General features: G+C 35.3%; 1 long non-coding RNA gene across 1 annotated transcript; it reads left to right on the forward strand.

Moving 5' to 3' along the window:
• Window positions 1-7,913: 7,913 nt before the first annotated feature.
• LOC106641054 (uncharacterized) lies at window positions 7,914-78,301 on the forward strand. Its single transcript, XR_016293305.1, has 3 exons — window positions 7,914-8,120; window positions 77,224-77,371; window positions 77,463-78,301. It is a non-coding gene; the product is annotated as an uncharacterized LOC106641054 (long non-coding RNA).
• The last annotated feature ends 65,878 nt before the right edge of the window (window positions 78,302-144,179 follow it).

Below are 144,179 nucleotides of genomic sequence, written 5' to 3' on the forward strand. Positions count from 1 at the left end.
TTAAAAAGTAAAGCAGTAATTACTTATATTACGTATTAAATACGAAGATTTACTCAAGTTTCATTATTTTAACAATTTATTACGGGTGACAGAGAATAGCGATAATTTTTTTTAAATTTAAAAAGTTTGTGAGTATATAATTAAAATTTTGAAGCTTAGAAAAATCGATAAAGTGGAAGTATTTAATAATTAGAGTGATTTGCAAATAAATTATGCTCATGAATGTCATTACGAATTAGACGTATGTGCGCATTAATTATTAAATTTACTTTTCAAATCTCTCTTTATTTTTTCTAACCCTGTCCTTTATAGGTTAAATGGGATGTCAATATGGGCCCCACATAATCCTCCAGTACATTGCGCTATCTACCTCTATGTATTTGCCTTCGTTGGACCTACATAACTGGGTAACCAATGTAGGGCCAACATAAAGCCGTCTTAAGCTTTCTGATTGGGAAGATTTTTGTAAAATATTTGTTCAATTCATTCCAGTTATAGTCATAGAGGTTTAAGAATAGAGGGGAAAAGCGCTATACTAACCCATTAGCGGCAGCGACAGCATAACTAAGTGTAACGGGGCATCTGTCCTTGTTGCCAAAGCCACGTTATTGGCTACTTCTTCGTTCTGGATCCTACAGTTGATTCAATCTCATGTATGACTCGACCAATAACACAACTGCCAGACAAAGACAGATGCCCCGTTACGTAGCGAATTCTGCTGTCGCATATCACGTCCCCTTTTCTCCTCTATTCTTATACCTCTATGGTTATAGTCATAGAGATATTATAAGATCTAATAATATCTCTATGGTTATAGTACACGTCATAGACATATAAGAAAAATAGACTGCTCGTTCTTATGTATAGCGCTAAAGCACAAGTAGAATGAGACACAACATCGAACGTGGATATATGTCTCTTTCGCACATTGCCAAAGATCAGAATGTGCGAGAGAGACAGATACCCACGTTCAATGCTGTGTCTTCTACTTGTGCTTCAGCGCCGTACATGAGAACGAGCAAACTATTTTTCTTATGTGTCTACGGTCTACGGTCGACGTCGAATACTGGTTGCGTTCGAATAAATCGTATTTGCATCTTTATCGTATGTTAGTGTTGCCAAAGCAGTCCGTATTTCTTATACGTTTGTGGGTGTTTCAGTCCAGTAATCAGTGGGTGTAATGTAATCCGCAATCGCCGCCAGCAGTTACATATGTACGACGTGACAACGTTGCAAGGTTGGGGGCGCTACTGTCGATTTACTGGTGATGTGATCCGCAATCTCACCAGCAGTAAAGCAGACGACGTCCGTCTACTTGCTCTTTTTCGTGACATTTTCTGATTGTAAACAAAGCAAAGCAGACGACAGAATGTTGGAAAATGTCACGAAAAAAAGCAAGTAGACGGGCGTCGTCTGCTTTACTGCTGGTGAGATTGCGGATCACATCACCAGTAAATCGACAGTATAGCGCCCCCAACCACGCAACGTTGTCACGTCGTACATATGAAACTGCTAGCGGCGATTGCGGATTACACCCAGTATACGATTCGGATCATACATCATAGAGATATAATCTATAGAGTGTGCAAGCCACCCATTCTTCTGTAAAAGAAAGCGTTAACACAATGAATAGAGATGCAACATCAAGCTACCTTTCTATCTCTCTCTGTGGTCGCTGCTGATTGACTATAGATGTTTTACGTATATGTATTATGTAGGCATAGCTCGATGTTGTATCTCTTTTTAACGTGTTAACGCTTCCGCTTACAGGCTTGCCTATTCTGTCTATCATATCTCTATGATTCGGATACGATTGAGATGCAAATACGACTTATTGAAGCTTTAATCCCGTCCAGAAAAAACCTCATTTATTAACAAAAAATTGATCCAGAGTGAGATTTGAATTCCAGCTATTAAGATCTGTAGGCAGACACTCTACTGACAGAGCTATTAAATGGGTCACCATACATAAAAATATATAACACTACCATATGTAGTTATATTACTACGTCTGCTCAGTGTTTACAGAGGGCGAAGGGGTCAAGGGGCTGTGTGACAGATGCGAAAGATTCTCCTCATTAGCTCTGCCATATTCAAGACCAACATGCACACAATCCTCATCAACCAACTACTGGCTCAGAATCTCATGTCTGTGAGCCTCATAAGTGTAAGTGACGTACATCGTAGTATGCGTCACAGTGTAAGACATACAAGGATACAAGTGGTCCTATTGCCTACATTTTCTACGGAAATTTATTTTTAAAATTTTGTGTCACTTTCGCTGTCTTACACCGGCTCTGTTCGGAAATGATACGTTGGTTAAGTATTAAGTTGGTACCTACCCCCACCCTGGCTTAACTAACTGACCGTGCGTTCGCACATGTAAACAATAGTTAATCAGCTGATCACATTTTGGCGCACTTTAAGCGCTTTTAAGGTTAAAGAGAGGACTTGAAAGCGCTTAAAGTGCGCCAAAATTTGATCAGCTGATTAACTATTGTTTACATGTGCGAACGCACGGTCGGTTAGTTACGCCAGGGTGGGGGTAGGTACCAACCAAAAACTTAACCAACGTTTCATTTCCGAACAGAGCCACCAGGTCCACATTGGAAACAAACACCGAGCATACTTAGTAGTAGAACTATATATGACTATATATAGTGGTGTCTGCTAACACTATAATTATATAACTATACATAGTCAAGATGGTAACCGAGTTTAGGTACTACCTCTCTCTCTTTCTCTCTCTCTAGCCGAGATATGATTGGTTGCAGTGCTCCCAAAAGTGGCATCCAAAGTAATGCGAAGTTCAAATTGGCTATATGGAGCAAAACGCAAATACCCACATAACTCAACAAAATTTCTAACATAATAAATAAATAAACCCCAAGCTATTAAACCCAATAACCCAATGCTAATCAACCCAGTAACACGAAACGCCTACTAGCCACTTTTAAATTTAATGCTTTGAATAATAACAAAAGCACCAATCACCACACAACCCGGAGCGCCAACTAGTCGCTTTGTTAACTTATATAATAAATAAAATATTATAAGTGCCAATCACCACACGACCCAGGGCACTTACTGGACGCTTTGTTTACTAATAAAATAATTAAAATACCACGAGTGCCAATACCCACACAACCCGGGATATTTAGTAGACGCTTTGATAATTAATATATTAAATAAAATAACACAATCGCCAATCACCACACAACCCGCAGCGCTAACTGGCAGCTTTGTTAATTAATTATAATAAATTCAACGACACAAGCGCTAATCGCCTTACAACCCGGATTGCTTACTGGTTGTTGTATTAGTTAATAAAATAAATCCAAAGACCCAAGTGCCAATTACCACACGACCCAGGGCGCTTACTGGCCACTTTTTAATTATAAATAAAGAATAAAATATTACAAGCGCGAATCACTACACGACCAGGGGTGCTTATTGGCCGCTGTGTTAATTAATATAATAAAAAAAATATTACATTCACCAATCACCACAGGGCCCGAGGTGCTTACTGGCCGCTTTGTTAAATAATATAATGAATCCAAAGTTATTAATTAACAACGCGACCAGTAAAGGCCCCAGGTCACCTGGTAATTGGCCTTTGTGTTATTTTCTTTATATTACTAATAAACAAAGGAGCTAGTGGGCGCTCCGGGTTGTGTGGTGATTGGTGCTTGTGTTGTTTTATTTATTATAATAATCAACAAAGTGACCAGTGATTGCTCCAGGTTGTGTGGTGATTGGTGCTTTTGTCATTATTTAAAGCATTAAACTTAAAATGTTACTGGGTTAATTAGCGTTGGGTTATTGGGTTTAATAGCTTGGGGTTCATTTATTAATTATGTTAGAAATTCTATTGAGTTATGTGGGCTTTTGCGCTTTGCTCCATATAGCTTATTTGAATTTCGCATTACTTTGGATGCCACTATCTGGAGCACTCATTGGTTGGCTCTGTCAAGTCTCCTTCTCTTTCTAACCGAGTTATGATTGGTCGATCGAGTTCTCGATTTTTCAGGCCCAACCAATTAAAGCTCGGCTAGAGAGAGAAAGAGAGACGTAGTTCCAGTACACTTGGTCGCCCTGCCACGATCTCAGCCGCTTGCATGCTCACTCCAGCAGTTTATGCTCTAAGGCACAGCCCGCTAATAGCGTAATAGCACATATTTATAGCTCGGTATGGATACCAGAGAATGGGACTGCTGGCTGTCGTGTCACTCTAGCCTTTAGTGCGTCTTCCGTTCAACAGTCTACGGATGCTACCAGCTCTGCCAAAGAGTGGAGCGCGTTCATCTTCTTTCTCAGTGTGAGCTTGAAATGGAACCCTTAGGGTCAGCGATGGGATATAGTTCCGGCCAGATTTGGAAATTCTCTAGGACCCAACCTCTCTGACGTAGGAAATCACTAGATCAAAAAAAAAATAGTACCGAAGGTGAAGCGCGAGATTCAAATAAGGTCCAATAACACAAGCGCCTATCACCCAATAACCCGGGGCGCTTACTGGCCACTCTTTTAAATAAATAATTATCAATAACACAAGCGCCTAATAACCCGGGGCGCTTACTGGCCACTCTTTTAAATAAATAATTATTAATAAATAACACAAGCGCCTATCACCTGATGACCCGGGGTGCTTACTGGCCACTCTTTTAAATAAATAATTAATAATAAATAACACAATAATTAATCATAAATATGTCAAGCACCTTCTTCCTGATGATCCAGGACACTTATTTGCAACACTATTAAATGATAAAAAGTTGATCGATAACATATTAAACATATCACAATTTTGATTGCTTATCTAGTACAACAAAGATCTTTTTAATTGGCGCTCTTGTAATTACTTGATAATTTAGTATTCAATAGTAGCCAGTAAGTACCCCGGGTCATTAGGTAATAGGCGCTTGTGTTATTTTAATAATTATTTATTTAACAGTTTGACCAGGAAGCACCCCAGGTCATCAGGTGATAGGCTCTTGTGTTATTAATAATTATTTATTTTAAAGGGTGGCCAGTACGCGCTTCGGGTTATTGGGTGATAGGCGCTTGTGTTATTGGACCTTATTTGAATCTTGCGCGTCACCTTCGGTACTATTTTTTTTTGATCTAGTGATTTACCACGTCAGAGAGGTTGGGTCCTAGAGAATTCCTAAATCTGGCTGGAACTATATCCCATCGCTGTTTAGGGTGCAGTCCCACTGTGCGTAATTGAGCTGCAAAATAGATTTTGCGCAACAGAACGAGCTAATTAGAGCTACTGCGCGTCTTTTTAAACTACTTTATTCATTTTACGTACAGCTTTCTGACCAATTCAAACTACGCGGGCTACCGCTCTTCGGTGTAGCAGACGCCCCACACTTTTCATCTGTTCCGTGACTTGCACAGTTATCTATTATTTTCTCAAAATATCCTATAAAACCCATGGTAATGTCCAAGTACCTGAATGTCGTTGGAAAGATTCTGATTTCTTCTATCTGCTACATAGTTTTCTATTAAGAACTCCAGTATCTTTGCTGAGATATCATACAACCTGCGCCACCAATTTGACGACCCTCCAAAAGAGGCTATGGTACAGAGGCTATTTTCCAGTTAGTTTTTTTCAACAATTTCGGTGGTGACGAGGTCTAAAATTTTGGGAAAAGACTCGTTGCACCTTCAAGAATCATCCTTTAAAATATCATTTAATACTTCAGTGTTTTGATTTAGTAAGGAGCCACCTTAAGATGAAAAATCTGTACCTATTGACAAAAAAATTTTTCCTTGAGTTTGAAGTATGTAATGTATATGTATGTGTGTGTGTGTGTGTGTGTGTGTGTGTGTAATGACGCAAAGGCTGAATAACTTATAACTAATAATTAATAGATTAATACCTATTAAAGTTTTTTATTCTGATAAATATTTTGTAGAACCCGGTGTACCGAGGAAACGACATGTACCGAACAACAGGAACGGAGCACTGGACCAAAAGTCACTAGACAATAAAAGTTACTAGATTCTCTCACTCAATAATTGAATTCATTATTTACAAGCTTTATGACATTTAATTACATTAATTTGTATACCCTCGTAATCCGCAAATAAGGAGGAATCGAATCGTACAGGTAGAATTGGATTTTAACCCAATTCAGCACTTAAAACAAAGTTTTTTATTCTTCAGCGCCGCGCCCATTTTCGACTTTTTATTTTCCAAATATCTCGCAAACTATTGGTCCGCAAATAAAAATTCAAGTGGAAGATAAATTCGCAAGTAAGGAGGAATCATTTAAGCCCTGAATGGGTGAAAAATATTAATATTTAATATTTACGGGCCCCAACTTCACAAGTCTTAACTTTTTTCCCCTCCGTCAAGAGAGAGAGAGAGAGAGAGAAAGAGCAGTGTTAGAAAAAAACAGAGACCCTCCGGGCTTCGGCTCTCTCCTCACCTTACTCCCGAGATGTTGGCTACAAGGTAACTTGAATGCGTGGTTCATCTGTATAGACCAAGAGCTGAGGCTCGAGGGTGGTCAAAATTTTAACTAGCCGCCACTTACACTAGAATTGATGAACTTTATGATTCTTAGAGATCCGAAATATTTCGGTCATATTTTATAGTGGTAAAGAGTTATGTGATAATTATAGTGGTGCCATATAGTCTTTTTTATTAACTAGCCGCAACTTACACTAATGCATAAAGAATACTAAGTTAATTATAAAATATCATTAGCAGTAAGATTAAATTGCATTTTGTGTCCGAAAATTGAATTTCAAAAACACAGAAATTGTATTCTTATCTACACTGTTATTTACAATAAATTATCTATTATCTTAGATGAGTATTAGAGCATTATAGATAAGATCCTGTAGGGGGTCTTTTTTTTTAAGTCGGTTTTCAGATATAAGATGCATTTTAATCTTTTTACAAATGGCATTACTTTGCAGCAACTTTGTATTTTCTATCTATTGGTGTAAGTTGCGGCTAGTTAATAAACAAGACTATATGACACCACTACAATTATCACATAACTCTTCACCACTATAAAATATGACCGAAATATTTCGGATCTCTACGAATCATATGGTTCCTTAATTCTGGTGAAAGTGGCGACTGGTTAAAATTTTGACTACGCTTGGGCTTTAATTTTTGGTCTAGTATAAAGCTGCAGTCACATGGAGCGCAATAGAGCGAGCAGGATAGAAATTTCTCCATAAGCGGCTGTGTTAAGTCTATTGCGCCGCGCAATAGGGTTATCCTGCAGCGCAATAGACTTAACACAGCCGCTTATACCGTGTGTTCCAGTCATAGAGGTATAAGAATAGAGGGGAAAAGCGCTATACTAACCCATTAGCGGCAGCGACAGCATAACTAAGTGTAACGGGGCATCTGTCCTTGTTGCCAAAGCCACGTTATTGGCTACTTCTTCGTTCTGGATCCTACAGTTGATTCAATCTCATGTATGACTGGACCAATAACACAACTGCCAGACAAAGACAGATGCCCCGTTACGTAGCGAATTCTGCTGTCGCATATCACGTCCCCTTTTCTCCTCTATTCTTATACCTCTATGGTTCCAGTAGCGCTCTCCGACAACTTACCGACAACCTAAACTTAACGCAAGTTCTCGAAAGACATTATTAAGTTGTCGGTAAGTTGTCGGAGAGCATTACTGGAACACATCCATAGCCCCATAGAGAAATTCCTATCCTGCTCACTCTATTGCGCTTCATGTGACTGCAGTGCAGGGGCCGTACCATATGACTTTTTTTTGCTTCAAAGGCCTTTGTTATAACATAGGCCGATGTACAGAAAAATAGTTATATGGTACGGACCCAGCCTCAATCTATGCTGCACTCTTAGTAATATCGAATATTATCGATATGAGTCGATCTTTTGTATATGCGTTGGTCAGGTTAGCACATCACGCTGCGGCCTGCGCCGCGGCATTTCATCTTTCTCCCGCTACGCCGCTATTAACCTTAAAATACCTCGAAATCAAGTTGAATTACAACATTAAGATTGAGAATATTATTTATCTTTGTAAAAGTAATGATTACAACCTCGTATTGTTTGTCACCCTCCATGTCGATTGTAACCCCCCAGAGCACAAGCCCTGAATCCTGGCTAACCAGTAAGTACTCCTTTTATATGTTGGTATTATAAGTTGCTTCAATCACATAAAAAAAAATTTTTGAATTAACTTTTGCGAGAGAGTTTCACTCTAGTTATCTATAGCATTGTAAATTATTGATATGTATGTGTCATGTTCATAACAAGTAGGTCCTATAAATATTTTTACGTTTGTCGTACGGACTTTGTTCATTTGATAAAAATAATTTAATTATAAAGTTACAGTGCTTGTGTGTTTTAATGCGACTACTTAGAGTTTAAAAATCTTTTGTGTACTATGATTTAAAAGGCTGAGGAGATTTTTGCTCTCCCTGCCTATGAACTTCAGGTGTGATTCCATCTGAGATCAGATAATTCTCTCATGTTAATAACTAGCCTGAGATTTCTGAAAACGTATCTTTACTAAAAAAAATTTTTTTAGTTGAGTTGACAGTATTCAAAGCTGATCTGATGGTGATACCATTTAGATGGAATATCGAAAAATACATCTTTGAAAGTGTTTTATGTCATATTTTAAAAAATGAAACAATTTTTTTAGATTCTCAGGTGGAATGTCATTTGATATATTATTTATTAAAATACCTGAGATCATCTCACCAAAGAATTGAAAAAATTTATTTCATCTTCTTCAATTAACATAAATCACTTTTAAAAACATGTTTTTAGATGTTCCGTCCTAATAATACCATTAAAAGGGCAGCTTTGAATACTGTATGATTAATTTTTGATGTTTTGTTTAAGTAAAAATACTACTTAAAAATCTCAGCTAAGATCTCAGGTGGGTTGTTGGTATGAGATAGTTACTTGAGCTCTCAAGTGAGATGTCACTTGATAGTAATAGACAGGCTCCAATACATTTTTTATTCGAAATGTAATGTTACACGCACTGTCAGAGATTAGTAGGGAGATTGCTGACTGCCATACTACGGAGTGTGCCCACTTTTTTCTAGTGGTTCGAGCGTCCCACCGCGGCCAAGCGGCCGAACCAGGCGCACATTTTTTTTTATGTGAGAAGCACGGTAGGGGTATAAGAAGAGTGGATTCGCGTATAGAAATGTCCATATAGGCGCACATTTTGGAGATGCGTGGAAGGGGTATACCGAATGTGCGCCTACGACGAGAGGAGTGGAAATGTCTGCTATATAGCTGTATAGCTGAGCGCACAGCCAAATTTCTCTTTTGAGTATTTTGCCTCTGCAACCTGCAAGTGTATGCTATATGTGTATTTAACTGACTGGCTCTCGCTCTGGCTTTAATGTTATCCATGAATCTTACTTAATTAAATCATGAAACTAAATGCTCATTAATTATATGCACATACTTTTGATTTCAATACATTATTTTTTAACTCTCCCGTACTCTTAACATTCCCAAATTCATTTACGTTTTTAAAAAAGATATAGCTTCGACTATTTTTTAAGGTTTTCAGTACAACTTTAACCACTAATTTATTAATTTTACACATCCTAACTGCTGTGAACTGTAGGACAAGCTCCGGAGGATATCCATGAACATATGTGACTTCGAAAGAAATTTCACGTATTCTTCGGATAGCTAAGATGGAAAAGGCTTAAGGTAAAGTAGGTAGTACTAGAACAGCACATAAAGTAGCATCAGTACTGGAACGACGCTAACAAAATGTTGTTACAGACGTTATAATACTGTAAATTATGATTGAAAAAATATATTTACATTCCTTAGAATACTATCTGTAACAATGCACTAAAATAGCAGCACTTAATAGTGAATAAGAATAGTAAAAAAATTTACAATACCCCTTAAGTGATGCTGGTTAATTTACCTATTTTTTTCATTTTGAATCCAAATATCAATTTTGCATTTTGCGATAGAAAATAAAAAAAACCGTTATCAGTACAAAAATAATTATTAATTATCTTTGATATGGTAATAATAATTGAAATTAGGCATTGAATGACCAACAAAAAAAATTTTTTAATAAAAAATCACTCGTTCCAGTATGCATCCCAATTTTAAAATGAGTATTCAATACTGGAACAAAATGGCGTACCTTGTTCCAGTATTGCTACTCTTTTTTCAGCTAGAATCAGAACTTAAACAAGTGCACCATTGACCGACTGTCTAAACCTCGGTCTAAACTATTGCTTTAATCGTAGTTAGTGTTTATGAAGCAAGATTCAATAAATATTAGTGATGACGGTATTTTTACTTGGTATTTTGATTAAGTGTTCATATAAGTGCGGATGGGTGAATGTGAATGGGAAAATAATACCCTCTTGCTTATAACGCAGTCTAACCTCAAAATTATTTACTCTGTACATGTAACGGTAGGTTATTTATCATTAACTGTAACAAGTAAACGATTAGGTATGTGCTTAATCCCTTTTTAAATAACAAAAATAATTGGATTTGACGTACTTGTGCTTCAATAATTATCAACTACAGTTTACAAATGATAAAAAAAAAAACGAATGAAAATAAAAACATTAAGAAAAGTGGACTTATTCAACGAAACAAAAAGAATAAAAATAAATTGATTAAATCAAAAGTATGTGTAAAATATTGCCACACAACAAGAGAACAGCGCTGTAAAAGTTAATCTTTTGATTAGTACCAGTGAGTATTCACTTTACGCTGTTCATAGTTTTTTATTTATTTATTATATATTTTTAAAAAATATTCATTTAAGGTGATAACGAAAAAAAACTAATTTTACCTAATTTTAAACTGGTATTTTCTTACCCTGTATTTCAAGCACAAAAAAAAGAAAAATAATACTTTATCACGAGAACTTCCACCAGCAGCCTTAGTTGATGATTTGCTAGAAGTTCTTTAGTGAAGAGAAATTAAAAAAAAAAAAAAAAGAAGAAAAAGTTTTACTGAAGATACAAGGAAAAAAAGGCCAAAGCTATAAAAGAAAAAAAAATAGATGCCAATAAAATTTATCAAGAATCGAAAAAGACATTGGTGCAAGACCAAAAGGATTATAATTTACAAATAAAAGAGTTTAAAAAGTCATTAATTAGTAAATCTATTAAAGAAAATAATGAATATAAAGCAAGAAAAGCTATAAATTTAATTATATGATTATACAATGGTAAACTATTAGTCAATATATTTGTATACTTTTGTGAGTCACCATTAGAAGTCATAGCTTTAAAATAAATTAAATTGTGATTGTAATAACGTATACCATTACACTTAATAACGTTACACTACTACTCTCGATATCGTTCCAGTATTCATGCCATAGGAAAACACTAGTTCCAGTACTACAGAAAAACAGTTTTTTTCTTAAATTTAATTATTTATCATTTAAAAGCCATCTAGCTATTATTTTTGTTTTGTAATTAGTTCATCAAATATATAATTTACTAAAAAAATTTAAAATACATCAATGAAAGTGTTAATTTCGTGAAAAACAAAGGATTTACAACTTTCGTTATAGAATGTGTTCCAGTACTACCTACTTTACCTTATGCCGCTGCATGGATTGTTTTGCATGTAAGGGTTCAAATCCACTTCATAGTACAATTTTTTTAATTTATTTATTTTATTATTTAATTTATCATTTTGTCTTCATTTCTTTTATTTATGTTTCGTTACTATATATATGTAGTCAACACTTTTTTTCGGATACATCAAAATAAATATTGTTACTTTATACTTCTTGTTAGCAAGGCAATTCCATAATTTTGTAATACTAAAATAACTTTAAAGGATTTAAACATAATTTGTGCATTTTAAAACTCCTAAGAAATTCCGAACATCCTATTTACGACAAAGAAAACAGAAGGCAAAAGAAAACTCATATTTTTATTACGATTATATCAAATATGATTAATATCCGTGAAGTACAACTTACATCCAATTATACATGAATATTTATCTACGCACATATACTTTTTAGCTTGTATTTACATTCCTTAACAATACCTTGTGGTTATAACTGTGGCTATGAATACCTTGACAAAATTCGTACTACATATATGTACAAACATAAAAGAAGATTCTTTAATTTTTATAATAGTACGTATTTTAGATTAGAGAGCCTTACAGAGACGGAACAAAGTTTTTTCATACAAGACATATTAGTTTCAACAATTTGTAACTCGGAGTATGGATTTAAAAAAAAAGTTGTATTGTGTAGAAACAATTAACCTTTTTACCCACAATAAATTGTTATTGTAATTTTTCAGAAATAGTTATCAAAATTTTTTTAACAGCGCGTAAATCATAGACAGTTTACCAAACTTTTTTTTACTCTGTTTTGAAAGTGGCACTATATATGTGTTTATAGATTAATAGCTATACAAAATATTAGAATTTCCCAATTTAAATTGCACTTTTAATGATCGCAATCGGTCAATTAATTTTACATTTTATGCAACACACAATGTTTTGCATATATTTATTCGATTGTTTGTAGTTGCTAAGATAGACCATCAAAAAACACCTCTAGCCATACAACGAAATGCAGCTAATTTTTTTTTTTTTTTTTTTGTAGTTATAGTAACAGTCGTATTATCGGTATCTTCAACCACGTGACACAAGTTACTTTTATTTAAAAGCTCGTGGAACTCTCACGAGGAGTAGCTTAACTTTAAAATCTTTAAAACGCCTTTTTTATATTTCTGCATATTAATTTTCAAGAATCATAGCCTTATTAATTTATCATAAAGAATTATGCACTTAAATACAGGAAACAATAGTTTGAATACTTCACTATTTTAAGAAAAAAATGGAAAACTAGGATTAATAATTGGTCGATTTTTTCAGAAAACTGTAAATTTTTTAAAGATTTTGCACTATAAATGTATGTGTTGATACTATTTTAAGGGGATTGTCGTGGTACAGTCAATTTCAAAATTGAACTTTCGTATTAAAAATGTCTTTGTTGTGATTATTCTTAACAAAACAGGTAAATAATTTGAAAATTAGATGCATGGAACCGAAAAATACCCAGGAATGTAAACACAAACGTTTAAACAACTAATTAACCTAACTTTTGTCTCGGACTGTACCACTACATAGGTATTATAGTAAGGTTGTAACTGGACTTTAAACTGTTATGTTTTAGAAACGGTGAAGCTAGGCTTCCTTAATTTTAGTATACTTATTTTAACTATAATAAACCCTAACATAATGGTTTTTTCAAAGATTCTAAAGAAAATTTCAAAAGTCATGAGTAAAAACGTGCATTTTCCAACAAGTCCTTTCTAAGAGCATGTGTATAAGTGGCCAACTTCGCGATTTTATTTCTCAAAAATGGTGAATCTAGGCTCTTTAAAATTTTAATATGTTATTCATGATGGTGAAATATACCTATACAAATTTTTTCAGAAATTTCTTAAAACAAAGAAATATCACAACATCCCCCTTAACTCTTAATCGAAGTTTTTGCTAGTAGCAGAAATAGACCCAAACTCTGTTTTTATTAATACATACATTTTTAGTTAAAAAATTTTCTTAGTTCTCACAATTCCTGACTATAAATAATTCGTCAGGTAAGCATAATAAAGAGTCTTTCCAGAGTAATAGGCGTAAAAGAGCCTTTTTAAAACGAACATAAGAAAGAGCCTTTAATTTTTATTTCTTTGATTTTAAGTTGGTTCTTCATATTTGTGTGTGTATATATAATTGATATATAAAAATATGTACATTACTACCTTAAAATAGAAGTAAATAAATTGGTTAAAAAAGCATTTATATCTTTTTGTTGAACTTCTCGTTTTGCTCTCCAGTGTAGAATAAACGTGTGGATTCGTACAAAGGTACATGACCAACCAAGAGCTGGATGAGGAGCAAATGAGAACTCAAAAATGTCGAAGAATAATCTTGAGCAACGTTTCGTTGGGCTTAATTATACTAATGAACGCCGGCTTAATACACTTCTGTGCGAGTGTACCTCTGTATAAAAAGGCTTTTTCTTTTAGTTTAAGGAGGCTTGGGCGATTTTGAATTAAATGTTGGCTAGGTCTGAAATTCAGAGATTATATAGATAAAGTTTGCTAGATTTTTTTAGGAAAATAAAATAGGTAGGTCAACACATTTATTTTCGAGAAAATCGCTTGTGAAAATTCGTCATTTTAACACGCAACCTTACGGAACCCGAAATTCAATAGACTACCGTACCGCAATAAAAAGCTGTGGGCCCACACATTAAATTGGTACATGTACTTGAAAGTATAAAGAATCTATTATTTAAAAAAAAGAATAGGATCAACACGTTAAATTTTGAGAAAATAGCGAGGAAAACATCGAACATGAGAATTGTTTTGTTCAGGTACTGTAAGTGCGCATGCGCTGTACATTCATAAACATACAAGCATGAAAATTTAAGTCTAACACAAGTATAGGTATATAATAGCAGATGAGAGCAAGAGAGTACAGTGTTGTCAGCTTTATCGTGGCAGGGCCGTCGTCTTTACACAAGGTACCTCGGGAAAACTAATAAATTTTTTAATATCGATTTTCCCAATGACTTTTCCGCGTATTATTGGTATTATGTTCACACATGTGTATAATCAAAATGATTGTAAAAAAATATTACAAAGAATCATTTGTATGACAAGTACCCCACAGGGGCCCTTCAATAGATACGACACCAAACGCCCAAGCCTCCTTAAGAAGACTTTCTTCTGCCCGACAATTTAAAAAGGCTCTTTCTTGACTTATACTCTAAAAAGATTTTTTTTGCGCTTACCCGATGGTATCATTGTTAATAGTATTACGATGCTTTTTTTTCATTTAATGTAAATGATTCAACTTCCTTAATAATCTACAGCCTAAAAATATCTTTATTTTAATCATCACCCTTGAAGGTACATCATTTTTTTTTTTTCAAACAAAATACTGCGGTATTATAAAAAATATTTTGTTTTAGAATCTTGCCGAATAATTTTTATTACTTATTCATCGAACTGTTTCATTCATTATTATTCTTCTGGCTGTCTAAAAATGAATAAAAGTGGTACACCTAATTAAAGATTTGCAAACAATTTGAAAATTTTTACAAAACTGTTCTCTATTGTGTTCACAAAGTACATTTACTGATTAAAATTTCAGCATTAAGTAAATAGCAGTAGACGAGCGACTTTTTTTGTCGTAAATAGAATGTTACAAATGAATTTCTTAGGAGTTTTAAAATGCACAAATGATGTTAAAATCCTTAAAAGTTATTTTAGTATTATAAAGTTATGGAATTACCTTGCTAACAAGAAGTATCAAAGTAACAACATTTATTTTGATACATCCGAAAAAAAGTGTTGACTAAATATATGTATATATATTAACAAAACATAAACACAAGAAATGAAGACAAAATGATAAATTAAATAAAAAAAAAAAAAAAAAAAAATATAAAAAATTGTACCATAAAGTGGACTTGAACCCTTACGTGCAAAACAATCCATGCAGTGGCATAAGCCTTTTCCATCTATGCTATCCGAAGAATACGTGAAATTTCTTTCGAAGTCACATATGTTCATGGATATCCTCCGGAGCTTGTTCTACAGCTCACAGCAGTAAGGATGTGTAAAATTAATAAATTAGTGGTTAAAGTTGTACTGAAAACCTTAAAAAATAGTCGAAGCTATATCTTTTTTAAAAACGTAAATGAATTTGGGAATGTTAAGAGTACGGGAGAGTTAAAAAATAATGTATTGAAATCAAAAGTATGTGCATATAATTAATGAGCATTTAGTTTCATGATTTAATTAAGTAAGATTCATGGATAACATTAAAGCCAGAGCGAGAGCCAGTCAGTTAAATACACATATAGCATACACTTGCAGGTTGCAGAGGCAAAATACTCAAAAGAGAAATTTGGCTGTGCGCTCAGCTATACAGCTATATAGCAGACATTTCCACTCCTCTCGTCGTAGGTGCACATTCGGTATACCCCTTCCACGCGTCTCCAAAATGTGCGCCTTTATGGACATTTCTATACGCGAATCCACTCCTTTCATACCCCTACGGTGCTTCTCAAATAAAAAAAAAAATGTGCGCCTGGTTCGGCCGCTTGGCCGCGGTGCGGCGCTCGAACCACTGGAAAAAAATGGGCACACGCCGTAGCATGGCAGTCAGCAATCTCCCTACTAATCTCTGGCACTGTAATGAAAAAAGCATAGAGGTATAAGAATAGAGCACGCAAGAGGTATGTCACCCTGTAAGTGGCAGCGAGATCAGCGTAGAAAGAGATAGCTGCACATAAGAGGAATCGTGTCCTTGTCTAGCCAAGCGCTGTGATTGGTTGACTTTCTCTCCTGCTCTCCCGATCACGCAAGGTAGAGCAGACAGTCAGAGAGTGATAGAACTCCCCTTATGCAGTCTTTTTTCTCTTAGATGATCACGCGCAAATTGCCCACTTGCGTGCTCTATTCTTATACCTCTATGGCAAAAAGAGGGGGGGGGGGGCGAAATATCGACAGTGCACCTCGAAATGTAAAATAGTATCGTCTCTTATTAAACGTGGCCTAAAAGCAGAATTTTAATTGAACGAAATAATTTATTTTAATGTCATTAATCATAACACTAAGAATTCCTAAATTTAATAAAAAAAAGAAAAGGCTTGTTTTTGAGAATGTGTAACATGTAAACAATACATTGTCATAATTGCATTTTTAAACGGCCGAAGACCCAAAAATCTATTAAGTATAATGCATTTTCGTAATTGTCTAATTAAGTTAGAGCAATGATGCGATAAAAATTTTTTTTTAAATAATTTTGTGTTATAAATCAACCTGTACGTTTTGGCTGGCAAAAATTGTGTGATATACGTTAGGTGTAACCTTTCTGTTAACCGTAGTTTGGCTTGGTTAACAAGCAAAGAAAAAATTTTTCTTCATCGCCCCATATCTCGGTTCTCGACGAATGGGGATCATTCGTTTAAAAGGACGAAAGGTTGGAAATTGCTTCTTCTGCAATGTTACAAAGGGTCATCTGGTTATTTTGCTGATGCTATTGTTACGCATCATTGCTTTAACTAATTGTGACTACAATATCGAACATCGTTTACGACTAAGTAAGAGCAGTAGACGCAGAAATGTGCGAAAAATGATTGGTCTGAAATTGTACAGATGGCGGTAGTCGGAAAGCCTAAAGTAGCCAGAGTGGATAGTGGATCAGTGTTGGCAAAGAGGATATCGCATACCCCTACCACTATCGGAACTTTCCAAAATAAAATGTTAAATAATAACGCAAGCAACTATCACCCGATGACCCGGGGCGCTTACTAGCCACTGTAAGAAATAATTAAAATGTTAAATAATAACGCAAGCGACTATCACCCGATGACCCAGGGCGCTTACTGGCCACTCTAATAAATAATAACACAAGTGTCTATCACCCGATAACCCGGGGCTCTTACTGGACACGCTAATAAGTAATGAAATGTTAAATAATAACGCAAGCGCCTATCACCCGATGCTCCGCAATGCTTACTAGCCATTCTCATAAGTAATTAAAATATTAAATAATAACAAAAGCGCCTATCACCCAATGACCTGGGGCGCTTACTGGCCAATTTAATGAGTAATAAAATGTTAAATAAAAACGCTAGCGCCAATCACCCAATGACGCCATTTTGTGGACTGCATAGTGAGAAATGCAGTGGAGAGTGAAACACAGATTCACACGTATGCCCGTACATCTTCGTTTGGCTTGCTGTTGTTTTCCCAGTTAGTCCCCAAAATGACGGAGCCCATCAATGACTATCGGGCACTTCCGCTACACTTTTTTACATCCACTTAAGCTGAAATGATTTTCGTATACCCCTATCACAGAATTAAGTCAACCATTAGAGCAGTCAGCAGCCCGTGTATAAAGTGTATAAGGCTCTGGTTACAGAGTGTTAAAGTGCAGTGTGGCAGATGCGGGAGCTTCTGATTGGCTCTGCCGTGTTCAGGACCACGCGCACAATCCTAATCAGCCAATCACAGGCTCGGAATTTCATGTCTGTGAGCTGCATAAGTTGAGTGACATACATCGATATGTGTAAGATGTGTAAGATGTGTGAGAAATATACATAGATATACAGTTTATATGTACATTTTGTACTCTCTCGTATGAGAGTATACTGCAGTTGTTGTCAAGCAGTAGCATATATAAAGATGTACCATTATCTGTAGTATATTAAATTCATAACTTATCAAGAAATGAAATAAAACAAATAGACGAGTAGAAAATCCGCTGAACCTAAAAATTGATATCCAAGGGGTCGTTTTTGATATAGTACGTAATTCAATGCGTAGATTACGAAAAAAATACTTAATCACTCGAAAGCTTTCTTGAATAGCGTAAAAATAGCGTTTAAAAATTTGTTTCGCTCATATCTCATTATTGGTAACAGATCGAACGAAAATAAAAATACCAGCGTGTAAAGCGGAAAATTTCCTATCGATAAGGTCTTTTACTTTTGTTCGGACCAACGCAAAATTTTAAGATAAAAAATATCTAATGTACATTCGTCCAGTATGCGATGAGAGCGAGTGAGACAGAGAGCGCGTGGACAAGCAGCTGAGTGCTCCGACCTACACCGACGATCGTCGGCTGCTCCTTGTATGTATATAGATGTACGTGATCATATGTGTGCACTGTGCAGTATCCGCATTTACTTGCACTAAAATCAGAATTTCGAACTTTTTGGAGTCGGAGAGGAATGAGGCTTGAAGAGCAACTCTTTCTGTATGAAAAAATATGGTGTTATGCTCTTACTATGCTGCAGCTTAGACAAATAGTGCACGTATCGTCAACACGTTATGTGTTAGAAAAAAAAGGACGGTAAAAAAATATAGTAAAAATAAAAATATGAGGGCAATATTATATCGAGGTCCTAATAAAGTGTGAACGAATGAACGATGGATAAACGAACGTGCCCAATATTTGGACTGACCGATCGATCACAAAAAACATACGCATAATTCAACAGTGAATGCTAGAATACATTTTTTTTTTGATAGTTCTTTAAAGTACATTAAAAAAGAACTTTCATTAAACGATACTTCATTCTTGGTTTTCCTGTCCATGTATTGAATATGTGCTTTTTCATATAGAGCACGAGACTCTCAAGGTAGCAGTCCAATAGCCATGAAAATTTATTCACCATTACTTACAAGTAACTTCAATTTTGAAATGAATTTTGTTAAAAAAACACGTAGTAGTTATTTTGATTACACGTACACAAGAGACGAGAAACAGATCATACGGTAAACGATAAGTAAGAAGAGGTAAAAAAACGGGCAATGCTAGATTTAATATAGGCGTGAACCGACTCGACGCAACGATAAAGGTGGATAGCAGAAGGCATTAAAAAGGTGAAAAGACAATGCGCACATGCGTCTGGCCGTCAAAAAAAATACAACTACAACACAACACTTCGCCGCCACATATACATAGATGCCAATATTCGTTCTAGATCTCATATATATAGATAGATAATCAGCGTGCATATGAGAGCACGGACCTCGTAGAAGCGCCTCGCTCAGCGGTCGCAAAGAAATCCAGCGGCCGTACATTTGTCGCCTTACGTCCTACTATGCTGACGTAAACAAAAAACTTGACTGTCGCGAATGACGAAAAAGTGTTTTTTGAATTACCGATGATCCTCCATGGAATACACATTTCTTTCTCCTAAATTTTTTTCTGCAATTTTCACAATTTTGCCTTGCATACCGTTTTCTGTTGTCATGCTGGTTTAATAACAAAATAAAAATTATATATATATACACACACATATATATATATATATGTATATAATTGTTAAGTATGTATCATGGCTTTCGAAAATGGAATAAACGAGATCGTAGATGTAAAGTCAAATTCAAGCATATAGAGAATAAACAGTTAGCGATGTTTTGTTTATGCAATAATTTCGCATAATATTTTGTACATCCAAACATTAATAATTATTGTAAACTTTAATTTTACTTTATACGGTTCTATTTATTAAAAAAATATTTTTGACAAATAAGATAATTTTGACAATTTTGTTAATCACTTTCAAAATTGTAAATGCTATCATCTACTGCTATCATCTTGTTTTCCGTATGCAGGTTTTGAACAAATAAAGCAATTTTTCATGAAATCGAAGCCTTGTCCTTCTAAGATAAGCTCATAAAACTCTGTCGCATCATTGAGAGAAATCTCTGACGTCCCAGAGCTGTTTCTATTTGATGCATCAAATACTGTTTCACACTTGTCATTCGTTTTTCTTTTTTTGGATGGTGGAACATCTCGTTTCCTTGTCTAAACCAGTCGGCACTTTTCGTGTACAGTCATAGATGATTTTCCTGTATAGTTATTAACAAACATAAAATGAAGCTTTTGATAATAAATGCCTGGTGCAAATAATAATTTTCAAGGACATTGAAAGCACCTCCAGAACTATATGTCTACGGCTCCATCAATGAAACACTAGATAAGTATTTTTTACCTTCCCACTTAAGCCAGTCGTTTTCTTGTCTGGCTTTTCTCTTCTTGGTGAAACTGTTGACTTGTTTTTCTTTTATCAAAGTCTTTTCATCATCATGTAAGAGAAGCTTGTCGCATAACAGACACATTTCTGCATCCTCCATGGAATCCATGCTTCTAGAATAAAAGTGCCAGAAAGACCATATACTGTCATTCAGAAACGAAACTATTGGAGATACAATGTAATACATGGCACATAAACAGCAATAATACATCATAATTGTACCTCCAAACAATATTTATTGATAAAAAGATGTTACCCGCATAGGTCAATATTAAAGAGTGGAAATGAAAATTAGGACTCATAAATAAACGTTCCTAGTGTATGTGCTCAGTCCATGGATGGTTACAATAGTAATGGACTTATTACACAAGTTCATGTAAAAAAAGATAACTCCAGAATTATAACTTTAACAAATCATACACAGGTGTACATTATTTCCTGAATTTTTATAAATTTTACTGTGAAGAATTTAATAAGTAATTTTCTCCACGTGTATGAAATACGATTTTAGTATTTTAAATGAAATATACATATTAATATAACTCACCTTCTGAACAGTGTTTTTCGGCCTATACATTATTATTATTTTTAATCTATTGTACGTAGCAATAAACAATATTAATTACTTTTATGCAATATTGTGTTGGCCCGAACAAAAGTAAAAGACCTTATCGATAGGAAATTTTCCGCTTTACACGCTCACTGAGAAAGATTTGGTGCTGTAGTTGTCCCTCCCCCTACAGCATGTATACCAAATCACGATAAGTCTGCTGTCTCTGACTACTGGGATAGCAGGTATCCCAGTCGGAACAGCGCACGTACGAGCCCAAGTATAGTAGCGTTACCTATAGTATGGTTCGACGTATGTACCATAGGTTAGGTGCACCGCATATACAGGTCTTGTGCAGCTCTCGTCTCAACTGGTATCGCTGACGCACTAAACTTCCGAACTAGCCCTGTACTATCGGTGGTACTCTGACGGCGCTAAATCTTTCTCAGTGCTGGTATTTTTATTTTCGTTCGATCTGTTACCGTTAATGAGATATGAGCGAAACAAATTTTTAAACGCTATTTTTACGCTATTCAAGAAAGCTTTCGAGTTTTTAAGTATTTTTTTCGTAATCTACGCATTGAATTACGTACTATATCAAAAACGACCCCTTGGATATCTATTTTTAGGTTCAGCGGATTTTCTACTCGTCTACAAAAACTATTCAGCTAAATGATAATCTCAATTAGATGATTTAAGTTGTAGTGAAAACTTAACCTATTGGCCAGTTGCAAGTGATGGGAGGGGATAGATGAGTCGGTGCCAGCGTGCATAGTGGTGAAAACAGGAAACCTGGGGCACCAAATTACTGTCATTTCTGCTTAATTAAGTGAAGAATAACAGTATTTCGTCAAATTTACAGATGTTATCAGCACGTATGCCTAAATAGTATCAATGTTATGAAATTGCAGTTACACAAATGTAAAAAAATTAAGTATGTTGTACCAAGAACGGTTGTAAAATGTTTGAATGTAACAATATATTAATGAAGCCTCGTTAGTTTTCGATCCAGAGCACACTCTCAGAAGCAGACGGCAAAAAGAAAGATAATTACGTGAAATCAGACATGATCATTGTGGTTTATATTATTTAAACGTTTATGAAATATGGGTGTAAGAAAGTGCTATGTTGTTCAGTGTATCAGTAGCGCAAAGGTAGATGGAGTAAAATTTCATAAATTTCGATGATTATCCAATTGTAAATATAGGTAATTTTCATGTGCATTGCAACTTAGACAATTTTCAAAATAATCTGAACAAAACGTTTATGCAGGTTAACTTTGTAGGGAGCTGAAGTTACCGAGGTCTGCCTTATTACGACGGCACTTGTCAAATTGCTAACTCCATCACTTTGTAACATCGCACACATGACTATTTTCAACCAACTGTTTACCTTTTTTTAAGGCTTCAGAGTTATAACAAGTCGAGTGTGTTATATTCCTAAAGCCTGTTTTTATAATAACATCCATTATCAGATGAATAAATACACTAATTTTTTGTTATTAATTAATTATTACTGAAAGTGTGCATCAGTGTATGCTGTTGACGCATAATGTGGGTACCCGCGGTTGCACGATTTTGACACCAAGGGTGGCGCTGCATGACATGCACCTGGCCAATACACAGTATTGATTCACACATTATGAAAAAATAAGAATCACCCTGATGTTACCGATAAAAATTTATTGTATGTAAACAAATGTTGATTTATCAATGGTTACACTTTTTACGATGGTATAAATATATGGTTCTCCTATAAAGCAATCGTGCTTGGAAAACAATTGTTTCAAGTACAAACAAAATTACTTTTTGCTTACTGCTTTAAATTAGTGAAAATACTACTTACATCTCAAGATTCTTAAACCCTAAAACACTTGCTTACTGCTTAATAGTAAAGAAATTAACGACATTCCAATTTGCTTTAAGCCCAATAACTTCTTTGCTTACCAATAATAAAGAATTTAATATCCCAAGTGCCTTGAATCAAATGACTTTGCATGCTACTTTATATTGAATAAATTGATAACATACTAAGTACCACGAGTCTAATGACTCCTCACTGGTTAATAGTAAACAAATTAACGACATTCCAAGTGCCTCCAATTAAACGACTTTGCTCACTGCTTCACAGTGAGTACATTACCAACTTTCAAAGAATCATCGTCACTGATTAATAGTGGATTAAAAAAATATGGCCTGATGTATCACACAGACGATAGCCTTGCCTCCAGAAGTAACACACACTAAAACTGTGACGTGTTTCATAATATCTTTAATATAAAACGCAGTTACTAGAATTATAAAATCCTAATCAAATAATTATGTTTATTGAGCTATGAATGTTCAAAAAGTTTACGTGAAATTCTGAAGTTTAATTTATGTGTGGGAGTAAAAAGACGCATTTGCAAGCAATGCAAGCTTAGCATTTTATTTTAATAAATTATATTTTTACATCTACATCTAATACGTAATGTATAGCAAAGACATTTAAACTTTTTATGGGTAAACGTGGAATTCGACAATCGTAGATATAAATAAACTCGCCAACTACAAGTATAAGATACTTAAAAAAATCCAGATTTTAATAATTGTACATTATATATTCAGCAATTATAAGCTACTTAGATTTTTAGTACAAATAGTTCTATAAATTATCATATAAAAAAGGTGTTCTTCTGTTGTAAAAATAAATGTTAGCATTAGTTTTGTAATTTTTTTCCATTAGGTGTCTCACTTGGAAAATAACATTATTGTTACTAAGAGATAACTGCAATGCATTATTACTAAGAGATTACTGCAATGTATGAAAATTACATAACACTCTGAATCTACAATGTAATAATATATCGTGCACACATAGAATAAAATAGTTCAATAAACACTAAAATATTGAAAGTGAATAATAAAATATATGGAAGGCTTCTGACCCTTGCAAATGATCTACCCAAGAAAAACATACTATGAAACTAAATAATCGATATAAATTAACTATCTGTCGTTCAGCCAACATCGTTGTACTTGTTTCTGTGATATAACGATTGTTTGTTATGGCTTTACGATAATGATGTACATAAGTTAAAGTGTTTCTGCAGTAAATGGTAGTAGACGTTCCTGTTTATCAATATTTATCAAGTGGCAATTAATGTGTTTAATTAATAATAACTTAAAATTGAACAGAAAAAAATTGAAAAGCAAAGCAGTTTTCAGTTAATACAATTATAAATCGAATATTCTAACGAGAGTTACATGGAGCGTGGCATACTGGACATCGACTGGGCTCGTTTTGAAATACAACTGCACAGTTCTTGCAACAACAACGATGACCGTATGGTACAAAAGCAAATAGCGGTGCTTCTGTGAGGCAGTGTTGCTAGATCTCCCGAATGCTTTTTCCCTTTTGAACTACCAAAATTTTTCTCTTTCAGGAGTTTTCATTAAAAAATTCCCTTTTATAATTTTTCTCCGACATATTTACGTATATTATGAATAACGAAATAAAATTGTAAGAAAACACATAATATATGCGTAAACGTATATTTAATATACATATATATTTATATATATTTTATATTATAGTGCTTTACATCCGGCTCCTATAAAGGGCACTACTGAGGGCACTTAGCACTTGGGAGAAGGAAGGGAAGAGGAATGGGAGGCCTCCCATTACTGGGAGGGGGGTAGGGGGAAATTAGGCAATTACGCTGTGAGGAGGTCGCCTAAACCCTCCTCGAGGAGCATTGCGTGGTGAAAAAGCACATGTGAAAATACACAGAGGTACTTGCCCGAAAAAGTCGTACTGGCCGGGAATCGAACCACGGTCTCCCGCGTGTCAATCCACGACCTAGCTGATTGAGCTACCGCGCGCTCATAATATACATATATTTATGGTTAGTATATTTATCGCATTATATGATTTCATTTTAAATATGTGTGAAAAATTCTGAAAAATCATTTCGTCACTAGAAATGTATTAAGAAATCAAATAACTAAAGTATTGACGTTGGAGTGGGTAAAAAATTTTTTTATAGTATTCAAATTTTAGCGCACTTTCTTACCTGAGTGCGCAGAAGTTTGATGCCATCTGATGATCTCGTATGTTTAACTAGTAAACTGACGTATCAGCCAAATAAAAATGAAAAAGTGACTTGTAAATTTGTTGTTTGTTTGGTTTTCTCTGTGCTACGTACTGGTGATTTAGTGACTTCGAAACAGTACTTAGCAAAAAAGTAAGTATTAGTCACTTTTTCTGTTAAAATGATTTATTTGGATTTATTTATTTAGATGATGGAACCAGAAACTGACAAATGTGTGAAAACTACCCCAACTTAATTGATAAATCTCGTGGCAAGGAAAAACAAAACGGAACTAAAAAGTCTACGAAAGAGCAAGGTGAGCTTGGTCCTGAAAAGCCTAAACAGCCACACCTAAAATTTTTCCAAGAAAAATGGCTACAAGTAGATAGGTATAAAGGATGGCTGAATTGAGTTGAAGGCGATGAAACTAATGTTCACTGTGATGCATGTCCTTCTACGTTTGCAGCTGGAAAAAGTGAGCTTAAAAAGCAGCAAAAGCTGTGAAGCATATTCAAAATGTCCAATTGATTCAGAACCAAAAGTCAATCAATCACGTTTTTGCTGCAGCTGATTCGGTTTAGTAATTGGATTATGATGTTATAAGTGCAGAAGTTGAATTTGCAGCTTTTTTTGTGAGTATAATGTAGCAGTAGTGGTAGCAGATCACTTAGTTAAATTGTGTAAAAACATTTTCCATGACTCAACCATTGTAAAAAAAATTACACTTGATAGAATGAGATGCACAGCAATAATGTGAAATGTGCTTGCAAAATTGAAAAAGAAAAAATTGTTGAGGATTTAAAGGTCACAAAGTTTTTAATACTCGTAGATGAGAGTACTGAATCTATGTGTCTACTTACAAGATATGTTAGTCCAAAGACAGGTATGAATTTATGATCCAGTGCTTGTATACTGTTAATGCTCTTTTTAGTTATGAGGAGCGATTTATAAATAAGTTTTATAGGTTTGTCTCGTACATCTCTCCTCGAGTTGATCAAATTAGATCCAAAGGACTGCTCAGCAGAAGCTCTTTATCGCGAATTCAGAAATTGCCTTGCCAAGTATGACGTACCTGTCAAGAACTGTATTGGTCTTGCTTGTGACCATGCAAATGTTATGTTTGGTGCCAATTACTCGTTTTACTCTAGGCTTAAAGCTGATTGTCCATGGTTGGTTATTCTCGACTGTGTATGTCACTCCTCGCATATTGCTGCATCTCATGCTTGTAAAAAACTGCCAGGGTTCATGCAGAGTACCATACAGAGTATTCTGACTTAAACTTAATGGTCTCACCGTTCTGCAATTCTTGAGTAGTTCCAAGCTTTTTATTCCCAAGAGCAATTAGAGCTTTTACACTTGTCTGCAACCAGATAGTTGGTCATGCATCCGTGTGTTGTCCGAATTCTCGACAATCTGACAGCTCTTAAATATCTCTTTTTGAAATGCACTGCAGAGGATTTGAAAGATAGAGAAGCAGCAGCTCTACACGAAATTATGAAAAATCAATTTTTCAAAGCTTACTTGCTATTTTTAAAGTACACTCTTAACTACTTTAATAAAATTGATGCATCGTTCCAACATGATAAAATGCTTGTGCATCGGTTACAATGCGAGTCAAAAGTACTTTTAAAACAAGTTTGCTCAAACTACATGAGATAAAATGTCCTTGAGGACATTGTAAAAATGGATGTATCTCATCCTTATTATCTAGTAAATACTATTTTAGTACACTCTTGCATTTTGATGCTTCAATCTTCAAACCCATCTGAATTTTTTTTATAAAGGTATCACTTAATAAGATATACCTGGGTCCTGGAGTCATAGATGCCTTGGTAAAAATTCCTTTATCCTCTGATCCCTCCATGACCCCTGCACAGCGTACTGCTGCAAGAGATGCTGAAATTAAAACATTTAGACTCAGGTGCCTTTAATTATATTACAACTGCACAAAAGCTAAAGATGTATCTTCCATTGAAGAGTGAAATATTGCGTTAAAAATGTTAGAAATGATAGCCTACCAGACCTAACGAACCTTTGCCAAAACTTTAAGGTGTATATACATATGTTGTTAGCTGATAATCTTTTTTTTTATGAATTGTTTTATTATTTAGATTTATCTTGCATAATTACATTTTTCTCTCGTAGGATGATTTTGGACTTGATATAGAGCAAGTAACAGAGGAGTGGCGTAGGTTGCCATACGACGTTCTCCAAGACAGGATCGCAGAGCTAAGTGCTATGGACCCTGATAAATTTTGGTACGAGCTGAGCACCATGAAATATTTGAGAGACAATCTAAAGTTCTCGAACTTGGTCGTATTAGCACGCCTAGTTATGTCTTTATCACACTGAGATGCGGCAGCAGAGGATACCTTTGCCATTGTAACTGATACAAAAACAAAAATAAGGAACCGTATGGGTTCCGATACTCTTGACTCCCTTTGTGTTATTCGATCTGCTATGCAGCAAAAGAAAAATTCTCGCTATGAATATGAAGTCAAAAATTCCCATCTTAGCAAACACAATTCCACAATGTATGAATAACAAAGAACATTAGTTAAGCTTTCGTTATGATACATATCAGATACATTAAAAATCTTTTAAAGTAATATAATTAATTTTTTTAGTATATTCTGGTTAAAAGTAATGACTTATGACTGATGAATAAAATGACAATCTGTTATTAAAACTTGTTCAACTCCTGTTTTGTTATATTTTTAATGTCTAAATTTATCCGCCTTGTTTTTGAAAATTTTATTCGATAACTTTCTAAAATTTCCCATATTTTTAACATTTTCCCTTTTTTCCCTTTTTTCTAAATAAATGTTAAAAATTCCCATGAAATAGGAAATTTCGCACGATTTGGCAACACTGCTGTGAGGCAGCAGACACATACAACACGATCTAAAAAAATTAAAAAGTCAATTTTTTACTACATTTTGGAAAAATCAGTACAAGAAGAGTTTTACACACTGTTAGCTTGAGCGTGTCGTTCACATAGTCTTTCACGATGATTTCTCTTTTCTTGATATCTCATAGGCACATTTGCAACTTGCATCGCACCACCTTGCACATTATTAACTGGATTTATTACTCGTTCTTGATGTGCAGGAGCGACTTGTACATTATGCTCCATTTCTTCGGCTACGATCCTTGGCTCCGGTGGCCGAGCTAATGGTTCAGCATTTTGAATGAGTCTTGGCTGGACATTTGGTATAAATGCTTGACGATCAACGCTACGTTCACCTTGTTGTGGTACATGATTCTCTGCTTGCATATCTTCCAAATAATTAAAAGCATCTGTTACAATGGAATATGAAATTTTTAGCAGATCAGTACAAATATATGTATTGTGCTGAAAATGTACAGTGAAAATATAGAATATTTAAGTACCTACAGTAGACTGATAGAATTAGACTTTTCAAAAAATTAATTTCTACAAGCAAATAAAAAATTAGATTAGCGAGATGAAAGTGGTAGAAATTGCTGCAACCAAAAACGAACCTCAGAATTTGTCAGCAAAGTGCCCAAAAAAATTGTAAAAGTGCCAAAATCACCTAAATCGCGAATAAATCGAAAACAGTATTAGATGGAAAAAAAGGTTACAAAAAAGATGCGCCTTTCCAAGCTGCACAAAAGTAGCCTTCTTGAAATTAATTTCATTAAATAGTTTTTTTGCAAATTGCAGAAAACCGCAAATTTGGCCGTTTTTTAAATAAAATTTATAACTTAGTCCCATTTGGATATAAAGAGCAGAAAGTTTGATACAATGTTCCTTTCGTAGTCCTTAACATATGCTTCAAATTTCAAGATAATACAATTAATAGTTTTTGCAAACCGTCGTGTTGAAGAAAAAATGGTCCCTTCGAAAAATGGCTCTAAAAAAGTTTTTAGACCACTTACGGCCATTTTTCAAACGCGCTGCTCTTCGTCAAAAGTTAGTGTTCAACATGCTAAAATTTTATAATCCCATGTTGTTTAGAAGTACTGTTAAAATTGCATCGAAAAACAGTGATTTTCGCAGGAGGCCGTCGGCGGCGCGTGGTTGGGCGAGCCGCCGAATTAGGCCACGCCCACTTCCTCGCTGAGCGCTCGGCGCACTTTTGAGCGTGTAGGTTTAAAATGACTACGCGTTGTAAAACCAACGATATCTCCGGAACTAAGCATCAGAAATTAATGTTTTTTTTTTTTTTTTAATTTGGGGTAGCTTTCAATAATATTGAGATAGCGCGTATCGACATAATAATAAAAATAATAATAGTCATGGAAAAACGGTACTTCTGAAAATTATTCTACTAGTTGTTGCAAATTTTAGTACTTTTGTAATAGATATTACATATATTCACTTCCTGACTGTATGTATGTCATAATTATTGTCGGCATTGCAATAAATAACAATAATAATAATAATAATAATTATTATTATTATTATTATCATGAGTATAATACTTATAAAAATATTAATTTGTTCATACCGGAAATAAGTTTCATAATGCGTTTTTAGACACGTACGTTAATAGCTTCCCACTTATGATGACTAATGTTTCGTTAAATGTTGAAAAGACCTATGATAAAATCGATATATTTCGCCGAAGGGTTTATGAAATAATTACATAACATCCTACACAAATACTTTTTATCTCAAATCACATTTTACTGAAAAAATATACATCATAAATATTAATTTACAAACTAGTTCACGAAACATTTTTATATTTGTCGTTTACATAATTTTGCGTTTTTTACATTCTACTGAACACGACAGTTTTTAAAATATCTCAAAAATGTGAATACTTAATGAACAAACTTTTTGTACTAATGTTTAAAATGAGAGCGACCGATCGTAGGCCAGGCTTTTGTGTACATTGTGTACATTTGTAGTCTCTGTCGGCTCAACGCTCTGTGCGTGTGCGCTTGGTCGACTTGGCGCGCTGCAGGTGTGTGTGTGCGTATTCACGCGGCAAGCTTTGTATACTATGAGCGCTAGATTATACTCAGCTCTCGTCGAAGAAAGACTCTCTTAATTTACGTTGCCAAACTCTAGCATTCAAAGGTGCATACATCACCTTAAATGCTAGTGTAAATCTTCTGATTAACTCTCGCTATACAGTGGACAAAACTCAGTTGTGCAGTGCAGTGCACTTAGTGCTTTGTTTAAGTTGCTCATTGCATAATTTGCAGACCAGCTCAAATAGTTAATCTCATCGAACTACCAGTGATTATCAACAGCAAGACTCAGTGAAACTCTAGTGTACTGTAGTGTAGTGTAGTTTCCACAGACAGTTATTGTGCATTTTTTAACAGACAGTGGTTTATAGTTATTTAATATTTCAATCAGTTATACTCTATCAGTGATTTCATTTTCACATTTATTTCATGTAACTTTCAAACTCTCTTGCGAGCTCAAGGCCAGTGCGTGTTTATATATTGTGTTATTCAACTTGACTCTTTTCTTTCTACATTCTTCACCTTTATATATTTCAATAGGTCGTTGCTTTAAGACTATAGACAGTATTTATTTTCTACGGTATAAGTTTGACCTTTACAATTTTTGTGAATATTAACTGTGTTTTCTTGGCCTGTGAGTGACATTAAAAGTTGTTATTTTTATGCTGTTTAATTTTATTGTGTTTTACTGTGTCTTCCCAATCACCCTATCCGAGCCTAGTGTGTGCTAACGCATACGCCTCGTACATTTTTGGTTGGCTAGCCGGATCGGGGTGATTGGGGAGTGATCCGGTGGCAGTGCGCGATGGAAGAGACAAGATAACTCATCCACATCTAGTAAGACTCAATTCAAACCGAGCAAAGCTCAGCACGCTCATACAGGTCAAACTCAACCGCTCGGCAACACTCAACTGGGCAGCAACGCTCAGCAGAATCGGGTTGGAAGTTCGGCTCGGTCGCAGGATGATAGACCGGCTCCTCCAGTTTTCCCGTGTACGTACTGCAACCAGCAACACTTTATTGCTCGCTGTCCGGCATTCACGACCCTCTCCATTGACCAACGATACCGGTTCGTGGATGACAAGCCTTTGTGCTTCAACTGTTTGGACCGCCATGCTGCTGCTAAGTGTATGAACACGAAGAGGTGCAAAACCTGTGGTAACGCTCACCATATCATGATTCACGGCGCTCGGTTGTTGCAACCGATCAGCAGGTTGGCGTCTCAGCCGACTCAACATCAAGAATAGGAAATCAGCGCAGTCATCAGACACACTCATCGTCGAAACTCCACATCTAGTAATACTCATCCCAGAGTCAACATCAAGTCAAACTCAACAAGGATCACATCGTCCAACCAAACATCTAGTCACTCATCTATCTTGTTGCCAACAGCATTGGTCCAGGTACGTGCTCCAGCTGCACATCATCATCTCAGCTTCTGATCGATCAAGGTTCAGAATTATCATTTATTTCGGAAGATGCTGTGAAGCGTCTGCAGCTGACGCGCACGAAGTCCAACATCTGTATCCTGGATATTGGAGGCAACGTAGTCAGTAAAGCACTTGGTAAAGTAGAACTCAGATTGTTTTTATTATATTCTGACTCCAGCGTCGATGTGGTGCTCCACGTTTTGCCTAGAGTAACAGCTCCACTACCATCTTTTCAATGTAAAAGAAGATCGTGGCTGCATACGGAGTTTCTCGAGTTAGCTGACCCCCATTTCTATCTGCCACGAGACATAGACTTGCTACTTGGCACTGACTACTATTCAGTTATAATCACCTCAGATCTGCTCAGAGGTTCTTTATCAGAACCTATCGCTCAACGTACACTGTTTGGTTAGATTTTATCGGGTTGCGTTAACCAGCCTGTTACAAAGATTACTCGTCACACTCACCATATCGTTTCAAAAATAGAAAATAAACTTCAGGAATTACTCATCAACTTCTGGATTCAAGAAGAGGTCCCTTCAAAGTCAATCTCGCAGCTTACACCAGCTCAACATAACAGATATACTCTTCTGGTTACGCACATTCAAATGGACTTTCTCTGCGGACATCTCCAAGATGTATCGTCAGATCAAGGTTCATCCAGACGATTGGGATCTTCAGCGAATAATCTGGCACAGCAAGACTTACGAGGAAGCTCACTTCCAGCTCACCACAGTGACCTACGGGACGAGGCCTGCTCCATTTCTGGCAGCTGGTGAAGGATGAAGGGCACCGTTACCCCCAGGTGGCCTGGATTCTCACCAGCGGCAGATATGTGGACGACATTTTTGGTGGAGCGGAGACTCCAGATGAGTTGAACGAGCAGGCCCTCCAACTCAAGGAGCTGTGCATGGCGGGCGGATTGCCCCTGGCTAAGTGGCACTCAAACTCGCCAGGATTCAGTTACTCAAACTCCTGTGAAGAATCAGCACTCTCTCTCGATTACTGTGATGCTAAGGTACTCGGAATGGTTTGGAAACCACTTTCAGACAATCTCAGCTTTCAGTGCACACTCAAGCCTCTCAGTCAAACTCCAACGAAGAGAACAATTCTTTCAGAAATATCTCAAATCTTCGATCCTCTTGGAATAGTTGCTCCAGTGATTGTTGCAGCCAAACTCATCATTCAGGAATTGTGGCTACTCAAAATTACATAGGATACACCTATACCAGATGCTCTCGCTCAGAGGTGGCTACAAATACGAGATGATCTAGCCAAACTCTCCGGAGTGATGGTTCCTAGATTGCTTGGAGCACATCCTTCTTCTGCAGTGGAACTTCATGGCTTTGCTGATGCGTCTCAGGATGCTATGGGTGCTGTGATTTACCTGGTGATAAAGTCAGACTCAGCCACGTCAAGCTCATTCGTCTGCTCCAAGACGAAAGTATCACCACTGAAGAGGATGTCAATACCAAGGTTGAAGTTGACAGCAGCTCTTATCCTGGCTAAAATCACTAAGTATGTCACCGACCAACTCACACTCAATATCAGCAACATTCACTTATGGACAGATTCGTCAGTCACACTCTATTGGATTTCTTTTTATTCAAATAAGTGGAAGGATTTCGTAGAATCGAGTTGCAGCAATTCAGGATCTGGTCCCTGCAGCACATTGGAGACATGTCCCTGGAAAGGAGAATCCTGCTGACTGTGCCTCTAGAGGGATTCTCACTTCACAATTGATTGAGCATAGGCTCTGGTGGCATGGACCAGAGTGAATAATACAACCCCAGGATGGTTGGCCTCTGCAGCCGAGTAACGTCGAGGTGGAGGATGAGACAGAGGCGCGTCAGGTGTCAGCATTGGTGTCATCAGTCTTGGACTCGGAGTTCCTACTCAGGCTCACTCAGTCCAGCTCCACATTGCACAAACTCTATCGTATCACAGCCACCCTCTTACTTGCTTGTGCCAAGTTCAAAGCCTTACTCACACACCAGGAATCATCCGTAGCTGTCACTGCAGAACTCATCACTCAAGCTAAGCTCTTACTCATCAGATTAACTCAACAGGAATGTTTCAAAGAGGAAATCAAGATGCTCAAATCAGGTTCTCTCCCAAAGGGCCATGTTTTCCACCAGTTGATGGCATATACTGATGATGCTGGCATACTGCGTGTGGGAGGCAGACTCATGAATGCCAAGCTCAGACCTGATGCAAAACATCCTGCCCTATTTCCTCGTCAAGCTCAATTCACCAGTTTGGTTATCGATCAGGCTCATCAGCAAACTCTACACGGAGGAACTCAGCTCACTCTTAGCAAAACTCGTCAAGAGTTTTGGATAATCGGTGGAAGGGCCCCGATCCGATCCAGAATCCTCTACTGTGTCAAATGTGCCAGGTACCGGGCACAAAGAGCACAACAACTCATGGGACAGTTACCCGAGGCCAGGGTGACTCCCTCCAGACCGTTTGCTCACACAGGTATCGACTACGCAGGTCCGATACATCTCAAATCTTGGCGCGGCAGAGGGTCGAAGACATACAAGGGTTGGATATGTGTGTTCGTGTGTTTTTCGACCTCTGCTGTGCATCTCGAAGCAGTGACAGATTACTCTACCGAAGGATTTTTGTCAGCGTATTGGCGATTTGTCTCACGTCGGGGACGTCCATTTAAGTTGTATTCTGATTGTGGGACGAACTTCGTTGGTGCAGACAGGGCTCTTCAACAGTTATACTCAGAAGCAATCAGTCAAAATTTTCATCTATCAGCCATGCTTGCCCAAGATGGAACGTCATGTCACTTCAACCCTCCAGCTGCTCCTCACATGGGAGGAAAATGAGAGGCAGTAGTGAAGTCGATGAAACACCATCTCCATTGGACTATGGGAGAGACTCTTTACACGCTTGAAGAGATCACGACGTTGCTCACTCAAATTGAAGCAATACTTAACTCTAGACCACTAGAACCACTTACCAATGATCCAGAGTATTTAGACACGCTTACTCCAGGACACTTCTTAGTCGGATCGGCGCTAAACTCACCACCAGAGCCGTGCTTGTTGGATTTACCTCCAGCAAGGCTCACTCGCTGGCAGCTGATCCAAGCTCAAAAACAAAGGTTTTGGAAGCAGTGGTCCACACAGTACTTGCTTAGATTAAACTCAATCTCCAAGTGATATACTCCAGCTCATGATTTCAAGACAGGCTCATTGGTGCTTATAACTAGTGAGACTCTACCACCAGGAAAGTGGCCGCTGGCCAGAGTCATCGACGTCCACCCAGGCAAGGATGGTCTGGTTAGAGTGGTGACTCTCAAGACCTCAGTGGGCGCGCTCAGGAGACCAATTCACAAGTTGGTGCCACTGCCGGTCTACGGCTGTTGTCAGCCGTTGACTGACGGCGGGCGGAATGTTGGAAATGAGAGCGACCGACAGTAGGCCCGGCTTTTGTGTACATTGTGTACATTTGTAGTCTCTGTCGGCTCAACGCCCTGTGCGTGTGCGCTTGGTCGACTTGGCGCACTGCAGGTGTGTGCACTTTGCTGACAAATTCAGAGGTTCGTTTTTGGTTGCAGCAATTTCTACCACTTTCATCTCGCTAATCCAATTTTTTATTTGCTTATAGGAATTAATTTTTTTTTAATGGTGTGAAATCTTATTCTATCAGTCTATAGCCTCATTTCCTGGGACAGTGCGTCTGTTGTTATGTATATCTCTAAATCTTTCAAGATCGCCAGGTAGATTACTATCGTGATCAACCACAGCTCTTCTAAACTCTGGATCCCAACCAACTGCAGCAAAAAAAAAATTAAAGCATGATTGTATAATATTTAGAGAAGTACTTTTTTTTATTACATTAATATTAATTGTGCTACACACGATTTTTACGATATACTTTGCGGAATTCCAATAAATGCCTCGTCGTATCGTCCTCTAATATCGTTATCCATCCGCGCATTAGCTTGTAGGCGCATTTGTATATCACCTTTCAAAAACATGACTATTCGTAACAGCTCATCCCTTGTCAGCATACGAGCAGCATATAATCTCTAGACTGAAAATGGAAAAGTTTTCATAAATTTTTAGAAATTTTCAAGTATACATTATTCAATGATGAAAAAAAAATCTCTAAATGCGCGTTAAATGTGTAACTTGTATATACTGTCAATGGATATAAAATTGAAGTTAAAAACTCAGTTAACACATCAACATAAGAATTATAATGTACTTGCGGTTGCCGAACTTCAAGTTTCACATATAACGAAGCTTACAAATCCTTATTTAGTTGAACATTTCGAAATCTTGAAGCATACGTTGAAGTTCAGCTGACTTGTAAGCCTCTACTCAACCAACTTATATCTGCGACTGCAATTTTTTGAATACTTAACAAGCCATCTTTTTGTCGCAAACATTAATGAACAGTTGACGTTAAGAATTTGAATGTGTTATGAAATATAAAAAAAAGTGTATAAGAGTTGTAAGATTTCAGCAATCGCTTTTAATGAAAATGTATCGTAGACGTGGACACATGAAAGAGTTAGCACAGGCTACCTGTAAATTTCCAAGCTCATGGGTGCCTCTTGATTGCACTATTCAAGTGGAAGTGATAGCTTTCAATTGCATTGTTTGTAGTTCTTTGAAGGCCAAATATTAAAAATCCTTCGGGCCTTATACCTTGCATCCATTGAAGCTCAAAGTAAGTCAAGAAATTTCTAAGTATTGCAAAAGCTGCAGGTGACTTAAGACGATTCTTCTCATAGCTGCTCCAATATCTTGCCATGGCAAGTAAGGCATGGCTATAAATCTGTCAAGCGCTCCATGAACTTCAATATTTTCAGCTGCAACATTGTCTAGTTCAAGCTCCCTGATTTTTTTATGTTCTGCATGTAAAATACATAAAATACATTCAAATATTAAGAAAATTTTGGATTTTTATGCGATTATAGGATTATTGTTGCTGTATCATTAATTCGTTTAATTGAAATCTATAATATGTTGGAACTACAAAGTGGATAATAGAATTAACTTAAATGATAGTACGTACCCTATCGAAATGGGTATTGCAACCAGCAATCCGAGTCTCGGGTAAAAAATTATCGATTGCTTGCCTGAGAGAAGTTTCAAAACCTACCATAATTACTTCAATGTCCATGTTTCTCGCGACATCTGCGAATCTTTTTAAGCAAGCTAAGTAAGCCGTTGGGTTTTACGGCTCATCAAAACATAAAAAATTGGTAAAACCTGACAACAATAAATGCATTTATAATTATACATAATATTCATAAATTCTCAGTATACTTATGAAGACTGCTACTAACATTTAAAAATATATTAATTATTAATTCTATTGCTGAACTAAAATGTACGCACATAATTAATTTTGATAGCCATTAGCCACCACTTTGAGCAATTGCATGCAGTTGGCAATTTTTTTTTTTTTTTTTTTTTTGATGGAGTGGGGAAGAGAAAATCTTAGTGGACACCCCAGCTAATCTGGTGGTAGTGTCGGATTCACCCTTTGTGCCTATCGACTAAAAACTAACCTCCCTGCATGAGACACGTCCGTGAGGACCACTCCCCTTGAAGACAAAAGGGCATAGGAGAATAAAGAAGAAGGAAAATAACGGAGAATTTCGGAGGCCTGCTCGCTCTCAAAGGGATGAGAGGAGGGGCACTTACGCATCTGGGCGAAGCTCGAATCTTGGCTTGCGCCGGAATAGAGTCAGAAAAGTTTAAATTTGGTGTTATTGTATGTGTGTGGGTAGATGTGTAAGTCCGATGGGTATTGTGTATTTGGAAGCGTACTTGTGATAATTGTAAGTGTTGTATAGGATTGAGGCCGTAAAGGATACGGCGGATAGAAGGGTGCTCCTGAAGGGAGCGTATGGGTTGAAGTCGCGTTTGTTTCGGCGAGATCATGGAGACGATGCATCCGATGGAAGCAGGGAGGATTGAAGACCTAGAGTATATTAAGGATCCTCGAGGTTCTGTGCTAGAGCGCATGGACGTCGTATAAGGTCGAAGCGTCTGGGTTGGAGGTTCGCGAGTGCGGTGATGGTAGGGTTTGGGGTGGTCCGTAATGGAGGCGCAGATTTTAAACGTAAGGACGGGGGCTGCTTGTATTGGGGGATGATGTTGAACTCCTTGATAATCTGGATATTTCTGATGTACCACAAAATACCCAGGACCGACCTCAGTATCTTCTTGAAAGGGCCCTGCATGCCCTGTTGTCGGTTTCCCTTGGTGGCTCCACACGTTAGTATCGCTTAGGTGCTAATGCTCTTGATGATGGCGTTAAAGGTGCGCAGCTTGGTCTTCTGGGAGACTGCTTTGTTGTTAAAGAAGGGCTGCTTTGGTTGCACGAAGGCTCCGTATGCCTTACCACAGGTGCTGTTGATATGCCGAACGTACGTGAGTCGACGGTCTAGCGTTACGCCGAGGTACTTGGCGGAGTAGCTTCAGTCGATTTCTACTTCGTTGACCTTTATCTTCTGCAGTTTCTTCCTTGGATTTTTCCAAGAGACGAGCATGGCTATAGTATTTGCCTAATTTACGACCAGTTTCCAAAGACTATACCAGTTATAGAGAGTGACGATATGCTCGTTTAGAAAAGTGGTGCACCGAGGGTGTTGTTTTGACGTGCAGCTGACCGCGACGTCGCTTGTATAGACGTAAGTGTTGATGTTTTCGCGCTGGGGCAGGTCGTGGCAAAAAATGTTGAAATGGGTGGGTAAGAGTTTGGAGCCTTGGGGAACTCATGGGGTTATTGGTCGGGGGTCGGAGAAAGAGTCGCCTATTTTAACGTGGATGAATCTATCCGATAGATAGGATTTGATGGTGCCGATGAGGTAGTGCGGGAAACCTTCCACGCAATTAGGAAATAATGAAGGCGCATCACGGCGTTGGAAATGTTGCAAATCGCCGTGATGAATTTTTGAGGGAGGATTTTCAGGACGCTATTGGAAATGCCATCTCTGCCAGGGACTTTCCGAGTTTTTAGGGAGCGGATGATGCCTCTGATTTCGAAGGGTGTGCAGTGTTCGAAATCTGGATTGTCAAGGACCTGTCACTGCACCGTGTGGTTGATTCTCGCGTGTTCCTGCGCTAGTTCTTTAATGCTAAGGTTGGGGGAGCATTGATTTTGCAGGGAATCTGCAAAGATATCTGCTTTGTCTAAATCTAGCTAGTAGATTTTGTTCCCTTGTTGAGGGGCGGGAGGACAGGCCGTTTGCTACCGAGTTTTTTACGACCTTACAATCATTTCTTGGTTAAGACTCCGCCTTGGCTAGGAATTTGTTAAATTCCTTGTTTCGGAATTCGAAGACTTATGATTTGATTTCCCTTTCAAGGGAGTTTAAGCTCAAGGGTTCTCCGTTTTTGCCAGTGTTTCTGGACTCTTTTCTTCTTCTTAGTGAGCCGCAGAAGGCCGTTGGGGAGGATGTCTGGGTCTTGGTCTAGTGAGCTGGGACAGTGAGTCGGTTCACTCGGAACCTTAATGTTGATGTTGAGGTTGCGCAAGTGTTTAAGGAGGGAACGACCCTTAGGATTTTCGTGTTTGTATCCCCACGATTTGTGCTTGGCGTTCAAATTACCAGCAACTATTATAGGGACGGTGTCAAACAGCGAGGTTTTACATTAAAGATTTGGATCATCCGTTGGAGGAGGAAAGAGGGAGATGATTCTGATGGAGGCAGATGAGGTACTGTGTACTTTGACTACGACTGCTTTGCAGTTGCTAGCGTCCGTACTTATGACTCGATGGCGGATGCCCTTGCGTACAAGGATAGCCACTCCGACATGGGATTTTTTGCGTCCATCACGTTTGTGTACCGTGTAATTTGGTATGTAGAGTGTTTTTGTGTTGTGTAGGTGTGTTTTTGTGATGCATGCAATGTCGATATCTTTTGTCTGGAATATGTGTGTAAGCTCAGTCGTTTTGTGTGTGATGCTGTTTGCGTTCTAGTTAAGTTGTGTGAAGTCTCTATCTACCATGCTGCTATTCTATTGCCCTCGAGACCGGACACTCTTTGGTCGAGGCGAGTCAGCGGGATCACTTTTGAGTGGAGGATTGTCTCGGCGGTGGAGCGTGTGTTGAGCAAAGGAGTCAGGAGTTGAGCTCCTGTTCGGTGTTGTTGAGAGGATGCCACATTCGCGTATGACGTCCCCGGGCGAATGGTTTTTGCGCCTTGGGCTGTTGTCCTAGGGGTGGCTTTTCCAAAAGGGGTAGGAGGGGCAGTACTTTTCTTAGGAGCGTGAACTCCTTTTTGGGGGATTTTAAGACAACCCCAGTAAAAAGCGCAGTGCTCGCCATTGCAGTTTGCACAGCGAGGGGTGACTTGGTTCTTGTCCTTTTTTTGACAGATTGTGGTGGCGTGGTTTGAGCTACATAAACCTCAAACAAAGACCGCACGGCAGTAGGCCGCCGTGTGATTAAACTTTTGGCAGCGATGGTACTGGTGAATGTCGTTCGACTTACGCTTCTGTTCCACTCTGACAGAAGTGCTCCCGAGAGACCTGATGTTGTAAATGTCGTGGGATTTGACATCTGACGCATCCAGGTACACCGTGACCAATGACCAGGTTCGGTCACCTTTGGTCATGCGATAGGCATGACGGGCAGAAGGTTCTTTTTCCTGGATCATGTCCAGGATTTCAGCTCTCGTGTAGCCAATATTGACTCCACGGATTACGACTATCATTTCACAGTTCTGGTGAACCTGATGGGTTGTGAATTTGACCTTTTTATCGTCAAGATCGAGGACGATTCATTGAAAGCTGTCGACGTTGCTGGGATACATGCGTGTACCTTTGGAGGTCGTAATGACGCGGTGGACAGGGATATTCTCCGTGATGAGGGCTTTATTAATCTTGAGCCATAATTTCTGGTCCAAGATTGTGATTGGTGGGGTTGCCTTCTTTTTGGACGTGCTGCTAGTTTCCTCCGTATCAAGTTGATCTTGGTCCTCAAGATGACCGTTGAAAGCGTTTTTCCCTGTTTGGAGAGAGGTGAGTGGTGAACTTGGATTGGGGATTTTTCAATCTCAATGTTGGAGAAGTTGGCTGCGGAATTTTCCGCGTTGAGATCACGCGTGCGCCGTTTTTTTGGGGTGGCTTTACAATTGGGGAATTTGCGGGGATGTTTACCATTTTTGGTAACGAGGGGAATTACTCATCTTCCACAGTGGAAGAATTTTTGAGGTTCAGGAGGTTACAATTTCCTGGTGACGGATTTATAAGGCCCGGGCTTTTCAGAAGCTAAATTTTCGCTGTGAGGGGGGACTTTGCAGAGAGTGCTGCAATGGTTGCGTCTTTTTCCGCGTTGGAGCGCTTTAGCGCATTAGGTTGCTGGATGGAGTTTTCCACCTGAACAGAGTACTTACTTACTATTTTCTCCAGGTACTTGATCCGTATTTTCTAGTTGTCGAGTTCCTTGGCGATCACAGGAGGCACAGCTGTGTCCCGGGAGAGTGGGCTGCGTTCCCTGAGAGTTGCGTTGGTTGACGCGGGGGTCTCGCCTCTTTAGCTTGAGGGATTGCGGTTCCATTAGCTGTCTGTCATATTAGACATTGCGGGGAACTGTGCACTATTGTCACCTGGACTAGCACTATTACTTGCACTATTGAGTGCGAACATCTCGGAAGATGAGGAGTCTGTTTCTTCCAACAGTGCGTCGAAAGAATTAGTCAAAATGACATTGAATTGTGGATTATCCACAGTGTTCATTGTTTGGCTACGCACTAGTAAAGGGCCAGCCATCAGGAACACCCCTGAGGGCGACGTGTACGCGGGTGTAGGATTTAGCGGAAACACAGTCGCGCGTTGCGACTAAGTCGTGGTTACGGAAGAGAAATAGAGTTAGCCCTAAAAAGGGCCGTGCAGAGAGAGCTCAAGTCTGAGTAAGAGTGATGCGTAGCGGGCGTGCGCAGAAAGCATGCGTTTGATACGAACGGTCGAGCGAGACTGCAGTCGGCTATACGTAGGGTAACATTGAACGTACAATCAATAAGCAATGATCGGACATCGTTCAAGTCTACTCTAATAGAGTCTATGTCATAGAACGCCAGATGTAAATGGCGGTCATCATTTTCAATTGAATAATATCTTAGCCGTCCTCTTGAATAATCCAGAATTCCACCGTCATGAATTTGTAAAAGACGTTCAGCAAAATCTCTGATGCATGTTGGTGTCAGTGGAAACAGTTGACGTCGCCATCGTACCATGCTTCTTCTAATTGCAATAAAAGGAGCTAGGCCAGCTGCCGCCAAATAACTAGAAAAATACTCAAAAATGGTTTAGTATAGTAGTGGAACAAGATAAAAAAGGTATAAATCGGTCATTCAATGCAAATCTCTTCGGTTGAAAAGTTGTTATAATTCGATTTGTCAGTTGCAGTATAATCTTACATGGGTGATAACATTATTGTTATTCAAATTAAACAATTGATCAAAGCAAAATAAGCTGATAATTACGCACAATTCATTCCAGTAAACAATAATATTCCATAAAAGTTTGTGAAATAGTTTTGTTCAATTATATACTTACATTAGAGCCAAAGTTACATACATTACATAAATTACTTACATTACAGCTGTCGGAGTCCATACCAATGAGTGCAAAGGGCATCGCGTAGAGCAATCTTGAATCTCTCTATGTATTCAACGTGTTCATCCGGTACGAAGTTTTACGAATGAGCCCTTATTGGTAATACGATGTCTAAAGCATTCATGTTAATTTTTGCAGACCCATTGCAAAGATCATGATTTCGACAGCGCAGGTAACTGAAAAAAGTGTGGTAAAATGTAAAGAATAAAAAAAATACAATTTTTAACAACATTGCTCTACAACTCAATTATTTTTTCTTTAACTACAAAAGGTTTCGTTAGTAATATAAACTTCCGAGTTATTTCACAATGCATTGTCTGACAATTCTTAAAACTTGACCGCATTCACAATTTTCATATCAGTGTATTACAAACATAAGAAAATGTGGAAAACACCCAAATATGTAATTAGTAAAAGTAAAATGTCAAGTATTATTAGCAGAGCGTGTGTAAATATAACATGACAGTTAAGTGATGCACAATCTTGAAGCAGGATTTATATTTATTATTATTATGTTGTCTTAAACACTTATAGGTATACAATAGGTTTTAATCAATATTGACCGAAAAAAAAAAATTGGATCTGCGAGATAGTGAAATTTTGAAATCTTGTTGTGATGTACTAGTGTTACTTTATATGGTGATTGAACTCTTTAGGTCTTAGTTTAACTGATAGGCATAACGTCTACTTCAAAACTTATTGGGTAAGAGTAGACGTTCGATGAAGCCTCCATTAATTAATAATTAAATAGTGCCTTCTGGATTGTCAACATTGTAAATACCACAGTTTAAACGTGATAATTTATTTGACTGATATGTTGCTGAACTATTTCAAAATTTCAAGTGTCTATTAAGACTCATTTATAGTACTTCTCCATCTAACTGGCTTCGATCAATCTTGAGCGTACGAAACTGTTGAATTGCAGGGAATTTGTCTCTGACATTCAGTGAAACTTAAAACTTTATTAAGTGACTTACCCTACCAGTTTTAAATGGTGCTTTAATCATTCCGTTCTAATGCAACTTTAAATGCAAAATTTCCATTTTAGATTCTGCGAATGTGAAATATACAGCGAAGCTATCAAATTGTACCACTATCTAATAATATACTTTTTTTACATTACCTGACAAGATTTTAAGTTTCACTGGACAAATATCCTGTGTGTTTCAAGTTTCCTATGCTCAACAGTGATCGAAGCCATTTGAATAAAAGCGTACTATAAAGGAGCCATGCGAAGAGTATATACATCAACAGAGTACGTGAAATTTGGAAGCAGCTTAGGAATGTACTGGTTTCAACTTTACAGCTTTCATAATATCTGAAATTCAGAAGACAGTTTGATTTATTGATTACAGGAGACATCATACCGTACGTACATTTTGACCGTAGGAACTAAAAGTAGATATTATTCTTATTACTTAAGGTAATTACTGTAGAGGTCAAGTAACATGTACAGTTAGGCCAGCACATTACCGAACAAAGTTTTTAGTTTCATTGCATGAGAATAAAAAATTTTCTTTGTTGTTGAACCTTCCTATACTCATAATCGATTAAAGCTCATCAAGTAGAAGAATAATACAAGTATTTAGAAGAGCAGGTATAGGAACAGGGAAAATGAGATATGGTGAACACCAAAGCGATGAACAGGTAAAATTATTAGTAACGTTTTAACTTTCCAGCTTCCACAACGTCCTTATATTACAAATTTGATTTTGAATTAAGAAAATTAAGTGAAATGAACAGAACAAAGTTTTAAGTCTAAAACTGCCTGGCACACGTCTTGAGAGGTTTCAGTGCATATTTTGACTGTTATTTCCACCAGTACTTCTGTAAAAACGATTTTTTATTACGTTAAAGGACAATATTTACAATATACTTACTCACTTTCACTCTAAGATATAGCTTGAATATTATTTAATTATTGAATAGTAAAGAAAGTGTTTCATTTATGTATACTAGCTAGTGGACTAAATAAACAATAGTTGCTATTAAGATCTTGTTAATCAATTTCCATGCAAGTTAAAGTTAACAATCGTGTGTGATTAATGGAATGCAGTTATTGTTATGTTTAGTCATTTGTGACGTTTGTGAACGACGCTAAGGCAAAAACCTTTGAAATAGCATCGAACGAATAAATCTGGGTGTATCTCTGGGGTGGATGAACATGGCTATAACGTTGAAGCTCAGTCATCTTATCGTTGTTCCCGTCTACTGCGTTGTATATACGGATGAAAGCACTCATCAGGGTGGTAGGAAAAATATGTCCTGAAGGACCCGGAAATCTGAACGTGCCCACCGATGGCTCCGATTTACTTACACGTGATGGGGTGAGATTGCAATAGAAAATAGATATGCAGCGCCACCAAAATACCTGTATAGGTATACACACGGTATATTTATTAAGACAACGTGAAATTCAAATTTCTTACCACTTTACACATAAAAAGCACATTAATAACAACATAAATATCGCCGTAACTTTATTCGTCAATTGTTTGTGCCATAACTGTTATTGTTTTACTGTTATCGTACAGTTTTTTGTTACTCGTATTTCAATGTTGTAACTAATTTTACGTACTTCAGTTCTGTGGTGCTCAAATCAAGATACCGTGTGTGTCTGTATGGCTGCGTGCTCGCACTGTTGGTCGTGTGTAGACGTATAGTGAAGAGCAGCACGCTTATTACGTTTTGGACTCCCCTTGCATCCAAAACGCTTATCCTGCGTGACGACCAAAATTGTATTGTGTACAAGCCGTGCGTCAAAAGTGTAGTCATCCCGCACATCAAGCGTTTTAGATGCACGTTGTGCCCAAACAAAGCACTCGGTACGACCGCATTGCATTGGATTTTTTGTTGGTGACGCCGTGTGACCATATTTTTCAAGTGTGATTGTCACGTTACATTTATATGTACATTTTTTGGACGTCTCAAAAATTTAAGTAGATAATATCTCTTGGTAAAAATTTAACATATGCAAAAAGGTGTATTTTGCGGCTCATAATGAACAAACTCACTAACAAAGCACTAGTTCTCGAGCATCCTATGATTTGTCGCTTGCCTGACGTACGATTATGTGTACATTATTACAGTGTAATGACCTTGTACAAGGTATTTACACTAAACAGTTTAGTTTTTATCCTACTCAGATACCACTTTCATTAGCGGCACGTACGTCTGTAAAAAAGGGAAATCATACATTTTCGTCAAAAAACACAGCAGACCGCTATTTGCTCACTCATCGCCCCGTGGCTACAATTCCCATCACAAGTCCTTAAAAAAATTATTTTCCCGTAAGTGGGCGCGGAAAGTAGAGAGTATGAAAAAACAACAATGATGAGTTAGTGTTGCAAAAACATTGATACTAAAGGAAATTTTTGAAAACCGGAACGTATATTACCGATGTATGCTAATAATTTGGATAATCACCTCTTTGCGCACATGCAAACAATTTTGAAAACAAAAAGATACGATACATTTTTCAGGATATAATAAAGAAACTTTAACGTTGGCTAATATGGTAAAGGTAACGATCATGAATCCTCAAATGCATCGGAAGTTGAATTCTTTGATGTCTTCGGCCACGGGCATTCCTTTCCTCGATTTCTTCACCGATGTACTCAGCGGGAATTGCATTAATCAAAATAGGATTTTCTGCTCCTTCATCAAGATTAAGTGGGGCGTGGGCATTCTCAACTTCGCCTTCGTTTTGAAGACCCTCGGCGTCTTCGAATCCCCCATTAACTGGCTTAGGTTCTTCGATTTATTCAAAGTCAATTCCTAGAACACTTCTGGTTTTTTAATTTCAGGTCTGACTCCTAGATTCGGTTGCTTCAATGCATTGTTACCAATGTCAAGTACACCTTCGCGAGATTCCATTGTTTACTTTTCAAACACCTACTAGCTATATAGAGGCACTGCAGCTTCTCGTACTCAATCGGTGAGTGATGATTAACTCGTGTGCTTCTTTCTCCTAGGACTCCTGCGTCTACTTTCATCCCCCCTTGAGGCGCTCGCCATCACATGAGTACTCAACATGCCTTAGTATATCTATATTTTGTGAAGTGTGCGCGCATGGTAATGTATAGATATAGGAAATACACCTGAAAAAATAATTACAAAAGTTAAGTTTGTTTGTCAGTTGAATTTCTGAAAGAGTATTAAATTTTTTAATCATTAAAAATAAAAATTACTGAGAGTAAATTGACCAAATAAATCTGTGATTTGAGATAATGTTACGCTGGGGAACAGTAATGAATTTTATTTGGTGTTGTCATACATGTATAGTACAGGATTGGAAAAAATAAAAACATGGATCGTAACTGTGTCAGCAAAACAAATATAAGTGAATATATGCGATTGCACTCGTGTAAAGATTGAGAAAGACATGTAATCCTATGGAAATATAATGTAAATACGTGGAAGTTAACTTAAACTGCTACTAATAATTATGTAAATCGAACACCGTATTGCGACAAATGCAGGCTGCATTTAAATTTTTCAAGCTTTACACAAGTGCAATCATTCATTAAATGTACTTATTTATTTTGTATTGACACAGTCGCTATTCATATTTTTATTTTTTCAGATCTTGTAGTATACATATTACAATACCATACAAAATTTAATTACTCTGCTCTAGCATAATATACACCTGAATCACTGATTTATTTGGTCAACTGGCTCTCAATAAGTTTTTTTTTAACTGATGAAAAAAATTTCCCACAAGGCTCTATGAATTCTAGAGATCACATTGAGGGACAATTTCTCTCACTCGTAGCGCCACCTGAATTGGGTGCATAGCAAATAAGTGAGAATGTAGAGTGATCGTACCATTTTCTTACTACCATACCAGAATTACATACGATATTTGTCAATGGTACAGAGAATAACTGTGAAATCACCGTTAAACGTAATAGTTTATAAGAAAAAATAACGACTTTTCGCGATTTGAAGAATTCTCGCAGCAAATACTTATCGTAATGACATCATCTCTATGTCATAACGAATTAAATATTTTAGAAAATTTTTCATGGTGACATTACAAGCTTATAAAAATTGAAAATAGATTCCTGTGTTTTTAAGTGGGATTGTAAAATTTGGAGTTGTACACAAATGCAAAAATTTGTATTATGTAAAACAATTTTTTCTATCATCTTGTAAAGTACCCCTTTTTCTACCTTATAAAGTACCCTTTATCTTATAAAGTAAGTATTACAAAAGATAGCTATATTAATTATGAGCAAGGCTAGGAGTGGAACAGGGCCAAGAAAAAGAACAACTTTATTTGTAAAAATAGAATTTGCAGCTTAATTGTATTTTTATATCAATCACCAATTTGTATGAATTTATAATTGTACATAATGCGTTGTTTAAATATTTAACGCCCATTTTGTGGTAACTTGAGTTTTTTTTAAAGCTTGAAGAATACCTTAAGGTACCTACTTGTCTGTTTATGTCGACCCATGAAGTTGTCCGGTCGCTCTTGACAAAAAATATTCATGCCACAAGCTGCTTTCAAGGCACTTTAAACCCAAAAATTTCGAGGTTATTTTATTTAATGATTATTCTTCTGTTATTTCAGGCTTCGCTACAGCTGGAAGAAATATTATGTTATTTTAGGCTAATAATGTAGCTCACTTTTACGACCAGACGAGACCAAAGGGCTAGCTGTAATAGAATAATCTTCCCGACCGTAATTTTCTACTTTTTTAATACCTGAGTGATTAAAAAAAGCAGAAGATACACTGTTTAACGTACAAGTAGGAAAAGTATCATTATTAAAAACGTATTCGTACATCACCAAATTTTGTAATAAAACCATAAAATTTTGTGTTTTGTCCAAACATATCGATGGTTGAGAGAAAAACAATTTCAGCTTGACTTCACTCCGTGTTATTTCAAATAGGGTGACGTCACGCTGGAATTGTCTTTATCTCAACCATCGATATGTCATTGAAAAATCGAAGGCTCTTAAAAAAATACTATTCCTCTAATTTTTATAATATTGGGGACCTTAAACAGCTGAGCTAAGTAAATACTACTGACACAACAGATATTTTTTGTAAAATATGCAAACAACAGTAAAGAAGTGTACTGAATATTAAATTATGAATTTAAACTATGTTTTCCACACATGCAAGTCTTTTCGTTTTTTACTCATACCACCAAAACCCAAGTTGTTGGAATTACTTCGTTGCAAATTGCGTTGTCGCCATACTTCAAAAGATAATTAAAATTCACTTTCGTTCTCTAACATTTGTCCACTTGTTAATAATCATTCAAAAAAACTACGTAAATGTAAGTATAAAAACGAAAAGCTTACCACTCCGCTGTGCCCACTGTATTTAAGATTTTATATACTTAAAGGCTCAGAAAATCTATTTTTTTCTCCTTTTTTTTCAAGTTATATAGTCCAAAAATAAAATATCATCAGCATATAATATTATAGTATCATAAATAAGCTGGGTGAAAAACGAAAACGTATTAAGTAGGTTATTTTGTGAACATCCCACTTTCTACGTATAGACAATTGCAGTTACACAGTCATTTTGTAAAATATTCAAGACATATTATTCTTATTTGACATTATTTTTACAACTAGTTAAAAAACCAGTATCATAATTAGCTTGGTACAAACCAATCAAAGTCTGAATACTTAGAAGTAAAGAATGAAGTTTAATTGAAGCAAGTTACTTTAAAAGCGCACTCCTAATCGTATTAAACAATTGGAAATAATACCCTTCTTATTGAGTTTACACAGAAATGAAGACACAATAATTTCCTCAACGTATGGCACTGACTACTCATGAAACTCCACTTCCTACAAAAAAAAAAAAAAAAAAAAAACTTATCCAGTATATTCAGAAAATAATTAGCATTAACAAATTGTATGTATAAATTACACTCCTTCGTATAATTTATGAATCACTGTGATTTGTAGTAATGGGTTAACAAATTAGGTATATAAAGGTTAAATGTACAAAATCAGCCATCCGCTAGCAGTCGACGCAAAAAGTATATATGATGTTCATATACTACGCGTTATGAGAGCCACTGGATTCCTTTGACTCTCTCTCTCTCTCTCTCTCTCTCTCTCTCTCGGCCCGATACCCAACGCTCGACGTGACCTGACTTCTGAAGATAGAGGAGTCAAAGTAGACTGGGTTTATATAAGAGAGTGTGGTTGAAGTGTCCAAGAATTACTGATGGACTTCGCCATTTTGAGGATTGACTGAAAACAACTAGCTAAGTGGAGATGTGTAAATGTATGCTTGTAAATCTGTTCCTCTCTCCATTCTCCACTGCTTGCGCCCTATGCGGTCATATTGTCTTATAGCCACACGTAGCGCCATCTTTTGAGGAGCTATGTGCACTATTTTTTCGTAATCTTGAACAGTTGCATATCATTAACCTGTGAATTTTCTACGGAGTTGAACATCAGTGCGTAAATACTTAATAAGTTATTAATGTTTCTGCTTTGAAAAAATTTCATACCTATGGTATCTATCTATTCTTTTACTAGGTTTGATATTTACTCTCCCTTAAGGCTTATATTATCATTAGTGACGCAGCATTTCACTGTTGCATTATGTATTTTGTAACATTGTTCAAACGAGTTCCTTGTTAATAGTATTATTACGTTTCTAATTCTTCAACAAAATTGAAAAAATCCGTCTGATAAATATGTGTTCTAAAAAATAAAAATCGTATCATCACTCGAAATTCAAATGCTATCTGAAGTTTTTGGACCTCTCCCCCCCCCATGACGTGCATTTCGACGACAGCGATAAGTCAGTGCAACGACAACTCATTATTTCGATCGCCAACCACAAGGCAGTTCACTTTGACTTCTTATTTACACTGCTCCGTGATTCGCTGTCCAAATAATAAACAGTCGTTGCACTGAGTTACCTACCGCTGCCGTCAAAATACACGTCACTGGAATAAACTTTCATAGTTAAACTGCAAAATTAAAGTGAACTGTGCCGTTACTTCGGATCCCCCTCCCCTATTAAAACATGATGCTTTCTTTTAAACGTATGTACTTCTTTGCTTTACATGTGTGGCGGCATTAAAAATAGTAATTTAATAAAAAAGTGTTTTTTTGGATTATTAATCATTATTGTAATAATATAATGGATATCGATTAAAAGCTAATACAAGCTTTTCTCTTATAACAAAGGCCTAACTTTGAATTTTTGAAGTTGATTACTAGTAAAATCTAACTGATTCAATAGTTTTTTCTATAAAAATAACGTTATGTATTCATTACGGCCAAAGAAAATTGTCATTTAAATTTGAAAAATTTTAAGGGCTTTTCTTCTAAAAACTGTTTTTCACGATCAGAAATCAGAGTGAGCATTTTAAAATTTATTATTTAAAGTAGCATACAAATAGGAAACAGCAGGTTACAGTGAATCCAGCTCAGCTACCGTTTAGCACTTCTAGTCCAGCAATGACTTCATTAAGGATACAGAAACATATCAATATCCTCGTAACTTGCTTGTAGTGTATGTGCATAGGCAAGCGTTGTACAGTTTAATAAATATTTAGCTAAATTTTCGATGTCAGTTATATACCATTAATTTGTGCTTCATGATACAAACGAGTTAAGATATTTTTATTTATTGATCACTTTGCAAGTAAATGTTTATTTTGTAGAAAAAACTATGTTTATTAGATCCACATCGCTGTAAATTTTTAATTGTTTGTCTCTGGGTTTAATGACATAACAATTTTAAAGGACCATTTTTTGTGATTATAGTCTTAAAATTTTGATGTCTCATGTTCTTAATAGTATTTGTGACCACACTGAGAAAGATTTGGTGCTTCATTTGTCCCTCCCCCTACAGTAGCTATACCAAATCACGATAAGTCTGCTGTCTCTGACTACTGATGGGATAGCAAGTATCCCAGTCGGAACACCGTACGTACGAGCCCATGTATAGTAGAGTTACCTATAGTATGGTTCGATGTATGTATCATAGGTTAGGTGCACTTCATATACAGGTCTTGTGCAGCTCTCGTCTCAACTGGTATTGCTGACGCACTAAACTTCCGAACTAGCACTGTACTACCGGTGGTACTCTGACGGCGCCAAATCTTTTTCAGTGCATCTGAATGTGGATAGTGAAAGTAATTTTGTAACCATCTGAATGCTGATACGTGAATACTTCATACTTACAAAAATTTAAACTTTCTAAAAAAAATATTAATCCTTGTTGAAAAAAAACACAAAATCTACCATTGAATATAATTAACAATTAAAGTAATAATTGCATATTTATTACTTTATGAAAAAGTAAACAAATTATTTTGATAGTCCATTGTCTGAAGACGAAAAAAATACGATTTAATCTTTTGTTTTCTAGCAGAGAAAAAATTATTCATTTCCCTACAGAATTTCCCCAAAAATATAGGAAAAATAGGTTTGTCTGAATCAAAAGTCGGCTTCGTATAATTATTGAACAATTTATGAAAAAATGCCAATTCTTAAATACTTCTCATCTTGCCAGATTAAATGTTTCAAATGTTTTTTTGTAATTATTACAATAAAACAAAGAACTACAATTTAAGAAAAAGCAATTGTAATCAGCCGACTGCCAGTGTTAATGATAAAACATACGGTAGTATCAATTAGCGTATAATAAAGTAATACGTTCTTGTGTTCTTCGTCTTCCGAAACAAGTAATTTCCAGTGGTACATCAAAAAACTTACTGAAAAATACCAAAATCTAATCACAATCTCGTATTACTAGCTGTACGCCAGTGGTTATGATAAGACATGCAGTAATATCGATTAGTACATACAATAGTAATACGTTCTATTATATTCGTCTTCCAAAATCAACAATTTTCACTGTTACACCAGAAAAATGACTAAAAAATCCTAAAATGTAAAAAAAAACTATGACTCTGGAGTTGACAACGTTGCGTGCAGTGAAAATAAATGAAAAAATAAATTTTTTTTTCAACAAGTAATAAGAAAGGCTCCCATCAATTTTTAGATCATAAAAATGTACCCTTCTCGAGATATAAGAGTTTAAAGATTGATTTGAGTGTATAGGCTTAAAAAATTCGTTTAAGCCTTTAAAACTATTAAAGTAAAATTCATACAAACTATGTAAATCAAAGTAAGACTCTGTCTACGCAATAACTAATAAAAACCATGAAAAAGAGCTCCTTGCTATGATACCGTCACGATATAGAAATGACCCAACAAAGTTAAAATAGGCTGTGTACCCATGTATATGTGACTTAAAAAATAAAAAAATCATCCATACCAAAACTATATTCTTAATGCTAGTGAAAGGAAAAAACTGAAAATAGTATATTTCCCGTCCTCAAAAACATAATATATTAAATATTTCATTGTGGAAATGTCCGTATTAACCAAAATTTTGAGACATTCTAATTAAAAAGGCTGTATGCCACCAGAAACGGCAATAAAAACAGAATAATTGATAAGAACGTGCAACAGTTAAAGCACTTTTCGTCTTCCAAATCTTTTTATTCATCAAGTTTATCACTGAAAAAAAGATCAAAAAATACCTACAGTTCATGAAAATTTAATATCACTAGCTGTACGCCACCAAAAATGCCTAAACGTACTGTTATATTATTAGGTACATATAATAGTAATAAGTTCCAACAATATTCTTTTTCCGGCATTGTTAATTTCAAGTGTCATGTCGCAAAAATAACTGAAAAATACGTAAATTTAGGGAAAATTTATTATCACATACTGCACGCCACTGATAATGCATAGACAATTATTGATGTTACTTAGTACACATAAGAGTTATAAGTTTTATAAATTTCTTCTTCCAGAATTAATAATAATTAATGTTATGTCGCAAAAATGACCAAAAAATACGGAAATTTAGGTAAAATTTATTATGACAGGCTGTACGCCACTGATAATGCATAGAAATTCGTTGATGTCTCTTAGAACATTAGAGAATAATAAGTTTCAACAATTTTCGTTATTTATTTCGTCGTTTACTGACAGTACAGGTTGACAGTAGTGCCGCCCGACCATGCGGCGTTCCCAGAACCTATGTTACTTAAATTGGTACTGCTGGCAGCAGTTGCGGAACTGGGCCAAAATTCCATGTAACTTCTCATGTTGAACATTTTTTAATTAGCTCCTTTTTGTGTGTGTGTGGGGGAGGGGGGGGGGTACGCGTCCGCGCGTGTGTATGTGTGGGTATATGTGTCTGTGTAAATAGTTTAATAGTCACGTTACTGAAGCCTGAGTATATAGTTAAGTATAGCCAAGGCAGCCTAAGTCCAGCTATAGCCGAGTGTACATACCTACAGGTATATATGAGGCGTTTTACGCGAAATGTCCCAGGCCCGCCGTGTGAGGGCTAAAACTCTATGTTTTCAGCTCACTTTTTTGATCCTATTCATATGCTTAGTAAATGTTGCAAGTACCATTTTTTATGTATATTCCAGTCAGCTTTCCGATGGTAAAGTTAGTTTTGCGAAATAAAAATTAATTAAGGAATTTAATAAATAAAACCTTTCTGCTTACTTACCACTTCTTCATTTATATATACTTGTCTATATATATATACACATACACATTTGGTGCACCATTAAAATAAAGCTTAGTACCCTAAGCAGCCGGCCATAGTTACCATGATCTGCAGAAACGGTTGTCAGCTTCTCAGATCTGTCGGTGCGTGTCCGTAGACGCATAGCGCATCATTCGCACGTTTGGACTGCTTGGAGGATCTGAATGGTCCAAAGTCATACTGAATCGAAAGGGTGATGTTAAAAACGTTATAAACGTTAAAAATGTTAAACGATTAGGTTGTAAGAAATAAATGATTGGATTTCCGATGGAAAGTGATGTTGAACAATGGCTAATTTGATGGCCTTTGACCTCTCTCTCATGCAGGCTCATAGTGTTAATCTTAAAGCACCCTTACGATTCTGTTTATACACATATCTATACATCTAGACCACTTGCCATACTTCTGATCTAGAAATTTGATGTGCAAGGTGGCTTTTTTGATATTTTATGCATTTAGGTACACTGATTGCGGGGTAAAAAATTGAAAAATTTTTTAATCGGTGGGTCAATGTTGAACTTGTATTTAAAAGTTTATTTCACTAATATCTCGTAAATGGTAGCAGATAGTTAAAAAAAAAAAGGCTAGTGTGTAGGGCAGAAAATTTGCTATCAATCAGGTCTTTTACTTATCTTTTGACACGTACAATATTTTGAATTGTATTACAATGGATTGGATTTTTGTTTTTCATCTTACGGGCAGCACTCGAGATTTTTTCAAAGTCTAAAAAAAACTTTTGAAGGTAAAAAAAACGTCTCCAAGTGACAAGTCTTTTTTTCGTTTTACAGGATTTTATATCTATGAGGTAAAGTCTGAAGTGAGAAATTTTGTTTTGTTTTTTTAGTACTGAAATCAGTCGAATTAGTTGGTTTTCCCGCCTTACAGTGAACTTGAAAAAATTTTTTCGACGTAACACTTGAAATAAATAACTCTGGAAGACGAAAAATGTTAGAACTTATTACTCTAATGATGTACTCAGTGATATATATAAACATCTATGCATTATCAGTGGCGTGCAACTTGTGATAATAGATTTTCCCTGAATTTCCGTATTTTTCGATCATTTTAGCGATATAACACTTGACATTAATAGTTCCCGAAGACACAAATTATTGAAACTTATTATATTCATACGTACTAAGTAATATCAATAAATGTCTATACATTATCAGTAGCATGCAGTCTGTGATAGAAATTTTACCTAAATTTCCGTGCTTTTCGGTCATTTTTGCGATATAACACTTAAAATTATCAATTTTGGAAGACAAAAATTATTAAAACTTGTTACTCTCATACGTACTAAGTAATATCAAAAAATGTCTGAATTATCAGAAGCGTAAAGCCTGTGATGATAAATTTTCTCTAAATTTCCGTGTTTTTTTGTAATTTTTGTGACATAACACTTAAAATAAACAATTCTGGAGAACGAAAATTTTTGGAACTCATTACTCTCATATGTTCTAAGTCATATTCATATATGTCAATACATTAGTACTGGCGTGCAATCTGTAATAATAAATTTTCTCTCAATTTCCGTATTTTTCGGTCATTTTTGCGATAAAATATAATAATTCGGGAGGTCGAAATTCATTAAAACTTATTACTTTTATATGTACTAAGTAATTCGAATAAATGTCTATGCATTGTCAGTGGCGTGCAGCCTGTGATAATAAATTTTTCCTAAATTTCCGTGTTTTTTGGTCATTTTTGTGACATAACTCTTGAAATTAACAATGCTCGAAAAAGAAAATTGTTGGAACTTGTTACTATTATATGTACCTAATAATATAGGTATTTTTTTTTTTTTTTAATGATAAACTTAATAAATAACCAGATTCGGAAGACGAAAAGTGGTTTAACTGTTGTATGTTCTTATCGATTATTCTGTTTTTCCTGCCATCTTTGGTGGCGTGCACCCTTTTTAATTAGAATGTCTTGAAGTTTCGGTTCATACGGACATTTCTACAAGGAAATATTTGATATATTATGTCTCGAGGACGGGAAATATACATTTTTAGTTTTTTTATTTCACTAGTACTAAAAATATAGTTTCGGTATGGTTGATTTTTTATTTTAAGTCACATACACATGGGTACACAGCTTAACTTAACTTTGTTGGGTTATTGGATTATATAGGTCCGTTACGTCGGCGTGACGTATGATTTAAGTCTAAGCTTACGCTTAATTACTCGGGATTCGCACTGGGTGCGTAGGCGGGACGCAGGGCTAAAAGGTAGCTAAATTCCTTGACCGGGCGTTGAGAAGGGGGAGAGCCTAACTGTTCTGATCGAATTGAAGCGGTTGTCGAGTAGTAGTACGAAGCACTCGTTCGCGGCGTGCCTCTGATTTGTCAAAAATTTTCGGCGTGACGTGTCGAAATAGTATCCCGTCCGCGATCTAGAGGTTACTAATACCGTAACGAGTAAAGGTAGTTACGCTCTAGATGTTACGCAAAGGGCAAAATGATTTAAATTCGCGATAGGTCTAGGAGCCACCAATACCGTCCGGAGTAGATGTGATTGTCCTAGACTTTACGTAAGGAACCATTTTTTTTTATGTATTCTCGTAGTGTGGTCTTTGACCGACACCGTAAAGTAAACTCCAAAAAGACGTCTGCGTTGAAACGAAATGAAAAGGCAGAGTTTATCACTTTAATATTTCAAATCAATTTACCTGTATTTTTGGATATTCAAATGTACAAGTACCGAACCAACTCGAAGTGTCCGAGGTTGAAATTTATACACTGCACTAGTGGAGGACCGTAAAATAGCAGAGGCGGACTCTAACTATCTAGTCAACCGTTTGAGGGTGAAATGGAACTGTAACTAAAGTTGTGCATCCAGGCTCTTTTTATAAGGAGTAGCGGACCTTGACCACGCGCTGGCTGGAAAACGACGCAGGAAAGCTTGCCGGCGAAAATTTTGGGGGAAAAAACAATAGCCGAAAGTCTAATTGACCAGAGTTGCTCTAGTTGAGCCACTAAAAATTGGCACTTCCCACATCCGGCTAGCTTTCCTACATGCGTCAAGAGAGGGGAAGGTGATTCACTTACTAGTGCCCTTACTTTCTCTTTTACATCAAAATTTTACAGAATTTCCATGTTACTTAATATTAACATTAGAATAACATATTACAAAAATCTTTATTAGACTAAGCATAGTTCATTTATTCAATCAACTTTGTTGCAACAAGAGCAGTGAAAATCGACTAATTTTTATGTAAGTGTAAATTGAATAATCGTTTAATGTGTTGCTATATTAATAACAGGTTTAGTGGTAGTAGTTTTTGTACATCAATATCTGTAATAGTTGCTAAGGTTACCAAATACATTAATCGAACAAGTTGATAGTCGTGAAAGAGTAATTGTTAACAGCGGTCCAACCACTTATCTCCGAGGTAGCTGTAGTTGTGGGCCAAACACTAATCAGGCATTTGTCGTGACCCATTGTTTGTTAACTTAAGTAAGTTTGTCGGTCATTTCAATTTATTGTTAGCTACGAATATATTTTGAAATGTTAGTAGCGTGATCAATTCTCATTTTTCCTTTTGCTTACTCGTTGGAGAGGATGTCGGCACTTGGTGCCCTGGGGATTCGAAAATTCTGTTACTTACATGGGAGCGGCCGTACAAACTCTTTCTCGACATGTCTCAGTCAGGAAGAGGGGAAGCAGCTATTGTCGATTATTGGATCAACTTTCTCACTTTCTTTTACATACTAAAGAGTAACAACATTTGTCGGGATTACAAAAATTAAGCTATTGCGAAAAAATTCTATGGTGTAAGAGGGTAGATCATGTATTAAAAACGAGCGATAGTTAACAATGTTGCTCTGCTAGGTTTACTGTAGTATGTATTATTATTTGTCTATACGTATCAACTCTACGTTATTCTAATTTTCAACATCTTATCAAGTTTGTGCCTGCATTTAGTATTGCACCTCAGTTCAGCAATTCCCAGATGGATCTTTTGCCTCTATTAGTTTTTAAAGTTATTTCATTTCTCTGAATTAAAAAGGGTTTTATTATCTTATTTACTTTTCGTTTCCAGTCAGCATAGGCCAACGTACGTTTGCATGAATCATAGTTGGTCGATGTGCTGCAGCTACGAATAGAGTTTGCAGGTGATTCGTCTCCTTTAAAATGCACGTTGGTCCCTGTTTGAAAGTACTTCTAAGTCAACATGGAAAATTATGAAGAAATGAGCGAGGAAAAAATTATTAGTAATTTTAGTTCACCAACATTACAGGTCATTGCTATATCGTGACGGTATCGTAACAAGGAGCTTTATCTTATTGTTTTTTTATAAGTTATTGCGTAGACAGAGTCTTAAGTTGATTCATATAGACTGTATGAATCTTACTTCAATAGTTTTAAAGGCCTAAACGCATTTTTTACGCCTATACACTCGAATCAATCTCTAAACTCTTATATCTTAAGAAGGGTACAATTTTATGATTTAAAAATTGATGGAAGCCTTCTTCATTACTTGTTGAAGCGTTTAAAGCATATTGAAAAAAAAAAAATTTTTTTAATTTATTTTTGTAGCACGCAACGTTGCAAACTTTAGAGTAATTCTTTATCTGTATTGCTTGTACACTCATAAGCAGAATTCTAATTGGTAAATGTTACTGAAGCACCTGCATCCTTATCAATTTCACTCGTGAGCATAGAAAATGTAACAGATTTTACTGATGTCTACGTGATTTTAGATACGTTATGACGATTAATCCTATTGACGTTATATAATCAAAAGTAATAAACTTTTTTGTTTTTTCTGAGGACGTCAAATCGTAAGAGAAGTGAAAGTTTGAGGTTTTTTATCAGTATGTTGTAAGTAACACGGCGGCATAGCATTTTTGGAGTCCTATAAGTTTCATCTCTCTCGCGTAGATTTTAAAGCATGTCGTGTATTTTTCTTTTATAGAATTATTAAATATGTATTCACGATTGAACTTAACATATTTACTGCATACAATGCAGAAAAAGTTGACACAGTTTTTGCAAGTAGCTATGTTAAAACTTGCTGTATTTACAACTATTCCTTAATATAAATATGGGCCTCAAAAATTTTATATGTATGTACTGAAAGTTTGTTTTTATACAAAAGATCTTATACAATAAAAATTTAAGAACGAAATGTTTATCCGTGCAACATATAATTTTTGCAAGCACTATAAGCTCAAAGTTCACTGGATACCTAAAAAAAATTTACTTATTAGAATGATCTATTAACATGATAGCAGTTTAGGTACATGAATGCTAAAATATTAATTTTTTTTATTCATTACAAACAGTATGAAAAGAAGTTTTTCTTTGGTTCAAGTATATTATTTAATTAAATTTATTTATTTATTTACCAAATCCAATCACAATAAATGAAAAATAAACCAAAAACCAAAATGTGAGTTCTAAATTTCAGCACAGTAGCTTCACAGGAAGTAAATAAAATATTAATAGAAAAATTTGAGAACATACGTACTTATCAAGTTAAATAGAATCTTTTATTCTAATAGTGAATATACTGAATTAACCTATACAATTTTACAAGATACTAATGAGTAAATTTATCAATCAACAATTCTTATTATCCACGAGAATAAAAATGTTCTCTTTGTCTGATTTATAACGTAAAACGATGGGAATCACACATTTATCCCACAGCGATTCATTTACTATTTAAGAAATTAATAAACTGTAAAAGGCTCTAGAAGTAATTAGAGGGGTAGAGGTAAGGTTTTACCAAAACTTGAGTGGGTTAAAATTTCGAGAAATTAGACGAATTCAGCCTTATTTTGTGAGAGACTGCTTATTGCTAGCTCCAATTGAATAGCTATATAATGTAGTAAAATATTGAATACCCCTACAAAAGCCTCAGATAACACCGGTCCATGATGATTGCTCTTTCGAATCTCTTCTCACAACCTTAAAGCTCATCACTCGTTAGTTGAGTGCCATCTTTTGGTTCCCTACTCTGGTACATTTTTAGTTTTTTATCATTTACTTTCTACCGTTATTATGTTACTCAGGGAACTGGGAAAACTAACAGTATGTTAATATTAATTAATTGACTGGATGACTTTGTGTCTTTTTTCTGCATCTTTGTTTTCTCGTGTAAAAATAAATCAAAAATACTATTTTTATCATAGTTTAATAGTACTTTATGAGTGGTGGTATCTATTAATTATCATAGATGCCGTTGATTACTTAATAATAGACATTATCAACAAATGTCTGGATTTCAGAAGGAGTAAAAGTTTTCAAGTCTAGTTTACGTAAAGTCAATAGTATTTCGCGAAAATACTTACAAGTTTTCATCTATTTGATGACCATATTTCGGCTTCTTAGTGATTGAATATTATAGTCTTTCATTTACTTAATATAACAAAAATTAATTAAAATTTTGATTTACTCTTAAACTTATAAAATCTTACAGTAATCTTAACATTAACTTACTTAGCACTTATCAAAATTCAGGATGGTTGAAAGAGCGTTCAAAAATGATACATCAATTTTTTTTTAAATTGAATACCACCCACCAAAATTTTTATCATGTATTTATCACATTTTCTATTTAATTATTTATTTTCAATATCGTAAACAAAAAATTGTCTGATATCCACTTAAGAAATATTTGTATAAGTTAGTCCAATAGTTGTGTAATAAATAACGCTGTTCTGTACTGTACTGTAATAGTGATATTTGGATGTCTGTCAGTAGTAGGGCTGTGGTTAGGGTGTGGAAGAGCAGACTGAGGCTTTACCTAAACTTGATGGAAACGTTTGGTGCTGAGGAGAGAGTGTGAGGTGAAACTGCCTTGAACCACTACAAAATTTACAGATGTTTTTCTTATTTTGTCGGAAAAAAAGAGAGATCTGTGTGGAAGGGGGAAGGAGCCAAGCAAAAAGTGTAGAGGGTCTATTGTTAGGCATATATTACGAGAAAAGAAATCCTAACATAGTGTAAGTTAAGATGAAAGGGTTATGGGGTAACGCAAAAGGTTCGTAGTGGGATTGTGATAACCCCTATCAAAATATAACATAAGAAGATATCTCTTTATATACCTCATCCATTCATATTTATATCTTAGTAAGATATAAACTGGTTCTTCGAAAAAAATTACAGTGTTGGATGTTGATTATTGTTTTATTGAAAATATGTGATACGATTCGCTTGAAAAAAAAAAAAAACATTTATTGTAAGTTGTTATTGTTTCATTTAAAATTGAGTGCACTAGAGTTCTATATCTTTTTGGTCATATATAGATCATACTACATAGATTTCTAGCAACAACTACCATGGTGAGCATCTGTTTATTAAATATAAAAATGTTTAACACGATGTGTTACAACATGTCAGATAAATTTACGTATGTACAAATTTGTCTATAATATTAAAGTGTTAATAATAGAAAGTGAACTCACAAAAAAAATTTTATTAGAATTTGTACCTTGCGATTTTTTATTAACATTGACAAATTTTTTCTGTAATTATTAACGAATAAAAAGGTTGATTCTTATTTGCCTCTTATTTAATACTCAACCCATTACAACGTGTAAAAAATTTGAATTTCCACTTTTTGGATGAGGCTCTGTGGGGTTGTGTGTCGGGAGACAGGAATAAATTGTGGTATGCCTCACCCCATTAATATATAATACAGTATGATATGAGTATCACTGTTAAAAAAAACAATGAAGAAATTAAGTAAAGTATTTGAAGCATCGCTACACTAACGTATCTCAATTTTACAACGAGCTTTGAATCAAATATCAAAAACATTTGTAAGCTTATAGGAGTATATTAATTCATATTCACAATCCATCGTAAAATTTAAATGCATTTTTTATTCGGAATTCAAAGACATTTATTCTGAAAATAAAATCAATGATAACCCTCTTTCTCACTCTTATAAGCTTCAATACCAGTCTGGCAGACTCCCAGACTCCATCTAAACGCGTCCTAAGTTATATATATATATATATATATATATATACACATATATTGATTTTCTAACATGCCTTCAATCATCTTTCACATATATTTGTAAACGTAATGGAGCATATGAAAATAAATTTAAAATATACATTAAAAATCAAATGTACATGTTATTTTGAATATGTTTAATGACGTTATGTACGTAACTGAAAGTGTATTTTGAGCTTTACTATAGATTTTAAAAATCCAATTGAATTAAAATGGTATTGACTTATGTAAAAATGAAACATTGCCTTACAGGTTCATTGAGGCAAATACATGATTAGTATTAATTTTAATTCATTGCAATTTTCTTTTTAACTTTCTTTTTGTTATAAAAAGAATAGGAAATAAGCTTGGTTTTATAAAAAATTAAATTTAAAATAAATAAAGTTACGTGAATGCTAACGCTTCGAATTTTCGCAAAACATAAAGTATCAGCTCATACAAAAGAAAAAATAACAAATATCGTATCATTTAATTAGTAAGTTTATTTTCAATACACTATTATTTTTTACATCAATATTGACATCAAGTTATGGTATATATTATACACTTTTGAAAAAAGTTACGTCTTGTAATATACTTTCGTTTATAGCACGCGCTTGATGATTTCAATTTTGATCATATTTTCTTAGGCTGATCATTTGTGTATTATAGTTATAAAATAAATTATTAGTTAATAAGTAAAATAATTAGAGATCGATTCTGTTTAGCATTATAGTTATAAATACTTGAAAAGAAGCTAACATCACATAACTGACAAGCTTGAATATTTCTCTAATTTTTTTGCCAAAGCCAGAACAGCTGAATCAAAACTTTTTGATTTTTTCTTCATTGAGTCACTTTTCTTACTTCCACTAGTCGGATTTTGAAGAAGTATCTGAAATTAATGATTAAATCACATCGTGGTTTTAGAATTTTACTTTTATAAAACAAAAATACTTAATAATAAAATTGTGTATTAACCTTTGTAAGAACTCTAGAGTTGAATGAATTTCTATCGGATATGAGTAACCAACAATATAATAAGTAAGAAAGAGTAATTGGATTCCTTGCAAAATGTTTAAACAATGTATTCACTATTTTGTCTCCAAAACAACTGTAATTCGTTGTGTCATCGTACAAACTTACTCCTGCAAATTGAAAATTTGATAAAATACAAAATTAAAGAAAAAAATAATGTTGTTACTGTAAATAATGATCGATAGTGCAGGGACAGGGGAGCACTTACGACTTAGGCTGAGTCCGTCGGCTCGCGTTTGGTCCTAACTGGGACTTATCCGTCAGCACACGGGGATCTGGGGATTTCGTCTACCCGCTCTTAACCGTGTACGATCATACGATAATGCGCGGTTACTCTAGCTTTGCGTCAGTGGCTTACGGGGGCTACGGAGTTCATCGTAGTCCTGATGGCCGCGATCTCTGAGCGTCTGGAAGAGACGTTGAAAATTTTGTTCGTGCCAGCTAACGTAACGTTAGCGATATCGCCCGGACCGGTGGCGGTTTGTCTAGCTGCGCGCGAGAGTCAGGATCTCACACTGAAACCTCGTGCACAACGATTTGGGGTAAAAGAAAAATGAAATATATAATTTTGACGACTTTACTTTTTATTGACTTGAATTAGGTGCAACTTGTGCACTGCGAGCAGGGCTCTTGTTCTCTAGGGTTAACACTAGAGGTAGGAACCCGATGGGGAACTGCTTTTCGTGCCTGTACGGGCCGCTTTTATACACAATTTCTACGCGTTAAAGAGGGTTCAACGTGAGGAGATTGGAGGTTCCTAATGACTTATGGTCAAATAGGATTGGGCTGAGTGATTATGAGCCAATGGTATGGCACACACGTAAGCTGCCTCTCCCGCGTCCAGTTCTTATCGCGTCAGAAAGAGGAAAAGAAGTTTTGGTATTACTTATCTCTTTCCGTCTTCCTTTACACAGGTAAAAAATTGTTTTACTCGCTAATTATCCTATTTTGCTCAATCAATTGGTTTGATATCATTGCTCTTATAATTATCTCGGCGAATAAAGCTAGTGCCAATTTGAATGGTGAAAATTGGCCTATCCAGTGAAATATTGCTCTGGCTTTATTCCTCGATTTTATTGCTAAACCTTATTGTCAATGTATTAGGCGCATCGTTACCAGGGTATCAAGTATCGTTGAGTAGCGTGCACCGTTTTCGCATAAGGTTACTGGATTGCACAATATGTTGCTGCTTTGTTCGGTTGTTATTTCTGTAGCTGTACTTAAATGCTGTGGTGTGCGTGTGTTATGAATATTTAAAGATGTTTGCGCGTGTCGGCTGCCTTAAATATTTAATGAACTAGTTATTTTGAAAATTGATATCGTGCACTGCTACTCGACGTTACAATGTACTTCTTGGAAAATATGTTACATGACATTGAAAGATTCCATTTACTAACCGCAAACAATTAAAATAGGATGCTTCACTTCAATGAGGTTTTGCGATACCAAATCTTCATCCGACAAGTCTTTCTAAAAATGCGTGTTAATAAATATCACAGTAAGTCCATAAAGTATATAAACTATTTTCATAAGTTTTACTTTTCATACTCACGCTTCGTTTTAAAAATAGATTATTCTCTTCGTTATCAAAATCATGTAATAACAACGGTAAAACAATAATCGATTTTGGTAGTTTATTTTTATTTTGCAGTTGAGCTTCCTCCTTTGCTTTACAAAACATTTGCTGTATAATTTCTTCTTTGTCTTTTAGATTACTTGGGATTCAAAAAAAAACGACGAATAATTTTTGTTTTCGTTGCTAAAGCATCATCCCAGCGTTTGTTAACATCAAAACCCAAAAGCGTAGAGGCGTGATCTTGTAAATATTGAAAATCTCTCAAGTAAAGCCAATCAGTAAAAATAGCTTCCAAATTCCTTTTTTCAGCATTCAAATGAGCTCTTTGTAAATAGTATGTTTCTTTCTTCAATTAGCTGACTTAATTTTGTTGCGGTTCATGATTAGTTTGATATACATCAAAGAGCCTCGTGCGCTTTTCTTCTTGAGTCTCACTCGTTTCATTCGTTGGAAGGACTGGAGCATAGTCAACGCAGCCATACTCGTCTTGCTTAATTTTTCGTTTTGTTTCATTTTCTTTCTCGGTATCATCATCTTCGTCCGAGTTAACAGGTAAAATTCTTTTGGAAGCTTTTGAAGATCGTAACTTATAATGCAATGAATTATAAATCTTTACCTTAAGAAACTCATTCCTGCGACCTATAACAGAATCTTCTATTTTATCTTCAAATGTAGTCGGGTACTTAAAATAAAAAGCATCAGCAACTTTTCCAACTGTCGCTCTCGTGTAATTCTTTAAGTCCTCTATCAGATAGTATGCCGATGCGTTAACAACTTGTAATCGACCACTTGGAATTATGATACCGTCTTCTTCACATTTTCAACGAATAGCATTGGGTATTTTGGCCCATATTAACTCAAGATCAATTATGACAACATCTGAAGTAAATAAATAAATAATTGGAGGATTGTTTTTTATGGAGTATTTATAAAAGGATTGTCAGTTTGTGGAATGTATTTTTATTAAAAAATTAAATTAACTCGAATTGCATTAGAGTATTATTTTCTAAATTAATTAATTATATAAAGTAAATATCACTTGATTTATTTTTATTTTTACCTTTTGCTTGGGCTCCACGATTAACATTGTCGTCTGAGACACTGGGTATCATTTGATCATCTATAACAGCCAAATCGGCCCGTAATGGAATAATAAAAAGAGTTAGCGGGGGTTTTTGTTGAGATAACCGCTGATCTGCATAATCTATCAGGACTTGATCATCGTCCATTACCATGCACTTTTCTTTATCTATAATCTGCGAATGAACAACAATAATTAGAAAAGATTATTAAAAATTGTTTTTCCTTGTAATTTTGATTATGGAGCATAATGTTGTTCCAATACTTGTGTGCTCAAGAGGTACAAGGTATAATCAAGGTAAAATATGCTTTGCAGTGAACAAGATACTATTTTGATTTTACTACGAACTACGTGACATCTTCAAGATAAGAAAAGTGATATCTCAGCAGTTCAATAGATGACACTCTGCAAAATGTTGCTTAGTAATGTATATAACTAGCGGTCCCCCGTCTCGGCTTCTCCCGAAACTTACTAAATGGAACACCGTAGTGTGTTGACATGTAATGTGAAATTTTTTCAGTTAAAAGTTTTACATCTATTCCTGACACTTCTCAGAACAAAAATCTTCTTAATAAAAATATATTTGTTTGAAGTCCATGTAGCTTACTTGGTCAAATATTAAGCTGTGAGAAGTAAAAAAAATAAAATTATGCTGAAAAGTACCGTACGTTCCTTATGCCATAAAATAATCGTTGGCTTTACAGGACCGTTGATTGGCAATTTCTCCCGTATAATCTACGAAAAGGGCTATTTTTTAAAGCTAGTAAGATTTAAAACTCCCAAAAAATGTACATATATCAAAAAAAAAATTTTTTTCTCTCATCTTACAACTTTATCATCAGAGCAACAAAGTCCTGGAGATTCATCTCTACATTATTTATCGCCAAAAAAATACAAATACATATTCTATTTGTTTAAAACTCTGGAAGATTTAAGAGATTACTGTAAGGGTACTAATTAAAAAGCTGATCCCTCACGCAATAGATTCTTTATTTGTTTAATTTTGAAGCTGCTGTTCCAATCTCGATAAATGTTCTGCGTCGGCTTCTTGACACCTAAAATTGTATTTATTAGATGCACATAACGTTCTTCTTTTAATTAACCCTCTTGCAACTTTTGATATGGTTAAGACTTTTGTGAGCCCTAAAGGCTGTTTTTTGTCAACTTTATTAAGTGCTAATATATTTGTTGGCAAAGTAGTTCAACGTCCGATTGCTCTAAAAAGGACCAGTGAGCTTCTTATGTAAACTCTTTCTTGAATGAAGCTTCCATCAAACGTGACTGCATGAATACCTTCGGGTGATCTTCTCTGGTCTGCTGTTGTATCTCCACACTAATCGGAAGAAAAATTACAAAGTCGGAAGCTTTGGAGCTAGTTGTAGAGATCTTTCCCTACGTCTCCTGGTATAACGTCAAAAACGTTAGTGTCTCAAGCACTATCTATTTTTTGCAGACTCAGTTGTTTTGGTGATCTAAGGTGGAGATATTGGTTTGTGATGCTTGCCCGTTGGAGACTGTTCTGTTGTCTCAAGTGTTTTTTCCTTCATAACTGTTAGGTTCGCCCAGCGCAGACGTTGGAAAGGATCCGTGATTCCTGGTTGAATGCTGAGAGTCAAGAGAGTTCTATAGGGTCGTCGGTCACTGGGGTTCCCAGCCTTGCGAAGAACAACTCCGCTCGTGACGACTGCCAGTGAATGACTGACTTGGTTTTATAGTGGCCGTCTTTACTTATCATAATCTTTTAGTCGACGTATCGTTTCCGGAAATGGTAGTAAAAATGTATTTATTAGCAAGGTAGTTTGCATTTAGATAGCCCTTGAAAGAACCTATGAGATTGATGGTTAAGTAGGGAACGAAACTTATAATGGCCCGAAAAGGGCCAGTGGTGAAACATCCAGCTATCCTTATAATTATTCTTGATGATGAAGAGCTGGCTGCAGGTAGCTTGACTCTTACTCCCGAAGTCTCTGTGTATGGAGACCGTGATGGAGGGAGGTACACCGCTGACCAAAGAATTTCTCGTTTTTAGGTCATTCCCCGGATAACCAACCGCTGATCGTTAGTTGGGAAAGTAGGCATAGAGAATACCTTCTCTGTAGGTATGCCGTTGGGACGAACACTAAGAAAGAGGCCGTTGTGGCTGCCCATACCTTCCAGGGTTGTCTTTCCTGGCTCGCATTTTTATGTTAATTTTTATGTTTCCTGATTTTTATAATAGAACACGCAAAAGAAGTACAACAATGCGAAAAAAGTACTTAATATTAAATATCATTCAGTGGACGCGCTGCAAGACTATTGGGTAATCTTACGTAACGTTTTTGGCCAACAATGTACTCCTTTATTGGCTTAAAGTATTAAATCGAATTTTGTTTTACACGTGTATATCTTGCGGTGCTACTTACTTCAAAACTTCGCATCTGAGGAACAAAATTTGCGTTACAAAATTCACATAAAAATATGACACAGTCGTTTTCATCAATAAAGAACGTAACGATATTTTAAAATAATATATTGCACTGATAAGTTCCTTGTGATATTATTAATAGTAGCTTTTTTTATAATCAATTCCTTTGATAGTAACTTTGGAACATTACCTCAATAAGTTACATTTTAATGCTGGTACTGCACTTTGAATATTAGTAGAATAAATATTAATACGAAAGTCATTTGATGCTTCATAATGTACATCACTTTCGATGGAGGCACCGTACCGTACATAACTTTGAAATAACTCGTGCTTCACAACCAAGAATTTTGTTACATTAATAAAATTTCTTATAAATCTAATAACACGATGGAAATAAGTGTGTTTACTTTTAAACTTGAGGGTCCAAACTTGTATAAGGGGCCCACAATCTAGGATCAATTCAGAATATTGACTTATATAATGATGGTTAGGGCGTAATTTTATGGGGGGAAACAAACTTTTTCGGAAAGTAATGTAAAAATTAATTATGTGTTGCATGTATGCAACGACAGTTATGTGTATCTCAGAAGATAGTACCATCTCTGTTATTTCTATTAATAGCAAGATAGTTTTCCAAATTTTATGATCCTCATTTTTAATAAGATCGTGAATGATTAACGGAAATAACCTCAAATAAGTCCAAATTTGCCATGCCCCACCAGATAATTTATTAGCTTTTTTAGAAAAAGTGCAGGGCTTGTCTCGTTGATCTTCCACCGAATAACCAAACCTATCAATTCGTTTAATAAGTTAATCAACAGTAAACCATTTCAAGTTTATTAAAGCATTAATGAACAGTTTCATATCAAAAGCAACGACTCCCTCAAGTACATCGTGGCTTATACATCGTGGGAGTCCTGGCTGACATACATGGTAGTACCGCAGCTTGTTAAAAATTGAATCGAATTTTATGCCCATGCAATCAGAGTTAGCTGTTCTTTGCACGATCTTATTATATGATTCAATGGTTGGTCGCTCGTACTTGTTACATAGATTGTCTTCGTTTTCAAAATCTTCTTTCTTAACTAAGCAATATCTACAAAAACAACGTGATCTACTGAAATTCTCCATAAATCCTCCTAAGCCGTGGCTACCAAGATTATCGCCAGCTATAAACACGATCGATCCTTTTATTACTTCATCTCCGATTTCAATTCCATTTTCTTCTAACAACTGTAAATCGCTTATGATTGGTCCATATACTGTGTTGTGAATAAATTGCGACTCTGTGCACAAAGCCACAAGTTTGATGTTATTTATACGAGATCGAATATGTGCTTTTAAATTTCCTAGAGTACAATAAATGGACAATATCTTATGTTTTTTTTTGGCGTGGCCGATAGGGTTTACTACTTCAAAGCTATCTTGATACAAGATAACTTTAAGCGCATCAGTATTATTTAAAAAAAAATTTGTTATTTCTCAATACCTTCCATCTGTAAAATCTGCCAATACGTCTTCGTTGAATTCTTGAGTATTTTCTTTCATACTTTCATTTTCTAACGACTTATCAGAATAAAACGACTTCAGTGTGTCTAAAATTGGAACGTACTGAAAATGTCTTTTTTTTCCAGCTTCATTATTTAACAAAATAGATCGAGGTTTGATGTGGTTACAATTTTTTGAATAGAATTATTTTTTTTTATAATTGGTATTCAACTCGTTGCTTGTTAAAAATGGATCTGTACTGAACACAATTTTAATGATTTTATCAGCTTCCTCTTGCGTTGTGACCTTAAGTAACTCAGTACGTAACTTATTGTTTATTACGTTTTTCCCCCCTTTGTGTAATTGTGTAAATTCATTTATGATGTACTGTAAAGTTGATACAGGAAGCAGAAATTTGCATTCTAGCTTACGGTACAATTGAGCTACATTTAAAAGAAATGTATTAGAATATGATTCATTGTCATTATCATCATGCGGACACCGAATTCGTCCATATCAATATTTTGTACTTCCATATCAACTTCACCATCACATACATTAGAATAGCACACCTCATCAACAACTTCATGCGATTTCTTCTGATTAGTCTTCATTATTGTTCGGAATCTGTGAGATCTAGTTAAATGCCCTGTGAAAGATTGAATTTTCGAATATTTTTTCATGCATCCAAGATGTGAACAAGTCACTCCCGAGTTATTTTTTACGTGATTTTTTAAATGTTTAATGAGTTTCGAATAGTTGCTATGCTCCTGCTGATAAATACCAATAGAGCAAACAAATTTTCCCAGATCGCTAACGGCAGAAGTTTCTTTTGCTACATAATTTTGTGTAAATTGTTTTTGGTGATAACGTATCGGGTGAATTTTCGAATTTTTTTTTGTTCAAAACTTTTCGTGCATTTATCAAATCCGCAATAAAACCTCGAGATAAATTGCGGTAAATTTATAGTGATCAATGTAGACTACAAACTTAGTTGTTGTAAAAGTACAAAACTGGCAACGAAACATCCTGAAATTCCTACAAAAATGAATATTTTTTTCAATGATTTCCATAACTATTAGTCGATGTTTTCAATTGAAAGTGAAAAATTGCTTACTTACAGTTTTTAAATAAATGAATTCAAGGTCTATTTGTTAAATTATAGATTCATTCCAATTCTCAAGTCATATTACAGGGTTTCAGAGTAGTGATAATGATTTTGTCAACTCGATCAGTGAAAAATCATGAAGATACACTTGAGCTTCAAAAAAAAGTCAACTTGGTATAGATACGTATTTATTTTGAGAGTTACAAATAAATGTTACATCTCTGAAATCAATACAAACTAAATATAAAATCTGTAAATACTGGAATAATTATAAAATTATTTATATCATTAAAAATCAGTTATTTTTATTTATTTCAACTTAAAACTTCTGAAATTTTTTTTTACATACATCTTTTAGATATATTATATTGAGTAAGATAACGCATTATATGATTTTTTATACTTTTACATCGTATTGAATTAAGAGGATAAAAATACTGAAAATTGAATATATATTACCGATTTTATACACGCATTTTCCGCTCTGCGAATAAATAAAGCAATCGTTCGTTATATACACACGGCAAAAGTAATGTACATTAGAGACCAGATAAGATAAAAATGCACCAGTTAAAATTTTGAAGTATACTATTAAGAAAATTGTTATATGTCTGTATGAGTACGTGTGCTTGCATGCAAAAGTGCATGCTTGTATGTCTAATACAGAACAAAACCCTCCACGCTTACCGGTTGATTGTTAAACATGTTCATGCAACACTAAGTCAGATTTTTTTCACTATTGTACGTTACATTTTAAAAAATAATTGAAGTATAATTTAAAAAGAATATTATTTTTTCTATAATCAAGCTGTACGACGAAAAAACTGCTCGCGGTCTATGAAGGTATTAGTATGATCGCTTAAACAGAAGAAAACCACTATGATGTACACTGTTTAATTTAATCGCATCGAAAGCTAACAGAGAGATGCTTACTACCCACGCAAAAGTAGAGATGCGAGCAAACGAGCTTGTCCCCCACCTTGTCTTTCTCGTAAGACGAGCCAACCCAAAGATTTCCGAGCCTGACTGACGCTTTGCGACAAGTGCGAACACCATTTCAAACTCTAGCTAGGGCACACGATACGCTTACACAGGTACATATATACAATTCTATACATAGACACATACATATTATATATTTGCAAGGCTGTAAACGAAGGAGAGAACTTGAATCCCTCCGAGCTCGTGTCGCGGAAAGCGGGTATGTCCATTAACAAGGTGGTTATTTTTTCCTTTCGTAGAAGTTATAATTTATTTATGACGATCGAATTTCACACTTATGATGCATCGTCCATGGAATGATCGCTGCCTATAGATATCTAATAATAAGACTGCCGCCTCCACGTAAGGACGATTCGCAGAGAAAAGCAACAATACAATTCGCGTGAACACCGAGTAGGAGCTGCGTGCGCGTAAGCACGAATAGAAACCGTGGGAGGGTCGGCGCGTAAGCCAAACTTGAGCACCGAGACAATCTAGGGTGCGTGAGCCACCTAAACGCAAAAGCAGATCCAAGATCAAAAGAGGAAAAATAGAGACTCACCCAGACTATTTGGGGTCGGTGGGTGAACAGCCGTTGACGACCCTATCTCCCGGCCACCGTCAGTGGCCAGCATTGACGGGCGCTGAAGAAGCTGGCTGCCCTGCTTGGACTCCCTCGCTGCTCTGAGCCTTCGCTCTCTTCCTTCCTGCTCACATATATACACACATTTATATCCCAATATTTTCACTCTCACGCATCTTGTACTTTGATCAACATTCTTAATTTCACACACACACCAACCTCTGATCCGGGCACACAGCTGCGAGTGCTCGACTCGTAAAATGAGATTTTGCAATATATATATTAATATATATATTGTATAAATATCTTCTTATTACATTACAATATATTATAAATATCTATATAAAAATACGTGTGCATATACAGAGACCCAAGCTTTGCGTCCAACGCTTGGCCGAAGTTGAGCGATAAACGAAGATCCGGCCGAGCTTTAGACTCGCAGCTATAAGCTTTGCGTTGTGTCATGGTCTCTCTTGTTTACATCTCTACGTATATGCGCGAAGCAACCGGAAAATAGCTACCTCTCTCACTCATTCGCGTCGTTCTCTCCGCCTCTCCACAACCATTATGATTTAACACGAGCAAGCGGCCCAATATGCTTTTTACGTGTTTCAGCTCACTCGCGTTTGCCCAGAGTAACGCGAAACGTAATAAAATTTATAATAATAAAATTAATGCTACTGTCGGGACCCTCTCATACACATGTACACTTCGGCTCTCTGTCCTTCTCCAACCATCTGCTAGGTGTCTAACCATTTAACTTGACCTTCACGCAAGTGCCCAGATTTCATGTTGGTTAATATATAAGGGCGTTTAAGATTGAGCTAGGGTATCCCCACGATATAGGTGTCTAAGGCATGGAGCACGTCATCAGCCTTACTGAAGAGTCCTGGCGTGCTTCTGGGACGAAACATGAAACAATCTTTTCTCTCTTTTCATGGCATCACTCGATAGCCATACTACGAAAACATTCTCGAATATAAGAGAATGGTCAAAGGAACCTCATGTCAATCTCTAATACGCATTTACTGTATAGATTTTTTTTTAATGTTATTTTATAGATTATACAAAAGTATGGAACAAGTGTACACAGGTAATATCAAATGAAACTATGTAGTTATAAATTGCTTGTGACAAATAAAGTAAAACGTTCCCTTACGTATCATAAAAGAGCAAATGGAAATGAACTTATAAGTGATACTTGACTTACGCAAATATATTTAATAATTACTTACCGCATCTCCGTAGAAGAAACTATATCAGTGGGATTGATAACTGTAGAGAACTGCTCTCGTCTCTCGAAGATTCTCTTTATTACGATGCAGCCGTGTAATAGTGTTATAAAATAATCTCAGCAAGGTGACGCTTTGAATAGTCAATGCAACAATCTCTAACACTCACGATATTTTTCTTAACTTTACTAAGAGAGCACTTGTGTAGCACGGCTCGGTGAGATCGAGCGGGAAGCGGAATAAAGCACATGTGCGTGCAACGAAAAAACGACCATCTGACAGATACTGACTAGCATGTACTTCACCCTGCATTGATTGGCTAAGGACGATGCGCCAGATCTGTGCGCTAATTGGTTGCTACGTGGCGCGTATTTCAAAGCATATATTTCAAACAAAGTGAATACGTTGAACTATTACTTATAAAAATTTAAACTTAATTCAACACGAGTATAATGCAAAATGACAAAATTATAAACAAATGATACAAGAGAAAAAATTTCACTTCCCTGTGTAAAATTGATCATAACTCAGCGTAAAAAAATCCCAGACAGTTTAAATTAAGCGTACATACTCTTATAATAATTTATTATTAGCACATTTTGTTAATAACACGGGTTGAAAAGTTAATAATAAGTTATAAATAATATAAATAGGCTAAATATCGATTTTCTGTTAAAATCGACTATAACTCGGCTTAGCAAAATCCTAAATAGTTGAAATTAAGCGTATTTACTCTTATAATAGTGTATTATTAGCAAATTGTATTGTTAACAAGAGTGAAAAGTTATTAAAAAAGTTATATATATTAATTAAGCAAAACATCGATTTTCCGTAAAAAATCGCTTATAACTCGGCTCAGCGTGATCCCAGGCAGTTGAAGTTAAGCATATACACTTTTGTTATTTATAACTTTATTAATAACTTTTCACCCGTGTCACCAATAACATATGCTAATAATGTACTTACATCAGAGTATGTATGCGTTGTTTTAAGCGTCTGGAATCATGCTGGGTCGAGTTATAGTCGATTTTTTACAAACAATCGATATTTTTCTTAATTAATTTATTAATTACTTTTTTAATAACTTTTCACCCCTGTTGGGGCGAACAACGAGCCCTTCGACACTTATACCGCGATATTCTCATTTATCTCCGAAGGAAAAGCGGTGCCAATGAACTCTTTCGAGCAGCAGGTTCAATCCTATACTTGGCAGGGCTTCTGCTAGGGGAAGAGCTTGTCCAGTTAAATTCTTATCTAGCAGGGCTATTCCTGTTAGCTGCGTTTGGTCCTTTGGATCAGCGTTGGAACCGCACTGTCTGCTTATTAATACAATGTACATATAAATGCGTGGCCCTGCTCACGCTAGCGTTCTCTAAAGGCACAACTTAAAATTTACATTTGATAATTTTGGATTTTCAAATAAATTTATATTAGTTAAACGTTCATGACCGTTACTTAACTGAAATAAATATTAACTATGAAACCGAGTAAAAATTTTTTTTGAATTTTTAAAACCATCTAAAAAGTAAAATACATTTTGAAAATTCAAAATCATTTGTATTAGTTACACCTTTAATATTGCTACTTACTAAAAATTAATGAAAATTTGTAAAGTAAGTTACTAAAGTATTTGAATTTTCAAAATCATGCTTAAATATACAGCGCATTTTGATAATTCAAATATACATATGTTACTTGAGCGTTCAATACTATTGCCTAATGAAATTTAATAAAGTCTATTAAACTAAGTAAAAAATATATTTGAATTTTCAAAACCATGCTTAAATCTAAAGCAGATTTTGAAAATCCAAATACATGTCATTAGTTTTCCATTCAATTCAGTTATTTAATTAAAATTAATAGAATTTAATAGAATTTATTAAAATTAAGAGAAAAATATTAATTTTAATTCAAAATAAGTATTGATTCAGTCGTAGATTTCAAAACTTTTTTATCAGTGTAGTGCTCACGGTGGCATAGCTATAGAGTTTTAGTTCCGTCGATCTCCGAGGTTATGCAGAATTTGGCGCAGTTAGTACTTAGATAGGCACTATGTCCGTTGCATTCATATAACTACGTATGTCGCTCTGCTAGCAGAATGTGATCCAGGTGGAGGGCACACACACACACACACACAGAGGTGCTTGATGCTAATCGATGCTCAGGAATTGTGATGTATGTGCAGCAGCAGCCGTAGTATATACAGTGACTACAGATGTTAGGTCTGCTAAAGCGTAGAGCACTAATAGACTTTCCTAGATCCTGCGAATATACGGACATGTTGTGTATGGAACCATATTCCTGGCATTATAAGCCTGTTGTGTAAGAGAACCCACCGGATTCGTCACCAAAGCTGTCTGTCCCTGCAGACTCTCTGTCCCTGCTTCTCCAAACAGTCAGTGACTGGACCAACGATGTAAACAGTATGGTGCAGTGTACTCAGTAAGGAGCTTATCTTGTTCTAATCTCATTTTTCCTTCCCATATCAACCTGCGTATCAAGGTAGATTTTCTTGCTCCCACAGCACGAATCCCTTCTTTAAAAACTGCATACTAAAAGAGTAACTATTCTCGTAAAGAGGAATAAAAGCGGATTGCATACTCGACACGTTCGACTCACATATTTCGGCCCAGAGTGTGTTCATGGTAAAGGCTTCTTAATTATTTTTGTTTCTCTGTGATAAATATAGTGGTACCCATATAGTTTTAACTTAAACATATTGTACTAGTTATGTTATATTAGTTATTTCTAACAAATGAAACAATTAAAAAACCATGTGTGGAGTGAATGTTTTTATTTTAACAAAAGATTGTCGACGTTTCGCCCCTCTTGGATTTTCTTTGTGTATATTTCGTGTGAGAAAGTTCTTCATAGATATGCCTTGTCAGTACGGCCAAAATATTTACTGAATAAGTATGTCAGCTGAAGCTTAGCTGCCGATAGCGAATTATGGGGGGTGCTTGAGGCACCTATACAGGCGGGGCTGTTAATATATCCTGAAGAGACCTCCTTGAGAGGCGAAACGTTGACAATCTTTTAACAAAATAAAAATATTCACTCCACACATAGCTTTTTAATTGTATCAGTAATTAAAGATACATACATAAAGTTAGAGAAGAAATAAAAAAGAACCATAAAAATATATTCTTTATTTGTTATTTTGCGCCTTTATTAATTAATATTAACATAAAAATTGTAGTTAACATGAATAATTCATAACAAAACTGGTTTTTATTACTACGAAATTGATAGTGATCATTGGATAGTCTATCACTGCCTCTACGTCAACATATACTGACTGCTTTTATGTTTTAACTTTTTTATTTTGGGCATAAATAAAAATAATAGTATATTATTGTCATAGAGATGTAATACTCTTTTCTTTTTAATGCAATGCTAGGTTAAAAAAACTCACTTATGTAGCAGTTCGTACATATCATAGTTTAATTTTACTTTACTTAAATTATTTTTTATTCTTTGACGTATAGTAAATGCAATATTCATTAAAGATTGCTTAGTTGTCTGTTTTTTTACTTATTTAAAAAAATCTAATTGTAAACAGTTTCTATTCCTTCACTTTTTTTTTGTCTTACGATAAACTCTGCAGTATCTTGCAACATCGTACTTAATCATTGGCTATCTTATTATTACTAGTAAAAGTTTCATTTGAAGTTTGTTTTTCGTGAGTCAAATAAAAGCAATAAAAGAACTTAAAATCATACTAGTAACGATTGCTCCTTTTCTTGTCAGTCAAAAAAATCTCAATTTCAGAAGCCTAATTTTCAAGGTCTTCTTTTATTTTTAAATGAATTTTATTTTTAATTGTCATGGTTGTATTGAAGTCAGTAAAACTTTCTAAAATTTAATTTCTGTTTGGCTTCCAGCTCGTTTGTCTCTTTGTATTCCTCACTTCTTATTTAGAGTAATTATAGTATAAAAGGTTTTTCACATTCAGGTTAATGTATATACCGAATTAAAAGGATTGAATACATTAAAAATATTTTGTTTTTGTTTAGATATGATGAAAGAATCAAGAAATGCGTTTCTTGATGAAAACGAACGGAAAAAACAAAAAACTATAATAGGAGATGAAAAGATGTCAGTATCTACAGCACTAGAGAAACACGAGGTACATCATCATCCATTTCGGGATGAAAATATTAGGTAAAAATATTTTGTATACAGTACTGTGCTTGCAAGTTTGTTGATACATTTCATTTATTTATAATTTACAAAAATTAAACAATTTTCCTAGTATCTACGAAATTTTCTTGAAAAATGACATGTCAAGTACATCCAGTGCATCAGTAGCATCAGCAGCAGCAGCAGTAGTAGCAGCACCAGTCAGCAATCTTCAGTTCGTGTCGCAACAGAGATCTATCATTTCCCCTATGATCCCAAAAACTTCAAAACATCAGCAGCTTACTCAAGTAATTCCATTCTATGGATCCCTTTTTTTTCTATCCATTTACCTTTTCCTTGCTGATAATTTTCCTACCTTTGCGCTTGGTTTTCTGTCCATTTCAAGCCAGCGTATATCAAGTAGTGAAATTACGTTGGCCTGTTATACGATTGAACAGCAAATTTTCCATATTTTGAAATACTTAAGCTAACTACGAAACGGAGCCATATAAAATCAACGTGAGGGCTTCAGAGACTTAGGATACCATGGCTCATGAAAATGTTGATGTGCTCTTTCTTTATATACAGCTTGAAAAGATGTTAACTGATTCTAACGTTTTCACTTTTTCACTATGTTTTTTGTTGTGTTAATGACTTGAATTCCGCAATTTATTTTTATTCTGCAAAGATGATACATAAACTTGAATACTACATCACCAATTGTTTAGAGAATATCAACCCATACATTACACTATTCTTTGACACTTTGTTTTTGTATACTTTACTAGATTTAAAATTTTTTATGTTTGCAACAAAGTTCTTGGTAACAAAAATAATTTTTTTCAAGAAATTTATGTAAAAGCTTTGAGTGATGCGTAGTACCACATATAATATTTTTAAATATCCATGGTAAATTGACTTTATAATAATTATTAAAAACATTTATAGTATATCAGTGATAATATTGTGTTAATGTACAACTTACATTTATTCTTATTTAATAAAATGTAGAAATAATAATAAATACTACTTGATTAAACATTTTCTTTTAGTTAAACGTGCTTAAGCATTTCGTTCACCCTGTTTAAAAATAGAAGGTTTGTGGAAAAAGAATTATACATAAAAGATTACATTTCCAACTTTTTTTATAGAAATCATTTACTTATCTAAATTTTAGATGTACTGGTGACTGTTTGTATCTCCGATAGTGTGCTTTAGTCAAGAGGTTCGATTAGAGTTCTTAAGGTATTAATCGTCAGTTACTCTTAAAAAAGATCGTCTATTTACAGTAGGAGCTAGAATACTGATGCAATGGAAAGTATGCAATTTAAATATGATTGTGACTTGGTTCTAAGTTCCCTGATGTGATATCACATATCGGTGAAAAAACTTGTAATGAGTACTTATTTTTTGACCTAATTTAAAATATAAAATCTCTAGTCATCAATGTACATAAATCTCTAAGATTGACGTGTATAAATCTTACATCTGCTTTTCTCTCTTGTGCCGCACTCATTCATGTCAGAGAACAGGAATTATTTTGTTTTTAAAACAAACACGATTGGCAAACAAGTTTAGCCGTTGTAATACTGATAGGTTTGAATATACGATCAAATATATAATACGAATTCAAGCCTTACTTCATCACATAAAGTTGTCATAGTACAAATAGCAAATGGATAACTGTGAGATATATGTTTGGTGCTGATAGCTGAATTATAGTGTATACGCCGTGTAAAGAAGTGAAGAAGCTGCGGCGCTGCACTAAACCATCTAAATTGCACTGTTTAGTTCATTCCCGTGCGATCAGTTGGTACTTTAAGCTCTCGCATTCGTACTTTATAATTTTTAGCTCGATTTTGCTTTCTTTCAGTTTTGCTTTGATTGCCATTCATTATAAAGATAGTTAAATACATAAAAGACTTGAGATTGTGTAAATAAATGTGTTTTGTACTAAAAGCAGAGTGACTGTTCCGAACTACTAAGTTTTTTCTTTCCATACATGGTTAAGCGTTGCCCTATATTATTACTTGTTTTAAATTATTATTATAGATCAAGATAAAGAGATGGTGTCTCACACGCTTAGATGTTGCATATGTATTGCTTGTGAGTCGGCTTGAGCTGGCAGTCTAATGGCTACCGTGTCCAAGAGTTGAGGAAGAAGGTGAAATAATGAACTGCTTGTTAACATTAACAAGAAAGATTTAATGTTAACTTGAATAAAAGGCTTCTCAAAGAAAGCTACTAACTTGTGCTTACAACGATGCTCGAGACTTGTCTACCTGCACAGCAGCCTCGCACGACGAGGAGAGATGCAGGAAAGTGAGGAGTAGTGGAAGGCCACAGTGCCTACTCTTTTACTGACGGTTGCGTAGCAGGGTCGGGTCCCCACAGCACGCCTTCCCCTTCTCGAGACAACGCAAATAAAAGGAAAGTGAAAACTCTGTGGCCATTCATGCTAAAGCCGTAACAAACTTAAAAAAATTACAAAAATAGAGAAATGGAATGTTGCTGCTACAATAATGAGGAGTGTATAACGTTACTAAAAACGTGTAGTCAGACAAAAATGTTGAATAGCAACGTGACAAAAACTTTACTGATTACATCGCAATATAAAACGAACTGAATTTCTTTGTAGTTTATTACAATTAACGTTGGATACAGTTTGTCCTAACGAAATAATAAATATAATTATGTATACATACGCAGAAATTTGTACATAAGACAATTTTTCAGTATAAATTAAGCCCATGCAAGGCACTAACGTGTAATAATAAATACGTTAATAAATAAGTAAATAAAGTAACAGCATACAATTTTCAGATTAGAGTACGTTATGAAAGATAACATCTGTCATTCCAGGACTACTTAAAATACTCATTTAAGATAGTAGCAATCAGGTAGCGATGAGACCTTAAGAAGAAAAAAAATGAAACTGCTTAAAACTATTAAAATTATTAATAGACGCATTAATGCAAACTTTTTTTCTTAAATTTAGAATTGCCAGGGTAAGTTTTAAGTATTAAAACGGGCCTTAGAGGCAGCTTGCTAGGAACGGTGAGATCCAAAGTAGGTGCCACAAGATCTCCAGGTACAAAGAGAGCTGGTTTAAGCTACTCAGTGTTGATAACTTTGTGAGTGCTGTTGATGTCGATCTTATCGTTGAGATCAGAGATTCACTTGATTACCTTATAAAGATCAGAATAAGGGTGATCAAGGGATTTGGCAGTTAGATTACGAAGAAAAAGGTGGGAGCACGAATGAAGATCTTTGAAGAAATATGAGCGAATCTTGTGGCGATGTTCTTCACGCACCGGCTTTAGTTCTCTCATGTGCTTTCTATAATCCTTAATGAAGATCTTAAGGTTTTTGAAAAATTCATCTGGGATGAAAAACATACCAGGCAGACGTAAAGTATTGCTGTACAAGAACTCAGCAGGGTAGGCTCCCGTGTCACTGCGAACTGCCGTGCGTAGACCAAGAATAACAGTGGGAAGAAGTTTCACCCAGTTTGGATTATTATGATACCTGAGAGAAGCTTTAAAAGTATGGTGCCAAAGTTCGATGAGACTATTGGCAGCTGGATGATAAGTTATGGTCCTTTTGCGCTGGCAAACAATAAACGAAAGATAGGCATTAAAAATGGTGGATACAAATTGCGATTCCCGATCGGTGGTAACAAATGTCGGGGCCCCAAAACGAGCTATCCAAGTTTCTTGAAAGGCATGCAGGACCGTGGAGGCTTAGATGTTATTGAAAAAGACGGCCTCTACCTATCGAGAAGAACGATCAATAATAGTGAGACTGTATGAAAATCTTTCACAAGTTTTTAGAGGACCAACTTTATCCATATGAATATGACGAAACCTGTTGTCAGGAGCCACAAACTGACTGGGTTCGTTAACTACGTCTCAAGTGACCTTTATTTGTTGGCAATCAAGACTTCCGTGGCACCAAGCCTTTATATCGCGGTGCATTTTGGGCCACACGTATTTTTGTCGGATTAACTGGTCAGTGACTTTGATCTTGGGATACGAGGCATTCTGAAAGGTGTCGAAAATGCGATTACGCAAATCTTTAAATATAAGACCTTAGCTCGTCGTCGTGCTGCTAATACTGGATGAGTTTTGGCATTTCAGTGTCTGTTGGAAGTCTAAACACGTCAATACTTGACAAAGCGTCAGCTGCAACGTTGTTAGTGATAGGAAGGTACTCAATTTCTGTTGAAAATTGAGAAATAAAGCAAAGCTGTCAGCGTTATCGTGGGGATGCTTTGTCAGACTTCTGTGTGGAAGCAAATTTTAAAGGCTTGTGATCGGTGATAATTTTAAAAACAAGAAAATATTTAAAATACTTGATAGCTTCAAAGATAGTAGAAAGCTCGCTGTTGTGAGTGCTGTAGTTACACTAAGTGAGGAGAACTTGTGAGAAAAAAATGCTAGCGGCATCCAGATTCCGTCAAATAATTGGTTAAGAGTTGACCCCATAGCAAAATCAGATGCATCACTGAAGAGATGCGTGAGAGCGTGTGCGTAAGGATGCAGGAGTTGGCAAGCTTTAATTAGACTATTTTTGGTATCATCTAAAGCCTTGATGAATTCATCCGTTCAATCAATCAGCTGGTGAACGTTTTTTTTAAAGTCGTGCGTAAATGCATAAAGAGAAGCCTGGATAGATGCGGTAATGGAGAGGCCACGCCGATAAAAATTGGCAAGGCTCAAAAACCTTCGTAGCTCGTCGACCACCGTAGGTCTGGAGAAATCGGCAATAGCCTTAACCTTTTCTTTGCACGTGTAAGAGCCATCCTGATCGATAAGGTGGCCAAGGATAACGATTTCTGATTTGTGAAACTCGCATTTAGCTAAATTAAGGCGAAGACCGAATTTTTTGAAATCGTCTTGAGGTAAGAATCGTGCTTCTTAGGAGATAGAGAAAAAACTAGAAGGTCGTCAAGATGGAGAAAAATAGAGTCCAGATCACCCACAGTTTGGTTAATACATCTTTAAACGTACTGCAACGCGTTGTAGAGGTCAAAGGGCATGAAAACGTACTCAAACAGATCAAATGAGATCGCGACTGTAGTCTTAATAATATCAGTGAGCGTGATAGGGATCTGGTTGTATAGGCTCTGTACATTTCAAGTTTTAAAAAAACTTTTTTACCTGCTAAGAGAATAGAATAATCATAAGATAGTGTATGGGAAACTCATTGGGAACCATGCAAGAGTTAAGACAGTGATAGTCTCTGCAAATTCTCCAAGAGCCATCCTTCTTCCGCATCATGTGAATTGAGCTGGCCCAAGGGCTTTTGGAGTATTTGTAATCATCACTTTTAACCAGCTGCTCAAATTCTTCTTTGGCTATTTGGTACTTTTCCGGACCACCTGGAAGCCAGCCGGCAAATTATTGATTTGTGCAATAAAAAAATACTAGGCAATGTGTTTTTATTCGCATATTTAGTTGATGCAAAAAATTTTAACTGCACATGCCTCAATTTTGTATAAAAAATTAAAAACCATTCGCGATTTTCACGCCGCAGTTGGATAGAGATATCTCGGCAAAAAAGTCATATTTGCAACTGCACTCAGTCATAATTAACTGCACATTGTCTATACTTAATTGCACTACCGAGATACTTAACTGCACAGTCCTAATTAATTAAGAAATCAATTAATATAATTAATTTATATTAAAGCTACGAGTACCCATGTACTGCGCATGTTCAGCGTCCAGCTGTTGACACGACGGACGATGCATGATGCATGGCGTATGGCAGCCATCAGAGGACGTCAGGCCTTGGTGGAAAAGTTTTAAAAAAATTTTGATTTATGTACTTCCGCTATCTACTTTCATATAAATATTAATTATGTATTTATTAAAAAAACAAATGAAAAAACTAAAAAAAGGCTTGATTTGAACAACTCAAATCAAAATTAAGATTTTCAAGAGGTTGTTTATTTTCAACAATGGTTTGTAAATATTTAATAAATTTTTTTATCTGGCTTACTGGAATGCATATTAAATTAATCTCAATTTTCTTACAGAGTGAGCCAATTATAGTTGTTGACAAAGGAAGGTACACAGTTTTACATTTTGAATGAGTTTATAATTCAGCATCACTTATCTGGGATTAAAGGTGAGCGACGAATACCTACCAAAAGCAAGGCAACCTCATTTTATCCTTCGATTCTGGGCCCGATATCCTCAAGAATCCATCAGTTGCTGTTAATACGGAATAAGATTGGTCATGGATGCCTCTATTTTTCATGACTTTTGAACTACGCTTGTTATGCAAAGAAAGAATAATATTCTACCCTTGTTCACTTATTTAGTTTGTCAATATGCAAATTTGCTCGTGTAATTCATTTTCATACTAATTAAGTGTTAAATTATTTAACGATTACAAGTGGATTTTTGAACTTGACATATTTTTAAATACAATTTCTAATTTACGTTCAATGAAAAAGTTCTTACACATCAAAAATTGAACAAACAGTATTTTTATTTATTAGCTGCTTTACAGTTAACATTAATACAAGTACCTAGTTCCCGACAGAGTCGGCTAATTATAAACAACTTTTGTAAGTTTTTCCTCTCCTTCTCTTTCATAAAAAAAACGTTAAGTTTCTTTTGTGAAAGGAGGTGCTTCGTTCAAATGTCTCACGCATAGCGGTTGTTGATACGATCGTTGTGTCGATGTTTGCGTGCCTGTTGATAGAAGAGCAGGTATCGTTCAGGGCCGATTTGTCACTACAGAAGCATTCTGTCGGTGAAATTACGGGACGAGAGAGGTAAGGGTAGAGAGGAGGTTCCTTTCCCTCTCGTGGACGGTCATCACGAGACATTCGAACATAGCGTTATTGTTTTATTTTTTAGTAGTTTGTTGCCATGGAAACTTGTTTTGTTGACGGATGGCGTCAACCTCGAGCCACCGCCGCCGCCACCACCTGATCCACGACTGACAGGCGCCACGCGCTCTCGTGCGTCTCGCCGACGTCCCACCGATCCTGCCTCAACGGATGGCATCAACCTCGAGCCGCCACTGCCGCCACCACCTAATCTACGATCAACGGGTGCCGCGCACTCTCGTGTGCTTCGTCGACGTCCTACCGATCATGTCTCCACGGCTGGCTTCAACCTCGAGCAGCCGCCACCGCCACCACCTTATCCACGACCGACAGGCATAACGCGCTCTCATGCGTCTCGCCGACATCCTACCAATCCTGCATTTGCTACTGGATTCAGCTTCAGACCACCACCTCGGCCAGACAGCCCTTTGTTCGAATTGCCGCTTTCATCATCGGAATCTGATGTCGATATTGGTAGTTTTAAAGAACCACGAGAACCACGCTTACGTTTCATCGAAGAAGACTACGAAGACGAGATCATTTATCAACCTGTAGCATCGTCCACTGTAAATTTAATAGGCAATACAAAATTTGTTTATAATGGACAGTCACACAGCACATCTACAAACACGCAAATACCAATTTCACAGACGCGCCCTACCTTTTACAATATTTTTTCATCCAATAATTTAAATACATTGCATCATGAACGTTTTCAGTCAACTCATAGAAATAATAACTATGTCAGGAACGATGGAAGAGAGATAAGCGATCTTAGAAATAATTTATCGAACTAACACACAAATAATTTTGTTAGTGAACCTAACCGTTTAACAAACCAGTCGAATGTTGATCCAGGATCGAGATTTTTTGATATTTTAGAAAATAAATTGGCCGTTATAAGTAAAAATTCTTCTAATACTACAAACACTACCTTATTTATTCAAATAAAACGTCCAATGACAGTTGGTAAATAATTAAAAACAACGTCTAATGGTGGTACTGTCAAATTTTGAATTTATTAAAAAACAAAACGACGTTTCGGCCGTTTGGACAACGTCCCGGCCCTCATCAGGTACAAAAATCTATGAGTAATAAAATTCTTTGCAATACAAATTTAAGTAAAATATAATCAACGCAAATTAAGTTACATGTATAACATACCTCTGACTCTTACGAAAGGGATGTAAAATCGTAATGTAGTTAGAGTTTCAAGCTAAGTTGCTTTTATACCCTGCACATACACAAATGACATAGTACACGCACGTAATACAATCGAATAAGAATCGCAAGCAGTTCCTTGAGACGCACATAAACAGTTCATGTTTTCTTAATACTATGAATGAAAGGGGTCCTCGAATCATGTATATAAAGTTAGTCACCTTTCTTAATTGACATAACGAGAGACCTATAACAATCTTTCAATTTTTCTGTATCTTGTTGTCTGTTAATATTATTATTAAAGTAATGTATATTTAGCATTTCGGAAAAAAGGCGCTTTTTGTAATTTTGTTCTATGTCTAAAATTTTAATATTATCAAAATTAAAATTATGTGTAAATTCAATGCTATGTTGTGATAGTACCGATGTATTCTTTTTTTTCTCGATGTCTCTTTTGTGTTCTGTCATTCTTAACTTTACAGCTCTCAGAACACAAAAGAGACATCGAGAAAAAAAAGAATACATCGGTACTATCACAACATAGCATTGAATTTACACATAATTTTAATTTTGATAATATTAAAATTTTAGACATAGAACAAAATTACAAAAAGCGCCTTTTTTCCGAAATGCTAAATATACATTACTTTAATAATAATATTAACAGACAACAAGATACAGAAAAATTGAAAGATCGTTATAGGTCTCTTGTTATGTCAATTAAGAAAGGTGACTAACTTTATATACATGATTCGAGGACCCCTTTCATTCATAGTATTAAGAAAACATGAACTGTTTATGTGCGTCTCAAGGAACTGCTTGCGATTCTTATTCGATTGTATTACGTGCGTGTACTATGTCATTTGTGTATGTGCAGGGTATAAAAGCAACTTAGCTTGAAACTCTGACTACATTATGATTTTACATCTCTTTCGTAAGAGTCAGAGGTATGTTATACATGTAACTTAATTTGCGTTTATTATATTTTACTTAAATTTGTATTGCAAAGAATTGTATTACTCATAGATTTTTGTACCTGATGAGGGCCGGGACGTTGTCCAAACGGCCGAAACGTCGTTTTGTTTTTTAATAAATTCAAAATTTGACAGTACCACCATTGGACGTTGTTTTTAACTACCTTATTTAATCGTATAGCTCATTCAAAAAATTTATTCTCGTTTTCTGGTGATCCGCTCGACTGGATCCGTTTTAAAGAAGCCTTCGAACACTCAAGTGAACTCGGAAATTCTTCTGACTAAGAAAATGTAGCTAGATTATTTGATTGTTTGAGAGGTAAAGCACGGTCAGCAGTAAAAACTCTTTTTGCAAGTGGAAGTAGTGCCTCTGATATAATGACAACTCTCGAGATGCGGTTTGGTTACCCACTTGTCATTCTTTTAAAAGTAGTGCGAGGAATAAAAGATTTACCGCGCATCGAGCCAAGTAGAGTTAATTTTTTGGAATTTGTGACAAGTTTAAAAAATTTGGTTCAAGCTATAAAGACTTAAAATGATAAAGGCTATTCATATAGTGCGGAATTGGCTAACGACGTTATGAAAAAACTACCTGGGGCGATGCTTGGTAATTACGTACGCTTTGCGACCAATGAAACATCAGAAAAATCTGATTTGGAAAAATTGTCAGATTTCTTGTTCAAAGAGGCAGAAATGAATTTAGCTGCAGGAGCAATTGAAGTGCGATCAAATGATTTTCTGAAAGAAAAAACGGAACGATCATCACAAAGAGAGTCTTTACTCGTAACAAGTGTTAACGATTCTAATTCTCGTATTGATGTGTGCACTAACTGTAAACGAAACGGTCATTCGATTGAAAAATGTCGTGAATTTTTAAATAATTCTGTTTTCTTACGTTGAAAAATCGCTCGAAAAGCATGACTATGTTTTAATTGTCTTGAAGAAAATCATTTGCGAGAAAAATGCAATCAAAAGAGTTGTGATGTATGTAAAACCTTTCATCATACACTGTTACACGTAGACCATGAATCTAGAAAATCATCGCGTTTAACTAGTGTATCCGATACAAATACCAAAAATGTACAAACCAAAGATTTGAACGACTGACTAGAACCAGGATCATTCTTACGAGTTGTTCCTGTCGTTATTTTAAGTCAAAAAAAATGTAAAACGATTTATGCACTTCTCGATGACGGTTCAACTGTGACCGTAATGGATGAGCACTTAGCAGACGAATTAAGAGTCATACGTACTGTAACTAATGTATCTTTAAAAGGTGTCGGCGAACAAAGCTCTCTTTCGTCATCAAATGAAAAGACAAAAATTCAAATTAAAGCCGTTTCGGGAGTCTATGAGCTTACAAATGTAATGATAGTAAGAAACCTTGCACTACCCATGGCTCGTGTAAGCAACGAGTTATCAAATTTCTGCAAAGAAAAATCGGGCATTCTAATTCATCCCTTTGAAGTGGTACCTGATATGATAATCGGACAAAATTTCATTGATTTAATTATTACACAAGAATATCGATTTTTAATTAGAAAAAATTTAGTTTCTCGCTGTATCTTAGGTTAGGCGATTCATGGTGTGATTAACTCGAGCGGCGAAACACGAGTAAATTTTTTACACTCTCAGAATGGTAATCAAGAAAATCTTAATGAAGTAGAACAATTACATGATTTAGATAATTTAGTCCGATCATATTTTGACTTAGATACTTTAGGAGTAAAAAATCATTGCAAATATACACGCGAAAATAGACGAGCGATAGAAATTTTAAATGGTACTAGCAAATATATCGGTAATAAATGGGAAATTGGTTTATTATGGGCTGATAATAAAAACATTAAATTTGACGGCCGTGAGTTAGCAGAACTCCGCCTTCGCCTTTTAGAGAAAAAACTTGATCGTGACAAAAACTTTGCAGATTTGTATTATCATGAAATGGAACGTCTCATTGAGATAATTACGCAGAAAAAATTACTGAAACATCAACTCATGAAAAATGCTGGTACCTACCTCATTTCGGAGTCCGACATATAAACAAACCAAACAAAGTTCGTTTAGTTTTTGATGCAGCAGCTAAAACAAAAGGGACGAGTTTTAACGACCTACTATTAACAGGACCAGATTTTTTAAAACCTCTTCTAGGAGTTTTCATGCGCTTCCGCCAATATAATTACGCTATTAAGGCCGATCTCAGAGACATGTTTTTGAAAATGAAAATCCACAAAGAAGATCGAGATGCGCAACGCTTTCTCTGGAGGGGTAGAAATAGAAATTCAGAAGTATCAGAATATCGGATGTCCTCACTGTTATCCGGCGCTAAATTATCTCCGTGTTCTGCACTTTACATTAAAAATAAAAACGCTACCCTGTTTTCATCACAATTTCCTAACGCCGTGAATAGTATCATCGAAAATAGTTATATGGACGATTTTCTCGATAGCTGTACAACTCTTGACGAAGCTAAAAATCGGGCTAAACATGTAAAAGAAATAAATGCACACGCGGATTGAGGAATGCACGGGTGGGCTAGCAATCACCCCTCTATTTTAGAAGGAATAAGCGAGTACAACCCCATCAAACTTCCGATAATGTCAAACCAAAATCCAGGGGTAGAAAAATTTTAGGTTTACATTGGCTTAATTCACTCGACAAATTGGCATTCAAAGTAATTAAAAATAAAGCTTCACCCGACTTAATTAGTGGCAAAAAAAGACCTACGAAACGTGAATTTCTGAGTATAATAATGTCAGTCTTTGATCCATTAGATTTTTTAGCACCTTTAACAATTCGCTCAAAAGTACTCATGCAAGAAATTTGGAAGAGTAAAATTAAATGAGACGAGTCACTACATGACCGAGAATTTGAACGTTGGCAACAATGGGTAGGAGAATTAGTGTTAGTAGAATCTTTCTCAATTAAACGACCTTATCAGTTAGAAAATTTTCAAACTAACAAAGCCGAATGACACTTATTCTGTGATGCAAGCACGTCAGCAATCGCCACCGTCGCGTATTGGCGATTTTTATTATTCAACGGAGATAGTAACGTATCTTTTATTATGTCTAAGAGTCGTGTTGCTCCTACAAAAACTCAAACGATCCCGAGACTTGAATTGCAGGGAGGAGTCTAAACCACACGTCTTGCAAAATTAATAAGTGAAGAACATGATTTTCAGATCATTAGGCGCGTTTTTTGGACCGATTCCAAAGTTTTCCTTTATTGGATAAAAAAAGATCCACAAATTTTTAAAATTCTTGTAGCAAATCGTTTAGATGAGATTCGCAAATACTCTTAAGTTCCCGAGTGGCGATGGGTTCCATCGAAAGATAACCCAGCTGATGACAGTACTAGGTATACTCCCGATGCTCTCAAAAAAAACAGTTGATGGTTACACGGTCCCTCTTTTTTACGTTTTCCTGAAAATCCATGGCCCAAAATAGTCGTGGAAATAAGCGTTGAAAAATTTAATTTCAAAAATGAAACAGAATTGAAAGCTTTAGTCACACATATAAGTACTGAAAATCCAGTTATTGATATAAAAAAATTTTCATCTTGGAAAGTTTTAGTGAACACTTATGCGCTAGTTTATAAAGCTATTTGTCGAATGAAAAAAGAAAACTTTTGTTCATTAAAATTAAAATTAAAAGCAAAAATCGGTTTGTTAGATTTAGCCAAAGTAGATCGTTTAATAAAGAAATTTACGCTTTGAAAAATAAAAAAGATATTCCTTAAGACAGCCGTTTGTTGAGAGTAAATCCATTTTATGAGAAAGATGACAATCTTTTACGCACGAACGGTTGACTAAAAAACCTTGACGATGGACTTTTTCCAAAAAATTTATCTAATTTAGACGCTCAAGATTTTATAGGTCGTTTATTAATAAAATCTTTTCATGAAAAATTTCATCACGCGTCACATGAAACTGTGATTAACGAAATCAATCAAAAATTCTCAGTCATTGGTCTAAGACAAACCTTGCGCAGTATAACTAGTAAATGTATTGTATGTAAAATGCTCCGTGGAAAAGTTGCCAACCCAAAGATGGCAGATTTGCCTAAAGCTTGATTAGGTTACCGATTACAGGCCTTTACTCAGTGTGGTATCGATTACTTTGGTCCGATTGAGGTTACGGTGGGACGGAGACGAGAAAAACGATATGGGGTTTTATTGACGTGTTTAACCACTCAAGCGATTCACATCGAGATGGCTTATAGCCTGAGCACAGACTCAGCAATAATGGCCCTCAAACGGTTTATGTTGTGAAGAGGTAACCCTTCAGTGATATATTGTAATAATGAGACTAATTTTCGTGGAATTAGTAATGAAATAAAGCAAGTAGTAAAAGAGATAGATTTGAACATGTTATTAAAATTTATAGTTTAAAAAGAAATCCGCTTTAAATTCAACCCTCCAAGTGCTTCTCACATGGGTGGTGCATGGGAACGACTTGTGCGTTCAGTTTAAAATGCCTTAAATGTTATATTTAAAGGACAAACTGTAAAAGAAGAATGTTTTATAACTGCTTTAGCGGAGATTAAACACTCTGTAAATTCGCGTCCATTAGTACATGTCTCTTTAGATCCTCGCGATCAAGAAGCACTTATGCCAAATCATTTTTTAATTGGAAAATCATCTGGCGAGATAAGATTCGGACGTTACGAAAATAAAATTTCGTGTACCAGAAAACATTGGCGAATAGCACAACATTTCGCAGACCACTTCTGGCGCAGGTGGTTACGCGAGTATTTGCCTACTTTTATGTCGATGAAAAAATGGTTCACGGAAGAAGAACCTTTGAAAACAGGTGATCTTGTTTTGATTCTTGACGATGATGTAAAACGGAATCAATGGCGTGAAGGTATAATTACTCGTGTGCTACCTGGGGCTGATGGTCAAGTTCGTGTCGTAGAAGTACGGACTTCAAACGGTGTTTTCCTTAGATCAACACGGAAGTTAGTTCAATTTTCAGAAGTACAAAACTTTCTTTTGTGATTGGAGGTGCTTCGTTCGAATGTCTCACGCATAGCGGTCGTTGATACGATCGTTGTGTCGATGTTTGCGTGCCTGACGATAGAAGAGGAGGTGTCGTTCAGGGCCGATTTGTCACTACAGAAGCATTCTGTTGATGAAATTACGGGACGAGAGGGGTAAGGGTGGAGAGGAGGTTCCTTTCCCTCTCGTGGACGGTCATCACGAGACATTCGAACATAGCGTTATTGTTTTATTTTTTAGTAGTTTGTTGCCATGGCAACTTGTTTTGTAGTTCGAAACGAAGGAGAGAGAAAACGTCATTCTCAAAAGAGACTTTCTGTGAACAACATTGCATAACCCTTTTTTCTTAAAGAATAAAAAATTCCTTTTTAAAACAGTGTAATTATTTTCTGCGTGTAGTAGCTAGTTCAGCTACATATCTCTTCTCTTAATACCATCATTTACTATCAAATAGTTATACATAATTGCACAGCTTATTTTTTTACTTGTTAATGAAAATAACATATTGTCAAGTACCTGGTATACTTGACAGCATAATTTACAGTAACTAATTTTAAGAGAACTCTACTTGTTGCGTAAAAAATCTCAACGTCTGTTCAACTTGTTCCAAATTCTAGAATTTTTCGATATTAGTTACTTGATGATTTTCAAATAACCTTGTTGTTAGCTGCATATAAGTACTGGTCAAAAGAAAATCCTATGCATGGTTGATGATTTTGTTGTTAAATTAAGGTGGACTGGTGTTTTTTCTAACACTAATACGATGACTACCTGGAAAGAAGTTGGAAACAATACTTAAATTAAGAAATTTACATTTTTATAGAGCTTATAAAAAACATTGAATAATCGAGTATTTTTATAAATTTTCATGTTCGATAAATTGTTTTTTTTTTTGTTAACTAAAAACATGGTTACTTACATATTTCTTGCTCGTTAATTTAATCTAATGCCAGCTGTGAATTGACTGTCTATTGATAATCTGGTCTTGTATTGTCTGAAATAAAAAAAATGTTTAATTAAATTGGCATTAAAATAGTAAAAGTATTAAAAAATTTACTTCCGTATTATTTGTTTCCATGAATTTAATATATTTTTTTCAAGTATATGTAGAGATATTAAAATTAAAATGATCTGATCAATCATCTATTTCTTCAAATTGCGCAAAATATTTTCAATATTAAAAAAAAATGTTAATTTTGTTACTTTACACAATAATTCAAATCATTCGCTCAAAAATTACATTCACTTTTTTTTGGATTTATAAGAAATAACCTCGTAAGGACACGTTTCAACTTGCCGTACCTGCTACTAGTCAAGCTACCAGCAGTTTTATAGCAGTAATTGAACAAACGTTAAATAAGTCGGTATTTTATAAGTGACTCTAGTTTCTGATGATAAATATTTAAAAAAATACAATCTGATTGTTTAATTTACCTAAAATGCCTGGACCAAAGCCCGCTGTGTCTCCTTATAAAATTAAGGGGACAATCCTTGAATGTAATATCTTCCATAGTACGTGTTGTTTAGAAAATAGAAGTGATCCAGTTTTAAACGATAGAAGTGAACATTTACAAAAACAAATTAGTACTACAAATTTATACCTCATTGTTCATTGCGATAGACATGGTATTCGAAGTTTTTACTTACGTAATAAAAATCTTACATCAATATATACATTAAACAATCCTGGGAAAAAAGAAAAAATGTGTAAGAAAGACTTTGAATTCTGAAGAAGTAAATCTTTCAGATAGGGAGAGTGATGATAGTGATGACACTGATATAAACATTAAATGAAAACTGATAAACAAAGACAGAAAAATTAAATTTCCAATAACATTAACATCAAATGATTGAGATCTCATGAAACTTGTTCAAACAGTTTATGTAAACAACAGGGTTGCAGAGAATTTGAAACATGGGTGCGCAAATGCAATTGTTAAAGCTATATATGAAAGCCAAAAATTGCCTTGCTGCTTTAATTTTAAAAGACAAAGAGTTGGGAGCGACATGTGCTTTAATTTTTTTAGAAGGATCTTGTAATGAGTGTGGAAATTATTTGGTAGCTAGACGTCTTTTGAGACCTATAGATTATGTGGAAGTGAAATTGGAGGTGATTACTAATGATTCTAAGAGAGTGCAACATCACAATAAAAGGCGCTTAGCAGGTCCAGAAAGACAAAGAATCAAAAATGAATCTAAAACAACAGCACCTAGGCAATTAAGAATAAATGAAGCTGACAAGAAAATGAATTATAATGACAGTGCATCTCCTTTTCTTTATAGACCAGAAACGTATTGCAAACCTGGACAAGAAGCCAAATACGAAGCCTTAGGACTAGTCCGTGGAGAAGATGTATTCAAATATTTGGATGGACTCAAAACGCAAGAGCCAACTTTAAGAGCATACATCAAAAATATTAGTTATAACAAGGCTCACGTCACTTACTGGTCAAAGGAGCAGGTAGAAATTCATAACGGTATTCTCATGTTACTTGAGAACCCACTATCCCTCGATGCAACTGGATCGGTAGCTCTTAAAATCCAACTCCCAAGTGGCTTGCAAACTTAACCTTGTTTTTGAAAAAACGTGCTTATATTATGTTATAGCAAGCAATTTAATAATGAGTGTGCTAAGGCATTTAAGTTTGTTAAAGAAAAACTCCATACATTGAAGTTTGATGACACTATAAATAGAGACATAATAAAGAGTTGAGAAGATAATTTTATAGATGACTTTAAATATGAAGATGAAAATTCCAAAAACAAAAAGGTAAAGAGCGTTGTTGATAAATTTATACACAATATTCAGCGTAGTGTTACTAAGTCTCCAACTTCCAACGATAGCTTAGATATTATGGATTAAGATAATACTTACTTTTTACCTGATTTTGGTGATCACTTCATAATTTTAAGTAAAGAGCTTTCTTTCTGGACTAATGTGATGAACCCATACTTTGACAATCCAAGGATTGTTGCTACGTCTGCGAGATCTGAAACATATTTCCATCAATTTTAAAATATATTTTTAAAGATAAAATTCCAGAAAGATTGGATGTACTAGTTACAAAACATTTCCAGCAAACAAATAAAGAATTTAAAATTATTCGATCACAAGTTATACACCATATGGCAGCAGCCGGAGATCGATTTAACACGAAAAAAACCTCAACAACCGAACACTGAACACCTTTATGCAACTGAAGAATGGAAAAACAATAGTCCAGTTACAAATAATGGTGATTCACCATTAAATGAAAGTAAGAAACCAGTGAACATTGAAAGTAGTGGTATAAATTTCATCGAGTCAAGTAATACAGCACTTGTCTAATCATTTAACACAGAAAGTGACAAAGTTAAATCGAAAGAAACTACAAATATAAGTTCCTGTGATTTTCAATACAGCAATACAGAAATAAATATTCCAACTTGTAAACAAGTGTACCAGTCTTCTAAGAATACAGCAAAAGTTAATTCCAGTCCAAAGTTTTATAGCATGGAACCTACATAAGTTCAAGACATAAAACATCTTGATTTTATGAAAATCCCAGTAAATTAAAAAAAAGAAAGAACTAGTCCTATGCAGTTAGTGCCTCAAATTAACTCAGCTTTGAAGGTTCAAAACCAAATCAAGAGGACATACCTTACTCCAGAACCCCATCTTTCTTTGCTTTTATAGTGTTCAAAGAACATTTCTAGAAAAATAAAATCAGCTATCAAAAATGGATAAAAATGTAACGCTAAAAAAGTTTTCAGTGTTCCAATTAGATTTACAAATACATGCCTATTTGATTCTCATACCGAAGTTTTGAGCAACGGTATTTGTAACAGTGACGCTTTTAAATGTTTTATTAAAGAAAAACAGGATAAAGCAAAAATGTTTAAAAATTTGTGCTATCCAACGATGCTCATGAAATATGCTGCCAATGGTGCAAGTGTTGAGCTTTATACATGTAGAGCCTACTTATTGTCATCGTTTTTTAAAACTGTAAATAATGAAATTGATGGCAAGTGTAGTGATTGGTTGTGAAAGTTTTTTGGAAAATATTATGTGTACGCATTGTGGCACCCAGAATATTAAAAAAAAAAAAAAAAAAACAGAAAAAAAAAATTGATAATAGTAATAAGTAATATTTAAATGTTTTTATGTTTTTGTGGTTGAAGTGACAGTGTGTACACATTCATCCACTATCATAAAACTTTTCTTGAACAGAGACCGGGTGAACAGCAAGTTAATGTGTATGTATATTGATACTCAGAACATTCGTCACTGCAGTTACATTTGTTTCAACGTGATGGTAAGATAAAGTTCCTCAGCAAAAAAAAAAAAAAAAAAAAAAAATAAACAAGTACTGTACATACTTAGAAAAATAACTTATATTTAAATATCGGGTTTGGGGGTACGCTGAGAAGCCTGGTGTGAGGAGGTCGAACTCGCTTCAAATTTGCACGTTTTGAATTAAGTAAGTGCAAGGGATAACCGTAAAAATATACTACAATTTAAGTGATTTAAAGAAATGCACTACGTATCAAGTGTCAACGTAAAATTCTGCCACTGTTTGTCACGCTACTGTTTTTTTAATTGCATAAAGCTAAGGGTACGGTTAGAGCAGTTAGCTTTTATTACATGCATATAAGTACGCTCTATGCACTGTCCTCAACTCCATAATAGTGGCATAACTCGTCCAGCCCTTAGTAAGTACACTCGTTAAAGTACAAAAAAGTTCTAACTCCAAACAGCCATACAGATTAAGTGGTCCTATAACAGAAGTATGTATGTATATGCAAAAGCAGCAAAATAAAAGAACTATCTCCATCAGTATTTGAATAGCAAAAGACAAATGACGCTCGTACATATATTATATATATAGCATATACAAATACGTCAACATTGTCGATAGTCAACATGCACCGCAACACCAGTCCATACTCTTCCCTGTTAAGTACACGACCAAGGATAACGCATTCAACCCAAATTATTATACCTGCAATAAATCTGGTGTGTTGGGTCGAAACAATATTATTAATAATTATGATAAAGATTTTTAATATACTTATTAAAAATTCTTTTATGTTTCACAGGCAATCTTCATTAGCTCTATAAGGATACATGCAACCACGTATGAAACATTCCAATAACAACGCAAACGTTGAAATTACATTATTTTAAATCATTTTAATGGTGCAGAGCTGTAATTACACGGTCAATTCAAGAGACAATATGTTTCTCATAGTACATCCAGGGGATTTTAAACTATTTCCTTTTTCACTCTAATTCCCCAAAAGATGCATCGGTATTAATAAGCCATCAATCTTTTAGTTACAAGGAAAAAAAAAGCTACACAATTATTTATAACTATTTAATATATTCGTCAATGTTGAAAATAAATAACCCAATGACCTCTCGAAAATCTTAACTTCAATTTGTAATGTCCAAATCGAGCCTATTTTTTTATTTTTCTATTTATTCTTTGAATAAATACATAATTAGTATTTATACGAAAGCAGATAGCGATAGTGCATGAATCGAATTTTTTTTTAATTTTCTCACCAAAGCCTTACGCCCTCTAATGGTTTTCATACGACATGCATCATGCGTCATCCGTCGCCGTCGTGTCAACAGCTAGACGCTGGACATGCGCAGTGCATGGGTACTCGTAGCTTCAATATGGATTAATCATATTAATTAACTGTGTGCAGTTGTTAATATGCCTTTTTTCCGAGATATCTCTATCCAACCGTGGCGTGAAAATCGCGAATAGATTTTGATTTTTTATGCAAAATTCAAGCCAGTGCAGTTACATTTTTTTTTTCTATTAACTAAATTTACAAATCAAAACCCTTCGCCTAGTATTTTTTTATTGCACAAATCAATCATTTGCGGGCTGGCTTCCAGGTGGCCTTTTTCGGATCAAAACGAGTTCGTTCGGTTACTGGTGGACTGTGAGATTCTATATGCTAAAAAACTTCTTAAACCGTAATATACTAAGTAGGTTTTCCACCCGTAGTTTCAGAAAAGTTAGCAGGAATTTTAGAAATTCGGATGCCAAAGAAATATAGACTGACTGTTGACGAGATGGCCTTTTTTTAGTAGCCAATTGAATAAGAGTTTGAGTGAGCGTCAGTAAGCCTGTGGCATGAAACGTTGACAATTAATCCAAAGAAGTGCAGAAAGTCTGCCCCCAAAATGAGGCTAGAAATATGGGCACGCTCCTGTGTCAACAAGAAAAAGAAGACCAGACGAGACGTTGCGAATGTGGAAACGTTTTGTCTTCCACGCAAGGAGGGCATCCTAGTTTTCCGACGGCTTGGGCCATGAACAATTGCCCTTTTACCAAAAGGATTTGTTGCCGTACCTTTTATGAATATAACAAAATTTTTTCATGAATATATATATACATATATATATATATATATATTCCTATATTATATAGTCGTAAGAGTTAGAGCAAGGTTTTGCTCCCCCCCACCTTCCCCCCGCTCCCCTAGCTCCCCCCCAAATAAGGCAGTTATTCTTTCATTTTCTTGCATTTTTCGAGTAATCCTGCTTTTTTGCTAGCTCCCCCCCACTCCCTCCACCTCCCCCTGCTCCCCTCTCGACTCCCCCCCAGCTTCCCCATATATAATGTAATTATATTCGTGAAGCCTTTTATATTAACTGTAACCAGTGGTCTAATTTTCACATATAATTTTATTTGACCATAACAAAAAATTTTGTTACAATTATCTTACTTATGATGTTTATTTTGATTACATACTCTAAAATGTCTTTTTAGGTGCTCTGCTCTTACATAACCTTTTCCACAATTTTGATAAACATTTTTTTGAACGTTTTTTTCATGACTTTTCTAATGTCTCTGTAAGTGATGATTTCTTTTAAAACTTTTTTCGCATTTAATACACTTAAAATTTTTTTCAATAATTTGGCATTCCTTTGTGTGACGCAAATAGTTTTTCTTAACTAATATTATAATGCTACAAAGATCACAAAAAAAAAATTTTTTTTCTGTAAACTTTTCCGTGCGAAGATAGACACTCTTGATTTGGAAATTTTAAGTTACATTCGTCACACTAATAAAATTTTTCATTCATGATGGTGTATCTGAAAACATATTACAAAAAACGGATTGTTTATGAATACATAAATCTGGGTACTAGACGGTACTGAAATTTGCTTTTTTGATAAAAGAAAAAATTTGCAAGATTCTATAAAAATAGTTATAAATTATGGAATAGTATTTCTGTTACTCTAAAATTTCATTCCAAACAATATTTTAAACTTTAAATTTGTTTTCTGATTCAATTTAGATAAAAACTTTTTTTTGGTTTCTACATCTAGACAATGCAACATATAATTGCTTATGAGAAAATAAAGGCTTTCGAAGGTATAATCGTAAGGCACCAAAACTTTGACCTTGAGATTTATCAAAAGTCATAGAAAAAGCTAAGGTAAATAAAAATTGTTTTTTGTACAATATAAATGGTAGTGAAGAAGAATTGCTTGTATTTAGTGTTATGCCTTGAATAAAGACTTTATTTTCTTTTCTTTTACCTGTGATTATTTCAGCGTCGATATTGTATTTGAATAATTTTGTAATTCGTAATCTTGTACCATTGCCAAGTCTTTCAGATACGATTGAGCTTCGTATTGTCATAACAATAGCGTTTTTTTTTAAATTCAATTCGTGTGGAGGAAGATCTTCTTTAATACTCTTCGAATATTTTGTAGGAAAATGAATATAAATACTTTCGTCTGATTTATTTACTCCTTTGTAAGTTAATTTATCAATACTTTAATGCGATAAAAATTTTTCTACCATATTATTTAAATTTATTTTGTTTAAAAAATGTGTATTTATTGTGAGATGTTAATATAGCTTTACTTATTAAAAGATTATCATCATTATTAAAAATTTTAGAACATGTATCATTTGTTTTACATGTATAAGTACTTCTAAAAGTTTTAATTTCGCCTTCTCCTATATCCAGTAGCAATAAAAAAAATTTTTTATCAGTCAAACGTAAATTAGTTTTTAAATAAAAAATATTGAACAAAGGCCAAAAATTAGAAAATTTTATGGTTCCTTAAACAATAGTAATTTTGCTTCTATTTTTTACCACTGGGAGAATTGAACGAAATCTCCACTGACAATTATTATTTTATTTCCAAAAGGTTTATTACTATTAGATAAATCTTTTAAAGTCCTATCAACGATTTCTAATGCTTTTTCCGGTATCATAGAAGCTTTATCCCTAATAATTACTTCTAGATCACGTAATTTTTGTTCATCTGGCTTAAACTGGAAGAATGCACTTTCTATAGTGCTTAAGTCAAAAGGAAGTCTGAAAGTTCTGTAAGTGGTCATTCTTTTTAGAAGCAGAATAGAAGCAATACCTGTCCAAGCTATTGTAAGAATTTTTTTTTCAATTGATGTGAAATAAAAAACTAATGTTTTGTATAGAATAGTTTTTCCAGATCCACTAGGACCATCGAGAAAATAAAATATGTCTCCCAAATTTTATTATTTCTTAAGAAATTGCATGTTGACCATGACCAAGTTGTGAAAACATTTCATAAAAATTATTTTTTTATCATTGTCAGTATCAATTTTTTTTTCGTCATTTTTGTTAGTTCTGGTAAACTGAAATCTTAACAAGACATACATTTAGCATTAAAAATTTCGTTTGATTGTAAAAGAGCTTCATTTTGATCATCTCTACAATCTTTGATAAAAATTTCTTGTATTTGTTCCAATTAATATTACCAAAAAAATTTTCAGACATAATAAACCATGCAAAAAATTTTCGTAATTGAAAAGGCAGCATAACGTTACATGCTTCTTCAAAAATTATATCGTTTTAAAAATCGTGTTCTACTAATTCCATAGAAATAGCTGTTAGTAGTCAGGGAAAATAAAAAGTGGTTGTTAAAAATTCATGTAATTAATTATGATCAATATACATTTTTTACATGTATAAATTTTAAGTAACAATTAATATAATTCGGGTTTTTTTCATACTTCGTAAATCTAATTTGCAATTACGGGGGTTGGTGCGCAGAGCGCGCAGGGGGCATATATAGTTATAAGAGCTTAGAAATATATATTGACTCATACAGATGAGACAGCTCATTTAAAAAAGAGAGCCACTAAAAGAAATAATAAAGCTCACCAACAAAAAGTCAAGGGCACATCTCTCTGTCTATATAAACTTTACCACTTTTATTTGAGATTAGCAGCTTTTTCTTTATATTTCCTTAAAAGCAGACCAGTAATCAATCCCCAGCGTAAAAAATTTATTCCCGAGTGTTCCCAAAAAATGCCATAGTCTTCCGAATTCTGTAAAATATACTTTAACATATTATTTTTATACTAACAATTAATTATATCATTTTTTAAGGCTTTAAAAAATATTAATACAAACCTTATTTCGAAAAAATTACACTTATAACTCAATAAAAGGGGTGGTTGGCGTGTGTAGCGCGCAGGGGGGCGAAGCCCCACTAATATATATATATACACACATATATATATATATATATATATATATATATATATATACTCGTGTGGCTTTGCACCCCTGTGCACTCCATGTGCCTACTCCCTACTATTCTAACTTAAAAGGAGAGTCTTCAAATATTATTTGTTAGTGGGGAGAGGTTGGTGCCCTGAATTTCGTGAGGAAAAAGAGTTTTCAATCTGCATCGTTAAGCATTAGTTATATATTAATCAGTAAATTTCCACACCACGCAGAAGGTACTATTGTGGTACGTTAAGAGTTTTTTTCAGAACTCCCCGTGATGTCCTTACCGCGGAGCGCGAAAATAATTTGTATTATGTAAAGACGTCGACAGCAGTTGTGATTTTAGCAGTAAGCCAAAACATTGAGCTGCGGCATAATAGATAAGGCTATGTACACAAAGAAAGTTTACGAAAAATAAATCGTGATAAAAGCGCTCAAGGTATGTGTTTTGGTTACGATGAGTGATTGAAAGCGTGTGATGCCTGTTTACGTTCCAAAATTTGTTGATTGCCGTTCGAAAATAGCTCCGATCGAAAAACAAAAATACTAGAAATAATAAGCACAGACTTGTGCGGGCCGATATCTACAGAATCGATAAATCGTAAAAGATATTTTGTTGTTTTTATTGACGATTCTACACGATGGTGCGAGGTTTGTTTTCTGCGGAATAACAGCGATGTATTTGTCGCTTTAAAGCAACATAAAAGTTCCGTAGAGAATAAGACGGGCGTGAAAATAAAATATCTACAATCGGACAACGGAATAATGTTTGTAAACAAAGAGTTCGATACGTTCTTAAATTCGTGTGGTATCAGTCGGCGACTTACGGTAACACATACACCGCAACAAAACGGAATCTCTGAGCACAAAAATCGTATATTAGTGGAGAAGTGGAGAACTGCTTAGTACTATATCGCAGTTGAGTAGAATAAACATCTTACATTGACGACACTCTGCGATTATTGTTTAATATTTGACTTGATAAGGACTACCTTGGAGTAGTCGAAACGTTGTTTTTCAAATAAAGTCAATTTGAACAGCATAGCCCTTAGGACTTGTCATTATTTATTCAAATGATGTTGTTCTCAAATATTTTCTAATATTTACAATTGTTCTATGAATAGTGTTATACTTATATCGCATAACGAGAACACCTCTTATTTGAACAATAAAACTCTTTAAAAATTAACTCGAGAAATTAAAACTTACTATAGTTTAGATAACGCAACTTATAAAGGGGTTGATAAATTAGACGATAATATTTATTTAAATTTTCCGGTGGAAATGTTAAACAATATTGGTGAAGGATTACCACCTCATGAACTGCATCTAAAAATTGATACAGTAGTAATGTTACTGAGAAATTTAAGTATATCAGATGGACTGTGTAATAGAATATTTTTACGAATCACAAAATTAATACAGTAAAATATAGAAGGAGAAGTAATGACTGCAGAAAAAATTGGAAATAGAGTCTTCATTCCAAGAATAATTTTAGACACAAGAAACTCCTCAATATTACCGTTTATTTTGTATCGTAAACAACTTCTAATCGTTGTGGCATTTGCTATGACAATAAACAAATTTCAAGGTCAAAGTTTTGATAATGTAGGTTTGTATTTAAAAAAAACCCTTATGTTCTCACGGTTAATTATGTGTGGCTGTATCAAGTTGCAAAGATGAAAATAATTTATTTATTCAAGTAGAAAGACAAAAAAATACAGAAATAGAAAATATTGTTTGGAAAGAGATTTTTACATAATTTATTGACTTTACTTGATGATTTTTAAGGATAAATTGGCAAAATTCATGGTAATAAATTAAAAGTCACTTATTAATTTTTCATCATTTAACAAGTATACATGACATGATGTATAAAAATTGTGTGGGGCCTGTGGGGGTCTGTGGGGGGTCTGTGGAGGGACAGGAAAAAGTGTGTGGGGGGCTGTGGGGGGTCTGTGGAAGGATATGTGGAATGTTCACACAAATAACTATGTAATATACGGATGTATATATATACACGTATGCATGTATGTATATATGTAAGTATGCATGTATGTATGTATGTATGTATGTATGTATGTATGTATGTATGTATGTATGTATGTATGTATAAGCAGGCACGCAAAAAGAAAGACATGGAAAAAGTATTAAATTGCCTTAAATATAATCGTAAATACTCGGTGAGATCAAACTTCGCAAAGTCACGCATAAGTAACTGCAGGAGCTGTGGCAAGACGGTCAGCTGATGGCCAATGCAAGGATAGACGGCAAGCGTGATGAAGGGCTGTTGCTGAGCAATGCTGTTGGCTGGCGTGACGACGCAAAAATACTGCACGGCCTCACGCGCTGTACTGACAAACTCAACTGGCTCGGTGTTTTTGGCGTCGAGAGGTTGAGACGATGACACTCGGAAGAGTCATCAACGAGGTGTAAGCATGTGCACCAGGAAGGCTGGCTCTTGATTGTCAACAATAATGGCTGCCACTACACAGACTTCCTGCTTACGTTTTCCAAAAAGTGGTAAGAGAATTTCCTTCTTCCTTGAAACAGTCGGTGTCACCAATATGAGATGTGCGTTGCCTGTGAGTTGACTTAAGCTGGCCGACCCATGGCTGCCGTGTCCAGGAGTTGAGGAAGAAGGTAAGACAATTAACTTCTTGTTAATATAAACAAAAAACGTTTAATGTTGACTAGAATAAAAGGCTACTCAAAGGAAGCTACAAACGTGAGCTCACAATGACGCTTGAGACTTGTCTACCCGTGCTGCGGCCTAGTACGACGAGCAGAGACGCGGAAGAAAGAGAATTCGAGGAAGGCCTAAGTGTCTAATATTTTACCGACGATTGCGTAGCAGGATCGGATCCCCACATAGATAAGTCGTGGTGAACGTTGTGTCACGATCAGTCGAAAAAGAATTGGTCAGAGGCACTCTTTTCTTTCTTACCAAACATTTGAGAGATGAATAAAAGGGAAAGATCACGAAGTGGGAGAGCGGAGTGCTCAAATGCATTCGTTCGACCGAAATAAGTCACAATTTTGACTTCTCTCTATTAAATCTTGTTACCATGACAACTTGTTGACACTCTTCTTTTTTTTACTATTATTTTTACTTTTTATGGTTTTGCATTTGCAGGTAAGTGTCAGAACTTTTTTATGTACTCAAACGAGTAACAACCAAGAGTTATTTGTATTCATTGACAAACTAATAAATTTCTATTCTCCATATAAATCCTAGACAAGTTTTTTTCTTAAACTTTCTTTAAAGTTTAGAAGACGATTTTTTCATAAGCCCTAATAGATTTGGAGCAAAATCGTTGCTAAAATTTCCCCTTATTTCTTGAAAGACCCTGAAGCTAAAGAGAAAAATAACCTCTAAGCAGCGGGCTGAATTTGGGCACCTGAAACGGCAGAAAATACAAATGCAGAACTTACACCTTTTTTGTCAGTGCCAGCCTTTATGCAACCTCTTGCCCAAGTAAATGCCATCAAATTATTTGAACCTGCGATTCTACCTGCTCCAGCTGTTCAATAGCCGTGGTCAACATCCTAATCAACGTTACATCCTAAGTAATGCGAAAATAAAGCTCCCGTAGTGCCCAAAATCGTGCAAGCTTCTTAAGCAGCTCATAAAGCGCTAGTTCAACATCACGCTCCGGTTGCCCTGGAGAATGGTCCTGCAGTAGCTGTCGTCGTTATTGCTTTCGTTCCAGCAGAGTTTGTGGCCCTCTAGCCAAGCTAGCGGTCGCTTATGGTTGAACACCACGGCGACGTTGCCCTTGAACTGCCCCATAGGTGATCGAAGCAGCGCTTGCAGCCCATCTTGAACCAGTGGTAGCTAGTGGTCGGGCGCTGTGTCAACGTCGCCTTCTGGCCGCTTTTGTGAGTTCGTGGCCCCTCCATCTGAACCATAAGTAACTCGCTATCAAGTTTCACTCCCAAACAAACTCTCCTGTTTGACCAGCTTTCGCCTCAGCAGAGCTTGCGACCCATCTGCAGCTAGCAGCAACACAAGGTCGAGTGCTGCATCAAAGTCGCACTTCCGTAGCAGCAGCAGCAGCAGCAGAGCTTGTGGCCCCTCTAGTGGTACCTGTGGAAGATCGCAGTCAAGTACTGGGACAACGTCACCCTCTGGTTGTTCCAGCTATCACCTACGCAGAACCCAACCTGAGCCAATGGAAGCTCGCGGTCGAGCGCCGCACAGTAGTTGCAGTTTGCCCTCACAGTTCAACGATCTTAGACTTAAAATAATAATTTGAATTATTCAGTAATACTTAAAGTCATTAAAATACATATATTTAGGTATTCATATAGTAAAAAGGTTATTCCAACATTTTGAGGTTATATAAAAAAAATCAGGAATTTTCGTAAAATTATCCATGTGATATAGTTTTGCAGAACTAAAACGACACAGACACAATCTGTTTAAATTTTTAGTTACAATATTTATCTATGTGTACTATTTTTTCTTTTGAAGACTCCTAACCTAACCTCAAATGGTAAAAATCGAAGTTTCTGCAAATAGTTAAACCATTTAAAAATATACAAATTGGAAAAAATTATTATCAACAGTTAAAATCACACAAGCATATTGGAATTATTATCTGTGAACATAAACAATTATAATTATTTTATGTTCTGTATGTTAAGTTATTTTAACAAATATTTAATTTTGCAATAATACCAACCTAATACAATTTAATAAATTAAAAATGGAACAATACTATTGTCTATGATTCAATTAATTTTATTAAATCATAGTAACCGTTTGTCTATCACGGGGTTCATATACTAACCTCACACACTCTATATTAGATTTAATCCCGATAATACGATTCTTATTTATTTTATTTTAAATCAAAAAAAAAATTTTCAGAGTTTAAACTCTACTGGTTAGATGAAATATCCCTGTGTGAGAAGTTCTTTTTATTATATTTTAGGCTTATGTTACTGTTCGAGGCATGTGCGTTAGCACACACTAGGCTTGGATAGGGTTATTGGGAAGACACAATAAAACACAATAAAATTAAACAGCATAAAAATAACAACGTTTAATATCACTCAAAGGCCAAGAAAAATCACAGTTAATATTCACAAAAATAGTAAAGGTAAAAATAATACAGGAGAAAAGAAATAATGTCTATAGTCTTAAAGCAAAGAACTATTGAAATACATAAAAGCGAAGAATGTAGAAAAAAAAGAGTCAAGTTGAATAACACAATATGTAAATACGCACTGGCCTTGAGCTCGCAAGAGAGTTTGAAAGTTACACGAAATAAATGTGAAAATGAAAGCACTGATATAATATAACTGATTGAAATATTGATTAACGAAAAACGATTGTCTGTAGAAATGCACAATTACTGTCTGTAGAAATACACAAGAGTTTCACTGAGTCTTGCTGTTGATAATCACTGGTAGTTTGATGAAATTAACTATTTGAGCTTGTCTGCAGATTATGCAGTGAGCAACTTGAACAAAGCACTAAGTGCACTGCACTGCACAACCGAGTTTTGTCCACTGTATTGAGAGAGTTAATCTGAAGATTTACACTAGAATTTAGGGTGATGTATGCACTTTTGAATGCTAGAGTTTGGCAACGTTAATTAAGAGAGTCCATCCTCGACCAGAGCTGAGTATAATCTGGCGCTTACAGTATACAAAGCTCGCCGCGTGAATACGCTCACACACACCTAAAGCGTGCCAAGTCGACCAAGCGCTCACGCACAGAGCGTTGAGCCGACAGAGACTACAAGTGTACACAATGTACACAAAAGCCGGGCCTACTCTCGGTCGCTCTCATTTCCAACAGTTACTCCAAAAAATCATAAATTGAGCCACATGAATAATTTCATTTGGTATTGTAATTTTTAAGTAAAATAAGAAACTACTTTTGGGGAATTATAATAATGATTTGTTTTCATATTTACCAATATTTCATTAGGTACACTCATAACTTAACCTTGAAGTGGCAAGAAGTGAGATTTTTAGATGGTCAAATTGGCACATTTAAATATAACAATTATTTCAACAGTTTCTAAAAATCTGTAAAAATTGTGTCTAGGTATTGTTTCAGGATTATATTTCTTACGGTATTTATAATTCTATTTTAAAAATAGTGATTTACAGGCAGAAACTTGATAAAATATTTTTAAAAAGCACTTTTAATATTTATCATAATCACTTATTCCTACAAATAATTGTTGCTTAATATGTTTCGATATCTACTTAGTCAATAGTACTTATAACATAAGACATTTATATAAATATATGTGATCTACTAATAACTTCACTACAGACGCACTGATCTAAGTATTGATATGAAATACCTTTCACAATGTCATTATGAAAATTTCTTAATAAACTTGCATCCCTAAAACGCATGAAATTCATGTTAAATCCATGTGGAATTCAGGTCTAATGTTTATGTGACATTTTGTCTTATTTGTACATCAAAAAATTATGTAGAGTTTTTATGCGAATAAAAAAATTTTCTCGTTAAATTTTTATGTTATTTTTGTACATTCAATTCCCACTTAGGAACTCGGCATTTACATGTTACATAAAAAAACTGTGAAATATTTTTATAAGGATAAATGTTTATGCGTTGACTTCTTGTATGAAAATCCTATTAAAGAAATTTTAATATAAAAAATTTGCGCAGAAAATCCACGTGATTTGTACACCTGGAATTTCTACGTAGAAAATCTGCATAGAAATTGAACGTGAAAATTCGAAGGGAACTCGTTTCAAGGAAAAGGATATCTACGATCTTTCTTGTTGTTTAAATTTTCAATAAACTTTTACGTTAACAATCTACGCTAAACCATGTGGAATTCATGTAGAATCTACGTAGAGTTCACGTTAATTCCACGCTGAATTCCGAAGAGGAATCTGACGTGAAAATTTGCATCGTATACAGCAAACAGCGATAGTTAAAATTCTTAAGCCGTCATGACCTCAGATTTAGTGTCTAAAATCACGAGAATAATAACTTTTTATAATCACTATTGACCAAATGGATAACGAAACATGTTAAGCAATAATTTTGTGTAGCAAAAAGTGATTAGGATAAATATAAGTAATACTTTTTTTAAACATTTTATCAAGGGCAGAATAGTGTAATTCTATAAATTAACTTTTTTCTTGTAAGTCACTATGTTAAAAATAAAATTATAAATACAGAAAGAAATATCACACTGTGAAAATACGTAGAGAACAGTGTTAAAGTTTCTTAGAAATGTTTAAAATAATTGTTATATTTAAATATGCCAGTTTAGCCATCTAAAAATCTTACTTCTAGCTATTTTGAGGTTAAGTTATGAGTGTACCTAATGAAATATTGGTAAATATAAGAACAAATCATGGTTCAAAGTTTTTTTTATTTTGTTCAAGAATTACGATACCAAACTAAGTTATTCATATTTCTTAATTTTTTATTTTTTCGACTCACATAATCTAAAACACATTAAAAAAAAACTATATGCACGGGTCTTTAATTTTATTAGTAGAGTTGAACTCCGCATAATGTTTAAAGTTCTTTTGATATAAAATAAAATTATGATCATATTATCAACATTAAATATAATTTTAGAGTATTTGAGGTAAGGTAATGCACCCTCTAATATAATAACTTTTACCATAATCCAGTAAAATTACATAAATCATCGAAAATGGTTCTGTTTCATTTACAATTTATAAAATCGTTCCAAGACGTTAGTGTTACAAAGTCTTTGGTTTGTCGAAATAATATGACCTACAGAATGTTAAACAATTGTTTTTGTTTACAAAATTTAAGCCAAATATATTTGTGTAATTCTTATTGTTGATAATAATTTAAAAAATTTTTAAATTATTAAATGGTCTAACTATTTGCACAAACTTTGATATTTACCAATTGAGGTTAGATTATGAGTCTTTAAAAGAAGAAATAGTACATTTACGTAACATTTGTTTCTGAAAATTAGAAAAAAAATGTGTCTGTGACGTTTCAGATCTACAAAACTGCATGACATAGATAATTTAACGAAAATTCCTAATTTTTTTTTTACACAACTTCAAAATGCAAAAATAACTTTATTACTATATGAATACCTAATATGAATATATATACGCACACATACTGTTATGACTCTCAGTACAATTGAATGATTTAAATAATTATTTTGAATCTTGAATCGTTGAATTATGAGGGCGAACCGCAGTTTTTCATCATTCAAGTTTAAGTTCTGAATTAAAATATAAAACAAAATAAAAAAACGGCCTTGGTAAGTTGTTCCAAATCTTCTCAAGACTACGTAGAAAAAAAAGTTTAAAATAGGTGTAGAAATGTAGGCTGTAGCCAGTTTTGAAAAAAAAACGTTGGAACCACTGTGCGCCGCCTCAACGCTGTGCTTTAGTAGCAGTGACGGTTTGTCTTTAATTACCTTACCAACATAATATACAGGCAGAGTTGGATGGCATACATTGTCCACCTTTGCAAGTAATAGTGCCAGTGGCAGTAGAAAACCATTACGAGTCAGCGATTGAAGATTTAAAAAAAATCAATTTCTGATTGAGTCAGGAAGTCTATAAGGTTTCACGAGTGAGGTTGATTTTCTACCACGTCTTGAAAATAATTTTCATCGTACTGCAAATACAGTCTAATCTGGGGGAAAATTTTGTAGGCCCAGTCAACGTTCTCGAAATAATATTAACGTCCTGTAAAGATTCAAACTTATCATAGAATAATTCCACTTTGATTAATAGATTTAAAAAGTAACCTCTTTTATTATTTTCTGGGGATCCGCTAGATTGGATTAAATTCAAGTAAACTTATTTACTATCGACAGAACAAAATATGTACAATAATCAAGAGAATGTAATTTGACTTTCTGAAGCTTTGGATGAAGGGCGTGGGAAGCAATAAAATTTATTTTTGTCACGGGAGAATTGCTAGTTGTGTCATGAAAATACTGAAAATGAGATTTGGAAGTTCTAGAGTAATTTTAGGAAAGATCATGAGTGAAATTAGAGAATTACTGAACGTTGATTCAGAAACAGTGACTATGTCGAACTTTCATTCGCGCATCCATACACCTATACTTGTACTCCTGACACGTTATAGGCCCTAAATAGCGTAGTATAGGTGTATGCTCAACACTTTCCTAACCACAATTTTTTGGGGGGATAAAGCGTTTTCTCGCCTTATTTTTACTCTCCGCGCTTTTCATGCCTTCGTCTCACGTGCGGTCGTTTTAGTGGAAGCCAGCGAAAACCTGTTGTCGGGTGATGAGCAGTGCCCCTGACAGTGGCACCGAAAGTAGTGCAATCTTCCAATTGGCTATATGGAGCAAGACGCAAAAATCCAGATAACTCAACGGAATTTCATACATAATAAATTAATAGCTAAACCCCAAGCCATTTAACCCAATAACCCAGGGCGCTTAAAGGTAGCTTTGTTAATTATAAAAATGAAGGAAATAACACAAACACCAATCCCCGTACAACCCGAGGCGCTTGCTAGTCGCTTCGTTAATAATTAAATAAATTCAATAATACAAGCGCCAATCTTTGCACAACCCGAATCGCTTACTGGTCGCTTTGTTAATAAAAAAATTAATGAAATAACACAAGCGCCGATCCCCACACAACCCGGGGTGCTTACTGTGGGGAGCACTGGCGATGAGCGACGTGTACTGGAGAATGAAATCAAACCTAGCGAACCAGGCCATATAAATAAAATAATAAATAAATTAAATAACACAAGTGCCAATCCTCACATAAGTTGGGGTGCTTACTGATCGCTTTATTAATAAATAAATGAATAAAATAACACAAGTGCCAATCTTCGGACAACCTGGGGCGTTTACTGGTCGCTTTGATAATAAATTATTAAATTAAATAACACGAGCGTCCAACCCTACACAACCAGGGGTACTTACTAATCGCTTTGATAACAAATTAATAAAATAAATAACACAAGCGCTAATCCCCACACAACCCGGGGCGCTTACTGGTTGGTTTGTTAATAAATTATTCTATTTATTAACACAAGCGCCAAGTACCGCACAACCCAAGGTGCTTACTGGATGCTTTGTTAATAAATTAATAAATTAAATAAAACAAGTGCCAATCCCCACACAACCAGGGGTACTTACTAATCGCTTTGATAACAAATTATTAAAATAAATAACACAAGCGCTAATCCCCACACAACCCGGGGCGCTTACTGGTTGGTTTGTTAATAAATTATTCTATTTATTAACACAAGCGCCAATTACCGCACAATCCAAGGTGCTTACTGGATGCTTTGTTAATGAATTAATAAATAAAATAAAACAAGTGCCAATCCCCACACAACCAGAGGTACTTACTTATCGCTTTGTTAATAAATTATTAAACTAAATAACACAAGCGCAAATCACCACACAACCCGAGGTGCTTACTGTCGGGAGCACTGGTGATGAGCGACGTGTGCTGGAGAAAGAAAGCAAACCTATCGATCCAGGCTCTGCTAAGGATCTTGAGGGTTCGCCCCAGGAGGTGCTAGGATGGTCTGAAGGTCATAAGGGTGCAGCGACTGAATTGACGAGCTGATAATTAGTATGATTAAAATAGTATGTTTAGGATTGCATGATAAAGATTCTTTTTGTTTGGTTATATTTTTTTTGTTCGGGAATTCGTGAAACTCAAAAGCCGGCACGTGCTTGTTTTCGCAAGGGGTGGTCTGGCACTGTGACAGGGGAAAGACGCGTTGTTGCTAATGCAGTTGGTTATTGCCGAAAGGGATGCCTCGAGGCGGGAAGAGAAGGTTAGCGTTATATTTACGGCTTGCATTTGGCAACCGTACTTCTTGCAATTGGGTGTGTGTGTTCTCTCACGTTATGGCTAATGAAACAAAATTGTTTACGAAAGTGGTACAATTATCGTTGGAATAAGTATATACGTACGTTAGTATTGTACGTTAATTGTCTAGTTTCAATCATCATCTTAATATTTAATAAATTAATGATTAAATATTATGTGGATAAAAAAAGTTTAAAGTAAAACCATGGCAGCACGTACTGTGATTACATCTTTTACGTCATGATTACATCTGACACATTCACTCACACACTTATTCTTAATCCATATTGAATGCCTAAAATATGTTCGTGCCTAAAAAATTAAGACATACCATCCTGTTGTACCGCTGTTTTTAATAGCATAGTAGTACATGCCAGTTCATATCCCTTCAGGACGTTCATCACAAATGGGTTTTTTGACAGATATTATTTAAGTATTAAATGTATTCTAAAAATAACATAAAAAATACCCAAATAAAATTGCAGATCCTTCAACTGTACCTTTTTTGATATGTTGAATTTTAAAATATTCCAATTTAACGTGTAACCTTATAAAAAAAGCACTTTAAATTACATTTATAAGATCTGTATAAATCTCCCAATTTTTTTGGTATAAAAGATGACTTTTAAATAAACCTATCAAATTTCTAAATAAACCTACAAGTTGGTTCTTAATTAAATTTAAAAAGAGGGGATAAAGTATGCATAATGGCATTCATGCGAGTATATCTACATGAGAAAAATAATTTTCAGCGTTGCTGCACATATTTACGCTCCTCTCACTTTTCTGAACTTTCCCCCAGTAACTATGTGAAGATCGTCCTTACATAAAAAATCCCTTTATTTAAAAATGAAAAAATTGTTATAGAATAAAACACAATAAATAGCAATTGTTGTATTTGTACAGTACAAAATTTTTTTTTTAGTTTTCGAAAATTTTGAAAAAGTAAGACAAAATTGTTTAAACAGTTATTTATTAATTGTAAAACTGACAAATTAATTATAAGTTAATTAAAACTTATTATTACATTGAAAAACTGCTCTGATAAAATGTACTAATTTCTAAGCTTTTTAACAAAACAATTAATTAAAAAAATTAGCTTATTAAATTAATTATTTATTAATGTAATTTATAATTAAACCAAATGAATAAATATTCAGTAAATAAAAATTTACACTAAAAATATGTTTTGAACTACAAGATAACTTGTAGTAATCAAAAATCATATATCGGGATCGCTTATAGCAGACTGGGTAAAGCCTTAGTATGCAGGAGGTCAGAAGTATAAATCTGTTAAGGAACTGTATTTTTTTCCTCTGAATTAGTTAAAAGCAAAAAAAATTAATTATACTCAAAATATGTTGTTGTGTGGCGTGGCGTGGTGTAGCGTTATGTGACGTAGAGGGGACCGGAAGTACGTCACAGGGGATAGAGCGAAGAAGAAGTAACATGTAAACCTCACTTATCACACTTTTTTTTAAGGTCGCCAATCCTAAATCGTTGATTTACCGTCACGCATAACGTGCCTATAGAAGTATAACATTAAAAACTTACTGCCCATACATGCACGGGAACACATAAAAGTCGAGTACCTTTGTTTATTTATTCCCTTTGTCTTCTAGGCCAAAATACTTTTAGTGTGCTAAGCGATTTTATTTAAAAAAGTGCTGAAAGAATTCGACTCATCTCTAAACAATAGCGTATTCCAAGTTCCATAGATAGAGTCTCCGAATGGAGTTTGAGCAGCGTCCAGCGGCTGAAGAATAAAAAATATTAGCTCTTGAGCGAGATTTGGCCAGGAGAAATATACACAAGGTAAAAAAATTTACTACTCCTACCCTTAGACCTGAAGTACGTAAACAATTATATAATTTAAACTGTAACTCTATTGACAACTGGCTAAAGATTAAGCGTAAAACATCAAATGATAGCTCAAAGATAGAAGTTATTGATAAAAATAGTTAAGGTTGTTTTAATCAACCGCTCACTAATAAAACTAAAGTATAATTATTCTTAAAACAATCGCAGTCAGAATTAAAAAGTCAAAAATTACTGCCCACAATTGACATACAATTAGCTACTATTGAAATTACACAGGAAAAGATAGAGCGTAACGGCTAAAAAGGCAGCCTTGACCAGCACATTAGGAGTTTGAACGCAATAGTAGTGGTAGTAAGAATAGTGTTAAAAATAATAATAGTAACGATAGTTACAACAACAATGGGAAGATGATAGGCAGCATGCAAAGATTAATATAAAAAAAGCTAAGGTTGATTACAAAAAACAATATGAAGGTTAACGGCGTATAAAATTGCCTAGATCTAATGCATGTAGCGGTTTGCCTGTTGTTGACCCTGAAACTCAGCTCTCTACGCACTTGGAGGAAACTCTAGTAAGTAATTGTAACAAAAATAAAATTGAGTTCATGCAGACTCAGGTAATACAAAGAATTTGGCTAAATCTTAACTGTACTTCAAAAATTTCAAAAATTGTTGAAAAAAAATTAATTAAATGCGCGAATAAAGATTCCTCCACAGACATTAAAAAAGGAGGGATAAAGATGTTTCATGTAGTAATAATAAAAATAAGATTGTCAAAGATGAAGTTGTATGCACTTAAAGGGCGTGCTGGAAATTTTTTGTCGCTTCGTTAGTTTGGTGATAAAGGCATAAGTATCTACTTATAACACGCAAAGCTAGTTTTATTGGACCCGCTCTCTCACGAGACTCTTATTTCCAGCTTCTATCAGGATTTCTATTGGATAGTGAAACTAGTGCAAAGTGGTCAGAGCACAAGTAATAATAAGAAGTGTAAAGAAATTATAGATTGTTTGATGACTGAAAATATCTTTGCAGCAAAGACTAAAAAAGTTAACTAGTCCAGCAACAATGATAGTAGGAGGTGTCCTGAAATCCCAAACGATAAATCTAAAAGAGCTCGTTTCGATACATCTCAACAAAATAAGTTTGAGAAAACCATTAAAGAATAGGAAAGTCGATAATTGTTAAGTACCTATGATTGGTAAGATTCCGGAGGCTCAAAGTCGTTTACAGAAATTTATAAAATATTTGAAAGAAATAACAGAGCCATGCTTTGGCACGTAAGATTTGGACATGCATCGGCGGAATATTTTGAGGTATTACAAGGATAAAGAGGTGCGTCGCGAGAATGATCAATACTTGATTCCTTAAGGACCTTTATTTCAGATACCACATTTATAAGGTAAAGTTGCGCGTGTGTTTCTGTTCAAGGCTTGTCGTGTGTCCCCTAATTATAGCCCGGTATCTTGGTTTGGTAACGCTCGACTGACCACCGCCCGACTGCTCCGAGTTAAGGCTCGCTGGGTCTTATATCTCCTTGTTTTCCTTCTTTTGCTGCCCTCTGTTAGAATAGCCTCGTTGTTACCAGGGAGAGTCAGTATGATATTCTCAGCATATCGTACATAACATGTCCGAGGCCGTGACGTCGTTGCCCTCAAAGACGCTGTCTCTTTCACTTATACGGTGTTAAGCCCGCAGATTTGTTTGCAAGTGTGCGTGTGTGTGTGTGCTGTGTTGTATTCTGTTGTTGGTGTTGTTTATGTAGTTTAGTATTCTACACTCATTTTTCTATTTATTTGTAGAGATCCTCTATTCTTCTTACATCAATATTTCTTTTATTCCAATCATTCTGTTTCATACAATATTGTTTGTGTATGCACTTTGCCTTATATTACAATTATATATGAAATTGCCGCGAAGTGAGAATCTGCTTATGACAACTTCTATTAAGTGTTGTTTCACATACAATTTAATAAATTTGGAATTATACATTACGTTATTTTACATAAAGTTTCTATTTTATAATTTCACATATGCCTACTTATCATTTCTTTATTTTACAAAAAAAAATCCATACAAATTTCTTACCATCAGTATTAAAAAGAAAAGATAATTATTTTCTGTCTTAGTCCTACGGACTGCGCCCCCCGATACAGTCGAGCGACTCCTGGCGCTTATACTCGTTTTCTCGTTAATTTTAATCATGTGCTACGGTCAACGGCAACTCTATTACTCGTCTACAGAGTTGCAGTTACCCCTCTGCTTGGAGTTGTAGTATTGGCGTACAGTAGACTGCTGCCAATTCTCGTATTTTTATGGAGTTCTTTGTTTACGTGTAATCATTCTATACCATATTATTAGTAGGACCCCCTCCCCTGATGGAGAAAACACTTGTATATGAGGAAACAAAGCCCCATTTCTGAATTTATTAACCTTGTAATATATAAAACTGTTAGCTATTAGTTGCTAATGCTGGTTCTTGCCTACGAGCATGCGTGTTAGTCCGTGTGCTAAATATTTGCTCAGACACTTTGTATACTCTATCGATAGCTATCTATTTAAGCATATTACCGTATGTACCATATCCTTTCTCTTTTTTTTCCCTTTTTTTTTATTAGCGTTGAGCAGCGAGTGTGGCTCTCCCCTTACATATACAGTATATAATAATGAACGTATTTTTTAATTCTCTTGCTTTCCTTTTGTTGTATAATTATTGTAATTTATTTTAGTATTTTTGTCAATGTGGGTATTTTTTGCCTGGTTAAAAATTCTTAATCATCAATCTGTTCATAACGTTATCCCTTATTTCTTATCGACTTTACGAGCGCGCATATAAGTCGTTTATTGAGTTTGTGAATAGTCAATTATAATATTATGCACTGCATCTTGCTGCGGGGTCATATAACATATTCGAGAACACTGTAGTGTCAGATAGTTTGACGATCGGTCGTCTTAAATTTCACTTGTGTTTTGGTCGAGACAAGCTTGAAAGTATGAATAAAAAAAAACAATTACACGGTGGTGTACTCCGCATTTAAGTTTTGTCGTAGGTCGTTTATTTTTCTAGTATTTTTCATCCTTACATTTTCTGATACTATGTTTTCCTCATACTCCTCCTCTCTCTTTTCTTGTGGGGTCAGATTTAGGGAAGAAATCATAAAGATATTTTTGTTGACTTCTACTCTCAACGCCGTTGACGCATTTTCTAATTTGTTTCGCTGTTTTTTTGCTGTTTGTCCCTTACAACAACAAAGCTTCTATTTTTCCTTTGTAATGTCTGGAAAAAGTGCACTTTCTAAGGTGTTCGTGCAGCTGACTGATTTCTCAAAGCTGATCTTCAACACTATTTGTGTCACAACATGACTTCTCATGCCAGGAAAATCTTTATGTGCGGTCCTTATGGACGCAATTTTGCAGGAGCAGCTTGCGTGCACTGCTGCGCAATGCCGTTAAGTAAGTAACAGCTTATGTGATTGCAAGCGCCCTTTATTTTTTTTAGTTAAGCATGCGGGTTGTTGTAGATTCGTATGCCTTCTCTCCAGTACCGACGCCCCTGTTTGAACAAGGGTAGCCTGGCAACGTTGTCCTTCGATGGTCAAGTTCTCAGGAAACACTACCGCACACTGCGTGGGGTTGATTATTCCTCTCAATAGTTGACCCGTGATCCGGATTTTATTATTAGTTTCCCTTACATGAACGATTAAGTACTGGTCCATGTAGTTTTTGCAAAATTATGCTTACTTTAAGGTGGACGGTACGACGAATAGTCTCTTCGTTGCCTTGAACGTGTCAGTCGATTCGATATCTTGTGATGGCTGTGTGTCATCTCATGCGTCCTGGTTGTCAGCGGATCATGACAGAAGAAGTAAGATTGTTTCTGATAGTGGACGATGGAAGGAGGGAAGAAAAGAAGGTTCAACTTCTCGTACTCGACGTGAGCTCATAGGCCTGTTACAAAATGAATTTGTTTTTCCTGCGATTGCTAAATTTATTTTACTTTCGTTCCTCAATGCTTCTGTCTCCCTAACAATAATTACTAAAATCAGTGTTTCTTCTACAATCATGATCTCAATGGGTTACAGAATGAAATGGTTATTTGTTTATACTGTTTCCGTTTGCTAATTTTACATTAACTTTTTTGTGTACCCCTCGCATAAATTAATTGAAATTCACATGTACATCTCGGCCTAGACGTACATATATATTTGTTTTTTTCTTACCATCTCTTGTATGTACATTTGGCCTGTGAATTGATTATACGCTTACTGGAGTATGTCTACTTATTAGAGAATGCTACACATGCCCTTTTTTGCTGTGTTTCTTTTTCATTCATATTATGCGAATTCTACTATTGGTTGATGTTATTGATGCTTTTTTCGTGTGTACCTCCCCATTATAGTTATTTTTTTTCTGTGATCTAGCGTATCTAAGTCTAGTATATGTGTACATCTAGTTTGCAGCGCGTCTGGGAGCCACAATAGATTTTATTGTAAACCTAATTGATCCCTCTTGTCTGTTATATTTTTGCGCTGCGTCCGGGGACCACAAAAATTTTGAGTGAAGTCAAATGTTCAAATCTTTACCTTCGTGTCCCTCACCCTCTTCACATTCGCTGGTGGTGCCTTTACTATACATGCTTTTTCGATTTTATCTACGTTGAATACCCTTATTTCGTTGCCTCTCTGTAGTTTTACAATTTTGTTGATATGATCAATACCTGTTATTTCATGCAGGACCTCGTATTGTGAATCATAATTTTATTTAATCTTCGATGCCTCTTTCAGCACATAAACCATTTTTCCCTCCAAGAGATACCTTTAGTTCAGTTTGCGATCATAATGACCTTCTGTACTCATATCTGAACCTCTTTCAATATTCTCACTACAATATTGTTTTTTTCTGTATTATGACGTTTGAGTATTCTGATTTGGCACAATGGATTTTTATTTTCTTCGCATTACCCTGAATTTTCCTCTAAAGAGTTGCCCGTATTTTAAATGTGCGCATTGAAGGTATGTTGCTATCGGCCAGTTCTTTATTCTCTTGTTCATCTGCTAGCTAATATAGCTCTTGGCGTGGCCATTTGGGATTAACTTCCCCCTTTTAAAGTTATGGGTTTCGCGAAAATGCATCGGACGGTCTGTTGTTTACGCTCGAGTGGTATGTGACTTCGAACTCATACCTTCTCAGTTCCGCTTTAAGCCTGTTAAAACAAACGTCTTGTTTTTTAGATGAATGAAAGTGCTGAAGCGGTTCGTGGTCTATAACCACCGTAAACTTGCGTATGTATAGGTATGGTCTAAATTGCTCGTTTGCAAATACAATTGCCAAGAATTCCTTGTCGTATTTCGGGTAGCGTAGTTTGCTTCCTTTAAGACAGCGAGACGCATACTTTCACGGTCTATCTTTTTCGATCCCTCCCTGACTAAGAATTGCTCCAGTCGTGTGATCTGATGCGTCCTTTGGGACGATAAAGGGTTTTTCCAAGTCTGGGGGGATAAGTACAGGTCCACTGCACAGAGTATTCACGAGAGTTTTAAACCCCTGCTCCTTTTGGTCGCCGCATTTAAACGCAGTGCCCGCTTTCAAGAGCTTTGATAGAGGTTAAGCAATTGTGCATAATTTTTAATAAATCGCCTATAGTAGCCTAAGAATTCTAGGAACTATTTTAATTTTTTTACGTTTGTCGATCGAGGGTAATTTTTGTCTGCTTCAAGTTTCTTTGGGTCAGTTACCTGTCCATTGCCTACAATGTGACCGAGCACTTTCACTTAGTTTTTTAAGAATTGATACTTTTTAGGTTAATCGTGAGATTTGCCACTGCCAGCCGTTTTAACAGTTTTGTGAATTGTCTCTTATGTTCCTCAAGGTCAGGAGCAAAGACCATTATGTTGTAAAAATACTTTTCCATTTCATGGCCTTGTAATCCAGCAAGTGCTAGCGCGATAGCCCTTAGAAATGTGTTTAGTGAGTTCTTGCATCCCATTAGTATCCTTTTGTATTGGTAGTGCCCGTTTAGGCCCAAAAGTGCTGTCTTATGTGCATCGTCTTCGTGTATTTTCACCTGGAAAAATTCCGATTGAATATCGACTACTGTGATGTAACGTGCTAACGCTAACTTTTCTGAGATGTCACTCTGAAACGGTAGCAGGTAACTCGAGCCCACTGTAACTTGATTTACTTGTAGAGAATTTGTGACTACTCTCACCCTTTTTTCATTGTTTAGCTCCCGTTTTTTGCTATTATTCAGGTATTCGAGCTATATGGGAAAGTAGAGGGTTCAATTATTCCTTGTTCTAGCATCTTCTTTATTTCTATTTTCATTCGATCCCTTATCGCCAGTGGATATCTAAATCATTTCGCTACGATGGGCTTATCTCACGTCGTTATCATTTGATGCTTCAACAGATGTGTTGCTTTGAGAGGTTTCGTGTCAAGGCCAAATACATGAGGGTTTGATTCAATCAGTCTTTTCACGTGTTTTTTTTCTTTATGTTTCGCAATCAGCTGTGTCTACGAATTACATAATCTTGTCTCCTCGTTTTTGTTCCTCTAGCTTTCTTTGTCTCCTGCAAAATTTTTCGTTTTTTCTTTATGATACTTCTCTTCTTTATTAAATAACCTTATCACTGCTTCCCCCAAGCTTCCGATAATGTCCCCTTTAACTTTCCTGAGTCCTCTTAGTAAATTTCTTCATAATCTAGAAGCTCTATTTCCGGAACTGGCACGTATTTTACCTTGTCCCTCATATTAATACATTCTGCGACTATTTTTTCATTAGTATTTCTGGCTATGAAATTTCTGAACAAAATTTCTTTCTTTATTCCTTAAAGGGGTATCTAGCCATTTTCTGATTCATTTCTGCTTTTTATTGTTCACGCGTAAATTGTTTGTCTCGATTTTTCAGGTATTTTATAACACTCTGGCTTTACCAGTGGTATTTTCACTTCATGTTATCTAATCACATTCCCGGCCTTGGTATAGCTTAAAAGTATCCCACCCTATGATTCCTTCCGCGTCAATTGGAAATCATGGAGGATTACATGGAATGTACACTCTAATCCTTGCAACTGAGCCTTTACTGTGCCCAATCTTTTGCGTGCTCCTCATGTCACGCCAATAATAGTTACTTGAAACCTGCCGTCTATTAGCATGTCTGTGCTAAGAAAATTTTCCTTTATAATACACAACTCTGCACCTGTATTCTCATTCTTTAACTGTGATCTCCGTAACTGGACCGATAATGCTATATGCCCCGTTCCCACGAGTTTTATAGTTATTTATCTGCTCCTTTAGTCGTCACACTCTGAAAGCTTGTTTCCAGCGCCTTAATCCGATTACTCTTTTTGCGGGCCCTCCTGCCTTTCTATGTGCGTTAGCCTGCCCGTTGTGTAGAAGTGTCAACGCACTCTGCTGTATTACGTTCTATTGTTCCCTGCACTGCGTAAGAACTCGGGCTGTTCATACGCATTTTTGCCTTCACTATTTTTTGCCCTACTTTCTGTGGCCTCTCTTTCGCACATTCTCTTTCGCTGAAAACGCTCTGTCCGTCTTTTCCTCTAATTAATGTTCGATGTTTGGGGACCACGCCGAACATCTTGTGAGTTTAAAGCTGTGGGTGAGTCTCTTCTACTATCAGGAGCGTATACGCCGTTTTCTTGCTGCTGTGGGCCCCTATCCTGTGGCAGCCCGTTCCAACTAAATATATGTTACAGCTGTCTCCGGTATTTTGATTCTTGTAACTATTTCCATAAAAGTTGAATGCATCCCTGCTGTAATTATTATAAAGGTTACCGTTGCCGCGGTTGCCGTAATAAGTATTTTCTCTGGTATGGTCATTATTTTACCTGTCATTGTAATCATTATTTCTGTCACTGTTGTTATTATTCCTGTAATTGTGAATATTTTTACTTTTGTCATTGTAATTATTATTCCTGTTATTGTAATTATTATTCCAGTTATTGTAATTATTATTTCTGTTATTAGGTTCCGTTAGGCCATTGTTATAGTCCCTATAATAATTATTATAATTATTGTTATGAAAACTATCATTCCCGTCCACATAAATATAGGTATTTCTGTTGGTATGGGTATTATTTATAGGTTAGTTATGCCCCTCGTTTTGCTGTCTCTCCTCTTCCTCCCTGTCTTGCTTGCTTGAGCGGCAGTCTCTCCTATCGTGTCTTGGTTTCTGACAATAATTGCAATTTCCCTTTAGCCTTCTTCCGTTATTCCTTGAAGCCTTCCTGTCTTTTATCACTGCCAGTAGTTTTCGGCATTTCTCGACTGAATGCCCGATTCGGCCGTTGCAATATATACAGCGTTTTTCGTTTGCTGCTGCTATTCCTTGTGCCCCTTTGGTGATTTCCGTTGTTTTTTCTCCTTTTCTTGCCAGGTTTACTAGTAGCCCCCACACGGTTGTTGCCTTATTGTACGTAGGCAGTGCACTTACTGGCATTGCGCGTCATAAACTAAGGTCGCTTACAATCGTTAGTGCCTCTATGATTGCTTTCCTGAGTGTTCCCGGGTTAGAACTTACCATTCTCCAATCAAAAGTTGGAAGTAATCCATATATAAATGGTTTCACTACCTCGGATTTAAAGTTTGCATTCAGCGTCTGTTTGGAATTGGGAGAAAGTATGGGTTTGAATCGTACTAAATCGTAAATCTATTATACCATTGTTGTACTCGTCTGCCGCAGTCGTCTATTGCTTTACTGTCTTGTTGTGTTATTAATTTTAATTTTGATTCGTCCGCCAGAAAGAAGACTCGCTTCTTTGTTCATGAGTCCTGTGTTTACGTCTGTGTCACAAGATATATCCGTGTGATCCCTACTTGTCGGCGGTAAATTTCAAATGGTCTCTGTGACCTCTTAGTGAGGGGCATCCACCACATCTGCTCTCTTCAGCTTTGATCTAATTTTTGACAATAAGCCCATTACTATTGCCTAGATTTTTTTGTCCAGGGCGTCAAGTTTTTCACACCCTTCTGGTTCGAGCCTATGGTTTCTAGTGTTTAACCTTTTCTCACTTCTAATGTTAAGAAATAAGATAAAATTGCTTATTGAAAATGAGTAATGTTACTCTCATTGATGAAAATAAATCCTAACTTTAATTGACTATAGATTGCGTTAGACAAGACAACTAACATTAGCACATCAGTTAGTACATTAGGGTGAGATTACATTTGGTCTAGCAGCCCGCACTTTCTCCCATTACAGCCCATATACAACTCTCTCGGTCACGTGATCGGACCTCTTTCTCACTCTAGTGAGCTGTAGTGGAAACGAGTCTGCCAGTTTGCAGACTGCTAGACTCCATGTAATTTCATCCTTACCTGACGATGTTGCATATCTACATACACGACCTAAGAAAATGTACGTTCTAGTCCAGTTAAAGTATTGAAAAAAAATGCATAGTATCTTAAAGTAGATAAGATTTTTAAGGCAGTGGTTAGGTACCAGCCTACAGAAATGTAATTTATTTATTTGTAGACAAATATACAAAAATTTGTCTCTTACTTTCAAGCCACAAGTATACCAAAAGCATAATAATTGGAGAAACTATTAAACTCACTTTTTCAAAAGTTTCCTTACACGTTTAAAATTAAAGAATATATGTTCTTACGATAAAGCATTTTCAAAACTATGATTAAAAATAAAAAAAGGAGACATTAAAATACTTATAACTTGAGAATACTAGGAATTGACAAATGTCTGTTCTAAAATATTTAGTTACAAACTTGTTGTAGCAAGTGTATAATACTTACGGCGCGTTATGAGTGTATAAATTATTTATTAAAACAATAAAAATATGAGTACATTAAAAAAGAAAAAAACACTTGTCATAGAATGCATAATGCAACCTATAAATGTGTGTGATAAATCACGTTACAATATTTATACAAAATTTTTTTTCAAAATGTCAAAAAATGTTTAAGGAATTTTATCACCTTGTTAACTCAATTAAAAAATTTCAACAATAGTTAATAAATTAGAAACTATAGTACCCGGGAAAGTTTGTGTAATGGTACATAATTGCAAATGATTAAATTTTCAAGTACAGCATAGAGTGTAAAGTTATTAAGGAAAAAAAAACTAGATACACAGTTTTCATTCTAAGAATTTTGTTTGATTCTAAAAAATTCTCTTCATTAGCATTCATTGAGTATCACGAGACCCGCAGTGTGTGTGCGATGTTGTATATTTCTTACCTAGGGCAGAAACTACAACTTGCTAAGTCCAAATTTCATTCCTGCTTCGAGTACAAACGTACAAAAACTGCACCCTTCGGGTGCACAAGTTGTACCTTCTGTCTTACGTAAGTAAAATACTTATTTTTTGCTGAAACCCTTTCATTGAACATTTGGATATTTAGTTTTCCCTCAGTAGAAAAAATAGAGTTCACACCTGGTGTGCATACGACCAAGGCAAGTTCAGAGAGTCCCGTGGGACTGGTGCTTACCCCGTCAACATATGCTATGAAGTACAAGAACTACTACATTTCTATTCTCTTTGTTATAATACTTTTCGAAATTTAGCGTAATTCGAAGATTTTCGTGATCATGGTTCGTGATCAAAAATTTTGTGGTGATACCAACTATAAATTTTTAGCTGTAATAATTTTAAAATAAATAGCTTACGGCGTATCGCGTATACGTGACTCTATAAAATCGACATTGGAAGTCGCAAAAGGTCGTTAAAGACTCAAACATGCTTTGGTAAGCGATTAATCTGCTCGAAAGACAAAGCTGTACTGTTACTGCCTGCGAGTGAAAAAGGCCAGTAGAACCGAAATTTTACTTACTAAGCAAATGTACATGTAAGTGTAAAGGCTAGTTCATAACTGTGACGTCAATAAATTCTAATGAATTTGGTTGTACTCTCTTGCAACCAGCAGCAGCTACTTTAGAGTCTCTATTTACGTTTTTAGAAACACGTAGTTGCGAACAAACGATGACTTTAAATGTCTCAGTTTCATAGTTTTTAATATTATTGTACTTCCGCTATCTTTTTTAATGGCACTCAAAATTGTTCATTCATACCTAAAATAATGTGCATGATTCTGCAATAATTTCGTAAAATTTAAACAACTGTTACCAATTCTTCAATAAGAAACGTTAGAGCCTTATCTCAAAAAGATTAATTAAATCTTTGGACTTTCTTATTTCTTAATTATGACACAAATAATTCACTATAAATATATTCTTACAATATTTGTTATTGAAATGTATTTTGACTTATTATTTTCTTACGAAGTTTAGTAAGAAAAATATTAGTCCATATACACTGCAACTTTTATTTTAACCATACAATTTCTAGAATCATAAAAACTGTAATGTATTAAGTCTCTCCTATTAATTAGATAAAAAATTAAAAATTTGTGTACAAATTATTACTATAAACATTCCCTTACACTTTCAATCGTATAGATTCTATTAACCCAGCCCGCTTGTATCATATTTACCCTTTAAATTTCAACGTGTAATAATTTAACTCTTTAAATAATTTTTCCTCTAAAAAATGAATCAAGACGTATATTCTATTAATTAAAATAATACAAAATCAAGTTATATCGAGCTACCTAGCCAAAACCTTATGCCTCTCTAGGCATTAGCTATACAATTTGTTGCTAATTTGTTATGTCATAACCGATTTTGTCGCTCATTCCTCTTTTTAAAAAACGATGAAAATGTCAGCTAAATATCAAGCTAGCTGGCCACACATGCATATCTTTGGCTAGGAGGCAGATAGCTCTACAGGATTTGCTTGATAATTTGTCACTAATTTTTCGCTGAAAGATCAGCCTATTCCTAATTTTATTGTTGATCTTGGAACGATTAAAAACGTGGTTTTTGCCGATCGGCATTTTAAGCTAGCTGACAACACGTGCATATCTCTGACTAGAAGTCAAATGGATCCACGGAATTTGCGAAATAATTTGTTGCTGAAAGATTAGCTTATTTCCGATTTTGTTGCTGATCTAAAAAAGAGCAAAAAAGAGATTCCTGTCGAATTTGTTGCTTTTTCGTCGCTCAAAAAACAGCTGAATATCGTATCTCTAGTAAGAATGCAGATATAGGTCCACTGGTTTTTCACTGTTCCCGACGATGCGGCCAAGTACCTATCTACTTAGAGTGCTGCGATATTGCTGTGATATTAACTATATGGAGGCCTTCTGCAATAACGAGCATGGTTCAGAATTTTTTTATTTGATTTAACATACAGAAAAAACGAATGGTTCTAGTCTTCGTTAGGGCGTCGATATAGTCTAAGGAAACACGAGATAGGAAGATCGACGTGGTCAGATATTTTTGTGGTTTTTATTATTGAGGTGTGTGTCTGTCTGCATGCACGCGCGTATAGCCCGTGTAAATATATGTATTTATGTCAAGTAAACTTGACTTGTTTGGACTCTACGTGCTTTTAGGTTATATACTAATATCGTGGTGAAATTATGCGGGTGGCTGCATAATTCTAATTTGTCCTCTTAATAACCCTTTCGTAAAGATGTTGTTCGCATAACTCACTATTTATGATCACAGACACGCTCACATATGTATGTATATATCTTTCTATTTTATAGAGTTAACTTGGTGAGGAATTCCACACAGTCTCCACGTACCCCTATTTACCCGCCGCCGTCCCCTCTGCCCCCCACAAAATAAGGTAAAAACCCTTTAAATCTCCTTTACTTTGACACATCGCAGTTTTTTCAGACACCATCCACAGACCCCTCAAGTATTTTTTGGTGACCCCCCACCACCCACCCCGCTACTTTCATAAAACCTGACAGGGATCATACCTTCTTTCTCGGACTTTGATGTGTGTACAGACGTGTACGTATCGTAAATGTATTAATCTATTTTTTCAAAATATGCTCTATTAATAAATTACTTTAAGACAAATGTTTCTTATCGCTATGATTTATCTCTTCGTCAAGAAGAAAATTAAAGTCATAATTGATTTATAGAGGGTCGTTAAACAAACCGTTATTATGATTATATATATATTAAATTCTATAGTTAACTGTCTGGGGCGTTTCAAGCCATGTTCTACCATATTAAACCATTTATCTTAGTAGTTAAAAGATTATTTATTCATTCATGTTTTACTCAAAGTTTTTTGAGAAAAATATTATTTAATTCATCACAAAAATAATGTTATACATATTTTTGTACTGTAAAAATGTTTATTTATAAAGAGTGTTAACTAATAAGAACATGTTTCTTTTCTTACAATAAACTTTTTTTTCATCCATTTTTCTACACCGTCTAGAAGGCAAACTAATGGACTTTATACGTACGAATACTTAACAACCATTCGATTTATACAACTAAGAGTACGATTAGAAATCAATTTATATCAATTGTATTTCAATCGATTTTTAAGTATATAGTTTTTGGTGCGCGAAGCTTTTTTTTATTAGCATGTATGATAAACTATGTGTAAAATGTTAATTTCTATGTGTATGTATTATATTATTTTGTATTAGTGTTAATAATACAAATACATACATAAATTGAAATTGCATTTAGTTTATTATTATTACAAACCGTGGAAGTTTCGCATTAAGATGACTCATTTTACGAGTCAATTTATAAAGCCCTATTAAACTACAAAAACTTAGGTCTATTTCTATTCTGTTTTAAATTAATGTTAAAATTGGTACAACAAATGAACACAATATACATTCATGAGATGTATTATCAGGTAATAAATTTTGTCTACACATATAAAAATATTAAAATCATATTGTTATTGTTTGATACATTATTACTTATTATCTAAATTGTCTTACCAAACTATATTAACAATATCTTAAATGTTTTCTCTATCGATTTAAACAAAAATTTTATTTTTATTTTTGCATCTCGATAAAGCCTTGCCGAATCGACCATGAGAAAATAAAAGCTTTCTCAAGGTTAATCCCTCGTAATCAGAATTGTGACCTTGAGACTTGTTTATAGTCATAGCAAATGCTACAACTGATTAGAATTGTTTTGTATACAAAAGAAAGGTAATGATGAAGTATTTCTTGTATGTAACATAATTCTTGGAATAAAAGCTGTATTACTAACCTTTGCTCCCGTAACTATTTCGCCTTCTACGTTAATACTTTAACGATTTAGTAATTCGTCATTGTGCACCGTTACATAAGCCTTCTGACATACTTAGATTTTGAATTAACATTACTATTTTATCTATTTTTAATTTAAGTTTATAAGGTGGCAAGCCTTCACGAATACTGTTAAACGTTTCTGCGGAAAAATTTATGCGAATATTATCATCTAATCTATCAACTCCTTTACAGGGTGCATTATCGGTGCTGGTTGGTAAACTCAAAATTTACCAATATTTTTTCTCGCTCAAATGCAATCTGAAAAAGGATCCACGTGCATCCGAAAAGAGGTGAATCACCTGCAAGTTACTCGTAGCTGCAGCACAATGACCAACTATGATTCATGCACGTGGATCCATGCTGACCGGAGACGATATGCAAAAGAAAAATGAAATCATTATAAAAACCAATTGATGGAAAAGTTCAACTGAAAACAGCTGCACTGAAGTATAGTATTAAATACTGGTATATATAGATTAAGTTTAAAAGACGCGATGTTAAAAACTAAAATAACTTAGAGTTAAGACTTATAGACCGCGCGATAATAATAGCAATAACTAAATTACTACATATAACTAGAAACAACCTATACACGCCGCACCATTAGCTAACAACATTACATAAAACTAGGGAAACAATCTTATCGACTTTCAAAAAACTATTCAATTTTCACCATTCATGTTCGCAGGCTTATGATTTACTGTACAACCGTTTTGTATTGCATTAACAATTCCATAAACATACTGCGATAGCCTAATTGGTAATCTTGTTAAAAACTGTCACTGTTTCAAATGTAGAAGAAAACGGGAAAGTCATAGCGCTTTCCCCTTTTCCTGACACAGAGATATCGAGAGAGAGTAACGGAATTTTCGATCCCCCAGGGCTTCCTGAGCCGACTTCCTCTCCTACGACAAGCAGTGGAAACCAGAGTTCACCAAATGCTACTAACATTTTGAAATACATTTACAACTAACAATGAATAAAAACTGTCAATAATTCTAACTAAGATAACAATATAATAGTTCGCGACGAACACCCCACTACTGTTACTATAGATGTATGTGTTTTAACCCCAAAATCCGCTGTTGTTAATTAACCTTTCATGATTATTTATTCGTCCGATTGATACATACATGTACAGGTGTAACCAGCGGAAAATCTAGCAATTATTATAGTTATTACTATTTTAAATTGACTACTACTGAAACTATTGTTAATACCACAATGTATTGAACGCCTATTCAATCGAGCCTAATTATCAAGTGATTTTCACCTCTCTTTTTGCATGAAGTTTGATTGAGTGAACGAGCAGTGTTTAGTATTTTAGTATTTTAGTATTAGTTAATAATCATGATATTCCATATTAATGTTAATATTAAGTTATAATGAAATTCTATAAAATTTGGATGTAAAAGAGAAACGAAGGGCTTAAGTAAGTGAATCACCTGCCCTTCTCTTGACGCATGTAGGAAAGCAAGCCAGATGTGGGAAGTGCCAATTTTTAGTGGCTTAACTAGAGCAACTGTGGCCAATTAGATCTTTGGATATTGTCTTTTCTCCCAAAATTTTCGCTAGCAAGCTTTCCTGCGTCGTTTTCGAACCAGCGCGTCACCGAGGTCCGCTACTCGATATAAAAAGGCCCGGAGGCTCCGAAACCGGGCTCTTTAATTTTCACCCATCGAACAGTCGACTGAGTAGTAAGAGTCCGCCTCTGCTACAACCCAGTCTACCACAAAGCAAGGACATAGTCAATTTTCGTTTTTTCACCCTCGAACGGTCAACGGGTATCTTTGATCTTCATTGAGCGCGGTTTTTTGTCTTACGTTGGTTCGCCGCTTGTACGTAGATTTTTCTTTGAAATAAAAGTAAGTGTCAATTAATAAAACTTCTCTACTTTTTCTTCTTCCGCTTGATTTTGACGCGCACACTATTAGTCGCCACGGTATTGGTACACGTAGATCACTGAGAAATACTAATGTTTTTTTCACGCGCACACCACTAGTCGCTACGTTAGTGGTACCATCAGAGCAACAAGAACTGATCGGATTAACGCGAATACCAGTACTCGCGACGGTATTGGTACATCCTAGTCAGGCTGCGAGTTAAATTACCATTCCCCCACGAAGCCCCTATAAATGATACCTTTACCCGTAATGGTGCTGGTAGTTACTAGATTACGAACGGGATATCCTTTGGTACGCCACTCCGGGTAAAATCGACCAACCTTACATGAACCGCGAGCAAGTGCATTGGAATATTGCACAGCAGTCGGTTCTAATCGTGTGAAAAATAGTCGTAGCCCCTTAGCGAGAACCGTGTCGTTAGATTGAACTACCCCTTCAGCCCCGTGTCCCACTTACGTGACCAGCGTGTGTCCCGAGTCATTAGGCGAAAGCTTAGACTCAAATAGTACGGCGCGCTGACGTAACAGTAGGATGAAGTATATGCGATAGAAAAAAAATTTTAACAAAAGCAGAATATCTTACGTTCCTTCAATATTACTTACATCCAACTACTTATCAACTAAATAGTAAAATTTTTAGTCCCATACTATATGCTGGAAGATTAATGCATTAATTTTTTGCATGCATACATTATGATAGAAAGCAATAGAATAAGTTTTTTTCGCAAGAATCAAAAAATTTTCAGGATTGAATGTTATCAAGGTTTAATAGGTCACATAATGTGTAGTGCCTCAAATAACTCTAAAAGTTTTGAAAACTATCAAGTTAGAAATATTTTTATTTTAACTTCTACATACATCGTTGGTACTAGATAAATGCAGAAATATTTTCAAGATGCAATTGCAATAATGTGAGAGTTTGGATAACCTGACTTTTTGTATCACCGTTACATGTAACCCCAAAGAGAAAAAAGAAAGGCAAATTTTAAAAAACTTCCCTAAACGTACCACTCCGAGTAATATACCGAATATAACTGTTAGATTATTTCATACGAAATTGAAATTAATTTTAAACGATGTAACTAAATACAATATTTTTAGAAAAGTTATTGCTTACGTTTATACCATTTAATTTAAAACAAGAGGGTTACCTCATTCTTATATTATTTTACCATTTGCATCTTAAGAATAAGTTATTCACTTCTAGCGCCCCCCCTGTCTCGGCTTCGCCCGAGACTCACTAAATGGAACACCGTAGCGTGTTGACATGTAATGTAAAACGTTTTCAGTGAAAAATTATACATCTAGTTCTGACACTTTTCAAAACAAAAATCTTCTTATTAAAAATATATTGGTTTGGAATCCATACAGTTTATTTAGCCAAATAATAAGCTGTAAAAATTAAAAAAAATATAATTATGCTGAATAGCACCGTGCGTTCCTTATGCCATTAAATAGTTATTGGCCTGTAAAGATTCAAAGCTCACAAAAAATTTATCATTAAAAATTTTTTTCTTTTATCTCACAACTTTATTTCCTGGAGCTTAATCTTTACGTTATTTATCGCAAGAAAAATACAAATACATATGTTACCTATTTAAAAATCTGAAAGATTTAAAAGATTACTGTAAGGGTTATAGTAAAAATCTGATCTCCCATTTAATAAATTCTTTCGTCATTTTCTTGACACCTAAAATTGTATTCATAAGATGTATTTAAAGTTTTCCTAATAATTCGACTTCTTGTGACTTTTGGCATAGTTGAGACTCTAGTGAGCCCTAAAGGTTATTTTTTTCAACTTCATAAGGTTGTAATATATTTGATGCCAAGGTAGTTCGACGTCCGATGAACCTGAAAGAGACTGGTGAGCTTCTTAAGTAAAGTCTTTCTTGACTGAAGTTTCCAGTAAACGTGACTTCCTGGATACGTGACTACCTCAGGGTTTGAAGCTTTAGGGCTTGTTGTAGAGTTCTTTCCCAACGTCTCTTGGTATAACGTCGAAGACAATGTCTAAAGCATCCTTTTTTTTCAGACTCAGTTGTTTGGGTGATCTAAGGTGGAAAGATTGGTTCGTGATGCTTGCCCGTTAGTAACTGTCCCGTTGGCTCACGTTTATCATTTTTTCTTCATAGCTGTTAGGTTCTCCCAACGCAAACCTTGGAGAGGATCGGTGATTCCTGCTTGAATGCTCAAAGTTGAGAGGGTAAAATAGGGTTGTCGGTCACCGGGGTTCCCAGCCTCGCTACGAGCAACTCTGCTCGTGACGTCTGCCAGTGAATGACTGACTTGGTTTAATAGTGGCCGGCTTTACATAGTCTTTGATTTGATGAATCGTCTTCGGAAATCGTAGTAAAAATGTATTTGTTGGCAAGGTAATTTTAACTTAGTTGGCCGTTAAAAGAACTGATGAGATTGATGGTTAAGTAGGGAACGTAAATACTTATGATGGCCCTAAATAGCGCTAGTGGTGAAACTTCCAGCTATTCCTTGTTATTATTCTTGGTGATGAAGAGCTGGGTGTGGGTAGCTTGACTCTAACCCTCGAAGTCTCTTTGTACGGAGACTGTGATGAAGGGAGGTACGCCGCTGACCATTAAATATCTCGTCTTCGGGTTGTTCCCCGGATAACTAACCATTCATCCGTAGTCAGAAAAGTGGGCCTGGAGAATACCTTCTCTGTAGATATGCCATTGGGACGACCACTAAGGAGGCCGGGCTTCTTGTACTCTTCAGGGCTGTCTTCCCTGGGTCGCATTTGAAGTAGAAAATTCTCTGACGGCACCAGGTTGGATGGTTGAATGGCTACCAAGCTCTGAAGTGCTGGAGCAGGTTGTGCTCTGGCTAGAAACGTTTCCTGGTACTCCACTGGAAATGCTGACGTTTCGAACGCCTGTTTTTCCATGTCACTCGTTTATTTTGAGGATCTGGGGTAAAAATCGATTTATTTCGCTTGCCTATGAAAGAAGAGTGTCATTGGTAGTCGGGATGCCCAGCAGCACGACGGACTCCTCTGTTCTTGGTGTAGTGCCGATGATCGACTGCGATGATTGTCTACTCAATGGGGCTTCTTACAGCCACTCTTCACTATCTTCGGTTGCGGGTAGTTTCAATTTTACCTCGATGCCATCTAGCGAATCTTACTGAACTAAAGCGCAAAGTTACCTTATTTGAGCAAAACTTCGAGCTTATTTTTCGCTATTGTTATCAAATTTTTTAAGAAAAAAACTATGCAAATACCATCTCGGAATTATGAAGAATCATTAAGCAAAATTTCAGCAAAATCGGTCCAGTAGTTTTCGTGCTTAGCGATTACAATGGTTTTAGTGACTTTGCTTTATATATTAGTAAGACTACAGACGTATATTAATCTATTTTAGCAGGAATTCCACTTTATTCACGAATACCAAAATTAGTTATCAAACACACACTTCATAAACCTCATAGTAAAGATAGTCCATCCATCATCAAAAAATTTGCACAAAACAGCCACCAAAAAAGTTTACTACTTGAACTGTTTTCACAAAAAATGAATACCCAAATTGCAAAAAAATGACAATGTGTGTGATAATTACACATATAGAATTAAAAATAGAAATGAAAAAATTTTAGTTGATAATTTAATGGTAGTACCATACGATCTATTTTTGTTATTCAAATGTAATTGCCACATTAATGTTAAATATTGTGCATCTATTCAAAGTATAAAGTATATTTTTGATGACATTCATAAATGAGGAGGTAGAGCATTACGTAAAATAACGAAAACAAATACGAGTAGTGAAAAAGATGACACAGAAATTTTTCATGAAATATCAGAGTTTGTAGATGGCCGCTATTTAAGCCTCATGGAAGCAACATGGCGATTAGAGGAGCTCCCTCTGTGTAAACGTAGTTATCTCGTATTTAATTTACCAGTACATATTGAAAATAAACGAAAGATAGTTTTTCAAGAAAATAATGTATTTAAAGCTATAGAAAACTCCGAAACAGCATTAATGGCCTAATTTAAGTAAAACGAAATAGAAGGATTCGCAGAAAAATTAGATACGTGAATATTCCAGAATATTACTGTTCTAATTCGACGATGAACAGTTACGTTAAAAGAGTAAGAGTTAGACGTAATTTTACGATAGGGTGACTGAATATAGTGTCACCTAAGGACTCTGAGCGTTTTTTTTTTCAATCAGTTTTAAATCAAGCGAGTGAAGCTTAATCTTTCGAAAGTTTAAAAACAGTTAATAACATACATCACAGTACGTTTAGAGATACTGCTATTGCTTCAGGTAAAGTTGAACATGTCTCTCAAATGTATAAAATATTTAAAGAAACTTGTAAGGTTTTACAACTGAGAAAATTTTTCGCATGGTTTTTAATATCTGAAGACGTTTGTGGTAAGTCTATTTTGGAATCACTCCAAAAAATTTTATCCAAGATTTAAAAGACGATAAACAAAATAATGCTTTATTACATTTAAATAGAATCTTCAAATTTGAAAAAATATCACGTAAAGAATATGGATTACCAGAACCAAATAAAACAGTAAAATATAAAAATGTTGGGAACAATAGAACTATATTTCATTCAGTAACAAATTTTAAGGATTGACGTGTTATCTTAAATAGTAATCAAAAAATAATTTTTAGTAAAATTTTTAGTAATGATACAAAATTATATTTTTTTAATAGTCCAGGAGGTTCTGTAAAAACATTTTTGTACTAAACAATAAATTTTTATTGTTTGTTTAAAAAGAAAAAAGAAGCATCGATGACTTGGACATGAATTGCTCCAATTTCATTACCTAGAGGAATGACAAGTCATAGAACATTTTAATTATTATTAGATTTAGATAACATTTGAAGTTCTTTTTTAGAATGCGAAGCTGATGAAAAAAAGTTACGAAAAGTAAATGTTATTATTTGGGACGAAGTTTCAATGATCGCTAAAAAAATTTTGAAAATAGTGGATGAAACTTTAAAAGATTCATGTGATAATGATATTCTATTTAGAAGAAAACTATTTATTTTAGGAGGCGATTTGAGATAAATAATTCCACTGATAAAGCATGAGTGAAAAAGTTCAATAATTAGTGAAACTATAAAGTTTTATTATTGTTCATAGACATTGGAAATAAACAACAAAATCTTTTGAAATTCCACAGGGATAGAAAACTGATGATGTTTGTAAACAAATTTATGGAGACTGTATAAATAGCTGCTCTAACAACTCATAACGAACTTTCATATATTTTAAATAATAAAATTTTTAATTTTGTTAAAGGAAAAAATTATACTTATTACAGTATAGATTATGCAAAATATAAAGGTGGTGAATGTTTCTGATAGTCCTAGCTTTTTCCATGACAATCGGTAAATCGCCAGGTCAAAGTATTGATAAAGTAGGGTTTTACTACAAAAGACCTTTGTTTTCTCATGGTCATCTATACGTATTGGTATCAAGATGTCAAAATCCTGAAAATATATTTATTCAAAATGATTCAAAGAACGAAGCAAACATGGAAAACATTGTATGGCAAAAAATTTTCGAACCGTTAACAATTTTATTATTTGTTTGTCGAAGTTTACTATTACACTGTACTTAAAAGTTCTTACATCAAAAAAAATTGAAATGCTCAAATTATAAAATATTTCATGCATATCGTAACTTTGACATTAATCTTACTGAAGAAATCTTGAATTTGGTAAAAAATTAATTTTACGAAATTGAAGATAAGGACAGCCTTTAATTTCGTACTAGAAATTTGATAATTACAAAAATCGTCGTATATTTTCAAACGCCGATTTCATAATCATAAGAACGTGATACTTTCATTTTTCGTGCCAAATACCATATCGCTGCTATGTAATAATAATATTAAATATTGATTAATAAATATTTGAATTCATATGATTATACAGATACGTACATCCTTTTTTTTACAAAAAATCCGTTATAATAAAATTTCCATCTCTGAATATTTTAATTCCAAATATAAGTTATAGTTCAATAATTTTTATCTCCATTGTACAGAATATACATATTCTTTTTACAAATATTTGTCCCCTTGGCACGACAGTACCGTGCATTCGCCATGTCTCTTATACTATACGCTTCGAGTTCTAGCCGCCGCCGTTTATCTGCTCGTTTACCTACTTTTCTATCTCTTCTATCCCGCAATCTCTCATACCCCTCTTGATTTACCTTTCTTTTCACCTGATCTTTACCCCGTGGCAGTCCCACATGTGCGCATTTAGCCACTTCTACTTTCTTTCTCGATTCTTCCGTCAGGCTATATCTATACCCCCTTCCTGCGTCTCTCCTTCTTCCCTGTACCTCGGTTCTTGATCTGTTCAGTCTTTCTTTTCTAATTCTCTACTAAATTTACAGAAACACCTAATCGGATCCCCTTTCAGTAAATTTAAAACCGTAGCTCTTTCTTCATCTTTCGATCCAGTTAGATCCCACTTTTTCACTTCCGTCACCTAAATTTCGCTAATTATTTCCTTTATGCCCAAGCACGTGAAAATGTGTTCAAGTTTTTCCGGTTCTTTTTTGCAGCCCCTACACAATAACTTACTGAATCCTTTATTGCCCGCTCTTCCAACATTACCGCACCTTAGCCTTGTCCATTGTTCTTTTGTCCCTCCGTTTATCTCTCTATCCTCCCAGTAGTTTTCTACTCTCGGTTCTTTCTTTAATTCCTTATAATAGTCACAGTATTTCGACTTTTCAATTTTCGCCCAATTTGCCTGGATCCCCTGGTCTTTCTTTATTTCTACCCCTCTGCTGAGTCTTTCCCCGAGGTTCTCAGTTCCCTCTACCTCAAGTACCCCCCCGATTCCTTTTCCATCCCCAACCCCTCTCAATGCCGCTTCTATTGCTTTAAACCATTTACTCGAATTTCTGTTTCCCGCGCTTCTCAATTCCTCTTTTAGACTAATCCTAGGCCACCTTTCTTCCCCCATTTTTGCTACGCCAATAAGTATCTCCCTGCTCTTTTCATAGTTTCTACTTCTAAGTTGCTTCTATTACTTTCCATCTGCCATATGTATGCCGGTGTATTGCTACTTAATCATAAAGCCATCTTTACAAATTTACTCTGCACTTTTTCTATTTGCTCCCATTTTTTCCAGCCCCATATTTCCACTCTGTACAGACAGCCAGCTTTAACTATTGAGTCCATTAAGTACAACCTCCCCTTCAAGCTCCCCATGTTAGCTCTTTTCCAAATTCCCCACACAGTATTTACCACTTTCTTGACCTTATTTGCCGTTTTTGTTACATGTCGACTCAATGTATTGGTTGCTGTAAACCAAAAACCTAAATACTTGTATTCATTTACTACCCTTGGTTTTTTTTTCTCAAAATACCACTCCTCTCCCCTCGCTAGTTTACCCCCCCTTCGGCATACCATGACTTTCGTTTTTTTTGTGTTCACCATTAGCTCTGTCTTGCTACTGTACCTTTCTAGACCATTTAACATGCTTTGCAACCCCTCTTTTGTGTCTGCCACTACTGCTACGTCATCCGCAAACTTCAGGCTGAAAATCTTTTTCCCCCCCAAGACTGTACCCCCTTCGTTTCTCTTTTCCCATTCGTCTTCTAGATCTTCCAGATAAATATTAAATAAGCACGGACTCAACGGACACCCCTGTCTCACCCCCCTTTCAGTTTTGAACCTTTCTGAAATTCCCTCTGCCGAAATGACCTCATTTTCCGTGTTATTGTAAATTCCTTTTATCATATTCAAAAACTTTCCCTTTATTCCCATTTTTTCCATTTTTTCTGCTAATATTTTCCTATTTACTTTATCGAACGCTGTTTTAAAGTCCACGAAACATATGTATAATTTACCTCCTTTATTTTGAAGTTTGTTATTTATCAGGCTATTCAGGGTGAATATGTGATCCCTGGTACTTCTTTTTTCTCTGAATCCTGCCTGACTTTCTTTTATTTTCCCCTCTGCCTCCAACCACTTCCTCAGCCTGTTTGCCAATATATTCGTTAGCATCTTGTAGCCTACATCCAATAAAGAGACCCCTCTATAGTTTTTGACGTCATTTTCGTCCCCTGCCTTGTGAATAGGGTAAATTCTAGCCACCTCCCAACCTTTCACTAGCTCTGCCTTGCTAAACATTTTGTCAAGTATTCCTGCTAATTTACCAACCCAAAACATAGTTAGCCCCTTATAAAACTCTACTGTTATTCCATCCTCCCCTGCCGCTTTGTTATTCTTCATTCTCTTTAATGTATGCAATACTTTATCCCCTGTTATCTTCCCGTTTAGGTCTTCTTCTAAATTTTCCAAATTTGGTTCCTGCTCTCCTGTCGTTTCGTTTCCTAACCTGACTTCCGTCCTATCCCCTATCCCTCCTCTAATTGACTCTTCTTGTGCCCCTAACAAATTTTTAAAAGGCGCTAACCAATCCTCTTTGCTAATAGCCACCCCCGATTTTTTCTTTCTCGGCCTAAATTGATTAATTGCCCTCCAGAACTCTGTCATACCTTTACTCTCTACTACCCTGTTCCATTTTTTGTCTCTGTCTTCCTCGTATTTACTCTTTTTGATTTCTCTAAGTCTTTTTCTTTCTGCTTTGAGATTCTCTTCATACCCTTCCTTTCTTGAAACTGACCATTTTTTTAGCGCAGCCCACACTTGCTTTTTCTGTATTATAACTTCCTCATCTCTTTCTAAACTCCATTCCCTCCCCGTTTTTCTGACCATTTTCAGCTTTTTACCCGTCTCCCAGATAATTTTTGAAAGTGCATCCCACCTTTCTTGCATATTCATCCCCTCCATACATACATCTTGTTCCCTCTTTTCTACTTCATTATTATATTCTGTGCCCTTACTTTCCTCCCATTTAAAAGAAGTCCTATTACTTGAGCTATCTTTAGATTTCCACTCTTTCTTTTTTCCTCCCTCTAGCCTCAATTCTACTGGAAGGTGATCCGATTCAATTCTTAGCGTCACTTTAAGCTCTTTAACAATACTACCTTCTTCATTCTATAATTCTAATGCCAGATCCAGAACCGAGTGTCCATTATCCCCCACGAATGTGTACATTCCGTCCCAATCCCCTATTGTTGCTCCGTTTCTAATGCTCAATCCTGACTCTTCACAGAAATCAAGCAACTTCTCACCTTCTCTATTGACCGTTTCATCAGCTGAGTTTCTGCACATTTCTCTTTCCCCCTCTTCGTTTATGTGCCATTCTCCGATTCTCGCATTAAAATCCCTAACAATTAATACTTGCTCTCCCCTATTTGTAAAAACCTCAACGACCCCCTGTAGTTTACTTAACAGTAGTTCAATTTTTACATTATTATAATTGCCAATTATATTACATTTTTTATTTCCCTTCATCTCTATCCCTCTTATAGTTAACCCACAATCCCATTCTTCAACTAATTCTTTAGACAAAGATTTTCTAATACCTACCACCATACCTCCTTTAGCCCTCCCTCTTTTCTTATCTCTAACCGCTGTTTTCCAGCTCCAATCGTAGTTTTTATCGAGTTTATTCTCCCATTCTTGAGCTCTTTAGTTTTTGTTTTGATGGATGTGTTTTTTTATTAAAAATTGCTTGATATGAGATATTTGTATCCTAATACTAATTATTTTGAATGTTGCTTCCACAGCCCTCAAAGCAGTAATATGAAAGTCTTAAAATTTATATTATGAAAATAAACTTTAAGTTGAGCTCTTTAGTTTCGTCAATGTTTATAAATCATAATTTTTTTAGTGTACATTATGCACTGTCTAGGTTGAAGATAGTGTAGTTGAACAGTAGATTTTTGTCTACTCGTAGTACGTAGGGCTACTGGTGAGGACCACTGTTTGAATACTTAATACGATTTTTTTTTGTTTTAGTATAATGTATCGTTATGTTATTCGTGTTTAACAATACAATTGACAAACGTATTAAAGATTTAAAAAAAAAAAAAATCTGAACCGTTATAGCAAAACCTCGAAGTCAAGAAAAAATTTGCTAAAATTTTGTATTTATATAGGTTTTTCATGTTATAATCTAGAAAATTCAATACAGTAGCAATATCATTAAAAGTAAATATGAATGAGGAGAAATACACTTGTTAATTTTGACGGATACTTAAACAAAGATTAAACAGTAAATTTTCAGGTATAATTTTGTTATCTCCGTTTATTTTTCCAGTTACCACCGAATTGGTTGAATTACTTACAATAGAGTATGAAAGAATTATCATGTTTTTTTTTTTCTTTAAAACGTAAATTAATTTCGTTGTAAAACAATTGGAAAAAAGTAAAGTTGTAAGGTGTTGCAAGACTCCAAAATCACTATATTGAGACAAACGAATTCGACCTTAGTAGTTGACGCGATTACGATACAATCAGATGGGGTAGCGAGGGGGTGTGAAAAATTGCGAAGGGGCTGAGGGGAGATTGTCTTTAACTCTTCGAAATTTTCTTTTGCTAAAATAGTTAAGAAGCGAAGTGAACATTTTCTTACTGGTGGACAGGGGGGGGAGTGTTAAGAGAAAAAAATTTGACTGGCATTGTGGAAGGGGGTTGCATGACCCCTCAAAATCACTTTATCACATGGAAATATATATCTTTCCATATTATACAGTTCTTGGGCCGAAGTCGTAATTTACCTTTTCCCGCTGCCTCTCGCTTTCACCGCCCAACCTTACAGCCACCTTAGGTCCCCATCAAAAAGGTAGTTATTTTTTAGTTTTTTCGTTAATTTTAATGAAATAACATTACACTATTCCAACAATCGCCCAATCTTACTCTTTTACGCCATCTCTTGCTTTCCCATAGTTTCTCCTCAGCTTTGTTTTTACAATTTTACAGTCATTGTATTAACTTTTTATAATAAACCACCTAATAACGTTGCCAAACACGTATTTACACGGCACGTTCTCGATCAGAATCTGAAAACATCTAAAAAATATGATTCGGCCAAATATTGCTATATGCATAAAATAAAAGGCAGTGGTAATCTATTTCCGGTACTGAGAGTTATATTTTTTCTGACATATCCTTATATTAAAGAAAAATGTTTAAATTCGATGTTAAGCTGAACAAGTATTATAAGCTTATCCTAAAATATATAATTAATTCCGTAAAAACTGAAAGTTAATAGTAACACAAGCTTCAATCCAGCAATGCTTAATAGTTATACCTATCAGTGCTTAAATCACATTAGAATTTTAAATTTATAAATGTACAAGCAAGCTCGATACATACATTGTGTTAATAAGCTTTGAATAAGCTCAGACTTACAAGACACAATAATAAAATACCACCGCCTTAATTTACTGTTAACGTGAAGATAATTAATCTATATTATAACTATTGTAAAGTTTGCAATAATTATAGTCTCTCTTTTCAATAAAGTGCCTACCTAACTTTAGCATTGGGTCAAAAGTAATACTTTTATGCAAGTAAAATTTAATTTTAAATAATTTAAAATTCCTTAGGATACGCACGAGTGGCCAGCTAGCTTGATATGCCGATCGGCGAAACTCGCGTTTTCGCTCGTTTTAAGATCGGTAGTAAATTTAGCAATCGACTGGTTTTTCAGTGACAAATTGTTGCGCAAGTCGCATAGAGCTATCTGCCTTCTAGTCAGAGAAACGCACGTGTTGCCAGTTAGCTTGATATGCCGATCGGCAGAAATCGCGTTTTTGCTGTTTTTAAGATCTGCAACAAAATCAACAACAGGCTGATCTTTCAGCGACAAATTAGCGACAAATTATCGCGCAAATCCTGTAGAGCTATTTGTCTCCTAGTCAGGTATATCTACACTGAGAAAGATTTGGTGCTGCAGTTGTCCCTCCCCCTACAGCAGCTATACCAAATCACTATTAGTCTGCTGTCTCTGACTACTGAGATAGCAAGTATCCCAGTCGGAACAGCGTACGTACGAGCCCAAGTATAGTAGCGTTACCTATAGTGTGGTTCGACGTATGTATCATAGGTTAGGTGCATCGCATATACAGGTCTTGTGCAGCTCTCGTCTCAACTGGTATTGCTGATGTACTAAACTTCCGAACTAGCACTGTACTACCGGTGGTACTCTGACGGCGCCAAGTCTTTCTCAGTGTACTTGTTGCCAGCTACCTTGATATGCCGATCGGCAAAAAAACGCGTTTTCACTTTTATTAAAATCGGCAATAAAATCCTCAACAGGCTGATCTTTCAGCGACAAATTATCGCGCAAATCCCGTATAGCTATTTGTCTCCCAGTCGGAGATACACACGTGTAGCCAGCTAGCTTGACATCCGATTTGCAGAAATCAAGTTTTCGCTCGTTTGAGAGTGGGCAACAAAATCAGTAATAGGCTGTCTTTCAGCGGCAAATTATTGCGCAAATCCCATAGAGCTATATGGCTTCTAGTCGGATATACGCACGTGTTGCCAACTGGCTTGATATGCTGATCTGCAGAAATCGCGTTTTTGCTCTTTTTAAGATCGGCAACAAAATCGGCCGTAGGCTAATCTTTTAGCAAGAAATAAACGACAAATTATCGTGCAAATCCCGTGGAGATATCTGCCTCCTATTCAGAGATGCACGTGTGAGGCCAGGTAGCTAAATATGCCGACCGGCAAAAGCTGCGTTTTCGCTCGTTTCAAGATCAGCAATAAAATAAGCAATAGGCTAGTCTTTCAGCGACAATTCATAGCGAAAGTTTTAAAGATCTATCTGCCTTCTAGTCAGAGATACGCACGCGTCTCTAGCTAGCTTGATATGCTGATCAGGAAAAATTGCGTTTTTGCTTGTATTAAAATCGGGGATATAATCAGCATTAGGCTATTTTTTTAGCGACAAATCATTTCGCAAATCTCGTAGAGCTATCTGACTTCTAGTTGGAGATAGGCACGTGCCGCCAGCCACGTTGGTATGCCGATCGACAGTAAACGTGTTTTTGTTCTATTTAAAATTGGCAATAAAATCAAGAATAGAATGATTTTTCAGCGACAAATTATCGCGCAAATCCCTTGGATCTGTCTGCCTACTAGTCGGATATACGTGCATGTCGCCAGCTCGCTTGATGTGCTGATCAACAAAAAACAAACCCGTTTTTTATCGTCTTCAGATCGGCAATAAAGTCAGCTATAAGCTAGTTTTTTAGTGACAAATTATTGGGCAAATTCCATGGAGCTATCTGCTTTTTGGTCTTAGATACGCACGTGCGGCCACCTAGCTTAATATGCTGATAGGCAGATATCACGTTTTCGCTCGTTTTATGATCAGCAATGAAATCGTCAATAAGCTTTTTTTCAGTCACAAATTAGCAACATATTATCACGCAAATCCCGTGTAGTTATCTGCCTCCTAGTCAGAGATACGCACGTATGGCGAGTAAGCTTGATATCCGATTGGCAGAAATCGCGTTTTTGCTCATGTTATGATCGGCAACAAAATTTGCAATAGGCTTATCTTTCAGCCACAAATAAGCGACAAATTATCGCACAAATTCTGTGTAGCTATCTGCCTCCTAGTCAAAAATACGCACGTGTGGCTGGCTAGCTTGGTATCCGATCTGCAGAAATTGGAATTTTGCTCGTTTCATAATCGGCAAAAAATCACCAATAGGCTTAACTTTCAGCCAAAAATTAGCGACAAATTATTGCGCAAATTTCGTAAAGCTATGTGCTTCTTAGTCGAAGATACGCTTCTGTTGCCAGCTAGCTTGATATGCTGATAGGCTGAAATTTCGTTTTTGGTCGTTTCATGATTGGCAACAAAATCGGCAATAGGCTGATCTTTTAGTGACAAATTAAGGACAATTTATCGTGCACATCCCATGAAGTTATCTGCCTCTTAGTTAGAGATTTGCAGGTGTTGCCAGCTAGTTTGATTTGCCGATCGACAGAAATCGCCTTTTCGCTTTTTCTAAGATCGGCAATAGGCTTACTGTTGAGTGACAAGTTTTCAAGAAATGATCACGCAAATTCCGTGAAGCTATCTGCCTTCTAGTCGAAGATACGCACGTGTTGCCAGATAGCCTGATAAGCTGATTTGATAGCAGAGCTCGTGAAAAGCAGTATGTGCAAAAAAATGGCCAGAGCGACAGTCTGTAGAACCAGAGTCTCTAAATGTACTAAAAATACTATTGGTAGAAACGAAGACAATGTTACTGCCACCGTTACATATTAAACTAGGCTTGATGAAGTAATTCGTGAGAGCTCTAGATATAGAAGGAGAATGTTTTAAATATTCGGCAAAGAAAATGAATAAACAAAGTGTTGCTAAATTGGAAGCGGGTATTTTTTACAAGGCAACTTTTTGAAGACAAATCATTTTCCGATTACATGACCAAGGAAAAACGAGTATCTTTGACAAGTTTCCAAATAGTGTCTAAAAAATTTCCGGAAAATTATAAAAGTAAAGAATATAAAAAATAGGTTAGTGATCTAATTGAAAGTTTTCAAGTTTTAGGATGCAATGTAAGCATTAAAATGCTTTTTTTAGACTCTTACATCGATTTATTTCCAGATAAATTAGGAGATTTTAGTAAAGAACAAGGTTAGAGGTGTCATCAAGACATGAGGAATATGGAAAAAAGATAATAAGGAACGTGCGGGATAACTATGATGGCCGACTACTGCTGGAATCTGAAACGAGATTTCAAACTAGATGAAAAGAAATCTAAGCGTCGCTCTCTCCACCGATCGTTTGAAAACAAAC

Source organism: Copidosoma floridanum, unplaced genomic scaffold, assembly GCF_036245765.1.
Source record: "Copidosoma floridanum isolate Cflo_tuat_1 unplaced genomic scaffold, Cflo_Japanese_pri ptg000027l, whole genome shotgun sequence".
NCBI lineage: Eukaryota > Metazoa > Arthropoda > Insecta > Hymenoptera > Encyrtidae > Copidosoma > Copidosoma floridanum.